This window comes from Chaetodon trifascialis, chromosome 12 (assembly GCF_039877785.1).
Source record: "Chaetodon trifascialis isolate fChaTrf1 chromosome 12, fChaTrf1.hap1, whole genome shotgun sequence".
Classification (NCBI taxonomy): Eukaryota; Metazoa; Chordata; class Actinopteri; order Chaetodontiformes; family Chaetodontidae; genus Chaetodon; species Chaetodon trifascialis.
Window position 1 is genome coordinate 4,412,089 of NC_092067.1, and position 121,896 is coordinate 4,533,984.

At 41.9% G+C, this 121,896-nt stretch overlaps 4 protein-coding genes across 4 annotated transcripts; 2 read left to right on the forward strand and 2 right to left on the reverse strand.

Moving 5' to 3' along the window:
• Window positions 1–37,594: 37,594 nt before the first annotated feature.
• LOC139340608 (olfactory receptor 4K1-like) lies at window positions 37,595–40,712 on the reverse strand. The gene is made up of 2 exons (XM_070976520.1): window positions 39,758–40,712; window positions 37,595–37,659 (listed from the first exon to the last, which is right to left on the reverse strand). Exons 1-2 carry the CDS (start codon window positions 40,710–40,712, stop codon window positions 37,595–37,597), a joined length of 1,020 nt encoding a protein of 339 aa, XP_070832621.1.
• Window positions 40,713–46,929: 6,217 nt separating this feature from the next.
• LOC139340562 (uncharacterized protein KIAA2012) lies at window positions 46,930–78,452 on the forward strand. Its single transcript, XM_070976465.1, has 24 exons — window positions 46,930–47,059; window positions 47,326–47,457; window positions 47,611–47,757; window positions 48,260–48,452; window positions 48,845–48,984; window positions 49,131–49,338; window positions 49,658–49,725; window positions 56,802–57,018; window positions 57,998–58,132; window positions 58,544–58,552; window positions 59,051–59,221; window positions 59,941–60,063; window positions 63,056–63,130; window positions 68,895–68,959; window positions 69,497–69,561; window positions 69,626–69,857; window positions 70,573–70,706; window positions 70,831–71,017; window positions 71,098–71,245; window positions 72,593–72,978; window positions 73,463–73,650; window positions 74,319–74,491; window positions 77,758–77,977; window positions 78,247–78,452. Exons 1-24 carry the CDS (start codon window positions 46,952–46,954, stop codon window positions 78,413–78,415), a joined length of 3,693 nt encoding a protein of 1,230 aa, XP_070832566.1. The 5' UTR covers window positions 46,930–46,951; the 3' UTR covers window positions 78,416–78,452.
• Window positions 78,453–81,482: 3,030 nt separating this feature from the next.
• LOC139340110 (uncharacterized) lies at window positions 81,483–89,178 on the forward strand. The gene is made up of 10 exons (XM_070975731.1): window positions 81,483–81,765; window positions 82,548–83,039; window positions 83,120–83,266; window positions 83,434–83,657; window positions 84,588–84,707; window positions 84,942–85,038; window positions 85,329–85,528; window positions 85,726–85,812; window positions 86,948–87,026; window positions 87,748–89,178. The coding sequence occupies exons 2-10, from the start codon at window positions 82,601–82,603 to the stop codon at window positions 88,008–88,010; spliced, it is 1,656 nt and encodes a 551-aa protein (XP_070831832.1). The 5' UTR covers window positions 81,483–81,765; window positions 82,548–82,600; the 3' UTR covers window positions 88,011–89,178.
• A 227-nt stretch (window positions 89,179–89,405) lies between these two features.
• On the reverse strand, window positions 89,406–121,449 carry fer1l6 (fer-1 like family member 6). The gene is made up of 47 exons (XM_070975734.1): window positions 121,255–121,449; window positions 119,226–119,311; window positions 117,854–117,965; window positions 117,548–117,602; window positions 116,329–116,460; window positions 116,107–116,169; window positions 115,880–115,958; window positions 115,437–115,590; window positions 114,565–114,751; window positions 113,276–113,377; window positions 113,047–113,137; window positions 112,681–112,798; window positions 112,353–112,587; window positions 110,675–110,783; window positions 110,241–110,493; window positions 105,695–105,815; window positions 105,267–105,367; window positions 103,913–104,015; window positions 103,128–103,247; window positions 102,862–103,014; window positions 102,608–102,779; window positions 102,150–102,274; window positions 101,106–101,240; window positions 100,824–100,973; window positions 100,615–100,722; window positions 99,887–99,949; window positions 99,345–99,443; window positions 98,428–98,653; window positions 98,091–98,221; window positions 97,859–97,981; window positions 97,729–97,774; window positions 95,989–96,033; window positions 95,458–95,552; window positions 95,036–95,164; window positions 94,807–94,947; window positions 93,834–93,961; window positions 93,555–93,725; window positions 93,127–93,281; window positions 92,877–93,019; window positions 92,404–92,492; window positions 92,130–92,228; window positions 91,847–91,967; window positions 91,619–91,739; window positions 91,361–91,518; window positions 91,149–91,249; window positions 89,703–89,923; window positions 89,406–89,480 (listed from the first exon to the last, which is right to left on the reverse strand). The coding sequence occupies exons 1-46, from the start codon at window positions 121,287–121,289 to the stop codon at window positions 89,743–89,745; spliced, it is 5,664 nt and encodes a 1,887-aa protein (XP_070831835.1). The 5' UTR covers window positions 121,290–121,449; the 3' UTR covers window positions 89,406–89,480; window positions 89,703–89,742.
• Between the last annotated feature and the right edge of the window lie 447 nt (window positions 121,450–121,896).

Genomic DNA, 121,896 nt, shown 5'->3' on the forward strand with positions numbered 1-121,896 from the left:
TACAGACCACAATCCACTAACTTTTTTACACACTTTGAGGTGCCCTAACCAGAGACTGATTAGGTGGTCGCTGTTCCTGCAGTCTCACAATCTGGACATCAGACACATTAAAGGCCGTGATAATGTGGTGGCAGATGCTCTGTCTCGGGCTCCAGTGATGGAGTAGGTAGTGCAAGTTCATCTCCTGTTCTCCCTCTGTTATTGTTTGTTTGCCTCCCTAGATTGAGATGGAGGAGGAGATGTTGGGGACTGGTGGGTTGTAAGTATGTTGTACTATTCCACATATTGTGTAGATGTTGTTGGTAACTGATGTTTTGACAGGGGTCCTGTGGCCCCGTCTTATGGGGGGGGGGGGGGGTGTGACGACCCTCCCTGTTTGCTTGCTTTCCCTCTCTCCTGACATCAGCAGGGTCGTCAGTGGCGTTGGCATCACCTGGGCTGTTGGAGGTTGTGGGCCTATAAGACTCTCCTGGAGCTCAGTTGCTGTCTCTCTCCTTGCCCTGCGACAGCTCTGGCTTTTTGTTTGACCTTTTGTTTCTTTATTCCACCCTACAACACACACATACTTCCACATGCCTGCACTCACTTACACCACTGATCTTACAGACCACACACACCATGATTAGATTAGGTTGCTTTTTTTGGTTATCTTCTTTAAATAAATACTTTGTTTAATTGTTTTTTTTGTGTGCATCTCCCTCTTTTGTCATGGCCGTGCAGGCCGGTTCGTGACAGTCTTCAGTAACAAACATGAAAGAATCCAAAAAAGTTTCAATATGGTAACAGGACTGTCTGACCACAACATGATTCTTTTCTCAAGAAAATTAACAAAACAAAGATTTACACGTCCCCCCAGTGACAAATTAGAACAGTTGAGAATACCAAAATGTGAAATTGAGAATTTAGAAACTGCCCTGAGTGAAATAAAGTGGTCAGAGCACCTCACCAGTGAACAGGTTGATGACAACTGCAACACTTTCATGACAGTAATACAAACAACCATGTCTGGCTTTATGAAAAATATAACACATAAGCCGAGAAAAAAAAATCACCTTCCCTGGTTTAACAGTACAAAATGGTCACTGATGAAACAACAGGACCATGCACTCAAGATAGCTCTCAAGACAAAATCAACACATAGACACTTGTTTACTTCACTCAGGAACAAAGTAACTAAGGAAATCAGAACTGCAAAGGCAAATTTCTTTGTTAATATTATAAGCAATGCAAGAGGCAATGCCAAGGAGATTTGGTCAAACATAAAGAAATTAACAGGAAATAATACCTCTAACAAGAACATCAGGGAGTTGCAAATAAATGGAAATTTAACATATGACCCAAAAGAGATGGCAACAGCCCTGAACTCTTATTTTATTGATTTGGTAAAAAACCTTGCCACTGACTCCTGTATACAAATCCATCCTGCAATGCCTTTGAGCACCTCTACTCCAGTTTTTAATTTAAATGAAGTCTCTCAGCCAGATGTAGATTGAGTGGTCTGTGGTTTGAGAAACTCTAAAGCCAAGGATGCATTTTATATGGACACAATGCTTCTTAAAATGCATAAACAATCGCTCATTGCCCCAATGACCAGCATAATCAATAAATCTATAACTGAGAGTATGTTCCCAAATTCATGGAAATCTGCAGTCATCACTCCAATTTTTAAATCAGGAGACCCTGCAACAATCAGCAACTATAGACTAATAAGCATTCTCCCTGCAGTTTCCAAAGTAGCGGAAAAGCTGGTGGCAGAGCAGCTTATTAAACATTTGAATGACAGTCCTTACAACCTGAATCCAATGCAGTTTGGCTTTAGAAAATACCACTCGACAGAGACCGCCATTTGTTTTTTTCTGGAAAACCTAAAGTCTAAAATTGACACTGGGGGTGTCATAGGAGCTGTTTTTCTTGACTTAAAAAAGGCATTCGACACTGTGAATCACCAGATCTTATTAAGTAAGTTGTCATATTTTAACTTTTCTGTAGAAGCACTGAAATGGATCGAATCATATATTGGGCAGAGAAAACAGTGTGTTAGAGTTTACAATACAACATCCACAACTTCTGAAAATAATCTTGGTGTACCTCAGGGCTCAGTCCTTGGACCAGTCTGTACATCAACGACCTGCCCAACTGCTGTCCATCAAATGTAGCCTTCCAGATGTATGCTGACGATGCAGTCATGTATGTGCACGCTAAAACAAAATGCCAAGCTGCACAAGACTTGTCAGCAGCTATGTCTAATGTGTCCAACTGGCTGAAACATTCCCAGTTACATCTCAATGTATCAAAAACTGTTTGCATGTTTTTTTCAAAAAAGGCAAATGTTGATTTGACCACTGATGTGCTTGTCGATGGAACAAAACTTAAAGTCGTACAAGAATTCAAATATCAATACTATCGATTCACAGCTCTGCTTCAAACAGCAAGTAAAAAACACCGTGAATAGAATAAGATTCAACCTGTCAAATTTTAGATATATTCGAAATAACTTAACTACTGATTCTGCAAAACTATACCTAAGTGCGATGATCATTCCATATATGACCTACTGTGTGACAACTTGGGCGCTGGCATGCAAATCCACACTGAGGCCTGTAGAAATCGCATATAAGCAGGCTCTAAAAGTCTTAGACAGAAAGCCCAACTCACACCACCATTGTAACATCTTGAAGAAGTATGAATTGTTGAGTTGGGAAAATATAATAACATATGCAGATTCTACCCTAGTCTACAAGGTTCTCCATGGACTAGCACCATTGCCATTAAAAGAATTCATAAAAATAAATACAAACAGGTCAACCAGAGCAGGTTCCAGAGGTGACTGTCTGGTCCCTTTCAGGAAAAGTGCATTTGGGCAGTCAGTTTTTTCATATAGAGCGTCTCACTCATGGAACATGATACCAAGTGACATACGTGACTTACCAATTAGAAAATCAAAACTGCACCCACAGTGAATCCTGAATCTTAAGTCACTGGATATTCTGTATTGTTATGTGTACTTAATATATCTGAAATATGTACTTGTATTATTCCTGTGGATTTGTCTAGCTGTTAGGAATGTTGCTGGTGACGGGCCAGTCTGGTAACCTTGTATGCCTGCATACATTTACTATGTATGCAAATTTTGCAAAGGCGTACATAAATATATCTATGTATGCTAACCTGTGCAATAACACCTGCACACACACATCTGTGTGTGCAAAATATGTGCAATTGGGCAATGTGCAATATCCATTCAGCACTTTAAAACTTTAGCACTTTAGCACCTAAGCACTTTAGCACTTATATCACTTTAGTATTCCAGCACTTTAACATTTAATGGTCTTTTTTTTGGGGGGGGGGGGTCTGTCATGAGTAACAAGGTTTTTTGTCTGTCTATGCGAAGTACTGTACCTGTCATTCCTATTGTTATTGTGCCTTACACCTTTACTGATAATGTATCTTTTTTTTATTAACTCCATGTTAACACCAACCTGCCAAGGGACAAAGGATGGAAATTAGCTGCTTGCTATAATCCTATGTATTTACATGAAAGTGTCTATTAATATGTATTGTCCCTGATGTTTTTTCATTAAATAAATAAATCAAATCAAAAAAAATATCATTTTGTACAGTCCATAAAGAACCAGCAGGTACCCGGCCATACTCTCCTATTCACCATAGATATAGACTCTCTATACACCAACATTGAAACCCCACTTGGCCTAGCTGCAGTACAGTCCATTTTCAATAAATATCCAGACCCCACTCGACCCAATAATCACATCCTACAACTCCTAGAATTAACACTCACCCACAATGACTTCATGTTCAACAACCAGCACTATCTCCAGCTGTGCGGCTGTGCAATCGGCCGTAAGTATGCACCGGCCTACGCCGACATATATCTGGCCCATTGGGAGGAAACAGCATTTGCCACCATCCCCATCAAACCCAGACTGTATTTCTGGTACCTGGATGACATCTTCGGCCTCTGGGACAGCACACCGGAACAATTCGCCACCTTCATCGACACTCTCAACTCACACCACCCCAAAATAAAACTGAAACACAATTTGCAACCTCACACAATAGAATTCCTGGACACAAGTGTCTTCTTCTTCTTCTGACTCCAGCGACCAAAACAAGGCACTGGCCACCAAAGTCCACTTCAAAGACACAGACCGCCATGCACTCCTCCATAAATCCAGCTACCACCCAAGGCACACGTACAGAGGTCTGATAAAGTCCCAGCTGATACGCTTCCACAGGATCTGCACCTTCCCGGAGCATGTGGAGGAAGCCGTCAGCACCCTCTTCAGTGCGCTGAGGCCTAGGGGTTACTCGAGGCACTTCCTCAGGAGTGTCAAGGCAGAGGTCAGCCGAACTTTTAAAGACAAATATCACCATATCGTCCCCCAGCCAGCCGGCCCCACCCTCGTTCCCCTGGTGGTCACCTATTCAGAGACCACCAGGGGCCTCCTCTCCACCATTAAAACTAATTTCGAGGGGGCTAAATCCAACTGTGATGTGCTGGGGGACTGCCGGCTGATCTCTGCCCACCGAAGAAACAAAAACCTCAGAGATACATGTATATTGGTCCATTCAAATTTAAACAAACCGACACAAACTGGGGAAGCACGTAGAGGCTCGGCGGTTGGTTTTATTTCTCTGCCCCACATTTTAACCCTCACACTAGAGTAGGCATCAATCCGTGGCAGGCCTTCAAACCCTAAACGACCAATGTCATATATGCGATCAGGTGCAAGGCCTGCCACAAAATGTATGTGGGGCAGACTGGACATTCAATTGCAACAAGAATAAAAACAGCATTTTTACATCATGAACAACGGGGGTGGCACTAGTGTCCTGTATGCACATTTTAAACTCCATGGCCAACACAATGTCCAGAGCATGGGCCTGGAGAGCAGAAAGGATGGACCACGGGCCAGAGACAGGCGGCGGAGAGGAAATGGATTCATCTACTAAAGACCATAGATCCCACCGGGCTAAATGAAAAGTATGGCTAATGAGTCCATTTCCACTTGATAACAAACCTTTTTTACAGCATTTACTCAAAGTGCTCACCTCCTTACTTTCCAGGGCCTCTTCTCCCACAGGTTTCTGACAGGGCTCCGGCTGCGGCGATCCATGAATGAAACATCCTTCTTTTAATGGTCCTCTGTTTTCCACCAACCTTTATTGTCATTTTACCTTCACTAACTTTTTAACTTCTTTTCTTAAATTATCTATTACCTATTATTGATATATTTATTCTACTTATATGTATGGTTATATATGTGTATAGACATAGATGTGAGTGTAGGCATGTTAATGGGTGTGTGTATGTATGTGTATACATATATGTGTGTGTATATGGGGTGGGGGTGTGTGTTTATGTATGTATATGTGGGTGTGTGCGTGTGTCTGTGTACATGTATATGGGTACATATCCTTATTCATAGTTTTAAGTTTCCTTTTTTATATGTGTACATGTGTGCATGTATGTATATATGTATACATATATATATGTGTGTATGTGTATATATACATATATTACTCTTATCAGTTCTTATTAAAATTTATAAAATTTTTTACTTCCTCATAAAGAGGTCTCTCGCAGCAGCCTGAGCCCTAACTTATTCTTGCTGTTAATAAAATGTATTTTACAAAACCTGGGGAAATTTGGTGTCATCATTACAATTGCTGTCATTTTTTGGCAAAGGGCAAGCTCTTTTATTTTAGAATTATTATTATTATTTTATTTTATTTTTTTACAAATGTAAGGTTTTAGACAAAGAACAATAGTATTATGCATGATCTTATTTTAACCCTGTGTATATATATGTGTGTGTTTTTCTCTTATTTAACGGTTATTTTTTAGCACTTGTATATATTTTGTGATTTTTAACAGCACTTCTTTGAAGGCACTTATTTTATGTTTTTAGCACTTACGTTTTACTAATCGCTCTTGTTTTGTGTCTGACTCCTTACATTCACAGCTTAGCACTTATTATTATTTATTCTTTTATTATATTGTACAAAGCTTGCTCTTTTTTAAGTAATGACAGCCTGAAATGTTACAGCTCTCCCTGGAGAGAGAGGGGGGACTTTGATAAACATACAAGTTCCTGTGGCCGGCCTGCACCGTGGCCCAATCCACCAAGCACATTTTATTTAACATCACACTGGGCCAGTCTTTTCAGTATTCCCAAGGATCAAAGATCTTTTGAGCCCCCGAGAGCCCGTGCCCCTCGGAGCACTCCTCCAAGAGCACTGCGCTTTTATCTAAACCTAACCCTAACCATAACCACTATTTGCCTGTTCCTAACCCTGTACCTAATCTAACCTTACCTAACCCATAACCCTATCCTCAGTCTGCACCCTAAAATTTAATGATTTACATTAAGGGGACCTGCATTTTGTCCCCATAAGGGAGGTCAGTCGACACAATGTGACTGTGTAAACAGATTTTTGTCCCCACAACGTGATAAATACCTGGTCACACACACAGGTACAGGTCAACCTTACCATTTATCCAGTATGGGGTTCACCCATATTTTACCCTTTTGTCCTGCTGTCTTCCCGTTTAAATATTTACCTGGAAATATCTGCATTTCTAAACTTTCTAAGCTAAATGTGTGTGTTTGTATATACAGTAATAAAGCAGAAAGCATCAATAGTTTCTGGTGAAATCATCATCTTTTCAAAGTAAAAGCCATCTGCATATAAACTCACATCAGAATTCCCCCATACACTTCCCTTTACCCTCTGTTTACAATGTTTAGCAATTATAAAGTGTGTAGTGACACATCCATACTACTTTTTCCTAATTACCACAGTCATGATACTAGCTGAACAAATATATCCTCCAAACACTTGCAATATGGATTTTGAACTAAATAGTACCTGATTAGTGCATCAATTGAACATGTGTGTCTAAAAATAGGTTGCATTTATAGACATGCTTACTCCCTTATTTCACAAGGATGAATAAAACTTGCAGGCACATCTGAATGAATGAAAGGATAAAACTCATTCAGTTGGTGTGAAGGCCTTGTGAAGATCTTTGAGGCCCCTTGGGTTACCTAAACATGGCAGAACAGAAACCATTCATCTCTTCATATGTAATTTACATTTTCTAATATCTTTTATTTTCTACTTCATTTCATTCATTTTTTTCTACAACACACAATCTACTTACAGCCAGTAATTACATAAAATCTGCAGTTTGTAACAGCACTGCTGTTGTTTATTGATCAGATAACAATATAGTCATCAAAAGATGACAGTGCTGACTAGTATTCTGCTTCATTAATTCATGACAAATCCAATACCAAAGACTGACCAGCAGATGTCACCATATTACTTGTATTTAAAGCTTCACGGGTTCACCCATTTTCAGCACTGCTTTGTTTCCCCTGCCATCATCTTTTGTTCTGGAGGAAGCTACAAACTCTTGTATAAGCCATAGCTTCTTCTACGACAGAAAACCACGAATAAGAAATCTGTTTACACAGAAAAGTAGTATGTTTCCTTAATAGATAATTATTATAACTCAGTGAACAAATGGCACATTTCAAAAAGAACGAATCTTCCCCTAGACTTCTCATAAACTTTCATTTTCCCGAAACATAACCCCTCAACCTATGCCATATGGCACATTTACCTCAGTCAACCTTAATAACGGGTTCAGATAGGCCTTTTTTCATGAAAAACACTTCAACGTATTTCATGGCTGAATTCCATGTGGCTGTTTCAGTGGTCCTGCTATGGTGCATGCTGTCACACTGTCATGGCTTACTAGGAAACTCGAATTGAGTGTAACTATTGTTAATGTCTTAGTGTCTCGTGTGAAGAAGACATTGGGTACACATAGGACCACTCTTAAGAACATGTAATATTTTATTTTCTTTATTGCTGGAAAAAGTAATTGCTTTTTTTTAAATCTATGAATTGCCACACAGGCTATATCAAATGGCACACAGCACAGAGACTGGAGGTTCCCCAGGGGTGGGGTTTAATGTAAAGAAGTCCAAGAGTTAGGCCAACTGTTTATGCTAAGCTTGGTTTCTGCCATTTAATGATAGCTTAGCTATATATTATTCATGAACATAATGCATGTAATGCACGCCCTGCAGTAATCACATACACACAAGACTGGTGGGAGAAACAGACAAGAGACAGAGGGACAGGGAAACACAGAAGTATGGAGGAAGACTGCAGATCCCCACAAACCCAGAACACAAGTATAAGAGAAAGGAAAGCGAAAGGTAGGCCTTAAAAGGGAGAGCAGATTCTTTTACATAAGATAAGAATTCCTAACCCTCCACAACACACACACACACACACACACACACACACACACACACACACACACACACACACACACACACACACACACACACACACACACACACACACACACACACACACACACAGGTACAGGTGAACAGCAGACCTGTCAACCTTACCATTTATCCATTTTACCCTTTTGTCCTGCTGTCTTCCCATTTAAATATTTACCTGGAAATATCTGCATTTCTAAACTTTCTAAGCTAAGTGTGTGTGTTTGTATATACAGTAATAAAGCAGAAAGCATCAATAGTTTCTGGTGAAATCATCATCTTTTCAAAAGTAAAAGCCATCTGCACATAAACTCACATCAGAATTCCCCCATACACTTCCCTTTACCCTCTGTTTACAATGTTTAGCAATTATAAAGTGTGTAGTGACACACCCATACTACTTTTTCCTAATTACCACAGTCACGATACTAGTTGTACAAATATATCCTCCAAACACTTGGAATATGGATTTTGAACTAAATAGTACCTGATTAGTGCATCAATTGAACATGTGTGTCTAAAAATAGGTTGCATTTATAGACATGCTTACTCCCTTATCTCACAAGGATGAATAAAACTTGCAGGCACATCTGAATGAATGAAAGGATAAAACTCATTCAGTTGGTGTGAAGGCCTTGTGAAGATCTCTGAGGCCCCTTGGGTTACCTAAACATGACAGAACAGAAACCATTCATCTCTTCATATGTAATTTACATTTTCTAATATCTTTTATTTTCTACTTCACTTCATTCATTATTTTCTACCACACACAATCTACTCACAGCCAGTCACTACATAAAATCTGCAGTTTGTAACAGCGCTACAGTTGTTTCTTGATCAGATAACAATATTGTCATCAAAAGATGACAGCGCTGACTAGTATTTTGCTTCACCAATTCATGACAAATGCAATACCAAAGACTGACCAGCAGATGTCACCATATTACTTGTATTTAAAGATTCCAGGGTCACCCATTTTCAGCACTGCTTTGTTTCCTCTGCTAACATAACCCCTCAGCCTATGCCATATGGCACATTTACCTAAGTCAACCTTAATAACAGGTTTAGATAGGCCTTTTTCATGGAAAAACACAACATATTTCATGGCTGAATTCCATGAAGAAGACATTCTTGCTGTTCTTGGTCTAAATAGAGGCTGGCCGAGTGAAACACATAGAGTCTCAGAACAAACTGATTAAAAGATGTTAAAATATCCAAATCCATGCAATGTTTGTTTTCTGGTTGTGGAAACAACTAAAATATTCATGGATAATGTTTGGGTTAATAATCTAAGTGACCTGATTTTGCAGAGTGACAATTGATTGACGGGTTGGCATTTGATAATGAGTGATGAGGTGAACTAATACAACTAATGTTGTTAATACAACTTTTCTCTTTCAACCATACTCAGGGAGGTTGGCTCTAAGCTAGTCATTGACCTGAAACTTCTTGGTGACATTGGATCCAGTGGACACAAAGATACTAAAGTCTGAAGAAATAAAATAATAAAATGATGGGAAGAATCTTCATGCTATAATATTTGCTTTTCTTTCCTCTCTTCATCTTGTGTGTGGACTTCACAGTGCTACCAAAAAAAAAAAGACGGTGATGGAACTTAAATGGGTTAACAAATTTTTAGATTTGCACACACTTGTCACTCAGCTCAGGCAAGTATAATTACAAATTAAAGGGAATAAACCCTGGAATCCCATTACTTTTAAAAACTTTTAAAATGTGCCATCAATATTGGTCAGTACATTTAAGGATTTCTGTATGGCATAAGATATAATTTTGTTTTGTTATCATTTTGTTTTGTTTAACTGGAAACAAAGAAATACATAGGTGCATGTCAAAATATTTTTTGATTACACCAATTTTCTGGTCTAAATGTTACATTATTTAAGGTGGTTGAGTATTAACTAGTGCCAAAATTGTGCCTTTATTTATTTATTTATTTATTTATTTATTTCATAACTGTACATCAAACCAGAAAGGGCAAGCCAAGCTGAAAAAACAAGACATGTCATAAAAAAAATCATATACATCCCTCAGAGTCATATACCTCCCCCAGAATATATGAAAACGCTATCCCACACTTGCCACTTTGAAGTGAGGAAACACCAGAGAGATAAATCATAAAAAATCAGTTAAAGACCAGACTAAAAGGTAAAAATAATCAAATAAATAATAAAAATAATCAAATAAATAAGATTCAATTAACAATCAAACAATTTCCGCTCGGGGATCAGTAAAGGAACTCTGAATCTGAATCTGAACCAGTCTAAAAAGATTAAATAAATAAATAAATAAATAAATTTCAAAGAACCAGACTAAAAGGTTAAAAATAATAAATAAAATTTAGTTAAAAGCCAGACTAAAAAGGTAGGTCTTGAGTTTGCTTTTAAAAATGTCCACATTCTCTGTTTTCCTCAGGTCCTCAGGCAAACTGTTCCACAAGTGCGGGCCATAATGGTAAAAGGAGGCCTCACCATATGTTTTGGTTAAAACTTTTGGAGTAAAGGGCACTGCCTGAAGACCTGAGAGTTCTAGAGGGCACATATGTAAAAAGCAAATAATAAGATAAATAATTAGGACCAAGACCATTAAGAGCTTTAAAAACCATTAAGAGGATCTTAAAATCGATTCTGAGGCAGACAGGTAACCAGTGCAGAGACTTTAATATTGGTGTAATGTGCGCTCTCTTTCTGGTCCTCGTCAGAACTCGTGCAGCTGAGTTTTGAAGATGCTGTAGTGGAGTAATGCTATTTTTAGAGAGACCAGAAAGAAGAGCCTTACAGTAATCTAGCCTACAGGTGATAAAAGCGTGCATTAGCGTCTCTGTGTTGGCTTGAGATAAAAATGGCCGCACCCTGGCAATGTTCTTGAGATGATAAAAACCTTGACTATACTTGAAGTGTTGCTGACGTTAGGCCAAGAAGAAAGTGGCATGGCACCGTCGAAGCGCATCTGCTACTGGTGGGGGCAAGGGCGCACCCAAGCCCACACCGCTGGGCACCAAGATAGCCTCGATCCTTGGAACGGCCAGCGTGTATGGCATAGTGTCAGAGAAGGGAGGAGACACCGATTTGGCAGAGACCACAGAGGAGACTGGTAAAGTACAGTACAGAAGAGGTAGTTGACTTCTTTGTGTCCCCAGTCATTGTGGAGTTGGAGGCGGTGGGTGACGAGGAGGTTCCGGACACGGCGTGTCCTGGCACCGTGGCTGAAGGCCTGGCTGTCCCCAGCACCAGTGCGTCCCGACCGCATGGCGCACCTAGAAGTGGTCGGATCCTGACAGACGCTGTCCTTCAAACACAAAGGGACACCATCAGTGCCATTAATGAAGTCCGTGACGAGCTCCAGCAAATACGCACAGTGATGGGCAACATGTGTGAGGTCATGTCTGACATTGCCAGCTCCATTAAAGATCTTGTTAAAAAATGAAACATACTTGCCGTCTTATTTAAAAAGCCGCATGACACCTTCACGGAGCCTTGCTCACTGCTGAAATTCCTCATGTCAGGGAGGTGGTTGTGGATCCGGGTCCTCGTGGTGTGGGCGAGGGAGGCCATGCGGGAGGGGAACAGCATTCCCCAGTGCCACATTGTGCAGAACTCCACAAGCCATTATTATTTTACACACCTTTGCAGGGTGATAAAGCAGTCTGCCCCCCGAGGCATCCAAACACTTCCACCGAGCTTTGAGGAGACCGATGGCTCTCTCCACGACGGAGCGCGCGCGAGAGTGTGCCACATTGAAGCGCACCTCCTCTGCGCTCTGCGGGTTGGTGAAGGGGGTGAGGAGCCAGCGCTTTAGGGGGTAGCCACTGTCACCTGCAAGGTATAACAGAAGAGTAATTATACATCAGGCTTTAATGGGTAGAATCTATACAATGGTGTTTATGTACTTACCCAGGAGCCAGCCATCATGCGCAGCGCCTGCCTGCAGCCTGCTCCCTACACGACTGTGCGTCAGGATGAATGAGTCATGTGTTGAACCAGGCCACCGTGCCACTACATTCGTCAAGATCATGTCCGAGGTACAAATAATTTGTACATTGAGTGAATGCACATTTTTTCGGTTCACATAAGCAAATTCATTTTCACTCGGAGCCCTTATAGCAATGTGAGTACAGTCAATTGCGGCGATTACATTTGGGAAACCGGACATTGCTGCAAATTGCCTTTTAATGTCGGCCTGTTCACCCACAGTGTAAGGAAACCTGATGTATCGACTGGTCATTTTTATAATCCCATCCAAAACGGCTGGCATTATGGCGCTGAGGAATGGCTGCGATATCCCAGACCTAAGGACATAATTTAACTGAATTATATCATACCCAAAAAGGGCTTTAGACAGACAATGTAACATTATATAATATTAATCATATCAAACACTTACCTGTCGGCTAATTCCCGCTGAAAGGAGCCAGTTGCCAGGAACCCCAGAGTGGTCAACACCTGGATATGCACCGGGATGGCGTGGTTCCGGCGGGTGGGTCTATCTAACACTTGGCCCAGTTCAGCACATAGATCCAAGAGCACCGCTCTAGGGAATCTAAATCGGCTTATTAGCCAGTCATCATCACGGGCCAGGAAATCTCTGTGGTCCCTAAAACTTCTCTCCATCCTGATCCTACCATTTGCGTGATCTTCCAGTAGTGCCAGCGCATCCATTGTGCAGCATTACACACGAGTGTCACCGCACTATATGCTTACTCAGCAAATTGAATGATTGTTACACACCTTGTCAGAGTTACTACTAATCAATCAGTGCCATCCACTGTTCTGTATCATTTGAAGATGGAAGTTGATATATGAACATTGTGCATAGAGTAGTAGGCCTAACGGCTCACTAAAGGAACACATGTATAACACTGCAGACTTGGGTGTTTATGATTACGCGGGTCTATAAGTCTTATATGTGATGACATTAAATGTATGAGATCAGTCTGGCTTCAATTCACCACCTCACCATCTGCACCGCCAGTTCCCCGTCTCCAAAATGTTCATAAGCAAGCATCAAAGTTGGCGTACCGATGCGCACATTCTCACGCTAAGTTTATTTTTCTAAATCACCTTTGCGTAGGAAGTTGCGTACGCAACTTTTATGCCCCGTTTTGTGCGTAAGCAAGTTTTATAAATGAGACCCTAGGGCTTTGAGTTTTAAATTAAGTTTTTCTCTGTGTGCTTCAGGACTGATGACAAGTACTTCTGTTTTGTCCTGGTTGAGCTGTAAGAAGTTACCTGCAATCCATAACTTGATGTCCTTGGGGCCTTGGGGGACACCACACTTCAGTTCATAGCTTTTTGAGGAATATTCGTCCATGCTTATGAAAAAATTCTCTGCCAGTAAGATATGATTTAAACCAATTAAAAACTACAGTCTGGTGGACATCAAATAAGGTGTTGAGAAGAGAGAGTACTGAAAAATACAAAAGTACTGAAATGTCAGAAGAATACTCATACTAATACACAACTTTATTTTCGTTTTTCATTGGATCTATTCAAATATTATGTGACCATCTGAAAATGACAATTGGGCAAATTTTGTTTAATTGCATCTTCTGCGTCATCCTGCCTCACTCTGAATCTGGTCTGAATGATTTGTTTATAGTTCTTTGCTGAGCTTTTTATCTTTTCTGGAAAGCCTACTACCTTAAGCTCACACTGGGCTTTCCTGATTGTTCATGATTGTCGAGTCCTGTATTTCAGTTAGGACTATAGTGTACTTCACCCACTTCACTCCACCCTTGCTGCTGTGTCTGGGGAACAAGTTTCAAACCCAGAGTCAATGGTTTGAATGAGTGCCGGTTTCTCCAACTGTGTGAATAACCACAATCCTCTGTGCCATTCACTGCACAGCAACCAGCCCCGACTCTGTCCATGCCTGAGTAGTTTGCTTACCTACCATGGCCAACTTCACCAACTGCTACCACAGATCAGATCTCTCTAAACATGATTGCCTCCACCCACATCATGCAGGACCTCAGCTTTTAGCTATGAACACTGGACTCACACTATATTCCTGCAAAGCATTCACTAAATTAGGGTAGGGTATGAGTTTGAACCACATCCTCCATTCAATCTCTGCTCCTGTGTTTGACATTTCTATTACTTATGGTTCACTAATTGCCTTTGTAAACAGCACCAGTCTATTTATTAGACAGGTTATAGCCCTGAAAATGTAATATTCATAAAATCCAAACCAACAATGTATGGTATAATGCAGCATTTGCAACAATAGACAGGCAGACTATTTAACACTCGAATGACCCGTGGGCAGGAGTCTTGGAGTCTTAAGAGACTCTGTGCGTGCCCCTTTCTTTGCTGAACAAATCAATCAATGAATCAGCATCAGTTGAACCAGCTATATGGAGGTGACAGTCCACACCAAACAATTCATCTAAACTTGTTAGTCTGATACCAAAACTGAGTCAAAATCCAAACTAACCACAATACTATCTCAGAAATGAGATTTTTACTTCCTGTGGCCAATCAGGGAAAAGTAGAACTATACAAACTTGACTGCACAATTCAGTAACTGTACAACCTTAATCTACAGCTAGTGCAAAACAACAATGACATCCATTGGTGAACATCTTAACTACCACAGATGGTAATATAACATACACTATTATTGGGGTTACAGGACTATGTTTGTACGATCACGGAGAACGTGTCGTAGACGTGAAAAAGCCGGTATAATTTCCTCCTCCTCATCATCTAAATTCACTCACCTTTCAAAACTATGTCCCATGCCAACTGTTACTTTACAGAAGACTTTACACCTACTAAGAGCTGGATGTAAGATTTAAGTTATAATTTATGCCTATGTTGAAACTATTTCAGTTGCTGCTGGCCTTAAAATGTATTTCAACTTACACATAGTTGGTCCAACCAGTGGTGGAATCATCAGTTAAAATGAGCTCAAATCATTCCTCTCGAGAAATTCTGTCCATGGCAATCTGGTTTCAGAGCTAAACACCGTACTGTCACTGCTATTAATTTTGTTACAAATGATACTGTATTTGCTGTTGACAAAGGGGAATATTGTGCTGCCCATTTTGTAAATTTAACAAAAGCGTTTTATTCTGTTGATTATGCTATGCTCCTAAAGAGGCTATATGATATAGGGTTTGACTTCAACCTCAGCAATGGACAGCAATGTGTGATTTTGGGAATTGATTGTTCTGTCATTACCTTCAGCTTAACAGCTTGGTTTGGTGCTTTCAGCAACACCTACCTCAATCCCCTCAACAAATTGATCAGAATGAGCAGCAAAATCTCTGGAAAGGACAAGAACTACTAAGCACCTTCTACAGCAGATGGTCTAAAATGAATACAAATAGCCTCAGACACTATACACGAACACAAACCCAAACAAGCAGCAGCCACCATATTGATTTTCCTGATTGATTATGATTTTCAGAGCTGGTATTACTTCCCTTCTGTAAAGGCACTGATTGTGGCGTGACCTCTCCTGTTTAATGCAGGCCTATTCAGCGTTGTTGAAAAAGACAGTCAAAAGAGACTTCTGTTGGAATTGGGGAATGTACAATTGACACAATTAAGTAATTTTCCATGTTTCCTAAGCACCCTTGCTGGTAAGTTCATGAAGTATTGCATTTGTTGATATTTTAAGGCATTAGCTGATCTCTCATGAATCTAGTCAACAGTGCTATTTTTTATGTAGCCAACTTTAGTGTTTATCATAATAGCTATTTAGATTCTACTTGCAGTTAGCTAACGTCAGCAACACTTCATTAGCTACCATAAACAGCTTTCAGCTGGCATACATTTACCTCAAATGAATTGCAGTTATTGGTGTTCAGTTGGCAAAGTTTGAAATTTAAGATTAGGGGCTCTATTGTCGACTCCGCTGCCGGCGTGGCGCAAGTCAGGTCCGCTGCGCTGATGGGGCGTGGCGGCGCAGACTTTGGTATTTTTCTGCGCTGCGCCGGCAGTGCATCTCCTCCTCTTTCTCATCTCAGTCCCACCCAGCAGCGCAACTCAGAAAGAGGGAGGGGAGAAGGCATGGAGTGGGTTGGGCACAGCCGAGTCAATTTTTCACCAATCACAGCAGCTCCTTGCCTCAGCTTTAAGAACGCTGCTGGCCAGGCGCATGGCAATTGGCAAGTCCGACGCCCAAACTTCTCCCAGGAGGAGACTGATGTCACTCATGTCTGTGTGTGTGTGTGTGTGTGTGTGTGTGTGTGTGTGTGTGTGTGTGTGTGTGTGTGTGTGTGTGTGTGTGTGTATTATTTTATATTCTGTTCTATGTTTTGTGGTATATTTTGTTTATGTGGTATATTTTGTGTATGTGCTGACTCCATACGTACATACATACACACACACACACACACACACACATATATATATATTCTCAATCAATCAATCAAACTTTATTTCTATAGCACCTTTCATACATAAAAATGCAGCACAAGGTGCTTGACAAAAGATAAAAACATAACATAGCAATATAAAAATAACTACCCCTCCCAACACACCCACAGACATACATCATGCACACACCCACCTGCACACAACACACACACACACACACACACACACACACACACACACACACACACACACACACACACACACACACACACACACACACACACACACACACACACACACACACACACACACACACACACACCCCAACGAAAATGGTAGGGCACTGAGGCATCATGAGAGGAAAAAGGAAAAGAAAACCACCTACGGGGAGTTCATCCGCACTGCGAAGGATCACCAGCTGTGGCCACAGGGAGCACCGCTGCAACAGAGACCCCCGACCCAGACAAACCGGGATGGACTCCACACGCAGGGCAGAGCCCCCCAGTCCTCTGGGCCCGAGGGGTCCCCAGGATGACGCCCCGGCGGGCAGACCAGACACCCCTCCCAGGGGTAAGGAGCACTGCAACAAAAACAATTTCCCCTCGGGGATAAATAAAGGATTTCTGATTCTGATGTCTAAATATGAGGTCCTTAGATGGTAAATCCTAGGCCTCCTCCTCATCCTCCTCAAAGCAATGATGTACTCCATCTTTGTAGATAACGTTAAGAATTACAATGATCACATTTGTATTTGAATTGAAATGACGTGGGTATTAGCGGACAACGATCATCACTTACGTTTTTTCATGTGTCTGTCTCTCTCTGTCTCTCGAGTGCTCTGAGATAAATGCAGTATATATGCTCTGTAGGATGCCACGGCTGTTTCTGGTTGGCACAGCGACGTTAACCGATTAGTTCGCATCTCTGTTTCACCTGTGTACATTCGGTCAGGTTGAGTGACCATTATGCGTGCCGAATGCGCTTTCGATGTGGTCAGATGAGATACCGATCAAAATATATAAATTTAGGTCTGACTGTATGTGCTGACTCAGATAGTTGCATTGAACTGCGGCTGTTGCTTATAATTGATTGCAGTGAAATGCCAGACACTGTGGAAACCTGACTGTGAGGTGTTGGTGACGTGAGCGCACGACTCCGCCGGTTTACGAAAATCCACTTGTGCCACTGACGCACAGAGTTGACCAGGTCTGGGGTGGCGAGCTTTCAGCGCACTTTTACGCCACCAGCGCAGACCGAAATTGTCGAAAATTCCAATGCGCCAGCTCATTATGCCGACACCTCCCCCCTACTGCGCCGCAACACCCATCCTGGCGCACCTCTGTACGCCTCGGTTTACCAAAATACCAAATGCACCGTGCGCCTGCCTGCGCCACTTGAAAATACTACTGCGCCGGTGGCGGAGCCGAAAATAGAGCCCCTTGTTGTTAATCTTCCCCTCCACCACTTCCACATACAGAACAGAACAGATAGCTATCAAGCCATGCCAGGATCCCCATACCACAATCACCAACATCTCAAACTATCAATTACAAACTATTTGTTAGTTAGTTTTTTTCACTCTTCCCTTGTTATTACCTATTGATTATTTATTATTCAATACATGTGACCCGGTAATGAGTGATGGGAACGGACACAATAATATTACTTTTTGTGGGTCTTTTATTCCCCGACTGCTCTGCATAAAGAACAGCATTGACTTTGCAATTTTGAGAGTTGAAGACAAATTTACAATGATAACAAAACACAATAATACTATCTCTCCTGTCTGGCTATAATGAACCTGCTTTCCCTAATGAAAATTCAACCAAATGGACTCATGCCATTAAATTGGTCAACCCATGACAACAGTAGTGGCTGATCTCTACATAAAAACAAATAGAAATACAGCACACAGAAACAAGTATTAAACCATACAACTTGCAGTAAAACACATCAATTTACCAGTAAATGTACAGTAGTGAACAGAGTACTTCCACAAACACCCTTTAAGGAGCTCAAAAATGCATTTTTACGCGAATAAGTTGGTGAACTCACTGTGCGCAGCCTGCCTGCTGAAACACACACACACGGAATCCAACGCGGACTTTTTATCTCCCCTCTATTAAGCAGAATCACACAAAATAGACAGTTTATTGGATTGTCAGCATACCCGACGGTGATATGATTAAACTCTTCTGTGCATTTCATGTTACCGCCACTTACGCTGCCCCGCTGTTCAGTGTGGCTCTCAGCGCGGTGGGGATATCGCATCCACCACGTGTCATCAATCTGCGTTAATCGGCACACATACGAATTCATCACTCGTCAACCATAGACAGTTAGCTTAGTTGTACTTTTAACTACTAACATTGATCACCATTCCTTGTGACTTATCACGTCTATAGGGCTATTTTTCCAACAATATTGGCCAAAGTACAAACCTCCCTGCCCGCTTTCACTCCGTCGCTGACATTTCCAGGTTCTCTCTAAAAATCTCGTGGAAGCTACGGACTCTCACGTGAGTTGCCAATTAGCCGATCTTAAAGTAACAATGCTGACACTGCTTGACAAGAACCAGCCATTAAAGTGCTAAATCTAAAAGTAAATTATATTGTGCATTGTGAGCAACTCAAAAACCCCTCTGACCCTAGTTCACCTGGCTACACATGTATTACTGTCATTGTCTTTTCTCCCATACACATAATCATAGAAAAGCATTCAACAGATTTCCACTAAAAGTAATTCAGTTTATATTCATCAGAAAAACTGCATGGTGTTCATTATTATCATTATGATTATTGTGACTATTCTTTCATCATTGTTTTTCTTTTACATATGTTTTATGCTTTTCTGTTTTACAAAACCCCTAGTCAGAGACAAAGAGAATCACAACAGTATGAACTTTCTTTGTTAAACCAGGTTTTCTTCATCAGCCTGTGTTAGCATAACAAGTGGCACTTGATGTCTCCTCTTCTACACAAAATGGACGGATCACGTGCCGCCTCTCCAGTCAAGAGAAACAAGCGGTTCTAATGGAGCCATAAAGAATATAACAAAATTATTACAGCACTGTTGCTGCAAATAGGGCAAAAGAAGAATGTTGGTAGAAAACAGCTCATCACTCTGCATAAACAGAAAACATTTGCCAAAATGTTGGACAATTTTATATCATTGTGCAAACCTCTTGTATAGTGATAGTGATTTAATTTAATCACTGTGTAATTCATGCCACTTGCACATAAATGTAAAGAACTTTTGAATCTTGAAAAAGTCACACATAATGTGATAGTAACAGTAAGGTCATCTCAGGACATTTCCATTCATAATGATGAAATACAGGCAGCATGGTGGGGCAGCAGGTACTGTAGTGCGCGTACCTCACAGCAAGAAGGTCGCCGGTTCGATCCCCGGGTCGGGCAGGGCCTTTCTGTGTGAAGTTTGCATGTTCTTCCCGTGCATGTGTGGGTTCTCCGGCTTCCTCCCACAGCCCAAAAACATGCTCATTAGGTTTATTGGTGACTCTGAAATTGCCCTTAGGTGTGAGTGTGAGCATGAATGGTTGTCTATATATGCTGCCCTGCAATCGACTGGCAACCAGTTCAGGGTGTACCCCGCCTCTCGCCCATTGACAGCTGGAATAGGCTCCAGCTCCAGCCCCACTGCAACCCCAGTCGGGTATAGACAATGGATGGATGGATGATGAAATACAAGTTATGTAACAACCCATCTTGACTTAAAGTATTTAGATGCTGTCATTGTAATAACAACAACAACAAGCCCAGAGATGATGCAAGCTTACTGTAATCAGTGTCATTAGGTCCTCTTCTGTGACCTCCCCAGTGTACAGCCTCTACATTGGTAAACAGGCCTCAGGGAATAGGGCTGGCTACAACCTGGCTTCACACAGCTAATTAGTGTATGACCAAGTGGCTACTGTGTGTTGGCCTCATGGGATGCTCCTTTAAACAAATAATTCACAACTTCATTGTGAAGTTAAGACCAATTACACAACTGCACTACTGTGGACAGCCATCCTCGGCATCAGTCTAGACAAACATATCGCAAGTTTTCAGTAACATAAAATAACAGGGTCACTAATGTATTTAATTGTCTGAGTTTCAGGCTTGTGCAATGTGGTGTCACATTGCACCTGTCACACTTCAGAGGTCAGTGAAAGTAGCCAGAAAATTTTTTTGGAAATGGATGAAGATGGGCCAGGTCTCTCTTCTAATGAAGTTTAATAACTCAGTTCAAGAACACAGACCACACCCTGAACACATCCCACTTCCGCACAAGTATTTAAGGTTACCTGATTATTCAGATCCCCTTAGACTCTGTGACATGTGACATGTGACAAACGAGCATTGCAGCAAATTGCCGACCTTACACCATGGACCACAAGCTCATATTCATATTCCTCCAGACAGCAATCTGTTCGAAGATCAGCAGACTCCCAAAGTCCTCTCAATCTCCGAACTTCGATCTCCGATAGTGCACTCAATTGAGCTCATTAAACCATATGTCCTGACGCTCTCAGCCTTGAGCTTCCGACAACTCCAGCTTCGTCGGTCCTTCACCTACCACAAACTCCAGAATAATATTTCATCGTTGGCTCTAAATGACTCTCCGACCCACTTGAGGTCCAGTCTCCTCAGAGAAAGACAAAGCCACTGAGATGTGCATTTGAACACACACAATTGCCATCCAGCTTCAACATATCTGCCTTGATAGTAACTCACTCGAAGAACTATCTCCGACAGTGCACTCCTTCCAACCCCTCATCCTTCTACCTTCACCCCTCACTCCTCAACCTTCATTATATCTCATCTCACTCTGTCTCATACACTGTTAGAAATCTTAGATTTCCATGAATCGTTTGATGCGAGCTACTTCAAGATGCAATCTCAACAGGAAGCACAATAAACACCAACAGCAGACAAACAGCCATGTTTAAAATTAAAACGCTGATAATGATGATACACAGATTGATAACACTCAGACAAACAGTCCAGCAACATCCGCCAAGGTTCAGACAATCCACTGCAACTAAGATGTGTGGTCCATCCAGCTTCAACATATCTACCAAGATGGTAATCCACAGAAAGATGTTTTTTCCTTTCCAATTAGCAAGAGATGGGCTTGTCTTCCGCTCATCTTCCGTGTTTTTCACCTTTTTTTTCCCAGTTACTCTTTGGCGTCTCAGGCTCCAAATGACACCTCATTTGACCAATCACAATCGGCACATGAAGCTTAGCAACCAGAGAAGTCAGTATAACCCAACCCAAGGTCCTCCTTCTCTTCCCAAGTGCAAAGATCGAGCCAATCACAGTCAATTTCAATCATGAATGACACTCTTCTGAATATGCTGGTATGCCCCTTCAGAGTGTCCTTTTCTGGGATAATAACAATATTTCTCACAATTGCAGGTGCTAAATGTACAGAACAGGCCAAAAGTTCGGACACACCTTCTCATTCAATGCGTTTTCTTTATTTTCATGACTATTTACATTGTAGATTCTCACTGAAGGCATCAAAACTATGAATGAACACATGTGGAGTTATGTACTTAACAATAAAAGGTGAAATAACCGAAAACATGTTTTATATTCTAGTTTCTTCAAAATAGCCACCCTTTGCTCTGATTACTGCTTTGCACACCCTTGGCATTCTCTTGATGAGCTTCAAGAGGTAGTCACCTGAAATGGTTTTCCAACAGTCTTGAAGGAGTTCCCAGAGGTGTTTAGCACTTGCTGGCCCCTTTGCCTTCACTCTGCTGTCCAGCTCACCCCAAACCATCTCAATTGGGTTCAGGTCCGGTGACTGTGGAGGCCAGGTCATTTGCCACAGCACTCCATCACTCCCCTTCTTGGTCAAATAGCCCTTACACCGCCTGGAGGTGTGTTTGGGGTCATTGTCCTGTTGAAAAATAAATGATCGTCCAACTAAATGCAAACCGGATGGGATGGCCTGTCGCTGCAGGATGCTGTGGTAGCCATGCTGGTTCAGTGTGCCTTCAATTTTGAATAAATCCCCAACAGTGTCACCAGCAAAACACCCCCACACCATCACACCTCCTCCTCCATGCTTCACAGTGGGAACCAGGCATGTGGAATCCATCCGTTCACCTTTTCTGCGTCTCACAAATACACGGCGGTTGGAACCAAAGATCTTAAATTTGGACTCATCAGACCAAAGCACAGATTTCCACTGGTCTAATATCCATTCCTTGTGTTTCTTGGCCCAAACAAATCTCTTCTGCTTGTTGCCTCTCCTTAGCAGTGGTCTCCTAGCAGCTATTTGACCATGAAGGCCTGATTCCTCTTAACAGTTGTTCTAGAGATGGGTCTGCTGCTAGAACTCTGTGTGGCATTCATCTGGTCTCTGATCTGAGCTGCTGTTAACTTGTGATTTCTGAGGCTGGTGACTGGGATGAACTTATCCTCAGAAGCAGAGGTGACTCTTGGGGCTCTATTTTTGACTCCGCCGCCGGCGCAGTGGTATTTTCGAGCGGCGCAGGCAGGCGCACGGTGCATTTGGTATTTTGGTAGACCGAGGCGTACAGAGCTGCGCCAGGATGGGCGTTGCAGCGCAGTAGGGGGAGGTGTCGGCATAGTGAGCCGGCGCATTGGAATTTTCGACCATTTCGGTCTGCGCCGGCGGCGTAAAAGTGCGCTGAAAGCTCGCCACCTCAGACCTGGTCAACTCTGTGCGCCGGCGGCGCAAGTGGATTTTCGTAAACCGGCGGAGTCGTGCGCTCACGTCACCAACACCTCACAGTCAGGTTTCCACAGTGTCTGGCATTTCACTACGATCAATTATTAGCAACAGCCGCAATTCAATGCAACTATCTGTGTCAGCACATACAGTCAGACCTAAATTTATATATTTTGATCAGTATCTCGCACGGTGGCGCAGCAGGTAGTGCGCGTGCCTCACAGCAAGAAGGTTGCCGGTTCGATCCCCGGGTCAGGCGGGGCCTTTCTGTGTGAAGTTTGCATGTTCTTCCCGTGCATGCGTGGGTTCTCTCCGGGTACTCCGGCTTCCTCCCACAGACCAAAAACATGCTCATTAGGTTGATTGATGACTCTAAATTGTCCGTAGGTGTGAGTGTGAGTGTGAATGTTTGTTTGTCCTTACATGTGGCCCTGGCGACCGGCTCAGGGTGTACCCCGCCTCTCGCCCATTGTAGCTGGGATAGGCTCCAGCCTCCCGCAACCCCGAAAGGGATAGGCGGTATAGATAATGGATGGATGGATCAGTATCTCATCTGACCACATCGAAAGCGCGTTCAGCACGCGTAATGGTCACTCAACCTGACCGAATGTACACAGGTGAAACAGGGATGTCTGGTGATCTGTGACTCAAATTGCCTGGTGACAAACGTGTATGCCACTTTCCCCGGGTCGGCACATGACTCGTTCATCTGGCGAATTCTAGCATCCCTACAGTCTTTCAGGGGGACACCCCTCTGGATGGGTGGCTACTAGGTAATAACGGCTATCCACTGAAAACGTGATGACTTGATATCACACCGTCAACAAGACGGTAGCGTGGTTTTAACAGTGTTTTCAGCAGTACTCGGTCAGTCATCGAACGCACACTGCGATCAATAATTAGCAACAGCAACAATTCAATGCAACTGTCTGAGTCAGCACATACAGTCAGACCTATATTTATATATTTTGATCAGTATCTCATCTGACCACATTGCAAGCGCGTTCGGCACACGTAATGGTCACTCACCCTGACCGAATGCACACAGGTGAAACAGGGATGAGAACTAATCGGTTAACGTCGCTGTGCCAACCAGAAACAGCCGTGGCATCCTACAGAGCATATATACTGCATCTATCTCAGAGCACTCGAGAGACTGAGAGAGACAGACACATGAAAAAATGTAAGTGATGATTGTTGTCCGCTATTACCCACGTAATTTCATTCCAAATACAAATGTTATTGTAACATATTTTTGTGTTATACCAAGGTAGTTCTGAGTTAAATGCAGTATTCTATGTTTCTTCCGGGTTAACACTTAAGCAGTGTATAGTGATTTTATTTTGAAGGAGGAAAAAGCGGGAGTGGGACTGCGCTGGAAGTGTGTGTTTTTTGACAACTGAGAGTAAAGTGGAGTTATGTATTCCGGCAACTGAGCCTCCATGTTATTATTTTATTAGTTTCATAAGTATAGACCTACATAACGCTCGGTTACATTATCATTGTAATGCTTAACGTTATCTACAAAGATGGAGTACATCATTGCTTTGAGGAGGATGAGGAGGATGAGGAGGATTTACCATCTAAGGACCTCATACTTCGACATCAGAATCAGAATCAGAAATCCTTTATTTATCCCCGAGGGAATATTGTTTTTGTTGCAGTGCTCCTTACAAGAATAGAATTAGAATAAAATTAGAAAAGAAAGAAAATAGAGAGAACTATATACATAAAAAGCAAATATAAAAACTATATATATATATATATATAGTCAAATGAACAATCAAACTTGATTCTTTATTAAAATATTATAATAGTCCACGTCTTTTTAGGTGTGACTGAGTCCTGTACTATACGGCCCTGCCATTAATACACTTAACAATCCCTCTCTGATGCCTAAACCTATATATATATATATATATATATATATATATATATATATATATATATATATATATATATATATATATATATATATATATATATATATATATATAACCTCAGGTTTAGGCATCAGAGAGGGATCAGAGAGGGAGCAGGGCAAGGTAGTGTGTTAATACACTTAACAATCCCTCTCTGATGCCTAAACCTATATATATATATATATATATATATATATATATATATATATATATATATATATATATATATATATATATATATATATATATATATATATATATATATATATATAACCTCAGGTTTAGGCATCAGAGAGGGATTGTTAAGTGTATTAATGGCAGGGCGGTATAGTACAGGACTCAGTCACACCTAAAAAGACGTGGACTATTATAATATTTTAATAAAGAATCAAGTTTGATTGTTCATTTGACTTTATTTCTTTCTCTTATCCACACACACGATAACCCGCGGACCCGCGAAACATGATCTGTTGAGCTACCTTTAACAAGTCAGCTTCATCGATAATATATCCCATCGTAACAAACGTTTCTTACACCTACACACTCATCTTTTCTCGGTCCTGTCAATCAACTTCCCTTCATCCATAGTGTCAACAGGGTCATCTTTTGTACAATAGCCTGTTCATTTGTATTTTGATTGATTTTCGACACATTTTTCTGATGTTGCAGGTGCAGTAGATGACTTCACCCCTGCCCTTTGATCATAGTAAGCGGCACTCCCTTGTTCATGACATTACACAATTAATAAACCTCAAACACTAAAATAAGCAGTTCAAAGCAGGATAATTTCAATTCAATTCAATTCAATTCAATTCAATTCAATTTTATTTGTATAGCGCCAAATCACAACAGAAGTTGTCTCAGGACACTTTCCATATAGAGCTGGTACAGACCAAGCTCTTTTATCTACAAAGAAAGAAAGAAAGGAGCTAAGTTAGTAACACGCCGTGGTAGGACATGAGAGCGTGCGGATGGAGAGGGACAGAAGGACGGAGGAGCTCGGTGTATCTTTGGATGTCCCCCGACAGTCTAATCCTATAGCAGCATAACTAGGGGCTGGTCCAGGACAAGCCTGAGCCAGCCCTAACTATAAGCTTTATCAAAAAGGAAAGTTTTAAGCCTACTCTTAAATGTAGAGACAGTGTCTGCCTCCCGGACAAAGACTGGAAGATGGTTCCACAGGAGAGGAGCTTGATAGCTAAATGCTCTGACTCCTGTTCTGCTTTTTGAGACTTTAGGAACCGTAAGTAGACCTGCATTCTGGGAACGCAGTGTTCGAGTAGGGCAATAAGGTACTATGAGCTCTTTAAGATAAGAAGGTGCCTGGCCATTTGTGGCTTTGTAAGTAAGGAGGAGAATTTTAAACTCTATTCTAAACTTTACAGGGAGCCAGTGCAAAGTGGTGAGTATTGGAGAAATATGATCTCGCTTCCTGGTTTTTGTCAGAACACGTGCTGCAGCGTTCTGGAGCAACTGGAGAATATTCAGCAACGAATTTGGGCAGCCTGATAGTAAAGAATTGCAATAATCCAGCCTGGAAGTTACGAATGCATGGACTAGTTTTTCTGCATCATTTTGAGATAAAATATGCCTGATTTTTGCGATATTACGTAGGTGAAAAAAGGCAGTCCTTGAAATTTGTTTTACATGGGAGTGAAAGGACATGTCTTGGTCAAAGATAACTCCCAGATTCTTTACAGTGGTGCTGGAGGCCAGCGCAATGCCATCCATAACTGCTATGTCATCAGAAAGTGACTTTCTAAGATGTTTAGGGCCTACTACTATAACTTCAGTTTTGTCCGAGTTTAGCATCAGAAAATTGCAGGTCATCCAGGTCTTTATGTCATGAAGACATGCTTGTAGTCTAGTTAACTGACTGGTTTCTTCCGGTTTCATTGATAAATATAGCTGGGTATCATCTGCATAGCAATGAAAATTTATTGAGTGCTTCCTGATAATCTTACCTAAAGGAAGCATATATAAGGTGAATAGAATTGGTCCAAGCACAGAACCCTGCGGAACTCCATAGCTGACTTTAGTGAGCACAGAGGAGTCGTCATTAACGTGTACAAACTGAGAGCGATCTGACAAGTAGGATTTAAACCAGCTTAGCGCAGTTCCCTTAATGCCAATGAAATGTTCCAGTGTCTGCAATAGGATGCCATGGTCAATGGTGTCAAATGCAGCACTAAGATCCAGTAAGACTAGTACAGAGACAAATCCTTTATCAGATGCAATTAGAAGGTCATTTGTAACTTTAACCAGTGCTGTCTCTGTGCTATGATGCACTCTAAATCCTGACTGGAAATCCTCGAATAAACTATTATTGTTTAGAAAGTCGCACAGCTGATTGGCAACTGCTTTCTCAAGAGTTTTTGAGAGAAAGGGAAGGTTGGATATCGGTCTATAGTTGGCTAAAACCCCTGGATCAAGAGTAGGCTTTTTCAGTAGCGGTTTTATCACAGCTACTTTAAAGGACTGTGGTACGTAGCCTGTTGATAAAGAGAGATTGATCATGTCTAAAACTGAAGAGTCAATTAGAGGTAATACTTCTTTAAACAGCTTAGTCGGGATAGGATCTAAAATACAGGTAGATGATTTTGATGATGAAATTATTGAAATTACTTGGTGAAGGTCAACAGGAGTAAAACAGTCTAAGACTGCGACAGACTGAGTAACAGTTTCTACGATTTCTGCGTTTGAAGACAAAACAGTACCTGTTAACGGCAGGAGCCGATGAATTCTGTCTCTAATAGTTAGAATTTTATCATTAAAGAAGCTCATGAAGTCATTACTGTTCAGAGCTAAAGGAATACATGGTTCAATAGAATTATGGCTCTCTGTCAGTCTGGCTACAGTGCTGAAGAGAAACCTGGGATTGTTCTTATTTTCCTCTATTAGTGCAGAGTAATAGGCTGCCCTGGCACTGCGGAGGGCTTTCCTGTATATTTTAAGACTGTCTTGCCAGGCGGACCGAAATTCTTCCAAATTGGTAGAACGCCATTTCCTTTCTATTTTCCGTGAAGTTTGCTTTAATTTGCGGGTTTGAGGAGTATACCATGGAGCTAACCTCCTATGTTTAATTTTCTTCTGTTTTTTAGGGGAGCAACAGAGTCAAGTGTCATACGCAACGATCCTGTAGCACTATCAACCAGGAAGTCAATCTGGGAGGGACTAACGTTAGCATAAGACTCCTCTGTTGTATTGAGACATGGCATTGAATTAAATACTGATGGGATCATATCCTTAAATTTAGCTACAGCACTATCAGACAGGAGTCTGGTATAAGAATTTTTGCCTACTGGCTGGTAGTCTGGTAATATGAATTGGAAAGTTATTAAATGATGGTCTGATAAAAGAGGATTCTGTGAGGAGACTATTAAGTCTTCGATTTCAATGCCATATGTCAGAACAAGGTCGAGGGTGTGGTTAAAACAGTGAGTCGGTTCATGTACATTCTGGCGGAAGCCAACTGAGTCTAATACTGAGATAAACGCAGTGCTAAGGCTGTCATTATCAACGTCGACATGTACATTAAAGTCACCTACAATAATTACTTTATCTGCTTCAAGAACTAAACTTGATAGAAACTCCGAGAACTCAGCTATAAATTCGGAGTAAGGACCAGGAGAGCGGTATACTACAACAAATAAAAGTGGCTGCACTGTTTTCCATTTCTCATGAGAAAGAGTGAGAACAAGGCTTTCAAATGAGTTCTAGTCAAGTTTAGGTTTAGGGTTGATCAAAAGGCTTGAGTCAAAAATGGCTGCAACTCCACCTCCTCTGCTGCTGCCTCGAGGAATGTGGGTATTAATATGGCTCGGAGGAGTAGCTTCATTTAGGCTCACATACTCTTCAGGACACAGCCAGGTTTCAGTCAGACAAAATAAATCAATATTATGGTCTGATATTAACTCATTTACTAGAACAGCTTTAGAGGACAGAGATCTGATGTTAAGGAGTCCACATTTAATTCTCCTATCTTGTTGTACTATTGCAGAGGTTGTTCTAATTTTAATTAGATTCTTATGTTTAACTCCTCTTCTCTGTACTTTTGGTTTACTTAGTTTACGTGGTCGGGGGGCAGACACAGTCTCTATGGAGTGTTGGGTGGGTAACTGCTCTAATGGAGGCGCAGAGAAGCGTGTAGGACTGCAGCTCTGCCTCCTGGTCTCAACTCTGAGTTGTCAGGGGTTAGGTTAATAAATAAAATCGGTCAGATTTCTAGAGATGAGAGCTGCTCCCTCCAAAGTGGGATGGATGCCGTCTCTCCTAATCAGACCAGGTCTTCCCCAGAAAGTCTGCCAATTATCAATGAAGCCCACACCGTTTGCTGGACACCACCTCGACAGCCAGCGATTGAACGATGACATGCGGCTAAACATATCATCACTGGTCAGATTTGGCAGGGGTCCAGAGAAAACTACGGAGTCTGACATCGTTTTAGCATATGTACACACCGATTCCACATTAATTTTAGTGACCTCCGATTGGCGTAACCGGGTGTCATTACCGCCGACGTGAATAACAATCTTACGGTATTTACGCTTATCCTTAGCCAGCAGTTTCAAATTTGATTCGACGTCGCCCGCTCTGGCCCCCGGCAGGCATTTGACTATGGTCGCTGGTGTCGCTAACTTCACATTTCTCAAAATGGAGCTGCCAATAATCAGAGTTGGTTTCTCAGCGGGTGTGTCGCCGAGTGGGGAGAACCTGTTAGAAACATGAAGCGGTTGGTGGTGACCCGTGGGCTTCAGCTTGGGACTATGCTTCCTTCGAACAGTCACCCAGCCTCCCTGGTTTCCCGGCTGCTCGGGAGCTGTCGAGGGACGGCTAGCCGGAGCTGCACTTGGTCGGTCCGCACCGACTACGGGGGCCCGGCTAACTATAGCTAATGGTTTTGTTTCCATGGTGCGGAGCCGAGCTTCCAATTCACTAAGCCTCGCCTCCAACTCACCAAATAAACTACATTTATTACACGTACCAGTATCACTAAAGGAGGCAGAGGAGTAGCTAAACATGTGACACACCAAGCAGGAGAGAGCTGGAGAGGGACTGGGAGAAGCCATCGCTAGCTGCTAGGCTAAGTTGGTATAGCTAGCAGAGCAGACAAGCGCGTAGACAAATAAAATTGACGGTCGCTAAATAAACAGACTTATGGGTGCTTGAGCAGAACTAATGTTACTCTAGAGCGCGGATAAAAGGCCGCTGTAACAAAACACAGAGCAAATTACACTCAGAGGAACAAGAGCGACAAACGCACACTACTCGTAAGGCAGCAACCAGACACAGGAAGTGAGACAATACGCTTACCTCAGCACGTCAGCACGTACTCCACCACCTGGGAGTACGTAAGAGGAGCTGTTATTTTCCTGCTTCACATTTTTACAACTGTAATAACCACAACTGTCAAATCTGTTCGGTTTGCAATTATGTTTTCTTGTCATATCTGTGGGCATCAGTCTAGCACAGGGGTCGGCAACTCGCGGCTCCGGAGCCGCATGCGGCTCTTTCATCCTTATGTTGCGGCTCTGCGTGGCTTGGGAAAATAAATTATAAGTGTCCGATTGAAGTGTATGTTATTTGTCTCAAAAACGTGTATCATGTTTTCTTATTAAGTCAAAGTTTTTAACTTCTTCCTTCAGACCTTGTGCAATTTCGGTGATCAGCATTCGCCTTCTTCAGAGACGTTGAGAGCACTTAACGTGTCAGCAGGCAGATTTGACAGCCGGCATGCGCGGAAAGCCCAGCGACACCAAAACTGCACAATATCAGAACAAAGTATTTTATTTGTATTTGTTCGTTTGTTTAATTGTAGTTGTAAATTGTTAGATTATTGTGATCTCGAAATATTAAAATATAGCTGGCTGACATAGCCGACAGAGCCGACAGAGATATATATGGGTGTCTAAGTTTAAACGCCTGAGAGATGATCTTGAAGATGTTTCCCGTCAGAAGGCCACTCTTGCTCAGAATCACAAATGGAGTGATATTGAGAATCTTCCAAGGCCGGACAAACTTGTATTTGAAACATGGAATGCCATCCCCGACACCTACAAAAAAATGAAGAAATATGCATTCGGAGTCCTGTCGATCTTTGGATCCACATATTCACGTGAGCAGCTATTCTCATGAACTATGTTAAAAACAAACACCGCTCACACCTCACAGACGGCAGCTTACAGTCCTGCGTAAAGATGAAAGTGACTTCCTACAGCCCTGATTTGCAGACGCTGTGCGCAGAGGTTCAGGAGCAGAAGTCCCATTAACCAGGTAAAATAAATATTCAGGCAGTTATTTTGCAAATATTTATTTTCATTGTTCAGTGAAATAGTGCTCTTTTTTCCATTGTATTTTCAAATTCAGGTCAAGGCTCCGCTACACGCTCCAAAAGCCCAAAGGATGACGGCTCACGGCATTTTTGTTTGCTAGATGGATAATTTAAGTTCAGCTTTTTAATTCATTTGAAAGAGACCTTCAACTCTGCGATTTTTTTTTTTTTTGTAAGAGTTCAAAATGTGTTCATTTAATAAATAAAATTTAATTTTCTGAAACATGGATGGACTGCATGGATTTCATAAGCAACAAAATTTTACAAGTGTAAAGATATATATATATATAGGCGAACATCTTCATTTCAGATGTCAAAAAGTGTTTGCGGCTCCCCCGGGTTGAAATGGCTCTGAGTGTTAAAGGTTGCCGACCCCTGGTCTAGCACCTCAGTGGCCTATTTGAGACATGTGAAAATTCACAACAATATACCAAATTTAGTACTGCAGTGTTGTATGCCTAATTGCAAAATGATATTTAGAAAATGGGCAGCTCTAAAAGCACATGTTTACAGAAAACACAAAAAATGTGTAATTGAGCCTAGGTTGAGTATTTCAATGGACCTGACATGCCACATTGACTTTTGCACTGCCAAATGTGATTCCTTGAACAAATTCTATTCACATCTAAAAGAGCACATCAAAGAAGGACGGACAGTTGCATGTCCTTTTCAGCATTGTGATAAGTCATTTACTGTGATATCTACATTGACTTCTCATTTGAGCAGAAAACACAGAGACAGCAGAGAGGAAAATTTGATAGAGTCTATCACTGTCTCAGCAGGTGTAAGTGGAACTAGTGGCACTCACGATGATCATGATTTGCTCTGTGACATGCAGCTGGATGAAGCTGATGATGATGACCAAGTTGAGGTTTACCCAGAAAACACTGATGATTCACTGTTTTTAAGGAATCTTGCTCTCTTCTATCTTAAACTACAAGCAAAGTTGCTGCTTCCGGCCTCCACTATTCAGACAATCATCGAAGACTTGCAGTCAATACATGACAGCAGCCAGTCGCAATTACTCTTTAAACTGAATGAAAAGTTGCGTGTGCTTGGGATTTCAGATGAGGCTATAAGGACTCTCATTGATGATCTGAAAACAGAAGATCTTTTCAGGACTCACAATACCCACACACTGAAAAAAGATCAACGTAGAAAGACAGTTTTCAAGAAACAGTTTAATCATGTTGAACCACTACCTATATGTTTGGGACAAAATGAGGCAGGCAAAGAAAGCTTTGTTCAGTATGTCCCCATAAAACAAACACTTGAAGCTCTTCTCCAGTGCAAATCTGTAAGAGACCAATACAATGAAGTACACACCCGTGCCCAAACTAAAGATGTCTTTACAGATGTGTGGGATGGGGAAAATATAACAGAGAACCCAGTGCAAAAAGACTCTTTACACTTAATCCTATATCAGGATGCGTTCGAAGTTGCAAACCCACTCGGGTCAGGAAAAAAGAAGCACAAAGTACTTGCAATGTATTTAACACTGGCAGACTTATTACCACACCACAGGTCAAGTATTGACCAGATGCAACTTGTTCTGCTCTGCAAAGAACAAGATTTCAAGTATTTTGGTCAGCATTTGGTCATGGATCAGCTGGTAAAAGATTTGAAAGAACTCGAGAGCAATGGTGTGGTGTTACCTGATGGAAAGGTCCTCAAAGGAATACTGCATTCTATTGCTGGTGACAATTTAGGGTCACATGGGATTGGAGGATTTCTTGAGAATTTCAGCTTGAGTGCTCACTTCTGCAAGTACTGTGAGATAGACCGAAACATGTTTCAGACAGATCCTCTCTGCAGGGTCACTAAACGCACAGTGCAATCATACAGAGAGCATGTTCAGAGACTTGAAGATGGTTCGGTCCAAAGTGGAGGTATCAAATTTGACTCCCTGTTCAATGATTTGTCCTTCTTTTATGTGTGTAAGCCTGGACTGCCTCCATGTATTGGCCATGATTTATTTGAAGGCATTGTAGCCTCTGATCTTGCCCTGTACATCCAGCATCTGGTGAAGGTCAACAAAGAATTCACCTATCTTGAGTTGAGCCGAAGGATTAAGCAGTTTAAGTATCAAGGGAATGATGCCGATGATAAACCTTGTGAAGTCAGTCCAGGAAGTGAAAAACTGAGTGGTCATGCTGTGCAGAACTGGTGCTTGTTCAGGATGCTGCCAGTGCTCATTGGAGAGAAAATTAAATCTCCAGGTGGCAATCAAACTTGGCAACTTGTTTTACAGTTAAGAGAAATTGTTTCTCTTATTTGTGCACCAGCCATTTCTGCAGGACAAATTGCATATTTGAGAGTGCTTATTGATGAGTATTTGATAAAATAATAATTATTATCCTTGATAAAACCAAGGAGTTGGTGGTGGACTTCTGCCTCCGCTGCCCACACTCTCCCCCATCACCAGTGAACATCCAGGGAAGGGACATTGAGATGGTCACATCTTATAAGTACCTGGGTGTTCATCTGAACAACAAACTGGACTGGACTCATAACACCACTGCACTTTATAAAAAAGGACAGAGCAGACTCTACCTGCTCAGGAGGCTGAGGTCTTTTGGGGTGTGGGGGGCACTCCTGAAGACCTTCTATGACTCTGTTGTGGCCTCTGCCTTGTTCTATGGTGTAGTCTGCTGGGGGAGCAGCATCACAGCAGCTGACAGGAAGAGGCTGGACAAACTCATCAGAAAGGCCAGCTCTGTCCTGGGATGCCCTCTGGAACAGGTGCATAGGTGACTACAATGACAGCATCAGGGAATCAGTATCAAGTTTTGATTTTGGACCTGACAATACTTTGATAACTCATGAAGCAACTGTGAAAGGCACAAAGTACAAAAAAAACGACAGTTCTGAAGGCCTTGTGATGGGAAAGAGCATTTTGGTACTAATCCACAATGGTTCAGCAGTGTATTTTGTCACAAAAAAATGTCAGGCTCTGCTTCTCCATGATGTAGGGGTTTATGGCTTGACAACAGTTCAGGAACGCTACTGTTGTGTTAAACAAGATGACCTAGTTGATTATTACCCTTTACCAGAGTATGCATTGTGTGACATGTCAGTTGTTCCTCATCATTCTTTCCTCTCAACAGACAGCAATTGCGACCTTGGTGGACGAGCTGAAGGAGGTCCTCCTTAGGGCTTTGCCGAACCTTTCTCTAGCTGTTCGGGAGACTTTGATCGAGAGGTTGATCAGCTCTGGTTTAGAGTCAAGAGAAGATCTCACATATGTTAAACAAGATGACATTGCAGATTTATTACCTGTTATTCAACAGAGAAAACTTCTGGATGCATTCAAACTGGGTACGTTTGCTTACTTGCTATTTCATTATATACCATGATAATTTATTTAAAAAAGCTAAAAGCTGTGTGACTTACTTTATATTTCTTGTCAATTTTAGAGACAGGGACGATCACCTTGGACTTCCTACCTTCTTCCACCACTGATGACAACAGTGATTCCGCATCACTTTCTAGTCATTCTGCCTTATCTGTGTTCTCCTGCTCAGCAACTTCACAAGTGTCCAGTCCATCCACCTCATCTGTGCACTCCTGCTCAGCATCTAACGTAACAGAAGACACACAGTCCTCCTCTCACATATTGAAATCATGGCCAGAATCTTTTCAGGTGCCATGGAACATCATGCCCACAGAGGTCTGTACAGCAATATCAGATGGTAAGAGGCCTTCACCAGCTGCATGGCGGCAGATGATGAGTATTAGTAGACGAAATGATGAAAAACGAGCCCAACCCAACATGCACACAGTGCCTTACTGTTTGCAGGAATATTATATGCCAATATCCCAAAAGCTTTGCGGATCAACTTGATTTGATCAATTTGATCAATTTTGAACAATTTTTTGGGAAGTGGTTACGAATCACTGCTTGTTCAAGTCAAAAACCGTATTGAAAACCTCAACCGTTCCAGCGGTTTTCTGCTGCACCGCTCATCTGGCCGTGGCGTAAAGACAGGTCCCACAGACACATATGGCTGCACTAGATTCCAGCCCAGCCTCCCACCTGAGGAGACTGAAGAGACAATGGAGATCAAACGTAAAAAACTCATTGACATATACAGTCGGGAAGGTGCAAAAGGGACTGAAAGAGTAGAAGCACACGAGTTAATGGAAACCACTCTCTATCTCCAACGGTGCCACATAAATGCTCTTCCCGCACCAACGATTGAGGATTTAAAAACCAAGTGGCCATACCTGTTTTCTCAAAAAGGGCTCTATTCTCACTTTGAGCTTCTCACCGACATTCCTGTGCTGCGCACATTTGAGCTTGCCTTGGAGGAGTGTGGCAAAGCAATTGTGGAATTCTTCATAACAAAACCCACAAATGGCAAAGTGAAGCAAGTTCTCTCTGTGGTTGAAGACGTTGAGCTGTCCTACAGAGTCGTCCAGCTTCTGATGTCTCATTTTTTTGAGAACACATCAGATCTGATCCTACTTGCAGATGTAAGTTTTCTTTTCATATATATTTATATGCATATCATGTCATACAATGACTCACCTTAAAACAGCACAATCTGTATTTCACTTTCTATGTCCTAGGGATCTGCTACGATTGCAGACATTGAGAGGACAATTGACATTCCTGCTACTCCTCGTCTGATACTACTTGGTATGTTTACACCACTGGATATGCAAGCAACATTTTCTAAAGGTGCCATCACAAGACAATATTGCTTACTAAACTGGCGAATGACACTGGAAATATGGTAATATGGAAAAATAATATGTATGGTGTTACACTTGTTGCAGACTCTGTGATCAGGGCGCGATTCACATCAAAAACATCTCCAACTGTACTGTACCATGGTTGTATGTACATCAAAAACCTGTTCCTTTTGCTACAAATCCATCAAGATGCACACTGGCTGCTCTGTAACAAGAAAAAAGAGAATGTAACATCTCCACATGTTACTGTGCCATTACTGCTTTAAGATTAAGATACAGATGGGAAAATATTCTCAGTTTCAGGTGACAAGGCAAGAAATCAGTGCTGGATGGTCAGCCTTGAGGGACACATCCTGTGTGAGGGGATTCAGCCCACGTTCTTGACGGGCCTGGCTGCCTTGTTTTCCATGTTCTACAACTTTAATCTTCAGTACCAACAGGAGGCAGAATGCACTCTCGAGTTCATTCAGAGGTAAGATATTTTAAGTAGAATCTGAACTTGTGTTTTCAATCCTAAATTATTATTTGTCTTCCAGTTTTTGTCTTATTTATCAGACTGAGTTCAACAACTTGATTTTACATACTAAAGAAACATTATCATTTCTCAGACATTTCATTGGAATAAACCCTGAGAGAGGCAGCAAGACTGGGAAAGGCAAAGTCGTGTCCAAGAAAACGGGCAAACTCACCACCAAAAAGAGAAGAACAGTCAACCCCGATGTCTCCACTCTGCTAAAGAGACTAATGGATTTTGAGTGGGACTTCATTTGAGATGGTGAGATTAACTACTTAATCTTGTTAATTTATTTGTCTCTCAGTCATTCTTTTACTCATGTAATCTCTATCCGACACCTTGTATTTGTTCTGTCATTCTTTGTGTAGTTTTGTGTTACACCGGTCACAAAGACTAGACCCTGAATGCAGACACAGAGACGAAAAAAAGATGTTACAAAAAAAATAACAAAGTTTATTAAATCAACAGAAACAAAAAACAAAAGACTTAAGGGCAGGCCGGCTCTCTAGCAGCTCGATGAGGCAACCAAGGAACTGTGAAAAACGAGAAAGGAAAAAACAAAGTTAACAAAGTAACAAAGGAAATCTTATGTGCAGGGAACAAAGAAAGCCTCGAGGAATTATCTCACTAAGAGTACCAAAACAGCTAGGAAGCTCTACCGAACGCGTCGGAATAATCTGGCACTGGAGTAGTGAAACAGCCGGGTATATATGGAGGAGGTGATGAATGAATTGGAGTCAGGTGTGCCTCATCAACTGCCAGAGAGCCAGGACCAGCCACGCCCCCTTGCCACAGACCTGAACTGCAGAGGGGAGAAACAGAAAAAGGGAGGGAGAACAACAAAAAACAACAAACCAGAACCTAAAACACAACAGAACCTAACAGTTTTGTCCTCTTTCTGAAACTATGTGACTATTTTGGATGTTTTAGGTTGTAATGTTGTGGCTGGCTGAGGTGTTAGTTCATGGTTCTGGGGGATGGGGGTGCTGTTAGTCTTATATGCAAGAAGTTGCAAATTATTTTGGATATGACCTCTCTCTCTCTCTCTCTCTCTCTCTCTCTCTCTCTCTCTCTCTCTCTCTCTCTCTCTCTCTCTCTCTCTCTCTCAGACACACACACAGCAGCCCAACCCTAGAAGAAGCAGGATGGAGAAGTCTTTGAGGGAGCCATAACTCTCCTGCCGATGTTCCTGCTCGACACTGACAGTAATTACAGTTATGGAACATGTACTATAGTGATGTTTGTTACACAGTTTTTAACATGCAATTTGTTCAGCATGTGAAGTTTTTACACGTCAAATTTAGATTCAGATGGAAAGTAAGGTGTAATTTGATATTCACTCTTTTAACATGCATTTTGTTCTGCATGTGAAGTTTTTACACATGAACTTAAGATTCAGATAAAAAGTAAGGTGCAATTTGATATTCACTCATTTAACTTGCAATTTGTTCAGCATGTGAGGTTTTTGAGTGTCATCTTTACATTCTTTACTCACAATAAAAGGTAAAGTGCAATAAGAAGCTGCTTTTTCTCTTTGATTCTATTACTAAACCCAAAATCTGTGACATGTAACATCTTTTTCCTAACAAAAGGACCATTAACTGTGTGCAATCGTATTTAAATATTTGAATAATACAAACTAAATAGTTAAATAGTTAAAGTCCATGCCATATTTTTTATTTACAGAATAAAACTGTCAATTTCAGTGACAGTAAAAAGATTTTACAGTCCAAGGATGGCAACCCAGCTGCCAGCTCTTTACCGTTTTTTTACATTCCACGCTGTATTTTTTATTTACAGAACAAAACTGTAAATTTCAAAAACAGTAAAAAGATGTTAATTTTACAGTCCAAGGATGGCAACCCAGCTGCCAGCACTTTACCGTTTTTTTACAGGAAAATTTCTAACAGTGTAGGTTCTTATCCTTGACTGACCAGTGTGGCTCAGTGGTAAGAGATTTTATACATACCACATTATCTTTGCATTCAAAGCTGCAGGAATTTACTGTGGAACACTAGATCGTGAGCTCTACTGTCATGTTTTGCGGCTGACTTTTTGCTGAATCAGGACCTGTGCTGAACACCATCTCATCCAGCTACAGCATGCAGTCTCACCACTTCTCTCAGTGGCTCTCTGCCTCTCAGCCACAAGTAAACAAATCTCTGCCATTTTCTGTTGCCTGCCCCCCCAGAGGCTACCTCGCCATCCATCCTCTGCTGGATCTCGACAACTGTAAACTGCCCTTCATCATCCATCTCCAAAATGACTTCTCATTGTTATGCCTCTCCTCAGACAAATGGAAAGTCTCAGCACATCCGTAGAATTCTCAGCATCACCCCAACTCTGTATTAATCCTAGTATAGTGCCTACCAGAAAAAATCCATCAAGCAAGCAAAAATAATGCTAATAACAAAATCATTGATAATAATAAATTATCCATAATAATTAACAAATATACTCCCATTCATTTCACATTTCTTTCTGGCTAACAAATATACCAAACAATAACTCCTTCACTGCTAGGCCATCAACTATGTCATCTGCATAATCCCTGAAGGTCAACACATTTGCAACGCCTTCTTTCCATTGCCTCCTTTGTTCCATCTTTCCAAGACCAATCTTTAATCTTGTTTGCTAAAAACTGATGTAGCCTACTTTAACCCATTTTCTCTGTGTGTACACAGAGTTGTCTGCTAACTTTTTGGGACACTGCAAACACAAAATATTCTTACTCCTAGTGAAGATAACAAACCTCTTACAACAACCCAAGAAGATCCACGTTTTGTAATACAGTGCCTTTTTTTATTGTCAATATAAAAAAATAAACTGTACTGTTTATGTAAACACAAGCTCTATTTTCCTTTCATTTTCATTTGTAACCAAGAGTAGAATTTAAATACATTCCATGAAAATATAGGGTTGCAATGGTTTTAATGTCAACAAAGTTTTACAAGCATGTCTAATTTTTGACAGTTTAAGACCATACATTATTGGATTTTGAAGCGGCTGAATGATCACTACATATATAGACAAGAAAACACACAGCGGGTATGGAACTGAGAACATGTCAAATCTTTGAGCAATCAAACTATAAAAACAGGCAAAGACAAAGCTAATGAGTGAAATAAAATGTGGTGTGCAGGTTTCAAAAGCCTTCATTCTGGTCTCTCTGGAAGCTTTTAAACACACAGCCAAAATCTTTACATAAGTGAATGAAATGTAACTGACAGGGGCAGCAACAGTAAAAATAAGGCCAAAAACCAGATCATGAATGAGTGACACTGTTCTGTCTGATGAACAAGAAAGTTCAACTACAAGGTGGTGTGCACAAAAAACTTTGTTGATGACAGTCCCACAACGCTTTAAATGAATAGTGAATGACAGTAAAACTCCAACCTCGACAAAAGAAACCGTCCAAATAACAAGAATGACCTGTTGCACTATTCTTTTGGTTATTAGGACATTGTAATGTAAAGGCTTACAAATACATATATATCTGTCATATGCCATTATTGTTAATGTTCCAAATTCAACTGCTACATATGTATGAATGTTAAATATTTGAAGGAAGCAGTAAAAAGCAGAAATTTCATGAGTCTCTGACAAGATTTGCACCATCAAACAAGGCAACATAGATGTGCTGCCATATATTTCATTAACAAATAAATTGCACAGGAATAGATACATGGGCTCATGCAGATTTCTGTCCACATAAATAATGACAACAAGAATGGTGTTGGAAAAAATAACTGATACGTAAAACAATATTGTCAGAATGAAATACAGGTACTTTAAGAGACCCATGTTACCATACATAGCCAATACAAATGACACAATTTCTGTTGTATTTTCCATGATCCTAGTAATGAGATACAAGAATACATTTGATAATTTGTGTTTTTAGGATGTGTGATTGCAAATGATAAAATGTAAGCAAAGTTCAAATCCAAATGTTTAAAGAGTCAATGGAGAAAATTGCAACAATTATACCAATTCTTAGTTCTAGAATACCCGCAACCATCAACAGGATAAACAGCTTTGACAATTGATGAATTAATGAGTATAGACAGAAATTTATGGTTCTTTTACTATTAAACATAATATTTTTAGTAGACATTATCTTACACCAAAACATATCTGGAGAAAGTATAAATAGAAAAATCTATTGAAAAGGAGCTAAAATAAATGAATGTTTGTGATTATCAGTTCCGAGAACTATGTGATTTTGTGATATGGAATTGTGATTTTGGATAGACGATGTTGCCATATCAGTTATATTCCAGTCACATTGCAGATTAAATTCACCAAACCGTCTGAGAGATGCAAAATCAAAACTGAACCGCTATAACCTCCCCTCCCTGCTGAGACAAACAGAAGCAGTTGATGAACCTTTATACTGATGTTCTGGCAGGCAAACACACGTGACAAGCAGAAATGACTAATGACCAGTCGAAACTAAAGTTGCATACAGCGACTAGTGCTGATTTAGGATGGGGGGGGCACGTGCCCCCTGCTGATCAACGGCATTGTTGGAGTGTAGGAGAGGGGAAGAGATACAAAATCCATGTACATCTTGGAGTCTCTGAGTTGGGTCTAGGACAAGCCATTGACCGATGTCTTTGTACATAAAAAAACAGCCAATCCACTCCAACATGAGCCTTGAGCATCCTGGGGTCTTTTCCGTGAGTTAGTGTTAGATTGATGGGGAAATGGAGACAGATTATTGCAGGGTTAGGTTTGGGTAAGGGCACAGTGCTCTTGGGGGAGCACTCCGAGGGGTACGGGCTCTCGGTGGCTTGGAGGATCTTTGATCCTTAAAAATACTTAAAAGCCTGGCTGAGTGTGATGTTAAAATGTGCTTGGTGGATTGGGCCACGGTGCAGGCCGGCCGCGGGAACTTGTATGTTTATCAAAGTCCCCCCTCTTTCCAGGGTCTCTGCTGTAACATTTAAGGCTGTCATTAGTTAAAAAAGAGCAAGCTTTATACAATATAATAAAAGAATAAATAATAATAAGTGCTAGGATGTGAATGTAAGGAGTCAGACACAAAACAAGAGGAATTAGTAAAACATAAGTGCTAAAAACATAAAATAAGTGGCTTCAAACAAGTGCTGTTAAAAATCACAAAATATATACAAGTGCTAAAAATAACCGTTAAATAAGAGGAAAAACACACACACACACATATATATATATACAGGGTTAAAATAAAATCATGCATAATATTGTTGTTCTTTGTCTAAAACCTTAAATTTGTAAAAAAAAAAAAGACCAATTCTAAAATAAAAGAGCTTGTTCTTTGCTAAAAATATAATAACAATGATTGAAGCATGACCGTGTGTGTGTGTGTGTGTGTGTGTGTGTGTGTGTGTGTGTGTGTGTGTGTGTGTGACAGAGAGAGAGACCTGGTATTTATCATGTTGTGGGGACAAAAATCTGTTTACACAGTCACATTGTGGGGAGTGACCTGCCTTATGGGGACAAAATGCAGGTCCCCTTAATGTAAACATTAAATTTTAGGTTGAAGACTGAGGAAAGGGTTACGGGTAAGGCCCCAGGAAATGAAGGTAAGCCTATGTAATGTCCCCACAAGTGATAAAAACACAATGTGTGTGTGTGTGTGTGTGTGTGTGTGTGTGTGTGTGTGTGTGTGTGTGTGTGTGTGTGTGTGTGTGTGTGTGTGTGTGTGTGTGTGTGTAGGACGGTTTGTTGGAGACAGTCGCTGTGTGGACATATCAACTAAAACCTTGTGTTAGGAGTTGTTGTTCTTCTAGACTGGACAGTATTTAATAATAATAGTGCTCATCATACTGTATAATGGTTCTACTAATAATAATACCACTAGTCCTCCTACTAATAATAACAATAATAAAATTATTATTAATAATAATAATAATAATAGTGCTGTTGACAACCATAGTTATGATAAGTGCTTGATATACCATGCTAAATTAAGTGCTGAAGTTAGGTTAAGTGCTAAATCACATCAAACCATGCAATAAAACAATCAGTAAATTCATAATAGTATTAAGAAGTGCTGAGAAGAAATGTGCACACACATAACACAACATGCAATCTATTAGTAAATTTATTAAATAAATAATGCACACCATAGTTAGTGGACAAGGACAGAAAACCAAGGAATCATACTGTTTTATTGATCTGTCTTTAATGTTTGTCCTGTGTTAACCTATATAAATACCAGCATTTGATCGATGGAGCAGGATCTTTTTATTTATTATTATTATAGATTGCTGTCTGCGCCTATCTCCCAGAGGGGAGGGTGTTTCTAATAGACTGAACAGTAAATGCATGGTGTACTGTATGTAAACTTATACGTAATGTACCCATCTAAAAATTACCATAGATAGGGTTCGAAGCCTATCTTGTTACTTGAAGATCGTCTCCCTGTAAGCGCCCTGTCTTAGAGTTCTTTTCCAACTCCCAAGCGGGTCCTTTCCACCCTTTGCCGGAGGAGGCTGCAAGGCCCAGGGTCGCCAGTGATTATTTTCAGTTGTCATTGAGTCCTCTTGGTGTTGCGGTTCCCAGTTTGTTAATCCAGATTCGGGTAGGGGTTGGGGTAAGGGTTAGGGGTGGGACACAGACCTTGGTTTGGGTATGGGTCAGGGTGGGTGGGGGTGGGATACACACCCATACAGACCCTGATTCGGGTAGGGGTTGGGGTGAGTGGGGGTGGGATACAAACCCTGGTTAGGGTAGGGGTTGGGGTGAGTGGGGGTGGGATACAGACCCTGGTTAGGGTAGGGGTTGGGGTGAGCGGGGGTGGGATGCAGGCCCTGATTCGGGTAGGGGTTGGGGTGAGTAGGGGTGGGATACAAACCCTGATTAGGGTAGGGGTTCAGGTTCAGATGTGTGCTGGTGGGGCTGGGATGTTGCCAAATGCCAAATATGTCATCTAGGAACTGGAGATACACCAAGGGTTTGTGTGTACACTTGGCCAGGGCTTCTCGCTCCCACTCGCTCATGTAGAGATTGGCATAGGATGGTGCAAACCTCTGGCCCATGGCTGTCCCTGGATCTGTTTGTTGTTGAAACAGAAGTCGTTATTGTTAAGGCAAATTTCTAATAATTGTAGTAGTTCTTGATCTGGTCTGGTTTTATCTGGATATTATTAAATATAGATGCTGTGACTTTTAGGCCCAAGTAAAAATGTCAGGTGCGTGGGTTGTCCGATCCGAATAAGTAGTTTTTTTGCTTTGCCGTGATGAATTTCTTGTCATATAGAGTCTTTATAATCTTTATAAGTTTGGTCTGGGTCTGTAGTTGCATTGTGTCTTCTATAGGTCGGTAGTATCTAGTATTGTCTAATTGTCTGTTTGCCTCGAGCATGTATTGTTGTCTGTCCATAATAACTATTTTGGATCCTTTGTCAGCCGATTTGATGATGATGTTTGGATTTTGTGTGAGTTGTTTCAAGGCCCTGCGTTCGGCCCCCGACAGATTATCTGGGACATCTGGCGGAGGTCAATATTTGTGCAGGGTCTGTCTGTCCATTAGTATAAGTCGTTGGGTTCTGGTGTCAAGTTGGGTCCAGTCCGGTTCCCAATTGGAAGGGTGTGTGAACGGTATGTGTTGAAAGTCCATGCGGGGGTGGAAATACTCTTGGATCTTAATCCGCCTATGATATTTGTGTAGGTCCCTTTGAAGCTCCTCCCAGTCCCATGTTGTGGGGCATGGGACAAAGGACAGGCCCCTCTCCAGTAATTTCTGTTCTATTAAGGATGTGGTGAAGAGTGTGGATAAATTGCAGATGTTGGATTTTGGGTCCCCCCCGGGGGTGTGTTTGTGTTGTCGGGGTGTGTTTGTGACTGGGTTGGTTTCTGGAAGGTTTATAAATTTAGTTGTGTGCACCAGTTGTTAAAGATGAGTTTAGCTGTGGAGGGGGTCCAGTGGATGTTGTCTCGCTCTGTGGTGGTGTCGTGGGGTATTTCTAACAGTACCGGGTAGTGTGTTGCCATGGTGTTGTTTATTAGTCTCAGGTTATTCTGCTGTGTCAGGGTGAGGTTCTGAGAAAAGTTCATTATGGGGAAGTAGATGTTGGCGTTGGGGAAGGTGATGGAGGCTTGCTTGAAGAGTGCTTTAAGCTGCTTGCAAGACGTCTGCTTCGGGTCCTGGTCCTTATTGTTAACTCCAATGGAAAGGATGACTATTTTTGTGTTGGGGTTTGGCGGGGTCACATATTTTCAGGAAGTGGTAAATGTTGGCTCCTGGCTAACTGTCCAGCTGGATTTGTGGGTTGTTGTGGGGTGGGATTCTGTTAATGTTTGAGTCACCGAGTATCAAGATGGGTTTTCTTCCCCTGAAGGCCCAGTTTTGGACTTTTCTGTTGGGCCTGGCAATGTGATATTGGGCTTTGTATATGGCTGGGGAAGAGGGGGGTCGGGGATGTGTTGGGCTGGAGCTGGTGTCCGTGGGTGACTGTGTGTCCAGTCTCTGGCCAGCCCGAGGAGACGGCAGGATCCCACCCTGTTGGTGAGGAGGGGAGGGTTCGGGCTGAATTATCTTATGGGGGGAGATAATTGAGGGGACAAAGTGCAGGTTCCCATAATGTAAATTCATTAAAGTTTAGAATGAAGACTTGGGTTAAGGTTAGAGTAAGGGTTAGGGTTAGGCAAATAGTGGTTATGGTTACGTTGGGGTAAGTCTAAGGAAATGAATGTAAGTCTATGGAATGTCCCCAAAAGTGATGAAAACCTAATGTGTGTGTGTGTGTGTCCATGTTATTATTCACATTGTGTGTGTGTGTGTGTGTGTGTGTGTGTGTGTGTGTGTGTGTGTGTGTGTGTGTGTGTGTGTGTGTGTGTGTGTGTGTGTGTGTGTGTGTTCCAATGTATGTCATTGCAGCCATGGCAACAGAAACACAAAGTAAGGTACCAACTGTGGACATCTTAGCAACAGGGATTGAACAACATACATACACACACACACACACACACACACACACACACACACACACACACACACACACACACACACACACACAGAAGTCAGTCTTTGTGAGAGAGACAGCAGGTACGTCCACTGTTTTTTCTTTTAATGCTTATTGCTGCTAGAAGGCATGATACAAATCAAGAAGATGTGACACACAGCTGATTAATTTAATATACTCCTCTTAATGTCCCATTCTTACTTATCGTTTTCATGCAATTCATTCAAAGGTATTTTTTCAGCCCTTGACACCCTCACTATTGGTTACATTTAATGTTGATGATGAAGGAAATGTAGTTTATTCTGTTGTTTATCAACTCAGTCTGGATGAGGACAAGAAAGCTTGATGATCCATGGCTTTCACTGGAAGTTACCTTCTTCTTTTTTATGTGCAATCTGCTTATACTGTATCCATTTATTACATTAAAGGCAATATTGTCCCTGTTGTAGTATAGTAAGGTGAAAGTACAGGACAAAGTAACATGAGTTGTGCTCCACAATGAATTTACACATTGACACTTCTGCAAATAGCTTTACTATTTTCTATCTTGAACTTTATTTCACCCAGTGCTTCATTAAAGGTCCATTGTGTAAGACTCACCACATTTAGTGGTGAGGTTGCAGATTGCAAGGAACTGAATGCCACTCGTCTGAGTCTCATTTTCATAGCCATGGTGGCTGTGAAAAATGCAAAAGCTCTCTAAAGCCAGTGTTTGGTTTGTCTGTTCTGGACTACAGTAGAAACATGCTGGTGCAACATGACAACTCCACTCCCCTTGAAGCTACAGCTCATTCTAAGGCCTGCATTTGGCACCTCTGGCCTCTGGGGTGCAGTCTGAGAGACCACTTGATCTGACCTGCGGGGCAATTCATAAAAAAGTTCTTTTCAAAACTGACTGTTGCAAAGATTCAGTTCCATGGTCACACTTACACTCACACATACAGACAAATTACAAATGTCAAAACACCTGCATATCAAAACCAAGCAGCAACCTCCAGGGCTGAAAAATGAAGCCAATGGGGAAGTGTGAAAAACTGCATTTCCTCTACTTCTATCATTATTATCTTGCTTAGCTTCGAATCAGTGGAGTTAACTAATGAGGTCTTGTCTTTGATCCAGCCATCCTCTAGGACAAAATTACATCATGAAGGATGTGTCTTTGTCCCTGCTCAGCCGGGGGTGTGGTCGATTCTCGTCCAACAAAATCACAGGGAGGCACAGTGGACGGCTGGACGTCTGCCTCACACCACAGGTTCTTACACAGTTACCAGAGGCAGTAACAGTACAATTTCTAATGTTAGAATACATGTTAGGATTGTACATCAGCTTTGAAATACACTTAAATTGTATATTGGTCAAATTGTTTGTTGCTTAACTGCAGTCTTTGTTAAGGAATGTATCTGCATTAAACCTTCTTACATTTATGTCAACAAACCAATTAATCAATCAATCAGTAAATCAGTTCATCCATCAATATTCCGTTCATTATATAATCAATATAATCCATCTATTGACTAGGATTACTACATCTGGAAGTCCCAGAACTCTCTCTTGCAACTGTCCAGCAGAGGCTGTGTGCTCATGGAGGCAGAGTCAACCCTTCCAAAGACTTTCAGCACTCGAAGGGGACCACTTCTACTGTACTCCCAAGTAACTCTCTGTTTGTATGTGTGTACATTATTACAGCTACAGCCATAAAGTAACAAGGGAAATTTGGCCAGGCAGTTTTGTGGCAAAAGATTAGGTATGGTTACTGAAATCTGTTCTCAGGTTGTTTTTTTTTCCAATTTCCTCTGTCTCCAGGACTTGGTTAGTCTGGAAACCAGCTGCCACTCGAAGACCAGAGACAGAAAGCAGCAGGTTGCTCAACAGTGCACTCAGCAAGTAGAACAGCAGCTGAGTACTCTCAAGGAACTAACAGCATCCATTTCAGGCAACAGCAACAATCAGGTAAGTGGGATAGGAATAACTTCTCATGTATTTAGAATCATGTAGGTTTGCTGTGTACGTATGTACAATGTTCATGCAGGCCTCCTCTATATCAAAAGATTTTGTTTGTACATACTCAGACAGTGTTGCTGATAATGAGGGCCCAGATTGACATTGTTAGTTGACTTCATTCATTTTGATCATTTAAGTAAACTGTGCATTTAGGGAAGGAGAAGCCCCCATCAATCAATATTTCTTCCAAATTACTTCATACTGTATAATATGGAAAGGTGTTACCCAGACATTTCAGCACTACTACACTTGTTTCGGTTTTGAGGCACATTTATTGTGTGATTCAGTCTTAGTGGTCTCATCAATCCTGTTCCCAGCAGCTGCAGGCAGTTTGTTTTCAGTCACAATTATATCACCTTTGTTGAACTTTTTTTTTTTTTTTTTTTTTCCCAAAACTTTTCCGTCCTGTGCTAGCAGTGTATTACAAGTCAAATGTTTGTCTCCTCTCCAGTTCACCTCTTCGAGGCCCGGTCGGCCATTCTTTCCTCCTCTTAGTCTTCCTCTTGCTCCAGATGTTCGCCATCTCAGTCCACCACTTACTTGCACCATGCGACAACAGTCCAGTCCAGAACATCTTGTACAGATGAACCCCCAAAGGTTTCCTGCAGAGAAAAACACTGAACGAGTGGAGAACCAACCTGAAGGTAAAAAATTGAGCAGACAGATATATGTACTGATACAAACTGATATAGGTAGAGACTCAAAGCCTGAAAAGGAAAATTCTGGTCAAAATCACAAAGTCAAAAGTGATGGGGCAAAATATGCATTGAGATATGTTATGTATGTTGAGAGACTGGAAACCCTGTTGTGAGCAAACAAAATTTGACAAATCTGATGTAAAAACAACCCAATATGGAACCTGAATAACATTAAGGAATAAATTTCATCATTATCTAATGTAAATTTTATGAAACTTGGAAGTCATGTCACGCTTGTTTACAAGTCCTGCTATGGAAGAATGCAATCATGTTAACTCTCTTGAATCTATGTAAGCTAACTGGGTATGGTTAGATCGTAATATTAAGCTTCTCTGCAGATAAAGAGGTGGAGCAGGGCAACAAGAAGAGAGTAAGGCTGGGTCTATTCCTTCAGATACCCTGTACCTCCACGGCTCCACAGATGGAGTCTCAGCCCTGGACACACTATGTAGCAATAACCCCTGAAGAAGAAACTCAGGTGACATGCTAATGTCTGAGGTTACTGTATGTCTGAACAAATTTGTTAATGTCCCTTTATCCTAAATATACAGTATGTGAAATGTTGTATGAATGCTGTTTTTGATGTTTAATTTACTGGCCAAATGTCTTTCCTACCAACTACAGACACACTTAGACAAGAGACTGCAGCATACAGAAAGTTCACGGCATGCTGAAATAAATCACCATAGTATGAGAGGGGAGCTTCATCATCCAGACAGGAACTGTGTTCATGACATGGCAATTGATCACTGTTCCATTCAAGACAGTGAAGCAACCAGTGATAAAGGCAACTGTGGAAGAGTGATGAGTGCAAATGGACATGGGAATATAGGTGTGTGTGTGTGTGTGTGTGTGTGTGTGTGTGTGTGTGTGTGTGTGTGTGTGTGTGTGTGTGTGTGTGTGTGTGTGTGTGTGTGTGTGTGTGTGGTCTGCCATAATAGACAAAATTGGTGTCCTACGTTAAAGTTGTTCATGTGCAATGAATTAAAGTCAGAGATGAGCAGAACAAAAGTTAAACACGAAGTCCATTTTAGAAATACTACTAGCTGTAGCAGAAGAAGTAATAGCTGCAACAGCAAAATTTAACTTGTACAAATCTTCTACAGTGTATGTTGATAACTCTGACACTCTGATTGCTTCTCCATACACAGGCCTCCTTCCTCCTTTGACAGAGGGACAGTCAGTCAGTCATGGGCCTTGTTGGGAGAAGACAGGCAAGGTAAAGCAGCATTTTAAAAACAGTCTGATGAGTGTCAGTAATGGTGGTTAGACATGTTACTATTTACCACAAGAGAAGATTATTTTTTACAGTGCTCACCCAGGTCGCAAATACTTCACTTATTTGACTCAGTAGGTTTTCAAACCAATAGTGGTGGTAATAATAATAATAATAATAATATCGATAGATGTATATATGTTCACATCTATCGAAAGATGTGTATATGTTCACATCTATCGATGCTGCTGCTGGAAGACTGACGGACATGTAATTGAGCATTGTTTTTGGAAATATGACTCATGATATACTGTCTCAAGAACAGTATGACTCAAGTTTATCCCATGGTTAGTGTTAAAAAAAAGCAAACAATATTTCAGTAATTTGTAATATAGGATCACAATACATTTAAAAGTATCATGATGGGATGGAATTGGGAGAAAGAAATCACTCCAGCCTGAACATCACAGAGAGGCAAGAAAGTGTTATTTATTATGTTACATTTAGTGACACAGACTGGCATTTAATTGTCTACATCATTGACTGAGGCACACTTTTTTCTTTTTTTTTTGTTTAATTGGAACTGCTCCACACTTGCACATCTTTTTGAATTTTTATTTAAAGCTGCAGTGCAGGACTTTTACATTGAATTGAATATCTGTTACATTCAAGCCCTTCTGAATCCTCCTCCACCTCCTCTGGCAGCTGGTTTCTGTCTTGGCTCGTGATTTCCCATCTTGTTTTTTCGTATTTATTTTAATTTTCCTTAAACTTGAAAGTTTTCATTTTTGGCTGAATTGGACATCTAAAGACATATTTTATGGACAAATATTTAAAAGTTGTGGATGACCCTTGCGACCTCTGATATTTCACAAATACACTTTGCTCTGGCCTACTGACAGAAAAAGCCTGCTGGCAGCTAAAGCTAACTAGCACCAAGATGCCTCCTTTCTCCACAGATGACCTCTACAAACTTCTGCAGCAGGTTAGGTTAGGTTATCATGCCTGCGTTATCATCCTCAACACCTATGCAGAGTAAAACACAGCCGTGGATAAAAGTTAAAGGGAAGATGAGCAACAAAGCTCCCAAACCAACCACTGTGCAGTTCCAAAATCAGTTTGCTCCACTACTACAGGACCCCGGATCTCCAAATGAAAATCTGGATAACTTCTCAGACTCACAGAGAAGGGTAAGGCCTGACAGGAAGTCAGAAGCTAGAAAGCTACAAGGAAAGCTACTGACTGGTCCTGAGACTCTGGTTGTTGGTGATTCTGCTATTAAAGGTGTGGGAAGAATGTACAGCAGAAACACAAAAGTGTTGTGCTTCCTGATGATACAGTCTCCAACATGACCGACAAAATCCTCAGTATTGTTGCAGAAATTCCAACTTTGAAATACCTTGTACTGCACACAGGGGCAAATGATATTGCGAAACGACAATCTGAAGTGCTCAAACGAGATTTAGGTAAACTGCTAAATACAGTGAGCTCTCTGAATGCAGAAGTCTTCTTCAGTGGGCCCTTACCACCAGTCAGAGGAGGGGGAGAGAGATTCAGCAGATTGTTGGCAGTAAACAGATGGCTTTCAACTGCATGTGATGTCCACTCAGTGTTAGGCTGGAGGGCCAATAATAAACTGGACCCAGTAATGCAGACCCGGAGACAGGACTTAAAAGAATCAAGAATAAATTTATTAACAAAACAAAAACACAAAACACGCTCACCGCGCGGATAGGGACACAAACAAAAGGCGCACTCAAAAGGAGTGGAAAAACGAGAAACGAAGACGCACTCAAACTGAGCGGAGGAAAACAAAAGGAGCTCCGATGAAGCGGGTATGAGGCACGCGTGGAAGCGGCAGGAGACACTGAAAGAAAAAACTCAGCACACAATAAGTGGCCGGAATGTAGACGACTGAAAACAAAACACTTTCTCTGAAAAACGAGAAGGAAAAAGAGACGTAGTACTCACAACCAGATGACCAAACACACTCATGGGAGGACGAGAGAGAATAATCCGGCAACTGGGAGAAGACTGCAACTTCTTTAAGTACTGCAAACAATCAGGAAGTGTGCTCCAGGTGAGCACCTGGAGGTGGAGCCAGCTGCAGGTACAGGGATGCCCAGCCGCGGGAACAGGGGTGACAGACAGACACACACATAGGGAAAAGGAGAGGAGACACAAAAGGAGAGACAGGAAGGTAGGATCCTAACACTCAATGCATTTTATTGACAATTTTAACTTTTTCTGGGGAACTTTTTGCCTCCAACCTATCTTTCTTCCTGCGTCACACTGTTCCCACTCCCAAGGACAAGAGACAAGAGGAATCCAAACAAAAGCAGCAAACACCAAAACATGAAGGAGAACCAACTCTCCCCCCACCTGTGTGCTCTAACCATGAGGGATGCCAGAGCAAAAAAGCGGATGCCTCATGTCCTCCACCAGGGGCCGCTGCTGGTGAGGATTCATGGACTCCAACCACTAAAACTCCACCTAGGTAACCATCTCCAACTGCCCAAACTCCATCTAGCTCATCATCTTCACTGGATATCCCATCACCCTCATCCCCCCTGCTGGAATTTACTGACCAAATGAACAAACTTGTCAGTGGTGGTATCAGGCTTACTCCTCACCCATGTGGGATCCTCTCCCCCCAAATTCCACCCCGCCCCCTACAACCACCCTGTCCCCCTCCACCACCACAGCGCTGACGGGCACCACCACCACCCCCTCCATGGCTCGATCTGAATCTACTCCAGTCCCCTTGTAAAAGCCCAGCACAGCCACCTATTTGTGTTGGTAACTGATGTGTTCTGGGTCCAGCTTTTAAGGCAAATGATATGCCTGACTTTTCCAAGGAAAAGGCAGGGCCCATTGTGCTGGAAGCTTCATTGATTCATGTCACAATAGGTTGGAGGAGAAGATCGGTCCATCTCTCTAGAAACATCACATCATCGAATTTAACATGTATTCCATGTCAGCCACAGTATGTTCTAAAACATGGGGATGTTGGACTTTTTAGCACATTTAAGTTAGCTCTTTTAAATGTTAGGTCTTTGGCAGGCAAATCATTCTTAATCAATGACTTTATCATCAAGCACACGCTTGATTTTATGTTTTTAACTGAAACTTGGTTAGGACAAGATAACGGGGCAGCAGTTCTCAATGAGTCAGCTCCTCAGAATTTCAGTTTCATAAGTGAAGTAAGAATGCATAAGAGAGGAGGCGGAGTAGCCATTTTGTTTAATGATAACATTCAATGCAAGAGAGTCTCTTATGGTCAGTTTGAATCTTTTGAATATGTTGCCATTCAATCAAAGTCTCCTTGTCGATCAGTCTTCGTAACCATCTACATAATCTATTTGCATTGATTTTGGCTGTGTTGTGTTAGTGGGTGACTTCAATATTCATGTTGATAATCTCAAAGATGGATGTGCTAAAGAACTTTTAAACATTCTGGATCATTTTGGCCTCTCAACACGTAACACATTCAACACATAACAAAGGGCATATATTAGATTTGGTTATCTCCAAAGAGCTCAATATCTCTGAGGTTGTGATGACAGATGTTGCTCTTTCTGATCATTACTGTGTTTCATTTCAAATGACAGCACCTGCTATTCTTAACAAAAGTGGAACAGACGTAATCAAAAAGCGTTATATTAATGATAACACCTGTGCAGTCTTCACTCAGTCTTCATCACCAACACTGCCCTCAGCTTCAACTGATGACCTTGTAAATAGTTTCAGTTCCAAAGTTATGACTATTATTGACTCCATCTCCCCGATTAAGACCAAAGTTTTGTCAGGAAGGAAAAAGGCACCTTGGAGAAACACCACACTGGTCAAACTCCAGAAAAGAGTATAAAAAAACAAAAACCAAACTCCAGGTTCATTATGAGATTTACAAAAACAGTCTCCACACCTATAACCATGAACTGAAGAAGGCAAGGCAAGCATTCTTCTCAGAGATTATCAACAGAAACTGTAATAATGCCTGCCTTGTTGGATTGCAAGTCATGCAATGATTTTGCAGCCTTTTTTACAGATAAAATTTCAAGGATGAGACAAACTATGCGCAGCTTCAGCTCAGGCAAAATGATAAGTCCATCTGTGCCTTCTTGTTCTCCAGTTAATCTAGCACATTTTAACCTTCTAGATCATACAAGACTGACAGAAACTGCATCACAGTTAAAATCCACAGCATGCTGCCTTGATACTCTGCCAGCAAACTTTTAAAAAAATGTTTTTAATTGCATAGCTCCAGATGTGTTGCAGATAAAAAATAATTCTCTTCAGTCTGGTCAGTTTCCCCAGGTCTTGAAAACTGTAGTAATAAAACCTCTCCTAAAAAAAACTAATCTGGATACTTCAGTATCAAATCTTCGCTTTCTAGGAAAAAATATTGAAGGGGTTGTTTTTCAACAAATGCATGCTTTCATGATGCAGAACAATCTTTTTAATGCATTTCAGTCTGGATTTCATCCACACCACAGCACTGAGACTGTACTTATCAAAGTTTTAATTGACATACATCTGAATAATGATGCTTCCAAAACCTCAGTTTTAGGATTATTAGATCTCAGTGCTGCCTTTGATACGGTTGATCATGACATACTTCTGACTGGAGAAGTGGGTGGGACTTACTGGCACTGTACTACACTGGTTCAAATCCTATTTACAGGATAGAGACTACTTTGTGTCAATTGGTGAGTGTGTGTCTGAACGAAAAAAGATGATGTGTGGGGTGCCACAAGAGTCCATTCTCGGACCACTTCTTTTCAATATCTACATGTTGCCCCTATCTCAGATTATGGAGCATCATAATATTTTTTATCATACTTATGCAGATGATACACAACTTTATTTTTAACTTTATTTCTGTGTCATCACATGACTGTGTCAAATGTGTCAAATCAATGAGTGGATGTGCCAGAATTTTCTTCAGCATAATGCAGATAAAACAGAAGTGATTGTATTTGGCCCCAAAAATGAAAGGTCAAAGATCAGTGCTCACCTTAACTCCATGTCACTCACAACAACAGATGAAGCCAGAAATCTTAGTGTAATTATTGATTCTGGTCTGAATTTTAACAACCATTTATACCTCATTACCAAATCAGCCTATTACCACTTGAAAAATATACCCAGAATTAAGGGATGTCTGTCCAAAGAAGACATGGAAAAACTAGTTCATGCATTCATTTTCAGTAGGTTGGACTATTGCAATGGAGTCTTTACTGGCCTAAACAAAAAACAATTAGGCAACTACAGCTGATTCAAAATGCTGCTGCATGAGTCCTTACAAACACCAGAAAAATTGACCATATCACACCAGTCCTCAGATCACTACATTGGCTTCCTGTGAGTCAAAGAATAGACTTTAAAATCTTACTGTTGGTCTATAAAGCATTAAATGGTCTAGGACCAAAATATATTCTAGATTTATTAACCCCATATGAAGTATCCAGACCTCTCAGGTCATCAGGGACAGGTCTGTTGTGTGTTCCCAGAATCAGAACCAAACAAAGTGAAGCAGCTTTCAGTTATTATGCTCCTCACCTGTGGAACATTCTTCCTGCACACCTGAGGTCAGCACCAACTGTCAGCTCATTTAAATCAGGGTTGAAAACATTATTATTTGCTGAATCTTTTACTTAGGGTAAAGATATCTGCTCAATGATTGTAATAATTCTAAATGCTAAATTATTGTCTTTCACTGGCTTCTGTTTTTAATTTTCCTTTTAATGTATTTTATTTTTGTTTTTCTATTCTTTTCTACTTTATTTCTTTCTCTCTTTCTTTGAAATGTATGATTGTAATGTATTTTTATTAGGGCTGTCAGTTTAATGCTTTAATTAGATTAATTAATTACGCTGCAAATTAACGCGCTATAAAAATTAACACAATTAATCATGAGTGGCAAGTCAATGCGCAAGCATTTTAAATTTGGCCCTTTGAGTGACCCATAGGCTGCAGTGGCAGGTCGCATCCTACCTGTGCCACTAGTCAAAAGCAGGGTGACAACAGACATGGATGCGACACCAGAGAGCGAGGCAAGCCTACTTGGACCTTTGAACGGCAAGTTTATTTATAAAAAGAACAAAGACGGGACTATTAACAAGAACGCAGTGATTTGTACCTTGTGTAAAAAAGAATTTTCCTATCACCGTAGCAGATCCAGCCTGAATTATCATTTAAACGCTAAACATGTAGTTGCTGCTAGTGCCGCTAGTGCTACCGTGAGCTCACTCCGCCAACCCACACTTGCTGATGTTAGGAAAACGAATGAGCAAAGCCACGATAGAAAAACTGACAAACTCAATCGCAAAGTGGGTTGCTGCTGATTGCAGGCCGATTTCAATCGTGGAAGACGAGGGCCTAAAAGAGGCGTTTCAGATAGCATCATCTGACTCTAATTTCCAGCTACAGTCGAGAACTACAGTGATGAAAAGAATTCACCAGCTGTAATGTCAATGTCAGTGAATTGTAATGTCCTAGAATTCAAATTCTTTATTTGGGGACCTTTAGCAGATATGAGATTAAAATGCGATTAATTACATTAATTAATTACAAATCCTGTAATTAATTAGATTAATTTTTTTTAATCGCCTGACAGCACTAATTTTTATGCTTCTGTAAAGCACTTTGAATTGCCTGGTGTATGAATTGTGCTATGCAAATAAATTTTCCTCGCCTTGCCTTGCCCTTTGCCAAACAAGTTCAATACAATGCTGATTGAGCCTATGACTGCCAGGTAAATTTCTCTGTTTTGCACATTCTTTTTTTGACATTCGTTTTGACATTCTTCCGCTGGCACAACAGAAGTGATGTGTTTTACGTCAGCCAGCAATGGTTGGTATGGCAGAGCTGAAGAGGGGAGAAACGAGCACAACTAAGTAGGCTAAAGATACTAGGAGTAATAGTGGCTGTGGCATCATAACCATGTCAGTGTTCTCCAGGACATCAATGTTGTTTGTATTCAAAATACTGACTGAATTCCTAATTTGTAATTTGTCAGTACATTTTCTGAGAACAACATATCCAAATGGCAGACATGCATCTGTTGAATATTTCAGGCAAGATGGGAGGGCCCCAGCAGTGATGAACACCATGCACAGCGCCTGCCACCCATAGTAAAGAGTCGTACTGTTGTCCCTGGCCAGGCTATCCCAGCTCAGACACAGAGGGATGCCCAACCAAAGGCAGAAAGAGTTGGGTTTCAATCCCCAGAAAATCTGAATCAAGTCCATCAGCAGCCTCTGTTTCTTCCTCTGCTGTTTCCTGGGAAGGATGGTAACAGAAGTACACACAAAGGACGACTACAAACAATCTAACTTGGTTGAGGGATAGATTTGTATGCATTGCCCCTGATTCCAGAAGCTAATTACCTCCCATTCAATCTAAAACACAGTAAACTGCAGTCTCTATTCCTTTAGTTGCTGTGAGGAAGAAACTAGGAGATTCAGTCAGTCCCCGTCTGAACAGACCATTCGTATTTACCAGGCTGTGTCTGAAATTTCTCCTTATTTACTAGGCCTATATAGTACACTACATTTACTGTCCACCCTTTAATTTATGTCCAAATTCTCAATGTTTAAATTCATCAACTATGTAGAGCCCTCAGAAACATGGCATGTAACCTACACTGTTTTCTGCTTTTTTATATAAACGTGAAAATTACAGCTGTGCAACTCAACAATGGTTAGTAACGGAAACTTATGATGATAAGTGTCTCAAATCTCAATGTACTCAACCATCTGTGTCTGTTGAATTGTGAGTAGTGAATGAATGAGCAAGGCAGTGATTTTAGACACAGCCCTGGGTTAGTTTGCAATTTGTCAATCGACTAAATTTGCCAGTTAAGTCATTCCTACCACTTGCAAGTTTCACACTCATGATTTACTAAATCAGGTTGCACAATCAAAGCTTAGAAATATCCTTACTAGTTAAGACTTTAGTCATGTGTAAATTGGTTGTTACCTGGGTAGTTTTGGGGGGAAAACAATATTCAGTTGAATTATTTATATGTACTGTTTTATTGTTGTGAAATATCATTTAAACTATTCCCAGTTTACATTATTATCAAACAGCATAAAGATCAGATCAGCCATGTCTTCCATATTTTACTCTTTATCCTATGGTTCATATATGAAAAAATATCTATTAGTTTTGTCAGTTATGCTAGTTAAAGTTATAGTTACACCTGGCATCATCAGGTGAAATATTTAGTAATGCTGTGTTATATTCTGACTCTTCTTTTTGTGTCTTTCAGAAGAGATACATGAGAAGCAAAGACAGGGAAAAGAACAAAAAGAGAGACAACACTTAAAAAAAAAGACAGGGAGAGGCAGAGGATTAGGAGGAGCAAGGGAACTCTCTGAGAAAGGCTCTCTAGTCCTGCTGGAAGGTACAGCACACACATATACTTTACAAGCTGATGTTTATAATGTTATGTGAAATGTTACTATATGTCAGATAATTCAAATCAATGAGAATTCACTGAACTGATGTGTGTGCAAAGGCACTGTATTTCTGTCCATCAAACTCGTCAGCTCAGCATGAGTTCAACAGCGACACAACACTGTTAAATGTTTTTCTTTTTTTTTCTCGACTCAAATAAAATAAAATAAAAAACATCATATTTTCTTCACAGTATAGATACTCCAAATACTCATTGATGCAATTCCAATGACACACCTTTCTATTACAGTACAACAAAATACACAATATATAAGAGACGTGCTCTTGCCATGTGCAGAATATCACAAGGCATATAGATTTGTTTTGTTTAGTTCAGATGTTGTTGGTCAGGTTAAAGAAGGCAAAGGTAAATCTGTTTACCTCAAGAGAGCATGCACACTGGGTTCTCCATGAATGCACAAGACAGCCCTCCACTCAGAGTGGTTGCTTTCTCTCACTGGGCAAGACCCAGAAGTCCCCTTAATGTGATTCTACCTGTTCCCCTGACACCTCCAAGTAAGCATTGGGGAGGAGAATCTAGCTCATTCTGGGGGCACCAGAATGCAAAAGCGCATCTTGGTTTCCAACCATGGTGCAGCTGGTGGTGGAGAACCTCATACATGCAATGCACACACTTTAGTGACATCCCTGTCTTTTGACTGATACTCAAAACACTGTGCTTAAATCTTTCTTTTGGGATGACCTCTGTCACTTTTAAGGAAGTGGATATGCTGCAAAGTAAACACAAGTCTTAAACTGGGTTACATCCCAAGCAATACACTCCAGTTTGTGATTTTTTTTTGCAAAGGTTTCGTTCTTGGTTTTCATCACACCAACTTCTCTTATGCTATGTCATCTCCTTCAGAGCTTCCTCGTCCAGTAGGAGTGCTGGGTTGTGTTGCAGGATGGAAAGGCCCAGGCAAGCAAAGCTCTTTGGCCTTCTTACAGAACCAACTGCTAGACCTCCAGGATTCCTGTCAATCCAGCAATGATAACAGAAGTGTGGTTAGGGGTATTCTTCCTCTGGAGCTGAGAGGTATGTGAAGCCAAAACACTGAGACCATGAAACTATATCAACTATTTCCTCATCAAAGTGATCAATCAATGTGTTTGATATACCATCTGTTACGATCCCCCTCCCCTAACTTAGCTCGTAGCTAATAAGACCGAACACAAACAAACAGGTCAAGAGCTGCAAAAACACGTTTGATTTATTGAAAAAAAAAAAAAAAAAAAAACCATGTGACCAACTTAGGAGCTGAAACATACAAAAAAAAAAAAAGAACCCTAGCTAAATAAAAGCCCCCTCCCAAACTAACTAAATACTGGTGGCCCAGCCAAAAAGAACAAAAGAAAGGGAGCCACCACTGTCCAGCCCACATTGGGCCGGCAGAACACTTCATTGAGTTTTTACTTAGCCTGGCAGTCTAGATATTGGCTTTCCAGTTCTTGCTGTTTTACAGTCTTTAATATACCCAGAGAATCAAAAAAAAAAAAAAAAAACATTGGGAAGAAAGCCATAGATTTCAACCTAAACTAAAACAGGAAATTGACCTACAATAGGTATGATAATTTGTGTGAACCTTAAGTTAATATTTAGAACATTATGATGTTACTTAACTTCACAGACCAGTTCCCCTGCTTTTCAACATTAATAATGACATTAACCCAACGGGTGAGCGATGATGTAACACTTTTAATTCAGTTCTCAAAGGGTTCACGTCTCCATTCCTCACAGTTGCTCTGTTTTGTTAGATTTGCAGAATGGCAAATCTGTTGGCAGCCTGATCCTGGGTCCTGATGGGGAGATCATTCAACTCTCGGTGTACCACAACAGCCAGGAACCATCTCAGGGTGATGGTGGCAGACAGGAGCAAGGTATGCTGAGTGACTCTTGGGGCTCTATTTTCGTTTCCGCTGCGGTGGAGGTGCGGCGCAAAGTCAGGTCCACTTCGCCGATGGGTCATGGTGACGCAGACTTTGGTATTTTCGTGCACTGCGCTGCAGGCACAACTCCTCCCCCTTCTCATCTCAGTTCCACCCAGTGGCGCAACTGGGAAGGAGGGAGGGGAGAAGGCGTGGAGCGGGTTTGACACAGCCGAGTCCAATCTTCACCAATCACACCAGCTCCTCACCTCACCTTTAAAACACCGCTGGCGTGGCACATGGCAAGTTTCGAGGATGACTGAGCCCGCACAGGAAACTGTCTGACACCCAAACTTCTCCTAGGAGGAGACTGACGTCCTGGTCCGAGAGGTCCGGGCTCGCAGTGGCCGTATCTACGGCCTCATGAAATTTATTTCAATACTGTCTATCTGTTTAGTGTGGAAAGTGTTAGGCTGTCAGCCACCAAATAGTTGGACCCAATGATGCAGACCCAGAGACAGGACTTATGTAAATCAAAACGCAGTTTATTAACAAACGGGAAACAAAAAACGCACTCAACGAGTGGATAGAAAACAAACAAAAGACGCACTCAAAAGGAGTGGATGACTAACAAACAAAAGACGCACTCAAACAGAGAGGATGAACAAAGGGAGCTGCGCCAAAGCGGGTATGACAAATGAGGCACGCGTGGAAGCGGCAGGAAGGCACTGAAACAAAAGAACACAGCACACCGTAAGTGGCTGGACAAAACAACAAAAACACTTTCTCTGAGAAGAGGGAAGAACAAGAGACGTAGTACTTACTGACCAGAAGACCAGACATTGACATGGAGTATGAGGAATAATCCAGCAACATGAAGAAGAAAGCTCACTCCTTAAATACTCCACCTCATCAGGGAGAGTGTTCACAGGTGAGTACAGGGGGTGGAGCTGGCAGCAGGTAAGGGGCTGCCCAGCCACGCCAACAGGGGCGAACAGACAGACACACACACAGGGAAAAGGGGGAGGAGACACAAAAGGAGAGACGGGAAGGCAGGATCCTAACAGAAAGTTATTGATCGTCAGATGTTTTTTTTTTTTAACTGATGTAACCGCAAATACTCAATGACAAAGCTGAGCAGCGAGGCGCTCCCTCCTCTCCTGTGCGCTCTGCTGCTCTCCCAGTTGACGCGGCACATGCAGTTCGGCCTCTCTCCGTCTTAAGTCCCTTAAGATGTGTCCTCCGTGAGTTCATAGTGACATCCACGTCGTACAGCCATGTTGTGTAAAACGCAACATGCCATGAAGAATGAACCAACACTCTGAGGGCTGTATGTTAATGAACCACCTGTCCGGTCCAGACATCTAAAACGCATTTTGAGAACCCCAAATGTGCGTTCGATAACTGACCGAGCACTACTGAAAACACCATTAAAACCACGCTGCCATCTCGTTGAAGGTGTGATATACGGCGTCATCAACCATGTTTTCAGTGGATAGCCGTTATTACCTAGCAGCCACCCATCTAGAGGGGTGTCCCCCTGAAAGACTGTAGGGATGATAGATGCCAGGATGAACAAGTCATGTGCCAACACGGGGCATACACATGGCATACACATTCGTCACCAGGCAATTTGAGTCACAGATCACCAGACATCCCTGTTTCACCTGTGTACATTCGGTCAGGTTGAGTGACCATTACGCGTGCCGAACGCACTTGCAATGTGGTCAGATGAGATACTAATCAAAATATATAAATTTAGGACTGTATGTGCTGACTCAGATAGTTGCTGTTACGGCCGCCACCATTCTTGTGTGTGTTTGTGTGTGTGTTCTTGTGCTCTCTGTGTGTTTGTGAATGGAAACAGGACTCCTCCTCCGGAAGAGGACGGTGATTGGGGAGGGGCCAGCCGGTGTCCAATCCCCTGTAAGCAGTTATCTCCTGCCGGCTACAAGAGACGTCTTAGTCTGGCAGTGTGTGGCTGGCATCTTTAGTGACCAGTCCTCGGCACAGGAGAGGTCATTTGTTGTGTGACAGATTTGTTAGAGTTTGGCTCTTTGTATCGTTTTGGCAACCAGACTCGAACCGAGCTAGGTTTAGACAGTGACTGATTTTCACATACACTTAGTTATATTGTTTGTTAGCCTCAATAGGCTTAGGGGTGCTTTTTCCCTTTGTATTTTGGTTCTTGTTTTTCATCCGAACGGTAGGCCTCACTTTTGAGGGTTTTATTTCCATTTGTTTTGTGTGGGATTTAGGTAAGCTCTCCCTTTTGGACAGTTCTCTTTTAGTTATCATTGCTTAAGCTCTCATTTTTGGAGAGTTCTCTTTTAGTTATCATTGCTTAAGCTCTCATTTTTGGAGAGTTCTCTTTTGGTTTTGATTATTTCATTTGTTTGACAAGCACCCACTTGCTCTTTTCGTTGTCTTGGCATTTTGCCTTTTTGTACAAAAACAATTTAAAAGACTTTGATTTAAATAAATAACTCATTTCAACCATTTCAATCCGGTTGTTTTTTTTGTCACTCCCCTGCCCCTAGCGAGCTGGGTTGTAACAGTAGCATTGAATCGTGGCTGTTGCTAATTATTGATCGCAGTGAAATGCCTCCTTGTGAGGTATTGGTGACGTGGGCGCACAACTCCGCCGGTTTACGAAAATCCACTTGCCCAGCAGAAATGGACCGAAAATCCAAATCCGCTGGCTGATCCTGCTGACACCTCCCCCTACTGCACCACAGCGCCCATCCTGGCATACCTCTGTACGGCTCGGTTTACCAAAATACCAAGTGCGCTGCACGCCCACCGGTGCTGCACAAAAATACCACTGTGTGGGGTGTGCACCCTGCGCCCCGCCAGCAGCAGGGACGAAAATAGAGCTCTTGATGTGAAAATTTCCATCAAGAGATCCAAAATCAGCACTCTTCATCTGGAGGAACTACTTATAGATTAGAACAAGTGTTTGAATACAGCTTTAGAACAACAACTAACTTCTTAAGTTTTTCAGTTCTCCAAGTTTTGTCTGCAGATGGAGAGAAGTCACCCTGGGTCATTGTCCTGCAGCCTGAACATACACATACAGGTCAACACACACACGAACACACACTTTATTAAATTTATTTCAATCTTTAACTTGAGAATTAACCTTGAGAATGAGTCTGTCTGTCCTTGTTTTCTCTTATTGTTGCATACTGCACCCATTTGTTCAACTCTACCATGAGTGTGTGTGTGTGTGTGTGTGTGTGTGTGTGTGTGTGTGTGTGTGTGTGTGTGTGTGTGTGTGTGTGTGTGTGTGTGTGTGTGCGTGTGTGTCTGTATGAGTCCATTTCTCAGTCTGAATCGAAAAAACACAGATAAACTCAGTTTAAAAAGTAAGTCAATTTAAGAACTAAATCCAGTGAAATAAAACAAGTGGTTCTTGCATTTGGCCCTTTGTCTGATCCATCCATCCACCCATCCATTCATTTTCCTCCATTTATCCAGGCCTGGGTTGTGGAGCAGCAACATTTTCCAGGTCCTCCTGGGGAATCTGGGCCCCTCCTGGGTGTTTTGCCAAGCAATATGATATATATGTATAATCCATCCAACATGTTCTGGGTGTAACCCAGGGTCGCCTTCCAGTTGGACGGCCTCCACATGAGGTGCCCCGCATGTATTCTGATCAGATGCCTGAACCACCTCAACTGAGTCCTTTCATGAAGGAGCAGTGGCTCTAATTGGACCACCCTCCAGATGTCTGAGCCCCTCACACTCTCCAAGAGTCTTGCCACTGAGGAGCTTCTTCACCACTATATTTGGATGAGGTTTCTCCCAAGTCTTCAAACTTTCCTTCCACCACAGACAATGTGTTGGTTGGGTTCAGGAGTTCCTCAAAGTGCACTTTGCACCTCTTGACAATATCCCCAGTCAGGGTCTGCAGTTCTCCACCCATGCTGAACACAGCCTGAGCCAAGCCCTGCTTTCCCTTTCTGAGTCATGTAATGAACTTCCAGAAAGTTCCACAGCCATTCTAGTACTCGACTGCTTCCAGAATGCCCCGTGCCAACCCTGCCAGAAAGGCCTCCTTCTTCAGCTTGATGGCCAGCTTCACCACTGTTGTCCACTTGCTGGTTCTTAGGCTGTCACTATAACAGGCTTTGAACATGGCCCACTCAGATTCCATCTGTCAAACCATTCCATGGAACCACCATGGAATACATGACAAATTCTTCCAGAGGTGGGAGTTGAAGGCATTGTGGACAGTAGTCTCTGCCAGATGTTCCCAGTTCTCCCTGACGACACATTTGGGTTGACCAAATCGGTCCAGCAGCCCTTGAATCAATTCACCACTAGGTGGTGATCGGTTGATGGCTCCGCTCCTGTCTTTGCCTGAATGTCCAAGACATTAAACCTCAGATTTGATAAGACCACAAAGTCAATCATTGAATTACGGCCTAAGGTTTTCTGGACCAAAGTACAATTATGAATGACCCTATGTTCGAACATGGTGTTTGTTATTGCCAATCCATGACTCACACAGAAATCTGACAACAGTGTCACTCAGGTTCATATCCGGCTGGCCATTCTTCCCAGTCAACCCCCTCCAGGTTTGTCCATGTGAGCGTTAAAATCCCCCAGCAAAACAACAGTGGATGGAACAATTAATGGATTTTTCTGTTGGCTTATATTCCAACTTTGCCATGGTTTATGTAATTTAGGAACTTGGATGGACCTCCATTGTCCGTCACAAAATAGATATGGGACAGGTTGAGCAAATTCAGACATAGCTTGCAACCTTGTGACAAGTTTAGATGTCATGTCCTTGGGCTTAAATTTGCTCTTTTGTAATTCTATACATTATATATAATTCAAGAATTTCAGTATGTTAGTTTAATTAGTTTCCCTTTGCAGTTTTCTTCGCATTATGTTCAAACCATCCTGTTTTTAGAGCACAATGATGAGGCCATTTTGTAGAAGAGGCAGTAAAGATTTTGTTGTTGCGTCTAGAAAAGTCTTCTTTCTGAGAGACCAAGAGAACATGAAGACAAGATGGCGCTAGGGTGCTCGGCTGGCCGTCTGTCGCTCTGCTCTGTGTTCACTGTATGTTTTGTGATTTACCTGATATGTCAAGAGGTTTCATCTCTCGTTGTTTATGACCGTCTAACCCTGCTTGAGATCGGAGGTTACTTTGATTGATTAGCTCTCCTCCATGCCTCGAGGGAATCTTAGGCGCTCTCCCCTCCATCTTGTCCCCCTAAGACGCCGGAGAAGACGTGGGAAACACGGAGGCCTCCGGGTCCGGCTCAAGGCTCACCTGAGGTCGATCCGTCTGTCTGATCGCTTCAGAGACCTGCACTCTTTGGACGTTCGGAGGAGGACGAGAGACCGATGGATCCATTTGGTGTTCCCTGATGTTCAGCGGCTGTGACAGCGTCAGCTGTTTGTTGGACCCCGATCAGCTGTTGCTGCCTCCATCCAGCTGCTATGTTCCTACCGGGAGACGCGGTGTGAACCTTTGGAATCTCCGTTCACTGAAGCATGCTCCGTCTTCATCGGATACTAGTAATCTTCACTTGGCTTTGTGGAATGTGAGATTCCACGGAGCTCCTTCCCCCTGGATGTAGCTTCTTCAGCTCCCCCCGCATCACCGGCAAAGGTAGAGGACTCAAATATTCAAATCCACCCTTGACTGCCGGCAGCCTCCAGCTGTTAATCGCTGCACCTTTGAGCTTCAACTCCTTGAGGTAAACTTCTCTGTGACTGTTCTCTGTGCGGTGGTCTATCGTCCACCGAAATTTAACAAAGACTTTATTCGGGATTTTGCTGACTTCATGTCGGGTGTCAGTCTAAATTATGATCACTTTTTAATTGTCGGCGATTTTAACATGCATGTCTGTTGTGAGACCAGGCCTCTGGTTAGAGACTTCCTCAATCTCATTGACTCTTTTAATCTCACGCAGTCTGTTTCGGAGCAGACACATGACAAGGGCCACATTTTGGATCTTGTATTGTCATATGGATTAGATGTACAGATATCCGAAATCTGTCACACTCCCCTGTCCGACCATCATCCTGTTTTGTTCTCCCTCGCAATACCTGTTGTCTCAACCACAAATTCCGCCCCCGTTCGCCGTCTTCGTACTTTTCACTCTTCTACTCCCTCGCAGTTCTCCGCTGCTTTTAAAGACTCTTTCTTATATTCTCTGGATGATCTTGGTGATCGTAGTGTCTGTATGTCTATGTTTGATTCACTCTGCAATGAGATTTTGGACTCTATCGCTCCCATGACTTTTAGGCGTGCTAAGCCACAGACTGAGCCATGGCTGAATGAGTCCACCCGTGCGCTCAGACGCGCATGTAGACAGGCGGAAAGAAAGTGGAAGAAGAACAGGTTACAAATTGATTGGGATCTCCTCCGTGACTGTCTCTTAACCTATCAGCATGCAGTGAAAGCTGCAAAAGCTGAATATTTTCCCACACTTGTTTCTGCTAATGCACACAAACCACAGGTTCTTTTTAATGTATTTGATGCTCTTGTCAATCCGTGTGATGCTGTCTGTGTTGAGCCTTCTTCATTGCTGTGTGAGGATTTCTTGCAGTTTTTTATTAATAAGATTGCTGTTCTTAGGTCCCCGCTATCTCTGTCTGTTCAGGATCCCTCAGTTCCTACAGCAAGCTCTGCGGTCTTTCAGCAGTTTGAGCCTGTTACTCTCTCCACAATCACTGAGATAGTGGAACACTTACGTCCTGCTAACTGCCCCTCTGACAGTATTCCATCCCGTTTGTTTAAGGAGGTTTTCACCTCAGTTCAGTCTTTTATTTTGCTTCTGTTAAATCAGTGTCTCAGCTCTGGGTGTGTTCCATCTTCTTTTAAACATACTATGGTGCAGCCCCTCCTGAAAAAGAAAAATCTGGATCCCTTGGTCTTGTCTAATTTTACGCCTATTTCTAAGCTTCCTTTTATTTCCAAGGTTTTAGAGAAAGTCGTTTTTAACCAACTCCAAGAATTTTTACAGAGGACCAATGTGTCTGAATTGTTTCAGTCTGGTTTTAAGTCTCTTCACTGCACCGAAACTGCTCTTTTAAAGGTTTTTAACGATCTTTTGTTAAATCTTGACTCTGGTAGCTGTGTCGTTTTAATTCTCCTCGACCCAACAGCGGCATTTGATACGGTGGATCACTCAATCCTCCTATCACACCTTGAAAACTGTGTAGGCATAAAAGGCACTGCCCTGAGTTGGTTCAGATCGTATCTCTCTGGGAGATCCTTCTCTGTACACATGGGGCAGTTTTCCTCCTCCGTGGCCCCTCTGACATGCGGTGTCCCCCAGGGGTCAGTACTGGGCCCTCTACTGTTCTCCCTCTATATGCTACCCCTGGGGTCCATTTTTAGGAAGCACGGTATACCCTTTCATTGTTTTGCGGATGACGTACAGGTGTATTTGCCAGTGAAAGCACCTACTAAAGACTCTCTGCAGGCTGTGTTGAACTGCTTAAATGATGTGAAAACATGGATGGACCTAAACTTGTTGAAATTAAATGAAAACAAAACAGAGGTTGTCCTGTTTGGCCGTCCTGACCTGGTACAGGTCCTTGCCAGCTCCCTCAACCCATTAGCACCGTACATACAACCCCATGCCAGGAATCTTGGTATTATTATTGATGGTGCTTTCAAACTGGACAAGCAGGTCAGTGCTGTGGTCAAGGCAAGCTTCTTTCAACTGAGGCTTTTGGTTAAGATTAAACCATATCTCAACAAGAGAGACCTTGAAATAGTAATCCATTCCTTTATTACTTCTCGCTTAGATTACTGTAATTCACTATCTTTGGCATTGACCAGTCTGAGCTTAACCGCCTGCAGCTCGTTCAGAACATGGCAGCTCGCCTCCTTACTGGCACTAAGAAACGCGAGCACATAACTCCAGTGCTCTCTTCTCTACACTGGCTTCCACTTAAGTACAGGATCGATTTTAAGATTCTTTTATTTGTTTTTAAATCTCTGAATGGGCTGGCCCCGGAGTACATGGCTGACCTTGTTAAACTACACCAACCCTCCAGAGCCCTTAGGTCTGCTAACCTAGTTGTTTTAGATGTTCCTCGTACTTTTTTAAAATCCAGAGGTGACCGAGCATTTGCGGTTGCAGCTCCCACTTTGTGGAATGCACTACCCCTCAGTGTGCGCACTGCAAACAGTCTCTCCACTTTTAAAGCCCGACTGAAGACGCACTTGTTCACTTTAGCTTTTGGCGGAGTATGATTACTTTTATTGGGTCTATATTTACTTTGTTTATATTTATATGCTACATGTCTCTTTTGTTGTTGTTTGTTATTGTATTGCTAGGTATTGCTTTTATTTCTCCTGCTTTGTTACTGTAAAGCACTTTGGTAGGCCACTGGCCGTTTAAATGTGCTATACAAATAAAGTTGACATTGACATTGACATTGACCAAAGACATTTAGTGAAACTCAGTGAAGAGACTCCAAAACACTTTCTTGTTCATCATAATGCACAGTTCTAATGGGAGGAGACTGTTTAGAACTGAGCCTGGAAACCTGCCTCCAGGGTGAGTGTTTCAACTCACCATTAGACAGACTGGGGAAACATGTTGGAATATGGTTAGTGTATTAAAATGCAGCAACTGAAGATAATAAAAATGACACTTACAACATAAAATAATGATTCTGTAATTTGAGGTGGTGGGGGAGGGGTTGAAGAACCTCTGATGTCATTGTGCCCTGAGAGAATGTCAGACGCTATATTTACTTTCATGTAATTGTAAGAAGCTATAAACATTTTTAGGCACTCAGTTCTTAAACTGTTCTTTATAAAATAAATAAATAAATAACTCTATTTGCAGTGTGTGCAGAGGAAGGGATGGGGCTAAACACAGATCCTGAGGGTGACATCCAGCAACATCAGTCTAGACACAAGGTGAACTGATGTTTTTTGCTTGTAATACACCTGCCAGTCAAACATGTCTGTGTCATACCTTGCATCACCTAGGCGTGAAAAAAAACATCAATCAATCATCATCATTCAATTTCACTGACTGTGCTTTCAAAATAAAACTCGCTGAGAATAAGTTCTGGTAGCGGTTGAAGTTTAGACAGTTTTCAGCACCAAAACTACTTGGTTAGATTTTGGAAGAGATCATTTCTTGCTACCATCATCAATTACTACCATCATTACCACCCCATGCTGGTACTGCAAGTCAGAATGAAATGTTGTATCTCCTATATGTGAAAATCCATGACTGTGAGTTTCAATGCTGTATCCTCGCGACGATATGCAGATATTAATAAAGTACTATGTAGTTTCAATATACAAGAAGCTGATATCTGTGTTGTGATTTTGTTTAGTACAAATTCACCATGCCATGTTGACACTATTAGACACTTGGCATCCTTTGTGTTGATAGAATATCTCTCACTTTTTGTTGAATTTTTCAAATTCTGATCCCCCAACCAGCTCTTAGATCTTCGGAGATCAAGAGAGAGCCACACACCCAGCAGCCAAACAGACCCAGGTAAAGATCTGCTGCTTATTTGATCAGAATTTCAACTTGAATGAAATTCTTCAAAATCTTTTGTTTTCTCTTCCAGTGGCTGTGGCCAAGAAAAAAACTAAGAATGCAGAGGCAGTGACAGAAACATGGAAGGCATCAAAGGAGGGTGCTAAAAAAAATGTTTGGATGCTTCCACTGAGGGAGCAGGTAGGGCAGGAGGGCCCAAGAGGAGGCAACGATGAGGCAGAAGAGGAAGACAAAGAGGGAGCCCTTGGCAGTACAGAACAGACTAGTCATTTGTCTGGATTACATCAGCCAGGGTTGGTGTAATTCACTTTTAACTTAATTATTTGGTTTCAAAGACAGAGTCGAGATGAGTGATGAGATGTGCACCAGAGACAATCATTTCATTTTGTTTGTTTTCATCAGGACTGAGTTGCCCAACATTGCTGTAATTCTTGAGCGTAGATGATTCAATCCTGTTCTTTGTAAATGCAATTGCTGTGAATTGTTACTGAATACTTTCATGGGTGAGGCAAAAGACCAGCAGTTTCACTGAGAGCTTTTTCTGTGAGTGAATGTTTCCCCATATCCCTGTCATGGGTTATTAAAGTTTCATTTAACATACTGTATGCAAACCCAATTTGACCACTCTGAGGGTCCAATCCAGTTGACAAACAATAGGCCGGCCTCTCAACCAACATTGCATCTTTCCTCATGTTGTCTTTACAGGATATAGGTTGTTTTACTGATGGCATTGCACATTGTATGATGATGTTCTTAAATTTCAATCCTACTGGACAATGAAGATACCTCTACATGGATCAGTCTCCAGTTAAATAAATGGTTGCTGTGCACCATTACACTAAAATAATTTTACTTCTTTGAAAAAAAAAAAAAAAACATGTTGAGAGTACTCCTTCACATTTGAGATGTAGCAAAACAACAGGATCTTACAGATCTGCTGACAGTGAAAAATGCTTGGTGATAAAATGGACACATGATAAATTTGGAGTTTGTCTGATTGTCCAGAGAGAAGCTGCAGTTTAAAGATGATGTATTATGCAGCAAACAGAACATCAACTCCAATGACGCAACAGTAGAGGACGCTGTGGACAAGAAATGGAAGAATACTAAGAGGAAGGATACTGAGGAAGCTACAGTAACCACAGGGTAAATTAGGAACACTCACAATCTCTTACGATATCAAAACATTATAGGAACTTTAATTAGATTTTTTAACACACTGAGTACCAAACTGCACACATACACACACCCATGTCCTCCATTTATTTAGGACAACGAATATGAAAACAGTGACAAGTGCAGAATCAGATGGACAGAAAACTCTAAGGAGAAGAAAGGAAGGAAGATGGCTGAAACAAAAGACTGGAAATGGTGCTCAATCAATGAGGAGCCAGAAACAAGAGGAGAGGACCACCAGAGATTCCACGGAGGCTCAGCACCAGTCTGCTCTCCCTTCTGTAGGAACATCTAAATCTATCTAAAGCAATGCATTACATGTGATGCTATTCAGGTTTACAATTAGTTTTCTGTCTTACAGAAAAACAAAATGACTGACAGAGAAGGAGAGAGAGAAGTGAAGATGATGAATGAGGAGAAAGAGGAGCGAGGAGAAATGATGAGGCAGAAGGAAGAGTCTGCTGGGAGGAGGAGGAGAGGAAGGCTGAAATATGAAGAGGCAGTTGTTGGTAAGGCATAACATTGCAAACATTCAGGCAAAAAACTACATGACACTGACATATTATGTGGTGGGGGGGATTCTCTTATTTCTTGTGAGAAACCTTTCTATGAAAGATGATGGGACAAACTTGTATACTCTTTGTATTATTTAATAATGAATTAGACTTAGACTTTGCTTTATTGATCCTAATTTGGGGAATTTGTTAATTTAATTAGAAGAGGTTTACAGAGCAATCAGGAATATAATACTAACCAAGTTTCTGCTCAATGGATGGAGCTCATATAGAGTTTGATAAAAGAGGTCTGAGTCTGTAACAGTCAATACTGTTATTTTATCCTGTCTCGTATGAATACTGCTTTCAGTTTGATGCAACACCAAGCAGTGGGAAGAAACTTTGCCCAAGGTTATATAGGTTGATATGAAGGCACACAAGGTGGTTGCCTACTCTGATGTGAAACACTTGGTCAGACTATACAGAATGAATGCACTATAGATAGCAGACGAGGTTCATTGAGAAGGTCATTTCAGGTCACCAAGTAAAATACAGTTCCATTATAAATTGACTTTAAAAGGGACATAATCTTTTGTTGATCCTACATTATATGCATGTACCAATAATACATTTATGACACAGATTTGATACATAGGCGAAAGGTAAGAAGAATCAAGGTAAATGTTGAAAGGGAAGAGTAATGACAGAAAGCAAAATTTTATCTATAATTTATTCATTATCAAACCACCTGCTACATCGATTGCAAAATAACCTGTATCACATGTGCAACATGTATTAATGTAATAATTGGTAAGTAAGTAAATTATTCATTTTTCAGTTGCAAATTGTTGCTCCTGTGAACAGATAAATCCATTTATTCTCATTACTGTTTTTGTTTTTTTCAGTGATTGTCATATTGTGCAAATTTACATCACAAAATCACAAAACGTCTTCTATAGAGGACTTTCAGATAACAAGAGCAAGAAAGAGGATCCACAAAAATGTTGTCATCATCGGACTCTCAGGATGCAATATGCAAAAAAAAAAGGAATTTCAATACTGTCAGTGGAGTCTAATTAACACTCTTTATCCAGAATGCATTAGAATGTTGCCATTTGTCCCTCTGGTGTGGATGTGTTTTGTGGTAGACATAAAGGCTAATGACATTATATTACCAGTGAGCCCTTTGGAGATTTGTAGGTGAACAGTTGAAAGAATAAAATTAATTTGTGAGAAAGTATTGGAGGCATCTAGTAGTAAAGTAGCCAGCTATATTTTCATGTGTGGCATGTCCTTTCTTTTGTACCCCTTTCCTGTCTTTTAAATTTCCTTTTATTTTCCTTTGCATGTATTTTCACATAGGAAACCTCAAGGACAACCTCAAGGAGAAATTGCAGGTGGAGAATAACCAGGAAGTGGAAAAAGAGCCTCACCTAAAATCCACCACAAGTCCCTCTGCAACACAAAGACACAATAACAAAACAAAAACAAATTCAGAGAAAGGCACAGACTATCTTTTCAACAATGGGGACAAATACAGCAGTGTTGGATCAGTGTGGTCACTTGGGTCCACAGCCTCTGCATCTCAGTTCAATCACAGGAGGCTGAGGAGGTCTGCTGCCTCTTCCTGCGAGGGGGCCGTGCCAGCCAGCCCAGTGGGACTTGTTTCATCGCATAGCTGCCTGTCATCATGTTCAACTGTCATGGTAATGGAGGAAAAGCTGATGCTGAACCCAGTTAAGTCAGAGGTTGGTAGGAAGCACACACACAAAATATACATTTCTTTTTCATGTGTTTGAGTTTTTGTGTGTAACCTTTTCTGATGCTGTCTGAATGGTAGTTTTTATATAAATGATTATCTAATTAGGGCAGCACAGTGGCGCAGCAGATAGTGCGTGTGCCTCACAGCAAGAAGGTTGCCGGTTCGATCCCTGGGCAGGGCCTTTCTGTGTGAAGTTCGCATGTTCTTCCCATGCTTGCGTGGGTTCTCTCCAGGTACTCCAGCTTCCTCCCACAGACCAAAAACATGCTCATTAGGTTAATTGGTGACTCTAAAATTGCCCCTAGGTGTGACTGGTTGTTTGTTTTGTGTGTTGCCCTGCGATTGACTGGCAACCGGTCCAGGGTGTACCCCGCCTCTCGCCTGTTGACAGCTGGGATAGGCTGGGATATGTATTGCCCTTCTTTTAATCAAAATAATATTGTGTGTATGTGGCTGTGTGTGTGTTTTAGTCCTCCAGGCCCAGAAAAAGTCAGGAAGAGGAGGCGACAGCTCTGCATCTGGCCCAGCAAGAAGAAAGAAAGTTGCAGGAGGTGAAGAAGAAGAGGAGGGAGCAGGAGGAAAAGGAGAGGGCGCATACAGAGGAAAAAATGAAGAATGAGCTCGAGGAGGAGAGAAGCAAAAGAGCTGAGGAACTCAGGTCCTACTTTTTCTTTATGAATACAGCATTATAAAGATCAACCCTTTAGTAGTAGTAGTGGATGAAAACAAACATTCATTTACTTTTGCAGATTGTCTTCACAGTCAGTTAAGATTAGTAATAAATTTAGATGTATATTTAGTACCATGCCCTGTACCATACCTCACTAACTCCCTCAGAGTTAGTAGAGGGCACTGCTCTAAGACCACTGCTGCTGTTTGACCAAGAGAGTACATCACAGCACACAAAATTCAAAACCGTTTTAAAGGTCCAGTGTGTAGGATTTTGTCGTGAGGTTGCAGATTGCAACTAACTGAATTGCCCTTGCTTCACCCCACCTTCTACAGTGGCTGCTAAAAATGCGTAAAAACTTTCTTTGGAGTCAGTGTTGGTTTGTCCATCGTGGGCTGCTATATAGACATGGTGTTGCAACTTAGCGGACTCCCTGGAAGAGGACTCACTCCCTGTGTAGATGTAAAGGGCTCATTCTAAGCTAATGAAAAACAAGAACTCTAATTTCCAGCTGATTAGAAATGAATGAAAACATAATTGAATATTATATCCATTTCTGCCAACAGATATCCTTAAATTCTACACACTGGACCTTAAAATGCACTCAAACTGTGAGCAGAACAGTCCCTTTATTAACATTCAATCTCTATGTCCAGACTAAAGAAACTAGCGGAAGAGGAGGAGAGGAGGGAACGTGAGGAAGAGGAGCAGGACCAAGCAAGACAGGAACAGGCACAAAGAGAAAGAGAGAGGAGGAGGAAGGAGGAGAGGAAGCGGCAGATGGAACGACTCCAGAGAATGAGAGAAGAGGAGGAACAGAGGAGGAAAGGTGAGTGAGAGCAGGGAAAAAAGGGAGAGGAATTAAAAAGAAAGAGCAAGAGGAAGGAAGTGTGTGAGGAGAGAGGAGAAAGAAAAATTACGTGTATGTATGGAGACTCAGTAGAGTCAAATAATAAATAAATAAGACATTGTGAAATACATAATGATATAACTTTTTAATTTTTAGATATTTAATTGCATTAACTTAAGCAGCTACTTTAATATATTATAACTTATATTTTATAACTTCATTTCACAATGCCATTTTCCCAGGTACCATACCACACCATTTTATTCCATAAAGCCACTTCATGCAAAGTCTTTATGTCTCAATCAAGGTAAAAAGGGCAGAGCCAGTTATTAGATGTGACTCCACGTAATCATTCAGACCAAACAAACAGCCAACCACATATTTTCATTATTTTGGGGGGTTGGATGGCAGTAAGGCAGGGCAACCCTATAAATGCAAAAGTCTGTCCCTGACTCATTGAGTGATTAAGTTACAGCATTGGTTGGTGAAGTGTTGGAGTTTTCTCATTGCTGTTTTAAAGTGAATAATGATAATGCGTCCTGAATTACGTCCTCCTGAGGCTTTTAATCTTTGTATATTCTCCCATGAGACACTGTGGCACTATCCACAGATGACGCATGAGTATTTTCTGAAATGCCTGGGGGCTTACATATAAACTGTCAGGCTATGGCTCAAAGCAGGACTCAGATGCAGAGACTCGTTCACAAGTTCTGACTTTATTAGCAAAGTCTTGAACAAAGCTCTGGGCAGAGTGAGAAAACAACGAGGCTATGAAACTACCTGACGCGTGATCTTTCCTAGGGGAAATCACACGGCTATGAAACATTAACAAAGAAACAAAAGAAACCAAAACAGTCTATGAAAGATTAACAAACAGAAATCGCTCCAAAAGGGAGGATAATCTAATGAACTAGCATCTACAACAAAGAGCAAAAAAAACACTCCAATGGGAGGAATAAACAGGATAAACAAAACAAAACAATACAAACTACAACAAAAAATCACTCGAATACGAGGAAAGGCCTATGTCAGAATAACTAAGAATACTAAGGGCAAGTGACCTGAAACAAGAGGAGAGTTACTTTTCAAAATAAAACAGGAAATGACAAGACAAAAACCCAAGACAAGACAATACCTCACTGCGGTGTGACATAAACATCCTGCGAAGAAGCAAGAAGTCAATGAGTATTACCAGAAGAATGCCAAAGACCAAACATGGCTACACGCTATGCAGGTTGGTCTATTGATTAATTTGGACACACACACACACACACACACACACACACACACAATCCCAATTTGCATTTGTATAGCTTGCAGCAGTGTTGTGCCTGAACGCGTTCATTGAACGATAGTTCAGTAACTCGTTCATATTTTAGGCGAACGTGAACTGAACGTACTGTATTACTGCCTGATGAACGTTACTGTGAACTCGTTCGTTCTGGTGTCTGTGAACGGCACGCTCTCTCAGTTTAACTTCGTTCAATAGGGTGCCAGATTTCTATACAGCCTTCCAGGTGAAAACCCGGCTAAAACACACCGTAAACAGGCCTTAATATGTAGGGGGAAAAAACACCCAATCTGACAACACCAGCCACCACTGTTGCATCGCCGCATGCGTCATCAAAACAAAAACCAGCATGTAGACAACAACGCAGGGTGGAGGCGTCGTATGATCATTTAAACGAGTTTTATGACAAGTTCGGTGAGGATGGGAAAAATCTTAAATTTCTGTGCAAACATTGCCCACCGGCTTTCAAAAAGAAAATCCGCACTTCAGTCACATGGGGTGAAAGCTTCAGCTGCTACTAGTGTAGACTGAATGGACAGCAACAAAGCCTTAAAGCAGCAATGGGCAAATGCTGTTCCCTCAATGCTAATGTAAACCCTGGTTAGATAAGGATTCAAAATTGGATATGAAGATGAAATCTGATACACAGTTATGGTGTTAAAACTGATAAAATAATTGCTGTCTGTGGTTCTAAGCAACAAATGGGAAAAAAGAACTATGAACTAGTTCATCTTTGGAACGGTGAACTTAGTTCAAAATTTTGAATTCTGAACTATGAACTAGTTCATTTTAAAATTTGTGAACTGAACTTTGCATTAGTTCATGTAGAAACAGAACTTTCCCAACACTGGCTCGCACCATTTACATTTGCATTTTAACACCTCACGGTCACAGGGGCTGAGAGAGAATTTCCACGGCAATATACAGTGACGATGATTGACGGAAATGCTACTTTTCATGCAGTGATGATTAAAGTCCCACTTTGGTCTGAGGCTATCACCCAGTTGGTATGATTGAGATCCACACCTGCTGTCTCTCAGCTACATGGTGGTACAGTGACATGAAGGATGCATTATCCTGGCTAACTGACACCGTAACTACAGTATACTGGCCCGACATAAAGGCTTCTGTTCATCCTCCAATTAATCATGCGAGTCCAAGCCAATGTCCAGTATCGTCATCATGGCAGGCAGCCAGCCCAAGCTGGATACTGCTCTCAGAGGGCTCCATCTCAAACTCAACTAACATAAAACTCAGGGACAAATCAAAATTAGTGCTCCCGGGGAGCCAAACTCACCAACTGAAGAAGCAATGACTAACACCAACAGGGACAATTAAAGGGATGGTTCAGGTTTTTTGGTGGGGTGGGGTTGTATGAGGAACTTATGCAGTCAGTGTATTACCCCAGGGGCTCCTCCCAGTATGGTATGTGTGGAAAACCTCTGAAGGAATTCTACCAAGAGGCTCGAACCCCTCAGTTGGCTCCTTTTGACAGTCTTTATGACAGCAACTAAAGAACCCATTGGTGGACACCAGTGGTTAAGGAAGTTGTCATGCTGAAGAAGGAGGCCTTTGAGGCTCAGTTGGCCCAGGGGTCCCCTGAAGCAGTAGGCAGGTACTACCAACTCATACTACTAATCATAGTAGACTGTTAATGAACTTGTTATCTATGGCTACTAAAATTTTCCGGCAATAGTTGGCATTTCAGTGGGCAAAATTGATGGTCACCAAATAAATAGTAGAAACCTGCTTTTGTCCATTCTCTGAATTCTTCTATCCTTTGTAAACTCCAAAGGCAAGCAGGGTTCAATGTAGGCTTAATTTCGCTTTTAATTGCTCTAGGGTCCCCACTACAGCATTAAAAAAAAGAAGAGGAAGAAGAAAACTGCAGCAACTGCATTGTCCCGTTAGGTAGTCATTTAATTTCCTGGAAGTTATGTTTTGTCCCCTCCAGCTGAATTAGAGTGTCTGCACCTGGAAGAGGAGAGGAGGCAGGAGGAGGAGAGCAAGAAACTACAGGGGATGGATGAGAATGAGAGGATAGAGTACCTCAGTAGGAAGAAGCAAGAGAAGGATGACAGGAGGAACAAAGAAGAGGAGCGTAAGAGGGCAGAAGAGGAGGCCGCCTTGTGGGCCGCTGAGGAGGCCAGGCTGCAGGCTCAAATTCTTGCTAGGTATATATGTGCGCCCGCCTCCTCAAACTGGGGCTATTATAAATTCATTCACATTCAGATACAGTTTTTTTACATTTCCTCTGCTTTACATTTCTGGAAGAGGGCAGATGGTAGATCCCACATCTTAAAACAGATAGAGAAATAAATTGTCTATTGTAATTACAGCTCTCTCTCTCTCTCTCTCTCTCTCTCTCTCTCTCTCTCTCTCTCTCTCTCTCTCTCTCTCTCTCTCTCTCTCTCTGCCTCTGTCTCCCTGTCTCCTCCTGCAGACAGATGGCATTGCTGCAGCAGCAGTTGGCCTTTAAAAGGGGTCTCGTGTTGGAGGCTGGAGGTCTTGAGAAAACCCAGGGTATCTCCAGACCTTGGATCACCTCTTATTTCACTTTGTTACAGTTGCTGGGTTTAAATCCAAAAAAAGCTGAAACTATAACCCCTTGACTGTTATCATCTTATATAAGTAATGATGGAAAGGTCAAGAAAAAAAAATTGTGTGTGGAATAAATAAAATGTAGTTAATAATATTAAAATATAGTCATTAGTAAAGAACTATGGAAATCAAATGCCTTCACTGTATGATACATTTGCAACATTTTTAATGTCACAAACCTTTTAAAAGCATGTCTAACTTTTGACAATTTCAGGCCATATCATTGGATTTAGAAGAGGTTGAATGATCAGTCCATACATTTACAAAAAAACACGTAGCTCAAGTGGAACAAATGCCATGTCAAATCTTTTTTGACCGATCGGGTTATGAAAACAGGCAAAGACAAAGCTAAGAAGTGACACAATGGGCCGGCGCGGCGCAGTAGTATTTTCGAGCAGCGCAGGCAGGCGCACGGCACACTTGGTATTTTGGTAAACCGAGGCGTACAGAAGTGCGCCAGGATGGGCGTTGCGGCACAGTAGGGGGGAGTTGTCGGCATAATGAGCCAGCGCATTGGGATTTTCGACCATTTTGGTCTGCCTGCCTGTGAGGTATACGGTTTACGAAAATCCACTTGCCCGGCGGTGCGCCGCTGGCCCACAGAGTTGATCAGGTCTGGGATGGCAAGCTTTCAGCACACTTTTGCGCCGCTGGCGCAGACCCAAATGCACGAAAATCCAAATGCGCCGGCTCATTATGCCGACACCTCCCCCTACTGCGCCGCAACGCCCATCCTGGCGCACCTCTGTACGCCTCGGTTTACCAAAATTCCAAATGCGCCGTGCGCCTGCCTGCGCCGCTCGAAAATACTACTGCACCGGCGGCGGAGTTGAAAATAAGGCCCATGCCCTCAGGGCGCAGTAAACACCTAGCTAAAGTATATAAAAATAGAGCACTGACCATTGTACTTCGGAGTTCATCAGGATTGCACTTTGTGTGTTTCTGGACGGGTTCCCCTTTGTTGTCAACAATAAAGTACTTTGCTCCTCGGACTTCTGACTCCCGCAGAGTTTTATTCTTATCGGACACCTTTTTAGTCTATTTGACACTTTTTCATTTTTATTGGACATCCTCTATTTTTATTGAACTCCCTTTATCCTTGACATTTCTTAAAAAAAAGAAGATTTCTCTGAAAACAATTGGACGGCTGTTTTTGAGTGTTTGGGCCTGATTGTTGTGTCTGTGTGTGTGTGTGTGTGTGTGTGTGTGTGTGTGTGTGTGTGTGTGTGTGTTCGTGTGTTTGTGTCAACTTGATAAAATACAAGTGATGTAATCAACCATCAGACTTATTTGGACACAGTAATTTCAATAGCACTGACTAACACGCACAAACCCAGAGATGATGTAAGTTCACTGTAATGAGTGTCATTAGGTCCTCTGCTGTGACCTCCCCAGTGTGCAGCTTCTACAGGGGTGAACAGACCTCAGGGAACAGGCCTGGCTGTAGCCTGGCTTCAAACAGCTAATTAGTGTATGACCCAACAGCTACTGCCTCATGGGACACTCCTCCAAGTAAATACTAATATATACTAATATATATACTAATATAATATTTAATTTTATTATACAGTCTTTTCTTTCATTTTAATCGCATATGGAATGACTATACCTTTCAGGGCACAGCTGTTATTGAGGTTACTTGGATGTACAGTTGTTACAGTACAAGTGGTCAATATGTGTTTATTTTCATTATCCTTAAAGAGCAAGTAATCAAACTGCATCACATTGGAGACCCAACTAACAAAGTAAACAACTTGAAAGCTTATTTGTTTGTATGTATGTTTGTGATGCTGATAGTTTTGTATATATAGAAGAATAATACACTTGACTTTATAGGTTTTATTGGTAATGGCGATTTTGCTGATTTGTACATCTTAGTGAATAGTTGCTGTTAGGGTTTTGATAAATAGTGTGCCCCCTCTGAGTTTTTAATAGTTTGCATTATAGTATTTTGCTGTTGTCATCTGAGTTTATTTGCCAGATATTTTCCTGAAGTGTCACTGTGTTCAAAGTAATGATTTAGCTTTTGTATAAGAAACTCATTTATGATGTTATTAAGTTTGTAATGCTTTTCAATTACTTTTTTTTACATATATCATCAGATTGCTTGGGAGCAAGTATACCATTCAGTTCTCCTCCTCTCTGCTCACGCTCTTTCTTCAGTTTTTCTTCTTGTCTTGTTTATTGAGGGAGTATGAGATTATATTTCCTCTCACCATTATCTTTGCTTATTCCCAAAGCTGTATAGGTGAGGTTATGGACAGTCATGTAGTTCAGGTAAAGATGCTGTCACAATCTTCAAGTAATGATGTGTGAAACACAGTCTTGTGCATGGTTTAAGGGTGCTTTCATTAATAAACTGGAGCATGGTCAGAAATTATGATGATGGGGATTTTTACTTTTACTTCCTGTGTTTTTGATATGATTGAGTAAGGAAGTAATCTATTCAGGAGGACGAGTTGTGATGGGGCCAGTCAAGTTTTGGATAAACTGTTGCATTGAAGTCACCTCCAATAACATTAACAATAACTTTCTCCCTTGCCTCATCCAGAAATGGAAAGACCAGTTGTAGGATACATGCCAGGAGAGGGCCTCTCAGTTTGCTATATACTCTGACATTTATTCAATACACTCTGGACTCTCCAGTAAAAACTATTCTAAAACATCTGTTCGACTTTTGTTCTTACAAGAAGGCCTGGTTGGTTAGCCTACCGGTGGTGCGCCTCACAACAGAAACAATGAAAGTTCAGTTTCTCTGATTTATGTAACAATCTTGGACGTGAACAGAATCCAAAATGGAAATATGGAAATACTGGAAATGACAGATATTCTATGTTCTTTCTGAATGTCAAAGGCCAAAGCACACTGCAGACATGAGTTTTCCCAAACAACTTTTGAACCCTTTAGTAGGACTCTGTCACGTGTCGGTGTCTGTTGTCGGAAGGGAACTGATTTTAAGCGGCAGCGGCGGAAGAAGAAGGGAAAGAAGAAGGCACCAATTTCTATTCAGAGTGATCATCTTTTCAATAGACGAACTTTGCTCACCTGTTTACTTCCTGGATGTTTGACCTCGGAAACACTTCTCCTTCTCGCGTTAACGTTACTGTTATTATGGCAAAACTATACGGTCCTGTTGTAATTATTTCCACATTTATTTAAAAAATCAGGAAAGTAAAATATGCCTTCTATTTGTTTAGTAATGAGAGCATATGGAATGGAAACATAACCGTCTTTAAGAACAGCAAGGCAGTGTTACGAATTTTGTGCTTAATAAGTTAACATAATGTTTTAGAAGCTTGTTGTTAGCTAAGTTAGCAATCCGCTAACTGGCTGAACTGTTGAACATAAATAAGCAGAAACGGTAAGTAAAATGTTTGCGACCCAATTTGACTTTAATAGGGGCCAGCCAGCGCAGTGTCCCCAGTAGAGAAAGCGGACGGACATAAAGAGACAGGTGCTGCAGTAATGTCAGTTCATAAACTGCGTCGCCACTAATGTCGACATGAACAGAGCTGGTCTGTATCTGCTCCAGAGTCTGAAGTGTGTCAGCTAGAGTCTTTATACCGAAGCATTGCTTCAAAGATCGCAGATTTAATTCAATGAGCCTGTTACACTAGTTACATGTCGGAGGTCCCAAGATTTTTTCTGCACAAACCACCTTATGTAACAAGATCTTCAGTTATTAAAGCTAATTGTACCACTACTGTTGCGCTTTTACAGTGTGGCTCATTATCCTGTCCCTGGCATGTCAAGCTGTGTAGATAGGTACATTATGTCCCTATTATTTACATATTTAGCTGATCTAAATTGTATTAACTATTGCAGAGTACTGATCTGATTCTTGCTGTCGTTCAGTAGTATATTGTGATATGAAGACAATATGTGTGTGCCAGTAATATTTGATTTAGTTTTAACCATCATCAGTTTCTAATTAGGACGGATGCCCTTCTCCTGTCCCTGCTTAGTTGTTCTTTTGGATTTGATTTTCTAACAGCATGGCGGCAGCTGAGAGAGCTTTTTGCCCCTTCTTATAACTGCATTATAGCACGGCCATAATGTAACTTATACATAAGTAATAAGTAATAAGTCTAAATGTTCAGTGTGATTTATTTCTATCCATATTTAATACCTTAATGCATACAGGTGAAACTGTGACCCAAAACCGCTGGAGAACGTTCTTCAGAGATCTTTTCAAAATGGACGTCAGCATTGCTGTATCTCTGATCCGAGGCCAGATGGGTGCCGTGGTTGAGCGAGCAGTGAACGGAGCAGTGGAGACGGTGCTGGCTGAGATGCTCAAAGTGGTCGGAGTTAAATTTGAGGAGCTGAAAGTCCAAGTGGCACTGATGAAGAGGGATATCACAGCGTTGCAGAGGGAAAAGGCCCTAAAAGAGAAGGAGAATGACAACATTCAAGCCAAGCTGCGCTATACTGAGCTCAAGCTGAAGTACTACAGGCAGGGAGTGGAGGAGGAGCTGCAGCAGAGAGCGTCCACCTCCACTCTGGTCCACATCCACCCATCCACCTTCAATCAAGCACAGAGAGGTGGTGCAGGTGTTTCTTCCAATGAGAACTCTCCATTGTGCTCGACTCAGACCAGGACTTCTGAAGGACCAATGACAAGGAGCAATCAAGGTAATGATCACGAAATTGACTGACTCCTACCCCTACTACACTCCGATGACTCTCACTCCTTCCTGTGTTTGTACACCCAGAATGCACCTCTCTACAGAGCATGAGACGCGCAATCAGAGTGCGCTGTAATTCAGATGTGGGAGTTGCCAGCTCTGACCCGTCTGACTTGCTGCTGCCTGTCTCAGTGTCTATGAACTCACCAACAGAATCTGTCGACAGCAGTACAGGTATAGAGCTGTATGTGTGGATGTGTTGTCTGGTAGTTGCCTAAAGTAAGACTAAAGGTAGAAATAGATCAGAATCTAAATCTCTAAATCTGATGTTGTTATGAAATACCATTGTCACATTGTATCTCTGCATGGATGAAGTGGACTGAATATGTCTGTTTGTGCAGTTTTATTCTGTCCATCAGAGCAAGACAAGCATGACAACCAGGAGGACGACTGTGAGTGGACCGTCACTCTGCAGCCCCATGCAGAAGGTGTGGAAGCTGTCACGGCCCCTCACCCGGTCCAGACCCTGACTCTGGATCTGGGGGAGCACCCAGTTGCTGGCTCGTTGTCTGCAGATGGTTCCCCTGAGGCTGTTAGCTCCACTCTGCCATCCTCTGCCCCACAGGTGACAACACATACAATTCACACACACCCTCCTGAAGTGGCCTCACTTTGTGCTCTGTATATACCACTACTTTGGTCATATTTGATTAGTTTTGATTTTGCTGGTGATGTCTGAGCATGTAGAATCAGACAATAGAAGTAAAAATGTTGCTGTTATTGATACTTAATGAATACAGTAGTTCTGAAAATATGCTAATGATACATTTTGTGTTGAACTCATCATAAAGTGTGTGCTTGGTAGAATAACACAAAATGCAACCAAATAGAAAAAAATGAGATTGCAATTTAAGAGCAAGAAACGAGAAAAGTGTTTGTAAAGATCAAATTTTCAGTTATATGGTTTGTATGCACTGGCACAAAAAGTGGAGGTACAGTGGGACAGTGGTAACACTGTTGCTTCACAGCTAGAAGGTCCCGGGTGGGGGGCGCGTCTTCCACCATGCCTTCTGTGCCTGCTGCCCTTTAAGGGGGCCTTTCTGTGTGGATGTTCTCCCCGTGTTCACTTGGGGTATCCTCCATTAAAAAAAAAAAAAAACACTAAAAACATGCAAGACGATCACCACCTGACCAATGGTGACAAAAAAGAACTGGGTCCCCAGTCGCTGCTGTCAGCTGGCAGCCCACCGCTCCTGGTCTGCTGCAGAGGGTGGGTTAAATGCAGAGAAAATAATTTCACTTTAAGCATGTCGTGCGTGCAGTCTCCCCCTGTAGCATGTGTGTGTTGTGATTAATGAAAGTATGTCTTCTTCTTCTTCTTAACAAACACTCCCAAGGCAGATACGCAGACCTAGACAGAAAAGTATTAATCTGAATAAAGATGCACATATGTCACCTTACAGTCTTCACCCCTTAGAAGTAAAGCAGTGGAGGTTTTGCACTTCGATTTCTCATCACAGTCCTACATCCCTGGTTTTCTCCTGTTGTCATGTAGGTGAAGCAGGAGGCGGAGGAGGTGATCTGTATCAAGGAGGAGCCAGAGGACGAGCAGGAGGTGATGGCTACACTACTGCTGGACTGCCAGGTGCAGCAGGGTCATCTCCCAGAGTCAGAGGTAAGAGCTGAATATCAAATCTGAGAATAGTCAGTGCTTGAGTTGTTTAACAAGTCTGTCAGTGCACGGTCTCAGAAAGACTGCGTGCTGATTGTTTTAACTTTCAGTGCAGCCAAAGAGACATAATGAGTTCTAATTTAGCAAAAATCAAGGATTCTGGAAAACTAAAGTGACTGAATTAAAGTCAATTCTCCAGAACCATCTGTGACAGTGAATTGATGTATGTCCCTCCAGGCTCAAAGTTCAGAAAGTTCAGGGACAGAGTGGTCAGGACTTCCAGGAAACCAGAGAAATCACACTACAGCCTTCAGCTCAGCCGGACCAAGCACCTGTGAGTAGATCAGCGTATATGAGCTGATGTCATGCACATGCCTCTGAGTTTATACTGTCTGTCTAGTTTTAAGAGCTGAGCTCAATAACTTGCATTTGCAGTGTTCATTGTAAGGATATGGTCACCCTACTTATCCCCCATGGACAAAAAAAGCAAAACTGATCAGCGCTACAATCAAGGCTAATATTCTGTTATATAAATCAGCAGCCTGATATATATTTAACCTTAACTCATTATAATAGATTTAAAAAGCCCTGCCCCTGCTGACCTTTTCATGTGTGTCCTCTCAGATGTGATGCCTCAGTCTGCAGCCTCCCTGCTGTCATCCTTGCCACCCAGCATCCCGTCTCGCCAGGCGGTGCGGCCCTGGACTAAAGACCTCAGCCTTTATGAAGAATATAAACTGCGCAGGAACGAGCTCCGCCGGCGAAGCCTCAACAGACGCAGAGAGCTGGAGAAAACGCTGCCTCAGCCTCTGCTAGCAGATCTGGTTAGTCAGCTTTAGTGTTCAGGCCGGACTCCGTCCTTACGGAAATATTCTACATTCATATACCTATTATGTGACAAATTCACATCACATCAATACAAATCTTTGTTAGCTTGTATAGTTTAAAGGGGCATTTTCTATCAAAGCGTCTTTTTGCAGTTTTCTATATTGTAAACTATGATGGTGATGTTGTGTTGAAGGTGAGAGAGCGCCGAGAGAAGACCAGACTGAGGGTGGCCAGATGGAGGGCAAAAAGGAAACTCCAGGCCTGTCTTAACCAGGCTCAGGTCAGTCATGACTGTGGTGGAAATTCTTGTGAGCTGTAGGAGTTCACCAGGAGACTTCAGATGCCTCATGCAGAAGTATTTATTGCAGGCTTGATGCATCAAGGAGAAGCTGATGAGCAACACAATGTCCACAAGTGAACCAAGGTAGTGCCACAACAAATCCTGAAGATGTCACTTCTGATTGGGCGTATTAATACCTTCAATGTCACATGTTTTCCTTTCTACTCCTTGAACTCTTCCCTTTTACGGATATTCCATGCCTACCTTTTACATTTGTGGTACTCTATTGGATAGTCAAAACCAAACAGTAACTCCTACTGTACTTACGTATGCCCTGACCTCCAACCCTCTAACTGAGGACACTTTGACCTAATTCCTTATTAAAATGTGAACTCGAGCAATCCTCCTTGAATTGGTCTGATCTTTGTCTGTACAGTTTATCTATAAGACCGTGGCTACCTTCATAGTAAGATCAGGGGAGATGTTTTCTATCTGCCGTTGTTAGATTGGTCTCTAAATATTATGTTAATGTGTCTCTGTCTGAGGTCTCTGTGTTGTCCAACAGGGAGACCTTTGGGCTCCTAACTGTACAGAAGGCCTGTGATAGAAAATTCCCTCACAATGACTTTAGCTTTATTGATCGCAGAAAAGGGCAAATGATGAATAAAACAAGGGTGATATCCCTGATGCAAGGAAGTGTCCTATTTAGACAGTATTGCATGGGAGTAAAATTTAATTTTTAGCTATCAAAGCTGTCACTCAGGTTGACTTACATGAGACGTCCTTTGTTAGAGCCTGTGGCTGATTTTGAATGAAGTATTCAGTGATTGAGAGAGAGAGTTAATATGGTCTCACACAACTTTATGTGAGTGCTGTCAGTGAACTGCACTCAAGCTAGTCAGTGATACCTTCACTAACATTACAGCAGCAGATCCTACTTAAGCTTTCATGGTCAGTACATTACCAAATTGCACAGTATCCGCTACATGGTTTTAAATAATTCAAGTAAGCCACAACCTACAGATCTCACTATTACTGACCACCAGGAGTCACTGGGACTCAAATGTTAGTTACATAGAATGACGTTCCTTCTCAATAATGCAAAGCTTGTCATTTTTGTCTTCCTCACTTTTAGGCACTAGGTGGCACTGCAGGTGTTTCTCAAACCGGATTTCCCATCAGCAGCCAGCATCAGCAGCCCAGAGTGCCCTGTGGTAAGATGAGTCACTTTTGGAAGCAGTTGCCTGTGTCATTCCTCACTCGCACAGTTTTCTTCACTGATGCAACTTACAGATCCTGCTATTTCTGAGGGCCCATTCAACACAATAGGATGACGTGTGTGCAGTGAGAACATAATGAGAATATTAAATTGGTTTGTAAAAATGTGAAAGCACCTGTAGCTGTGGAGCAAAAAGTTTCATCTCCATAACTGAGCTGCATTCTTTCCTCCTCCTAATCTGGCCTTTCGTCCACACACAAACACAGTTTTAGGTCAGTGAAAATGGAACTTTAGAAGGCTCCTTCCAAGGTGAAGATATTCAGAAACTCCTTTTGCAGTGTTGTCATGGTGACAGGGAAAAAATAGCTTTTGGTTTGTGACACCTCTAGTTACAGGTAGCCTACTGGTAACTTTTCAGGTTGCTGATTGGACAACATGGCTTTAGGGTTAGGGTTATATCACAGCCTGCTGGTTTGGGATGCTCTTGACAGCATCATTTGTGTTCCTGTGTTTTCATATGAATGGAGATTTTTTTAAAAGTGCTTGTGTGGACAGGATTTTTATTTTTGCGAGCAAAGGAGGAAAACGTCACAGTTGTGCCTCTGCTTGTTCTTCCATAACTTCCTGTGGCTGAACCCACAAATGGAAAAACTGAGATTGGGTGTAATCTTGTCACTTGCTACTTTTTACAGTAGAGTTGTCATGTTGTGTTTCAGCTGCCACCTCCAGTACTCCTCAAAGACAGAGCTCAGTGCTGCCTCAGTCCTGCAGCTTCCTCAACATGTCAGCAGCCAACGGCATCTCTGCCACTCTCCCCATCATACCCTCCACCTCCTCTTCTCTGCTACTGAGAGGCCCCAGCATGGCTAAACATCAGCATGCTGTGACATCATCGTCCTCCTCCTCCTGCCCCCAGGTCAATCTATCGCAGCAGAATATCTCTCTGACAGATGCAGATATCTTGCAGTTAGATGTCTGAAATCAAACAATACGTTTGTGAAATATGTCATTGTTGGCGTTCAGGAGGCGTCAGAACTGGTGTGCAGAAGGTTGTCTGGCTAGTAGTCCATGAGTTTGCTTTCCTAACATTTCCTAACAACTTCCATTCACAACACTTAAAAGCAGAGACTGCAGAATTCACTTCTTTATTTAGCATAGATGACAGTGTTTCAATCCATGGTGGATCTTCATCAGGCCAAACTTACAAGCACCTTATCCTGACGCATATGTATAAACAACATAATTAGAGCACCTGATATGGGTCACCTTGCCTTTGCTGGTATGCTGTAGCTTGAAAGAAATCTTTTACCCTCATTTTACATCAGTTACACATAACATCCAGTATCAGTAGACCAAGACAGACACTGTAAACTCAGAAAATGGAATGCAATCAAGTATTTAAATAAAAATACTTCAAGAACATTCAAAATCGTATATAAACTATTTTTTCTATACACAGCAAACAAATATTTGGAATTAGTTCTTGATAGTTAAATGTCTGTAAGTGCATAAACTGTGTTTATACAAGTAGGTTCTCTCTCTCTCTCTCTCTCTCTCTCCTGTACCTGTTTGTATTTTGAAGTGAATTGTTGTTTAATTTGACTGAAACATTGTGCCACAGGGACAGTTCATCACGATGTTTTTTAGTTTGCACGTCACTGTCTTTTAAATATGCACAGAATGGGTTTTCCAATGCAGGGGTGATATTTATTAGTGCACTTTGTTGTAGAGTTGGCTTCTTGGCCTGATGAGGACACAAAGAAATAACCTGAGAAGTATTACTTTTTCTCTGAGAAGCCGTCTTCGACAGACACGACTGACATATTTGCTTACTTGAAACATGTCAAGGCTGCTGCCATGAAAAATACTTTCATTTTGTACTTTTGTCAACTGACAGAATAAAGAGAAGATTGGCAGTCTCCAGATAAAGTGAGAAGCCTGGTACCTTGCACAGTTCTAATAAATGCAGCTAAAGCAGCACTGTGTTGAACTTTTATTTTAGCAAAGCTTCACTCTTCTTAACAGATAAGATGTATACTGAGATGAGCTGAAAGCATCAGTTTAGATTTTTAAAAATCTATCTTTAGACAAATCTCAGATAACACTGCAAATTGTGATTTGTGATTCTGTGTTATATCATTAAAACTGAGTTAACTGCTTTGAAAGAGGTACTGGCTGCTGTAATCTTATGTAATCATAGGTATGGAGAGGACAATGAATTTCTTTCACCATACATATGGCATGTGATTATTATATTTAGATAAAACTAACCTGGTCTGATGCTATTCAACATTTTTGTTATTGTCTACAGTTTCCTTGAAAAGATCATAAACTAATGTGTTAGTTGGTGCCTCAATATTTTACTCAGTGCCTATGTCTCTATGCCATAAGCCCATTTTAGCCTATTCGTGTAAAGACATTAATCTTTAAAATGGGTCAAGAACTTTCACTTCAATTGAAAAGAAAAACAAAAAAACATGGGCCCTGTAGTTCTTAGGAAATGTAAAGGACACACATCCTTTGAACTTGCTGGCTGCCTTTTCGTGGTCACATTTGGAGGAGCTGCTGAAATGGGAACGTTGTTGTTGCCCTGTTATTACATATGCTGTCGTATCCACTGTCATTGCCAGTCACAGAGGGTCATTCACAATTTTGAACAGATGTTCAGAACTACAGTGTGAATAGAGTCTAGGTGTGTTTGTGTGCGTGTGTTATCCATTGACTATCTTCTGAGAGATGGCTCCTGGCAGTGTGTAGAACAGCAGGGCGAGGAACAGCACTGTGATGAGCAGGACTATGATGATGATGATGTACTTCTTGTAGCTTCGCCACACCAAGTGGAAGAAACACTTGAATGGATTGACAAACCACGAGAAGGAGGTGTCTGGACGACTGGGGGAGGGGGAGAAAGAGAGGAGAAATGAATGTTTCATTCAGGAGCACATTTAGCAGCATGAAAAATGTTCACTGCTGAAAATTATAAACTTAGATATTTTTGGAAGTTATAATGATGCCTTATTGGATCCTAAAGTATTTGCTGCCACCTATTGGTCAGGTCTGTTTAATGGACTGTGAAAAGCCTGAGGTCCACAGCTGTTTTGTACATGTATTATTTCATGATTGTCATTGAAATGTCTGACTGATTGTCAGGCTGCAAATGAAACTGTAAAGTATTTTAGTGTGCAGCAAGTATTAAACTTCAAGCTTAATTTCCATTTTTCCATTTTGGATGGAGGCAGAGTGATGAAGGCTGAAAAAGTCCAGGTAGTGCTTTATATTCAAAGGAATGGTTACATCCAAAGCCACAATTATAATTGTTGTTGTTGTTGTTGTTGTTGTTGTTGTTGTTGTGGCTAGCATTATTGGCATTATTTGCTGTCTGTCCAAGAGTTTGATGATAAGATTGATACCACTGTCATGTCTGTGCTGCATATGGATGGCTACATTAAGGCCAGCAGCTGGTTATCTTAGCATAGCACTTAGATTAGCATAAACACCAGAAACGGAAATAGAAATTGCCCACCCTATGTCCAGAGAAAAGAAAAAAATTCTACCACCACCTGTTCATTTATTAAACACAATAATCAACACAACAATAATTCATGTGTTCAATCCATACAAAAACTCAAGTGGAAAAATAACCGTGGGGCATTAACGTCTTGATGTCTTAAACGTCACTGTTGTTAGGCAGTTCTGGTGAAGTCAAGAAAACAGTGACACACAACACCCCAGAAAACCACATTTTTGCCTCTTGTACGGATTAAAGAAACAAGATAAATCAAGTTAATTAGAAAGGTGAAAATGTTGAACTATTCCCTAAACCCACAGACATGATGCTCTTCTCATGTCACTGCTGGTAAAAATACAAATAAACAAATTGACCAAAATGTCAATATTCATTTACAAGCTACATAAAGTCAAAATTGCACCGCTACAAACTGAACACTGGTCCAGGACTGAGATCAGCATGGTGCTCCAAACTCAATCATACTTGTATGTTTAAAGACCAAACAACTGAAAAAAAGGAACACTGCAGTGTATGCATCTTACTGACCCCAGCACACAAGTGCCTCATGCAACAGGTTTTGTGGCTCATTTTGAACAGATTTTGTCTTACTTTGGTTTTGGCAGCGGCTCTGGCTCCTTGCGGGCTCGGCCAACAGGATTTTTCTCTGCCTCCTCAGCTGTCACAAGATGAAACTCCGCCTCCACTTTCCCCTGATGGATTCAGAGCACACCACCCACCTGCCAGTCAGAGTCTCAGCAAGCGTTGGTCAATCTGTATGATTTACATTGGCTTGTACAGCATGTGAGTGTCAGTGAACGTACCGTCAGCTCTCCAGACTTGGTGAAGGGCCACCAGCCTCTTGATCTCTTCTGCTGGAAGATGGAGATTCTCTCCGTCCAGTCTGTCAACATGTCTGCCTTACATGACTTTGCTGTCTTTGCTCCCCGAGGGAAACCATGGAGGTCTAACTCCACCGTGCCTACACACACACACACACACACACACACACATATGCACACTTAATCATTCAAATGTACAACTAGAGAAAGAGATACGCATGGAGAAGCAGTCACACACACCTAAGAAGTCATCAGAGGAGAGCCTCTCAAAGTCCCAGACCTGCAGACTGAGGATGGCAGGAAGCTTCTGCTCTGTTTTATCCAGAGAGAAAATGCTCTCTCTCTTCTTCACCACTACTACCTGTGAGAGAGAGGAAATGGGAGATATGTTATTTTTCTTCACTAGCCTAACAGCTGGAACCGCTGAGGATTCAAGGTCGATCGGTCTCTCTGTCTGTCTGTACGTACCTTCTCAGCAGGCAGGTAGCTGAAGGGGAACACAAAGCGCCAGTTGAAGTTTCCCTCTCCAGTCAGAGAGTTGTAGTGGACGTCTGTCTCCTGTCGATCATCCTCTAAACCTTTCAGCCAGCTACAGAGAAAGATGGACAGCAGCAGTGTGAACATAGACATTTTTCTAGACACAGTCTGGATATAAAAGGGAGGGAAAAGTCATCACAGATTTCTATACAAGAACTAAAAGCTAATTCTGAGTCTGACAAGTATCTGCATGTGGAACAGAGCTTGTAGTTACCCCTTTATGTAAATGTCACTGGACTGCTGACCCGTCAGGAAGTTGCTGTCCTCCAGAATCACATCTTCTGTGTTCCAGATGACAATACGCAGCTCATACCTGAACACACACACACACACACACACACACACACACACACACACACACACACACACACACACACACACACACACACACACACACTGGAGTGTTAGTTGCTCCTTTTCAAAAACAAATGCTATCAAGACTTTTTAGGCAAATGCTGCTTTTAGGTGCTGAAAGATACAGCTCTTACCCTTTTGGTTTTCGAGGTGAAATGTCCACTGAAGGTCCCGGATGAGGCAAGTCCATGGGAAACATGTCTACCCACATCTGGACCTGACCCTACACAAACACACACACACACACACACACACACACACACACACACACACACACACACACACACACACAGCAAAGGAATCAAGAACTGTTTCTCGTCTTGTATTAGTGCTGAAAAGATGTTTCCTCTATCGGCAGCCATGAGAAACTGTAGCAGCATCAAAAAACTCGTCTTTCTCATAAAAGATAAGGATAAGGATAACGAACTACCTAAAAGAAGTCTTTAGAAATATAATTTTTTAATTTTTTTAAATCGGATTAAAAATTATGCTTTTATTCTGAAAGATTGAGGCTGGCAGACGACATATATATGTCTCACCCTTTTTTAGAGCAGGTTTTATCACATATCACATTCAGAGAGTGCACTTTCTTATTGTTAAAACGCACCTGGTCCATGCCGGGCCGAGCCTTGTTGAACAGAGTTCTGGTCTCGATGTGTTCTGGCACCAGCTGGCATCCCACAGCTGGGATCTCTGCCCAGCGGTGCAGGATCTTCAGAGACAGGTGCTCATAAGATTCCACTGGTTCATCTGAGACATGTTAACATGCCTTTAATGTTACAAACAGACACACACACAGACACACCACAAGATCAGAGCAAAAGCAATATGTAGTGTGTTCAGTCTTTAATCTTTACCTTCATGCATGAAGAGCGTCTTTCCAGTGAAAACTTTTTCAGCCACAGTGATCCGTCCTGGACTGAAATCAGGGTCATCCAGACCGTTCTCTCTGCACAGCCTAGACAGCAGCTCTGTTGGCTTCAGACAGTCTCTCCAGGCGTTATAACCCTCACTAACAGACAGACAGAGAGGGCCACAGGAGGCACAGTAACTTGTTTTCATGTGATTATTATACATAATCATATAAGCACAGCAGTCTTTGTTCCTGCTTTAATGGTTCAGGTGAAAATGATCTTCATCAAAAGAGAGCACGGACATGAAGTAGGTATGAAGTAAGAGTTACTCCAACCAGCAGGATGAATAATTAACTTAAATGAATCAAGTATAAAAATAACTCAAACTCAATTTCCTCCCTCTACTTCACAAACACATGGAGCTGACTTACAGGCTGTACTCAGTGGGGAGTCCACAGGTGGCTCTGTGTCGGCTGTAGAATCGGTTCTCCAGGTCGATGCGTGTCTCTCCTATGAAGTCATCCCCTCCCACCAAGTCATGGTCATAGAGCACCACAGACAGCAGAGACTCCTGAGGAAATGTCGCCTGCATCTCAAAAGATCTGGAAGACAAAAGGATGGAAAACAGCATGAGAAGTTAAAACATGAAACTATTGGGAGTATTAACTACTTTAAACATGGAGGTAAACTGTAGTCAGCCAATTATGTACCTTCCAAACACAGGATTCAGCTGTTTAGGAACGTAGTTGTCTCTGTCTTTGATTTCATTCTTGCCGAGTCGGAGAACAATGTAAGGGTCAGCCTTCCCATCCGGGTCAGCTGGGTGCAGGTTTGACGCCTGGAGAGAGAGGAGAGAACATTACATGATATAACACCTTGGCATAGTGACCTCATACAAGTGGGGGGGCATGTGTGGAATTTGCTTAGTGTCTCTATGTTTGCATGAATTTTTCCTGGCTTTAACAGTAACCGATTTGCATGTGATATTACACTGTCACTGGCCTTTACTAATACTACTATGGGGCTCAGTGAAGCCACTCGACTCAACAAAATGACAATATCAAAAAGCAACAATCCTGGTGGAAGTCATTTTAATCATTGTAATATACTGCTTTGTGCCTGTAGAGGGGACTTTTTGGATGGTAGAAACTATACAGCACGAGCTAAATGCACCATGGTATGTCTGATTGAATGCTGGTAATATTTGGGAGTTCCTAAAAAGGTTCCTGTTAAAGCTCCTGCGATAGAATCACTTTGTTCTTTTAAATTCAGTGCTGACATTTATCTCGAGGTTTTATTTTATTTCTAGAGTGCTATGCACATAACATTTACTTGATTTTACATAAAGGGATGGCATGGTGATAACATGCACTCTGCTCCTATTCTGGAAACAAACTATTTTTGATTGGACTGCAGTTCCTGATTCATGCATAAAGAGCAACTTCTGCCAGTCAGTCTGGTCAGAGTACATTAAGTGTGTTTCCGTATACATTAACCAATGAAATGCAAACGCAGCAAACTGGAAGCTCTGATTGCTACTACACTCTACATTTTCATGATTTATTCAATCATAATTTTAGGCATCCAAAATTCTTCCTCATTTGTTTGCTTCTTGCTAGCATTTAAGAATATTAGTGTGATCATTTAAAACCTCTAAAATGATGATTAGAAATGAGAACGTACAGAGACAATGTACACCCGTATGAGGACTTGGACTGGGCAGTTGGGAGGGATTCCTCTGTTGACTGTGAAGTGCCCAGTTTCAGTGGCTTCATCCCACTCCTCGTCCTCATCCTCAGTCAGTTTATACAGGCAGAATCGACCCTGCATGTGCACATAGTGGATTAGATCAATCGTGAAGATATGATCCCAAGGTAGCACCCACAGAGGACATTCAACCTATTTATCTCACCTTAAATTTGCCAACAAATCTCTCCTCAGTAGCCCCCTCTTCCTCATTGGCTTTCCCTCTAAAGAGCTCATATGTGTTCACCCAGTCGTCAAAAGGCCCGAACTCTGCCTCCAGCTCTTTGTTGTACAGCTGTGGAGAGAAACTGTCAGCAGTGAGCATTTCTCTTTCTGACATACATATCAATGCCAAGATATATTGTGTGATTTGTAAAAAGTAAATTAATTATAGCAAAGATTTGTAAGATTTCTTTTCCCTATGATGGTGGAAATAGTCAGTTCATGCTGGATGGAAAATCACACTGTCCACTCAGATCATAGCTGTCCAACCATTTTTAAATTCATCACATGCAGTGTGAGTTTGCAAAAACATACCAGGTTTGATCATAAAAAAAAGTTTGTGCACAGTGTTTGTGAAGTGATTACCTTAAGTGTGGCTAATCTAGGATTCAGACCAAGGTTTGGCTCCAAGGTTCCTTTTGCTTTTTGTTTTTTCTTCTTGTCTCCCTCTGAGGGGCTGACTGATGAAACAAAGACATATTTTCAGTCATTAACACTGACACAGAGCACTTTGGCATGGATGTAAGGAGGAAGCAAAAACATTTAAATGCATTGTTATGACAGTGGTTTACAGCAGCCAACATAAAAAACTCCAAGTCATGAGTGATGTTTGTAATTTAACATTCCCCTCATCTCCACCAGAGAAACACTTCAGACACTGCCAGAAATCTTTCAGTTCTGTTCCTCTGAATCATAAAGAATACCATATTAATCCATCTAAGATCAAATCAAAGGCCACTGCTGCTTATAGCATGCCAAAAAGCAGAAGCTGGAGGGTTACAGTGGTAGCTTGAAGTGACAGAACCACACATCCAGTACATACACAGTGTAACACTAAACTATCTCAACAACGGTGCTGTCTATGTATAGGGTTGAACCTCAGAAACCAGTCCTTACCCAAGGAGTCTATTCCATCGCTGAGCAAACTCTGGTAAGGCAAAGCTGCAATGCACAACAACATGTGTGTGGGTCAGGGGAAAAATGATAGACTAATCCTTTCTAAGAGCAGTTTATTCACAATATTCATAACAGACTTAAACTGATAGCATCAGCAGTGAAACTAAAATGCACAATTTTGCTAATCACAATTACTAATAATTGATAATGTTCTCTAACGTGCAGTTGAATTCTTTACTCGTATCAGCTTGACATACACTTAATTTCGAATCAGTGAAAGTGACGTGTGGCCCTGCAATCGGCTGGCGACCGGTTCAGGTTGTACCCCGCCTCTTGCCCATTGTAGCTGGGATAGGCTCCAGCCCCCCGCAACCCCGAAAGGGATAGGCGGTATAGATAATGGATGGATGGATGGAAAGTGACGTGTGTGCAGAGTTTCCAGTTGGTACTGGTCCACGTGTCCTGGAAGACATGCTGGAAGGCCTAACCAACAGGAACAGAACAGGACCAAACGTCGTCTTCTTCATGAAGCTGCACACCACAACCAGCATCTAGTCAGGAGGGGAACCTGTACTACTCTTCATGGGGGTTTATAGGTAATGGTTCACTGGTATTGGTTGCATACACTTTGAACCAGCAGAAACAAGCTGCTTTCAGGTTGATATGGCAAACTCGCTAGCAAACAGTTGCTTTTTCACCCATCAAGCGATTACAAAGCTGACCACCTGCAGAATATACTGCAAGTCCAGCATTCTCTGTCTTTTAGCATTGTTTTGGTCTCAGCAACTTCTGAGGGTAATGTTTGGCTCCTTAATTGCTAAAAGCTCCACTATGCTCACCAGCTTGCCTCTGAGTCTGCCTGCTGTAGTGTAGTAGTGTAGTGCAGGTAGTGTAAAGTGGATTTTTAGTACTTGTTCAATGAAAACAGCTGCCTGCAATAAGCACACTGAAACAAAACAGTTATGTTGTGGGACAGAGAGCTTTACACAATGATCTTAAACTCACTTTCTCAGGCTTTTTCGGTGTTGTACCTTAACAAAGCAGCATGCCTTGACTTTTGTTGTGACTCTTTGTCTCTTCATTGTCCTTTATAAATTCTAATGTTAATGTTTTCATACAACTAGTACAGCTTAAAATAGTACTTAGCAAACAGCATTTTGTGTTATGAGACATCTATCAGATCACTATGTTTGCAAAGTCATCATAATGCATGAGTGATCCTAGAGAGATTTTCAAGCAACACATGCCAATGTTTTCAAATTCATCCACTATGAAGACAGCTTTTGAGAAAAATCTCATGGTCTCTTTGTGTGGACAGGGGGTCAAATTAGAGAGAAAATAAGTCTTGAGATTTTGCCAAGTTAGGGTGCACATTTTTGTTTTTGTTCTTACCATAAATGGGGCACTTGGGCTGCTTATGTTTCCTCATGTTCCCAGAAGTAGTGTACACAAAACTATTGGGACACTTAAACTATTGGCCCGAATGTTTTGGAATTCAGGACCACTGCATAGAGTCAGTGGAAATGAAGTTAAAGAGGAAGACCTTAATGTTGGTCATATTAATGGCAACAAGTGTTAGATAAAGTGATAAATATTATCGTAGATTTTTGTCTTTCAGGCTTGAGTCGCATAACAGTAGACAGGGAACCAGTCCATATGGATATGGACCTTTGACACTGAGTTCAGAGTAAGTTCAACATGGCTGACGGAGGTCTAATGTCACGTGACAGGCATTCTTACCTTTTCCAAAGACCTGGGGGCATGAAGAGCCGTCCTGCTGTCTGGCCTGGAACAAAAATACATGTTCGTGTTTCTATTTTCAAAAAGTATTTTTGAATCTTTGGTAAGAAAACTCAACAATCACAGCTACCTGTTTCTCGACAGAAGCATAGTATTTGGACCACCAGTCAATGACACACTCTGCTGATTCATCAGCGATCGTCCGCCTCCTTCGCTTGGTGGAATGCCTGTGAGTGCTCTTTGTCTTGCTGTCCTGGATTTAAAATATGCACACGTGCAAAGAATATTCAGAATGTGGATCATGTGATCCACGAGAACATGAAGTATCCACGAGTTATTTATGTAGTTATATACGCAGTAACTTTCACCTTTTTCTTCCTAGATTCTTGCTTAGGTGTGGGTGGGGGTGGAGCTTCATCCTCCACAGTGATCAGGAAATCCTGATTTGTTACTGCTGCAGTTGCACTGGTCTCTTCAGTGTGCTGGGACAGTTCTATTGGTCAAGAGACAAAGATAAATCTTCCCATGGGACAAGAACAAGCTCAAACAAGCCCAAGTCTACTGATCTGAAGGACTGATGAATCATCCTTGTATCCTGTGTCACCATCATTTTCCAATTATTCTGATAAGAATGTTATCAATAATACCAGTAATGTACATAGAAAATGTGTTTGCTACAGACATACACACATTTATTACCCTTGGTGCTTTGTGGCTCTGGTGTCAGGGCAGGTCCAGGGGTGTGTGTGTCCTTGGGAGGTTTGTGTGTCTGTATGGAACCAGGCAGGGCTGGAGGTGGAACGTATTTGAAGGTCTTGAGGTTGTTGATAATGCGGTTTCCAACCAGCGTGCTACGACCAAAGGCCCGCCAATCGACAACAGTGATACTCAAAGGAGGATGGAGGTGTTCATTCTCTGGTAACTCCTAAAGGACAATAGAATAGAGTCGGACTTGTTATCAAAATATATTCCATGAATTATCCAATAAATGTACTGATTCCTTGGGCAGACTTGATCCAGGCATGCTCTGGTTATGCAGTACATTACACAGCCAAAAGTATGTGGACACCTGACCATTGCACCCTTGATTGTATGACTGTTGAATATCACATTCCAAACCATGGGAATTAACATGCTCTATATTAGTTTACCAACAGAGTTTGGAACCTGGCTGCAGGGATTTGTTCCCATTCAGACACAAGAGCATGAGTGAGGTCCAACGCCGATGTTAGGTGATAATGTTTGCCTCACAGTCAGCATTCCAGTTCATCCCAAAGGTGTTGGATGGGGTTGAGGTCAGAGCTCTGTGCAGGCCGGCTAAGGTTTTCCACACCAAACTGGAAAGCATCCCTTTATGGACCTGGCTTTGTCCACAGGGACATTGTCATGATGAAACAAAAAAGGGCCTTCCCCAAACTGCTGCCACAAAGTTGGAAGCACAGTATTATTGAAATATCATTACATGTGGACAGGTGTGACTGGACTCATTTGGCTATGTAGTGTCTGCAGACCAATCGGCTACCTGGACTCCCCAGTAATAAGATTTACTGTATTGAGAATGTTTCGCCACGCTATACTTAAGTTATGATTCACTATAACTTCTGTATTGGTCTTACCAACTCTATGGCATCAACCAGCATGCTGAAGTTTGGGTAGGACTTGTACTTCTGAATAACGGATGAACGCAATGTTTTACCAGCACACTCTATAAACACCTAGAGAAAGAGAGAAGGGCTATATTATTTAATTTTCCATCAGTTTTTCATTATTTCACATTCAGTGTTTCACATTCTCCAGGTCCTCTCTTTCCTCTAATGTGTAAAAATCCTGAAATCAGGATCCTGTTTCCCAGGTGTAATGGATCCCTCTTGTTTCACGCTGTGCAGATTGTAAAGCCCCTTGAGCCAAATTTGTGGTTTGTGATATTAGGCTTCATCAATGATATTGTCTTGCAGTGAGAAAGAAGCACATACAACATGCTTTAGAGGAAGATACAAAGAAGTTTTACCACTGTGTAACCCAAATTCTCTAAATGTATGAAGTTTTGTGTGTGATGATACCAGGAGTCAGTAGCTACAGTGTGTGTGTGTGTGTGTGTGTGTGTGTGTGTGTGTGTGTGTGTGTGTGTGTGTGTGTGTGTGTGTGTGTGTGTGTGTACCTGTGGGCGATCAACCGACAGGAGCTGAACTTTCTTCAGCTCCCTCAGACCCCAGAATAACACCTGGTGGAGAGACATACAGACACACAAAGGCTAGTTGAAGCTAAGTGCTTGGGTTGGATTATTTGGTCAAAAGTTTGTTTGTTATATTGAAAGAAAAAAGAAATGACCATTTCCATTTCATCACAGTGCAAACTTTGTACCTCTGACCTGTCAGCTATTTCTCTCCTAAAATGGCAGTGGAAGTGGAGTGTGCGAGTCATGCTGTTGTTCATTTTCAGCATTCATTATAGATACTGTCATAAAATCAGAATCATCCATCCATCCATACACCCTGAACTGGTCACCAGTCGATCGCAGGACAACATATACAGATGAACAACCATTCATGCTCACACTCACACCTAAGGACAATTTAGAGTCACCAATCAACCTAATGAGCATGTTTTTGGTCTGTGGGAGGAAGCCGGAGTGCCCGGAGAGAACCCACGCATGCACGGGAAGAACATGCAAACTTCACACAGAAAGGCCCGACCCGGGAATCGAACCTGCGACCTTCTTGCTGTGAGGCACGTGCACTACCTGCTGCCCCACCGTGCAGTCCTAGTTAGTTACCAAATGGAACAAAAAAAACTTCTACAAGAAAAAGTCTTTGAAAAACAGGGTCACAGATATATAGTTTCAATTTTTAAAAAGACTAAATAATGCCCTAAAACACACAGCCAAACCTCCAGCCTGTAGGTGCTGAGAACAGGTCTGATGTTGGCAGGAACCGTGTAGATGCCTCCTTCCTCTTCCTCTAACACTGGCACACTCTGCTCTCCAGACTCTGGGACCTACACACACATTCATCACATTGATAGTTCATAGTGCTTCATGCTGCATCCCGCATCATCATGATTGAAACTGAATGCTTATTGAAATGTCAGTGACTGACTTGCAGCAGTTCAAATGCAGCCAGCAGGTCTCCTCCTGACTGGCTGCCACAGTGCAGCGGGCTGTATTGCAGAGTTGGAGGTGTGTAAGGGTCAGAGGACAAGCGAACCTCAGGTACTGCTACTGTGGTTCCGAGATACTCCGCCTTACCCTGTGCACAGCAGGGGACCACGTAACATCAGGGAGAGGAGGTCAGAGTCAGCAGCTAGCAGCTGAGTATCTATAACAGTGATTAAACCATTGCTTGATTAATCTATCTATCGTTCTATCTATATTGTGTTACCAGTGCGTCGTCATCGTACACCTCAATGAGAATGCGTGGTGGCTCCTGCTGGATGTGCTGCAGATCTCCGCCCAGCAGCAGGTGGCTCATCAGCAAACACTGATTCCATGTCGGACTGAGAGTCTGACTGATCACCTGATAGCAGCGCGCGCGCGTGCACACACACACACACACACACACACACACACACACACACACACACACACACACACACACACACACACACACACACAACAAATTAGACCTGGAGACCAGCTCAGGAGACACTAACTATTCACAGTAAGAACAATTACAGTGCACAGTATAACTCACTGAAGGTCCTCGCCCGGTTCACCATAACTTTACACCCTCTGCCTTACAGGTCATTACTTGCTTCCATTCCAGCAAGGTAGGCTGCTTATAATCACTTATTATAATATATTATTGTTATTATACTTATATTATTTACAAAGCCAATGACACTATCCAGGAAAATAAACCACTAAGTCAGTTTCACTTTTAATTATGAAATTATTATTAAATGTATGTATGTGTGTGTGTGTGTGTGTGTGTGTGTGTGTGTGTGTGTGTGTGTGTGTGTGTGTGTGTGTGAATTTTCAGTCATTAAGACGTGTACTTTAAATCTAAATAAGGTGCCAGAGCACATAAAAGCAACATAATGGAGCTTGTCTATATCCAAAAAAAAAAAAAAAAAAGAACAAAAACTACAAGTCTGAACTAAGCCCCCAATGTCTTCAAACCCTACAAACAAAGCCTGACTCTACTCATCAAACATACAAACTCATGCTTGTTTTCTGTGACGTTAGCTCCTGGTAGCAGTACATATGTAAACACGTATGAAATCCTGGCTGTTTTTTCATTGGTTCACTGTAATTCCAAAGCAAAAATGCTAGCACACTGCTAACAAGACCATTATTTCACTACTAATCATGTGCAGCTGACTAACAACACATTCAGACAGAACACACACACACACACACACACACACACACACACACACACACACACACACACACACACACACACACACACACACACACATACATTGGTGGTTTGGCTGTGTGACAGATAGGTGACTCGAGCAAAAGGGTCAGACAGGCCTGAGTTGTCTGCAGCGATGAGACCACGAGCCTGATACATGTGACACCTCAGCTGGAACTGATGCTGCTCTGGAGACACAAACACACACACACACACACACACACACACACACACACACACACACACACACACACACACACACACACACGATAGAACATGTAGTTTACTTTAAAGCATCAGTTTACCCTCATCACCAAAACATGTTTTTTTAATTACCACTAGTGGTACAACAAAACGGTTAGAAATGCTTTAGTTGACATTGACCTCCAGTCTTCTCTGTGTCTAGTTGTTGGTCAAAAAGAAGACAAAAACAGTGAGCATTTGCAATGTGTGAATTTCAAAGACAAATGCCAAAGGTCACCACAGAAAGACAAGGATGAAATAATGTGTGTGTCTGTCACCTGTGCTGAGCAGGTATTCAGGAGGGCTGCTGGCATCAGCGCCCCCTGTGGCTGGACTGAACCCAGCAGGTAGGTTATCCAGCATGTGGCTGGAGTCTGAACAGGTTCCATACCACAGATACACATCCAGCTTCGCTTGGACTGACAAACCTACAACACGCTTCCCTGGAGGCTACACACATACAAACACACATGTATGCATCATTGAAAAGTACTTTTTTTACATTTTATGTTCTGTGTCCGTGTGCATTTACCTTTAGAAACAGTGTTATTATCTTGCCACAGTGGACTCCTCTGGCCTCTCGGCTGCTGGAGAACAGCAGGTCTCTGGCTCGGACCCGAGCATATGCAACACGCTTGTTGTTGCTTAGCAACCACACAAAGATGTCAGGCACTGTGTGCTGGGGCTGAAGTGTGTGGAGCCATGCAGGTGTGTATCGGAAAAGGTAGCATGTACAAGGTAAATAAAGAAAACATGTTTTACACAAAAATTGACTTAATCTAAAAAAAAAATCTGTACCTCCTCCACGAGAAAGTGTAGTTTGTGTGTGAGTTTCGTTGCATCCTGCAGCATTTCTTTCACACCACCAGCTTTTCTCTTCCTCTCTCCCAAGGACTGGGCCTCTCCTATCATACTCTCCTGCAACACACACACACACACACACACACACACACACACACACACACACACACACACACACACAGCGCGCGCGCACACACACACACACACACGTTTTGATGATGCATCATTCCTACAAATCATTGCACAAATACTCTGTTTGTTAGGCTTAATGTAACACATTCTATATGAACTGCTGACTTAAAAAAACACCCACACCTCCCACCTAAAGGCCATTATTCGTCCTACATATGGAGCATTTTTGTAAACATCACAAAAAAGCCTGTTTCTACCAATGAAACAGGATTCTGATTTCTATTTTGGTCGAGGGTTGTAGCTTAATAAAAAAAGCACCTGACCTTTTGAAAGATTAAAAAGCCTGGGGCTTGTGTCACTGATTTTTAACAAAATGGACAGACAATTTCTCATAATTTATCTATTTTTCATGGTTCTTAGGGTATGTTGGCACAACAAACAAACAAACCTTAACCCACTCAAAAATCTCTTGTCGCAGCAAAATGTTTGACATTCAGTATTTTTAGGACCTAAAGGAACTGTTTGTGGAAAGTGGCTAAGGCAGACAGTGAGATTCACCCAAGGCTTCAGGGCAAAGACTGAGAATTCTGAGCACTGCTTATATCTAAGGAGGTATTTTCAGTGTGTGCGTGTTTTTCACATTTTCCCACCAGTTCCTGTTTACACATGGTGAGGCGTTTCTTGTCCAGCTGTGTCAGGTAGCTTGACTTTAGCTCCGTCTTCAGCCTGACTTCTGCTGCGGCTATGAAACTCCTGCAGAAAAACAGAGCACATATCCGTGCTGTTGTTATTTTGGTGAGGGCATTTTCTGTGACCTAACATCAAGTGACGCTCATCAGATGAGAAGAAGCAGCTGGTGATACGATGTATCATGTCTGTCTGCACTCTCCCATGGACAGCAGTTGAGTTATGGTGGAATTACAGTTGTGCGTCACAGTGTATAGCATCATTGTTAACTTTCAGTTCAGCATCAGATTTCACCCATTGACACCACTATAACATTAAAAAGAAGTGTCGCACATTATCAGGCTGTTTCATGATTTAATTATATACTCTGCAGGGACTGTGTTTACATTCTTTCATTCACCCTGTCACATACAGTGAGCATGGGATGGTTTGGCGCTTCATAGAATAGGCTCATGCTGTCTGGTTATTAATAGCTGGAGTGACTGTGTTTACATTGTTCCCTTCACTTTATGATAGAGAGCAATGATAGCTCTGTAGTTTACAGAGCAGAGTTGAGATGACTAAAACTTTTTTCACATTAAGGTTGTTTCATGTTGAATTGGACACTTGCAGGAGCTGACAAAGTGCTTGTTAGCTACAACATAGCTACATACACAATATATGTAGCCAATAATAATAATCATAATAGTGATAATGACAATAATAATAATAATTATTATTATGCTTAGATCATCTTGCTTTCATGCAGTGTCGCATGATCAGTGAATCAGGTGTTAAATTCATCAGTTTTGCTCCATTATTCAAACTGACACAGGGTGTTATTTACATTGGGAATGGTGACATAAAAAAATTATATTGATATGAATTGATGCTTTTTGTCTGGAAGAATATCACACATCAACTGCCATCTACAGGTATATGTTTTAAATGGTAAGTCACAGCACCAGCGCTGATGTTGGTCTGAAATGTACTTAGCAGGAATACTCTTAATTTTAACCACTCAAGGTGTTTCAGCAGGATTTCACCACATTATGTCCTTTAAAAATCAAAACACTACCCTGAGATCCTGGACAGTCGAGTGCTGTTGTATACAGCAGATTTGTCAACAGAATTTCTGGCATGGACCAGCTCCTGGCCTAATTTAATGCAGGTTAGATGATTACGTTACAAAGTTTGAGAACGATTGGATTCTTATGTTTCTCAGTTATGGGTTGATTATTATTATTATCATTATTTACAAAGAAATAGCATATTAAGCAATACCAAGCAAGACTTTCCCACCACTGTTGCAATGGGACACAAACATGCTCTGAATACCTGGCATCCATACAGAATTCTTTGAGGACGGTTATAAGCATGTGCTCTGCCCCTAGATCTGACTTCCTGTGTAGCTCGGCGGCACTGGCTACTCCTTCCTCCTAAAAGACAATAAATAAATGTATTTTTTTTGTTTTGTTTCGTTTTTTGTTTTACATGGATGTCCATGGAAACTGCTTATAGTGTTAACGGCAGGTTTTTAAAACCCAGAACCTATAATGACTCTTCACATCAGGTTTTCACATCAGGAATTTAAAACTGTAATGTTTTAAATTCCTGAATACACTATGAAGATGCACAGTTTCATAGTTCTGTCAAATCAGACATAATGGAGCAAGAGAACACATCAGTTTTTGGAATTCTGATAAAATGCAAGTAGTGAAAATAACATGATCTAAGTGTGTATCTGTATGTGTGTGTGTACATACAAAGAGAATAGCTATATGCTCCAGCATATTAGAGTTGTACAGTCGGTAAGTTCTGTCCTCCCAGTGACTCAGCACATTAATACATGGCTTCTGCTTCTCCAGGGGCAGATACATGAAGTGCCTAAATGTACACACGTATGCAAATGCACAGTTATCCACACAATGGACTGGGAGATGATAGTCGATGATGAAGAGCAACATACTACAGCCAGGAAAATGGTCCCGTTCACAAGAACTAAAGACACAATGATTATATCACTGACCATCTTACAACAAGCTGAGGAAAGGGAGCAAAACCTTTCTTTCTCCTACTGGTAATGACTACATGTAAAAAGGTAGAAATAGCTAGTACATCCAATAATATCTCCTCCTTGAACTGCCACCTTATCGTGGTGGAGGAGTTTGAGTACCCGAATGATCCTAGAGGCTATGTTGTCCGGGGCTTAATGCCCCTGGTAGGGTCTCCCAAGGCAAACAGGTTCTAGGTGACGGGTCAGACTAAGAGCAGTTCAAGAAGCCCCTTATGAAAGAAATTAAAGCAAGGAAGCGTACGTCGCCCGGATTGGCGTCACCGGGGCCCCGCCCTGGAGCCAGGCCTGGGGTTGGGGCTCGCAGGCGAGCGCCTGGTGGCCGGGTCTTTGCCCACGGGACCCGGCCGGGCACAGCCCGAAGGAGCGACGTGGGCCCGCCTTCCCGTAGGCCCACCACCCGCAGGAAGGATCAGAAGGGGCCGGTGCTATGTGGAATGGGTAGCAGTCGTGGGCGGGGGCCCCGACGACCCAAATCCTGGACAACGACTCTGGCTATGGGGACATGGAATGTCACCTCACTGTGGGGGAAAGAGCCTGAGCTAGTGCGGGAGGTTGAGCGGTACCGGCTAGAGATAGTCGGGCTCACCTCCACGCACAGTCTGGGCTCGGGAACCCAACTCCTTGAGAGAGGCTGGACTCTCTTCTACTCTGGAGTTGCCCGCGGTGAGAGGCGGCGAGCTGGTGTGGGCTTGCTTATAGCCCCCCAGCTCAGCCGCCATGTGTTGGAGTTCTCCCCGCTGAGCGAGAGGGTCGCTTCCCTGCGCCTTCGGGTTGGGGATAGGTCTCTCACTATTGTTTCGGCCTACGGGCCGAACAGTAGCGTAGAGTACCCGGCCTTCTTGGAGTCCCTGGGAGGGGTACTGGAAAGTGCTCCAACCGGGGACTCCATTGTTCTGCTGGGAGACTTCAATGCTCACGTGGGCGGCGACAGTGACACCTGGAGGGGAGTGATTGGGAGGAACGGCCTCCCCGATCTGAACCCGAGTGGTGTTCTGTTATTGGATTTCTGTGCTAGTCACAGTTTGTCCATAACGAACACCATGTTCGAGCATAAGGGTGTCCATCAGTGCACGTGGCACCAGGACACCCTAGGCCGGAGGTCAATGATCGACTTTGTAGTCGTATCATCTGACCTTCGGCGGTATGTCTTGGACACTCGGGTAAAGAGAGGGGCTGAGCTGTCAACTGATCACCACCTGGTGGTGAGTTGGATTCGCTGGCAGGGGAAGAAGCGGGACAGACTTGGCAGACCCAAACGTACCGTGAGGGTCTGTTGGGAACGTCTGGCGGAACCCGCTGTCAGGGAAGTTTTCAACTCCCACCTCCGGGAGAGCTTCAACCAGATCCCGAGGGAGGTTGGAGACATTGAGTCCGAATGGACCATGTTCTCCACTTCCATTGTTGATGCAGCCGTCCATAGCTGTGGCCGTAAAGTCGGCGGTGCCTGTCGTGGCGGCAACCCCCGAACCCGGTGGTGGACACCGGAAGTAAGGGATGCCGTCAAGCTGAAGAAGGAGTCCTATCGGGCCTGGTTGGCTCATAGGACTCCTGAGGCAGCTGATGGGTACCGGCAGACCAAGCGTGCGGCAGCTCGGGCGGTTGTAGAAGCAAAAACTCGGGTCTGGGAGGAGTTCGGGGAGGCCATGGAGGAGGACTACCGGTTGGCCTCGAGGAAATTCTGGCAAACCGTTCGGCGCCTCAGGAGGGGGAAGCAGCTTTCTGTCAACACTGTTTACAGTGGAGGTGGGGAGCTGTTGACCTCGACTGGGGATATTGTCGGGCGGTGGAAGGAATACTTCGAGGATCTCCTCAATCCCTCTGTCATGTCTTCCGTAGAGGAAGCAGAGACTGGGGACTTGGAGGTCGATTCATTCATCACCGGGGCTGAAGTCACTGAGGCAGTTCGCAAGCTCCTCGATGGCAGAGCGCCGGGGGTGGATGAGATCCGCCCTGAGTACCTCAAGTCTCTGGATGTTGTAGGACTGTCTTGGTTGACACGCCTCTGCAGCATCGCGTGGCAGACGGGGACAGTGCCTCTGGACTGGCAGACTGGGGTGGTGGTCCCTCTTTTTAAAAAGGGGGACCGGAGGGTGTGTTCCAACTATCGGGGGATCACACTCCTCAGCCTCCCTGGTAAAGTCTATTCCAGGGTACTGGAGAGGAGAATCCGGCCGATAGTCGAACCCCGGATTCAAGAGGAACAATGCGGTTTTCGTCCTGGCCGTGGAACACTGGACCAGCTCTATACCCTCCGCAGGGTGCTTGAGGGTTCATGGGAGTTTGCCCAAACAGTCCACATGTGCTTCGTGGACTTGGAGAAGGCATTCGACCGTGTCCCTCGCGTCATTCTGTGGGAGGTGCTCCAGGAGTATGGGGTTGGAGGCCCTCTATTGAGGGCTGTACAGTCCCTGTACAACCGGAGCAGGAGCTTGGTCCGCATTGCCGGCAGTAAGTCGGACCTGTTCCCAGTGCATGTTGGACTCCGGCAGGGCTGCCCTATGTCACCGGTTCTGTTCATCATTTTTATGGACAGGATTTCTAGGCGCAGCCAGGGGCCGGAGGGGGTTCGGTTCGGGGGCCGGCAGATTTCGTCTCTGCTTTTCGCGGATGATGTTGTCTTGTTGGCTTCCTCGGGCCAGGACCTTCAGCATGCGCTGGGGCGGTTCGCAGCCGAGTGTGAAGCAGCTGGGATGAGAGTTAGCACCTCCAAGTCCGAGGCCATGGTTCTCGACCGGAAAAAGGTGGCTTGCTCCCTTCAGGTTGGAGGAGAGTTCCTGCCTCAAGTGGAGGAGTTTAAGTATCTTGGGATCCTGTTCACGAGTGAGGGAAGGATGGAACGTGAGATTGACAGGCGGATCGGTGCAGCGGCTGCAGTAATGCGGTCGCTGTATCGGTCTGTCGTGGTAAAGAAGGAGCTGAGCCGAAAGGCGAAGCTCTCGATTTACCGGTCAATCTACGTTCCTACCCTCACCTATGGTCATGAACTTTGGGTCATGACCGAAAGAACGAGGTCCCGGATACAAGCGGCTGAAATGAGTTTCCTCCGCAGGGTGGCGGAGCGCTCCCTTAGAGATAGGGTGAGGAGCTCTGTCACCCGGGAGGAGCTCAGAGTAGAGTCGCTGCTCCTCCGCATCGAGAGGAGTCAGCTGAGGTGGCTCGGGCATCTCTATCGGATGCCCCCTGGACGCCTCCCTAGGGAGGTGTTCCAGGCATGTCCCACCGGGAGGAGGCCCCGGGGAAGACCCAGGACACGCTGGGGTGACTACGTCACTCGGCTGGCCTGGGAACGCCTCGGGATCCCCCCGGAAGAGTTGGAGGAAGTGTCCGGGGAGAGGGAAGTCTGGACGTCCCTGCTCAGACTGCTCCCCCCGCAACCCGGCCCCGGATAAGCGGAAGATAATGGATGGATGGATGGATCCAATAATATTAAACATTTAGATTTAATTTCAAGCAGCAGTCATGTAATCTCATTTATTACATTCTGGAGTAATTTGAATTGAAACTCAAAGCAAGACAATGCAACATTTGGAAGACTATAATAATACAATCTTCCTCTTACAAATGAAAGTTGAATTCATAAGCTAGGCACTCTTTCTCAGTTTAATACATTAAGGAGTTTTGCTGCTGTAGCCTTATTTGTTCTGTATGACCAGGGGCTTATGGTGGCTCATGTTAGCAAGCTTTAAAAATTACTAGTGTAACTAACACTACTGATTGGTTTTGCTGACTTTCTCTGCTTGTACTACAGTTGAGTGATCCACACTGTTCATGTTGCATAGCAGCATCATTTGACATCTATATTTTATATTTTTTAGGTATACATTTTAATGTTTTTTTCAATATTTGACAAAACTCATCTTAGCTTCACTAGCTTTCAACCATGTATCTCTCTCTCTGTAGAGAGATTAAAAAGTCAGGAAAACGCTGGTTTGAGTATACTCCATCTGCTGGGGAAGATGCCTGGAAAAAGTTAGCAAGTAGACCTTGAGTTAAGATATTTTTTGTTAAAATACTGTTTCCAAAGTCAAGAATGTACTGTCACACACAGTAATTTAGTAATTAAAGTAAAAACTGACTTCAAAGATTGTTAGAAAATCAGGTGAAATTCAGTGTGTCATTATGGGTAATTGCCACACAGTGGTGACTTTTCTGGAAATGTTACAAAGTGTTGCCCTAATGAAACATCTGTTAAGGCTCAGCAGAGCATCAAGAATCAAGCAACAGTGTGATTCAACCTGTTTCCTTCAACAATGAGTGGTTTTTCTGGAGGCGTGGTGGACTTAGAGGTCAAGGTGGTGTCCTGAGGGTCTCTGGTTAGGAGGGGGTAAGATGGGGAGATAGGTGAGGAGCTGAGAGGAGAGGAGCCAAATATGTCACTGCTGTCTGGGACGTCCAGCCCTTTTCTGGGACTTCTCCTCCGACTGAAGGCAGGACTAGGGGCACTGCTGCTGGCCTGGCCTGTGGGCTCCAAGACATTACCATAGTTGCCTGAGGAAGGAAACAAAAGAAGAGGGATTTTTTATGTATCAACAGCCACATTAATACAAAACAAAAAAACAGAACAGGAAAATAATACAACTAAATAAGGAGTAATGTGTGAGGTGCTTCTACCAAAAGCAACACTTGTAAGGCTGATGAGAGAAAAAACATGAGCGGGTTGGTGACTCACCCAGGGAAAACTCAAAGCTGATGGGCCTGTCTCCAATTTTCCTGTCAATCATGGTGGCTTCAAACAACGCCCCAAACAGCAGAAATCTCTCCTTGTCGTCTTCATCCAGCTGGGCACAGAAACAGACACTTACTCATTTATCCGTTTGTCAAATAGACTTTCCATGTCATAATGTCAGGCACTTCTATGACCTGATGATTATCTTTGTCAGTGGATAAAGACCCCACCTGGTGTGTGCAATCTTCCATTTGGGAAAGCTGAAACCATTAACTTTGCCTTAGTGTATTACAGCACAGTGCTACACAGCATGAGGAAGGCTTGCCAATGTTATTTTCAGTATATCAACATATCTATCATAGTCACAGCACTTTATTTTATTGTTGCAAGCAGGAACAAAATTTCAAACTAATTTGAAACTTTATTTGTCCACATGGGTAATAGTGGGCTGCAACTAGGGATTATGCTTTGTAGAACCTTGATAAAACCTCTAGCAGTTTAAATCAGTTTACTTTTGAACAATTAATCTCTCTGTTTGGAAAATATTGTGCTCATTTGAGATTCAACCTCAACTTTGAAACATTCTGAAAACAAAAGAACTCAGATATCATATTGTTCATGTCTGGTATGAGGAGCTTCTAAGCTAAGCTAAGCTACTTCTACTAAACAGCTTTTCAAAACAGCTTTCTATGATTTTGTGTTCTTTTATTTCCATTTAGGTTGAAACAAACAAAACACTACTAATATTGTTATTCATATTTAATTATCAAGGAAAACTGGCACTAAGCAAAAACTGACAACAAAGAACTTTTTTTCCAGATTTCAAAAGCACAATAAAACTGTGGTCAAAATGTATTCATGGAGAAATATGTGACAAAAAATTTGTGATCTTACACGTTATTGCTGTCTTTTGAAATTTTTGCTATCTCTGTTGGTTATGGGACCCTCAACCTGTATATTGCTGTGGTCCCATGAGATGTCTCCAAATGTTATCTATAGCAAAGGCTATCGTGTGATGTGTTTGCTGCAAAGAAACATCAAACTGAACGCCAGCTGAATAAAGACTTTACTCTGAAAATTGGCTCCAAAATGTGCCAAGGCTTGAAGCCAATGATGAGCGCCTTGAAATGTGGTGCAAGATATGTTGTTCACATCCACAGCTAACAGACAAAACAGGTGCATTTTACACAAGCTTAAAGAATTTCAATCATCTATTATTTAATAAATATGAAAAGAGTACGGAGCGCAGAAATGTGGCACAAGCTACTACAAATAAGAAAGGTCCATTCGTCAACTTTGCTAAATGGTCAAAGAAGTTGAATGAAGGACAATGGAAAGCTCTGTGTGATGATCATGTCATGAGGCTAAACACACATGCCTTTGTCTTCTGCCTTATTGAAGCAGTTGGGAGTGAATGCCGGAGAAGTGAAAGGGGAACATAGATATCAGAGAGTGTTCAGAGTGTACAAACATTCATTCGGGAGTTAAGAGTAAAGTCTACCTTGCCTTTACACCTCAGTGATTTCACCTTGTGTTTTTTTTTTTTTTTTTGTCAGAATATTAGGAAAGTGTCAAGAATTCATATTTTTTCCTTAAAAAATTCTCATAGTAGAGAGCGTACCACTGAATGGCTTCACCTGTGCACAACTATGTTACCACAAAGAAAACTCCTTGTTCTTACCACAGGAGAAGATTCCACAGGCAGGACTTCTGGTGCGACAGCTTTTCCTTTGTCATCATCAGCAGCTCCTCCTGCTGCTACTCCTGCTCCTCCTCCTACAGGAGCCTTGCCATCCTTCCCTCCCGCTTTTCCTGCTTTAGTGTCCTTCACAGGTTTGACTATTCTGATAAGTTTGGACTCTGAACCCGACCCTCCTGATAGGATCTCCACTGCCAGCTCCATGTAGACCCGACCCCTGACATCAGCAACAATTTGACAGCTTAATCATGGTAAATTGTAGTTAATTAATCTATCAGTATTTGAAGAACCATCATCTTTTCATAATGACCTGTAGGACACGCCCTCTCCAATGCCCTCATTAAGCTCCACTGTGTCATCACCCAATGAAAAGTTTCGGGCAGAGCCATACAGGTTAATCCAAGCAGGACCAAAAGTTGGTAAAAACCCTGGAGAAAGAAAAAGAAAACAAGATGGAGAGGGAATGTGCAGGACAAGCGACAGTCACCATGAGCCAGCCAGCAATTCCTGCAATGATTCTTCTCACCTGGATTATGGCTGCCATCTTTCCTCACTTCCTTCCTCAGATCCCTACACATATTTTTTCCTTTGCCTAAACTCTTTCCCCTTCTGTCTCACCTTCCCCTCCTTCATGACCTTATCTCTGCTCCCATTCCCTCTCTTCAACTCTCCTTACCTCTGTCACCATCCTGTTCATTGGAGATGCGTCTCAAGTCGAAGTAATGGGTTCCAATGGCAACATCACTCATGCTTCCCTCATCCCAGACCTATGAGGCAAGAGAGGCCAGACTCCTGTGATATTTATGTATGTATGTTATGTAGAATAGAATTGTATATTTAAGTTGTGTAAATCATGGTAAAAGCAGCATAAAATCAGTCATTCCCCTCACACATAATATTCAGACCTGGAGCTTCAGTCTCTGACACAGGGGAGGAAACATCTCTGTGAAGACAATCTGCTCATTCCACACCGGGTCTGCTGTGGACTTTTGGGTGGATGTGCGACCCTGAGAGGCAAAGTAACATAACATAAAACAACTTGCGCTGAATTCAGTGAGTCAGTAGCAAGTACACGTAGCTATTTTATGTTTTGTCATTTGGTGTCTCTGGCTTGGACATTCAGGGCTGTACCACTGATTTTTTTTTCTTTAGCTTAACTTTTTTTTAGCTTTAGCTTTTATGTAAGTGAAGGAAATGGAGGCAAGACCAATCAGAGAGGGTCTCCAGGAAAATACATGGAAATACTGGCTGACAGGTCTCTTGACTGATGGGATTACCAGACGCTCGCTGAGAAAGTCTGTCAGTGTAAGGAAAAAAATGGTGTATATGAAGATTTTAAAATAATGGGGTTGAAGCTGAAGCAGTGGTACAAACATCATCTGATGCTGAGCCATGAAAACAAGCTCTGTAAATGTTTGTATGAGTTCCAAGTTATGTGATGATATGAGCAGAGCATAAGTCCCAGAACATACAGCTAATGTGGTTTGCATTGGACTATTAGCCAGTTAAACTGTTCTAGCTCTACGTCAGTGTCAGCAATAATGAACATATTGAGGGCCTTCAAGCGGTGGCCGAATAATTGCCAGAAACTGCCTCACCCGTTTTACAATAGAAAAAAGAGGTGCCATTGTCATTGTTCTGTCCTCCTCACACTGTTGATTGATTGAATTATGAAAGTTTACTTACTTTGAGTGTTTAGCAGCTTTCAACTCTAATTTGAAGAAGATTTAAGGATTTTCTATCATGTAAGCCCATTAATAATGTTAGTATGTATCATGATACAATGCTCATTTTGGTTTGAGACATTAAATTGGCTGGAATATTCATGCACAGATTATATCAAATCCAAACCCTTCCTTTTCCCATTTTTTAAGCAATGTGCAACCCTCACAAAAAATGCCTGGACAGGTTTAAAGGTTTTTTGATGGAATAGAATCTGGGCTCAGCCCCTGCTGGTTAACGGTCAAATCAACAAGTTCATCTTTCCTCAGGACAAAGCAGTAGTGATGACATTTGGCCTATAATATTTATAAAGAGCACACCTACCAATTTTAAAAACTGACATGTTTGCAACCAAAAATCTTGTTTTTTCTACAAATGCATCTGCAATTAATCTAAACATTAAGTTAAAACATTATTTTAACTTATTTAAGTTAAAATAATGTTTTCTGATAATAGTTGACATTCATCCTACCACTTGTTTGAAAAAGCTGACCACTACATATGGGTCTATGAGTGCTGTGTTGTCTCCAATGAAGGCCTTGGTGACATTGGCCATGATGCTGGAGTTGTTCCGTGGGAGGCCCTCAGCTCGATACACCTTCACACAGAAACGAGCCCAGGGTCGCTCAGAAGGAAAACCTTCTGGAATTAGCAGGTTCCTGAAGAGGAGGACATCACAGCAACACATACATTTCAACTGAGCCAGAACTGATCCATTCAGCCTTTTAAACAACCAGGTTTATCAGCAACAGAACTACAACTCCAAGACTGCAATATTCATCTAATGTTGGAGCATGGCAAAAGGTCACAGGGTCACCAAAATAACTAGGAACCATCCTCTGGGAGAGTTCCCAAAAAATGTTTTCTGTGCTTCCAAGGTTGATTTATCAAATGTTATCTAAAAATACCAAAATGTCATCTGCATATAATGAGGTGCAATGATCTTGGCTATAAACTGAAATTAGGGAGGAGAAGTAAACATGCTGGTGGAACAAGAGAAAAAGTATGATTGAAAATGTACAACATTCTCCTTGGAGAATATTTAATATTGGATAATATTCAATTTTCTACATGTCTGTTGCACCAATATTCATCTCTTCAAATTATAGCCAGATGTAAAATATTTTGTATCTTTGGAGATTTTTAGTTTTCAGGTTGTAATTCTCTTGCAGGGTTTAAGAGGTGACACCACACAGTTTGATGCTGAATGCCATTATGCTACCTGCACAGCTACTATCACATCATACCTCTCACATATGATTCCTGTGTCTGTAACCTTTCTAACTGGTCAAATAACACAAAAGTACTGCAAGACAACAATTAGAAAAAAGATGGGTATCATACTTGTCTATCTGCTCCTCAGTACTTGCTTTTGGTCCTGGCTGCATGGCGTCTCCCTTTGCTGAGACACTGATGTCACACTTCACATACCCTTTGACACCAGTGCTAATGTCACCAGGATTGGTCAGCATTGCCCACTTATTGACGAACTGGTGACCTGAGGGAGCAAGAAAGAGACAGAAGGGTGACCACATGGTGGAAAATGAATTTAGAAGTGAAGTTATAATTGCTGTGCCTTTGTGCAAAGCATTTCCCAAACTACTCAAGTAGAAGTGATAGGTGGCAACTGATAGAGGACTGTCCTGGTGGTTTTTACACCACACTTATAGGTAATGTAGGTTGTACTTATGATGATGATATATATATACAAAGAGGTGAAGCTTGATTGAAACTTGTGAGGACTTCTCTTGGTAAATTAAGGGCCTTGTCAGAAAGAGGTGAACTACCTGGCTGTTTGTAGACTGTCCACACATCCAGCTTAAAGGACCCAATACAGAAACTCCTCAGCATTTTAGAGTGCATCACCTAGAGTAAGGAATATACACAAAGAGACAGAACTCAAGCTTGATACTCGCAGCCTAAAGCTACAAGACCACCAGAGTGAAAAATTGACAATTATTGCATTTCTTTGAAATTTTTCTATGAAATGTTCTTTTGCAGTTTTTTTACTCACCGTGAGCTTGATGACTTTGTCGAAGAACACTTCTTTGTGAGCAAAGAAGTCAAACACAAAATACTGATGGAAAGAAAAGAGGGAGAGAATAAAAGACAATGAAGCACAAAGGTTTAAAAAAATTAACCACTGACTGTGAGACTGAGAACTTGATTATTTGAATGGGGTCTCTCAGATAACTCGAATCACTTTTTTTTGCAGGTCTTACTAATTTATTTTCACCTCATTGTAAAAGGGAGCATTGGTTCCTTCTTTGACTGAAGTCTGTTTCTTCTCATCTCCGATCTCAATCACCACACTGGGGTCGATGTTCTCTCCTACCAGCTGCCTGGCCTCTGTGATGTTAATGGAAATCTATGAGAAGGACAAAAAGTTACATGCCTTTTTACCATTATATCCTGTCTTTTGTATTGATCTCATTATAGTGTGCAGGTGTGCTGTTTTGTCATTTTCTATTTTTGTCTTTATGCTTTAAAATATTTTTTTTTCTTTTTTCTTTCTTTCCCCCTAAAAATAAGATACATTTCAGTTCATTAGATTAAACATTTCTATTATATATCAAAACCTAAAACTGCCTTTATACTGACCTGCTACCCTAACTTGCTGGAACAATTCCTATAGTAGATGAATTCCAACACACATTTTCTTTACCTGCCACACTGATGTGCAGAGAGAATATCAAGGAAACTATTAGAACTGTCTCACTTTCAGTGGAGTTAAGTCCTGGTTGGATTTGTAGCTGTTTGCTGTCTAACGCAAAGGAAACAAATGGTTCTTGGAATAATGTATTTAATAACCAACCATATTCAAACCTGAAACTGACCTCAGCACTGGACATAATATCTGGCACTGACCTTTATACCTAACCTGCAATGCTTTTTTGAATAAGAAAAGATTATTAGTCCTAAAACAATAAAGAAATGTCTTAGAAATGTCACAGAAATCATTAAATTGAGCTTTCCTCACATTTGTACACATTCTGTTACAACGTTAATTTTATGTTTTACAACAAATTATGATTAAACTGTTTGTTTTCCTCAAAAAAAAAAGCATTGCTTCTTCTGTTTCTTCTTTTTGCAAGATAAACACTGCAAGTTCTTAAGATTAGAAGGTTCTATTTGTATTTGACCTGTTCCATAGAGTTCCATTACAAATTTGATAAGGTTTTGATGTTGTATATTTAGTATAGTTCAAGTCATGTATAAAATAGATTTGTCCCACATATAATTTTTGCTATTTGGAATACTAAAAATGCTGAATCTTAGTACCTCAAAACCGCTCAGAATGCAGATGGAATCTTATTATTCCAAGATGGCAATTTTTCTCTCATGTTACTACTGTTACTGGTCCATGTTCCCTTGAGAATTCCTTAAATTTAATCCTACATTAGCAGTATGTAATGTATTAAATAACAGTCCATAATTGCTCTATATGTTGTTACCTGAAAGCTCTGTGGTTTCCCTTCACTGTCCTGGATGCGAGTTTTCAGTTTGGCCCTGTGAAAGTTTTGCTGTACAGGTAAGTGTCTCAATCTGATTATTCATAGAGTAATACAGAAATAGTGCTGAACAAACAGTTCACAAACAGAACACTCACTCAGTGCTTTAGCACCAAGTTGAAAGTAAACTAGACACACAGGTGACAGGACACATAAATGCTTTGGGAGAGAATTCTAACTGTTTTCAGTCAGTCAGTTTCTGCTCCCAAATACTGTATGCAACAGTTATGGAGTGTGAATACTTCATACCTTTTATTATTTGGTATTATTCTGGTTATGACTGCAGAGCTTCCAGGCTGATTGTCTGGGTTTTCTCCCTCCAGCATGGGAGACACTTCAGAAGGCACCTTCACCTCAGTGTCTGCACACACACACACACACACACACACACACACACACACACACACACACACACACACACACACACACACACACACACACACACACACATGTTTGCATCACTTCAGAGGACATTACATTGACTTTAATTCATTTCCTGGAGATGTACCTGAAACTTACAACAAGTCTTCAGTTAATGATTTATTTTATGGGGAATTGCATTTTGTCCCCATAAGGAAGGTGAGTCTGCACAATGTGACTGTGTGAACATATATGTCCCCACAACATGAGCAATGCTCGTCTACACATCACACAATTACAATTACACGCTCACACTCACACCTAAGGACAATTTTAGAGTCACCAATCAACCTAATGAGCATGTTTTTGGTCTGTGGGAGGAAGCCGGAGTGCCCGGAGAGAACCCACACATGCACGGGAAGAACATGCAAACTTCACACAGAAAGGCCCTGCCCGACCTGGGGATCGAACCCTTGCTGTGAGGCACGTGCACTACCTGCTGCCCCACCGTGCTGCACTGTACAACCACATAGCATCAAATTAAATCATGAATCAGAACAATTTTTTTCATACAGAAGAGGTCAGGACCTTACTTTTAATCTGCTTAGACCCAACAGCTCACCCATGAGCAAGCACTTTGATGAAAAAGTAGCCAAGACAAACAAAATCAGACACCAGATACAAATTCTATCAAACACGAATCTACTACTACTAGAGGAAGAGGTCAGTGAGGTTTCTCAATGCATGATTACTAGTCTTCGCAAACTGTGCGAGGTTTTGGTTGTCAGCCATATTTTACCCTATACGTAGTAGCAGCACTAGCATGAGTGGATTTTGGTGTCTGAAAATAAAGTTCTACTTTAAAAATTTATTTTGGAGTATTCAGTAATATGTAGATGTGAGCCCATACTGATTCATCCCACTCTTACATCCTATTGGATGCAGAAACATTTCAAACCACAGAAGAAATCCATCTTTAAATCATCTCATGGGACCTGTTAGCACACAAGACACTGTGATGAGTGATGTTCTGTGTTGTCCTTGAAAACCTAAATTAAACATAGTTAGCCTTCTATTAGTATGTGTACCAGTATTCAACAGATGACTGTTTGACAAGGGTTAGTCTCACCAAGAGTGATTTGGCAGGAGAAATTACTCTATAGTACACTGTAGATACAAGAAAGATGGTGTGTGTGTGTGTGTGTGTGTGTGTGTGTGTGTGTGTGTGTGTGTGTGTGTGTGTTTATTTTCCAGGCCTTACCCACAGCTCCCTTGTTTGCCAGGACCAAGTCTGTGTTGACTTTCTTCTTCTTCTTTACTTTCAGGCCAAACATCATCTTGGCCTTTCTGCTCAGAGGAGGAAGACTTTCAATCAGTCAGATCTTATTTTCAGTCTGATTTGCTACAAATGACCTTCATATATAACTACAGTGCACTGAAATGAAACAATGAGTATGAGGTTAAAGTCTTGATTCAGCTGTAAATGTGTTCAAGGGCTTATATATTCATACTGGGTGGATAATGTAGTTTAATGCATCATCCCCTAATTCGAGGACAATGAGTTTTTATTGGCCAAACAGTGAAATGAAAGTGGAGTGTCACCTGGCATCAATCAAACATAGTATGATTATTACTGGCTGAACATCAGACTTCTAGGAAGAAAGCCCATACAACGAGGTAAAGATGGCTGCAGTACAGGCCTCGTGGTTCCAAGTGTCTGTTCTCGCTGTCAGTCACACAGTCATTGACGTATCCCAAATATTTAGTATGTTAGCTATCAAAGCTAATACAGCATAGCGCTAGTACTGACGTGTTCTGGATTCATTTGATAACTTCCATTGTCATGTGACTGAGTTGTCCCATTTACTTTTCTTTTTTATTTTCAGGAGCTATTTCTGCTGCATAGAATCTGCCCTGTAGTCTGTCTGTTTCCTCATGCCTGAAATGTGTGTTGTGATCTGCACATCATCATCATCATCAAAAGAAAAAGAGAGAGAAAAAAAGAAACTAGCAAAGAAAGAGAAAGACCGCAGTTAAAAGCTGAACAGAAAAAAAAAAAAACCCAAAAAACAGTCGATAAAATCTTCCTGGAAGAGGTAATAAATACCGCCAACTAACAGCAGAACAGAAAACAGCTGAACTGGTCTTTCTCTTCTTCACTGTTACATGTACAAAGATGAATGAAGCATCGGTGAATCAGTGGTGCTTTACTGAAGTATGAATATCAAACTGTGAAAATACAAAAAAAAGAGTAAATCTTAGGTTTAATATTTGTTAGTATACATTACATAATAGCATGGATGTTAATGTACATTACATCTGTGCAAATATCTTGTGCAATATTCCATCCATTGTCTATACCCGACTATCCCTTTCCGGGGTTGCAGGGGGAGGGATCGAACCGGCGACCTTCTTGCTGTGAGGTACACGCACTACCTGCTGTCCCACCTTACCGCCTTGTATATATATATATATATATATATATATATATATATATATATATATATGTGTGTGTGTGTGTGTGTGTGTGTGTGTGTGTGTGTGTGTGTGTGTGTGTGTGTATATACACACACACACACGCACACACACATTTCTACTGTGTTATCTGTCATTGTTGTTTTATTGTTGTAGTTGGTCTGCAATGGATGATTATTATCATTGTGGATTCATCTGAAGACCTGAAAAGTCAGTAATAATTACAACAAAAGTAATCATTTCATTTTCCCCTCATAGGTAGGTTTTTATCCAAATGTATCATTTCTCATTTTGATTTCATTTTTATCTTTTTTTTCTTCTTCTGGGATTTGTTCATGTATATAATGAAGCAACTCTGCAGCTAAAATTAATGTGTCCAGTATGTAACTCACTTTGCCAGATTCAGACTCTCTGGAATGATTTGATCTATGAATGGCTCCAGTAAGCATCTTAAGTTTGATTTTTCCCCAAAATAGCCTTCAACATGTTGTAAAAGGAAATTCATAATTCATTGTATAAAAATCACTTGAAGTGTTCTTTCTAAAATAGCTGCCTTAAATATGCACACTGTAACTCATGGAAGTCCTTGTAAAATGTGAGAGGTGCTATAAACCATAATCTAATTAATGTGAGAGTATTTTTTACACATTCTTCATCTTCCTCCACCATCAGTTTCCAAAAAAAGAAATATCCTAACTGAAATGCTACGTGTAAAAACTGACATAAAATAACAATATTTTATGCATTTATGTGACAACAGAGCCTACAGTCAAAATGTTCAAAAAACAAAAATACTTTACAATGAAAGTGCTCACCGCTGCTGGGTTGCAGGACTGTCTGAATGATCCATTCTGCTTCAGTCCAGAAAGTTTTCTTTTTCTAATAACAGGCACCAGGAGGGTTCAGATCCTTCAGTTTATGTCTGAAACTAACTTCCACAACAACTCACATCTGGCTGCTGTTCTGCCCTTTGAGTGCTTAAGGATTTCAGAGGATTTGTAACCTCCTCTCTCTCTGCTTATTCCTCTCTCGACAAAGCTGAATAATACACATGCTATCAAACACCTGTTTTCAGGATTAGTGGCCTTGGCCAATTTCCACTGGAGAGTTATCCAGTCAGATCTCTGCTCAGCATAATTTGCTCACTGTTTACAGCCCTTCCTTCACTAGAAGTGCCTTTATCATTTGACATGACTGCACTGCACTCCACACCTGCCTCCTCATGCCCACCTAAATAAACTTGATCTGGCCTTCGCCTTACATGTCTCTGAATGTGTGGCACAAACCTGACAGTCCAGCTCAGCTCCCATGTCCTTGTTCTAAAGAAAATATTTTGATCTTATTTCTCTCACTGTTTAACTTGCTGTGGTTCCAGTGTTGGTTTGTGGTTTTGGTTGGCCTTGTTCTATTTAAAAGCTATTCACATGTTCTCTTAAGAGGATTTGAACTTAGCAGTG

Coding starts and splice junctions, on each gene's coding strand:
- LOC139340608 (XM_070976520.1), bottom strand. CDS start 40,712: ATGGAAAATACAACAGAAATTGTGTCATTTGTATTGGCTATGTATGGT. Junction 37,660..39,757: donor ACCCTATATTTTCATGGAAT/GTATTTAAATTC, acceptor TCCCCTCTGCAG/TTCAGGTCTGTGGCAAGGGG.
- LOC139340562 (XM_070976465.1), top strand. CDS start 46,952: ATGAAGGATGTGTCTTTGTCCCTGCTCAGCCGGGGGTGTGGTCGATTC. Junction 47,060..47,325: donor ACGTCTGCCTCACACCACAG/GTTCTTACACAG, acceptor TCTATTGACTAG/GATTACTACATCTGGAAGTC. Junction 71,246..72,592: donor ATATGAAGAGGCAGTTGTTG/GTAAGGCATAAC, acceptor ATTTTCACATAG/GAAACCTCAAGGACAACCTC.
- LOC139340110 (XM_070975731.1), top strand. CDS start 82,601: ATGGACGTCAGCATTGCTGTATCTCTGATCCGAGGCCAGATGGGTGCC. Junction 83,267..83,433: donor ATCTGTCGACAGCAGTACAG/GTATAGAGCTGT, acceptor CTGTTTGTGCAG/TTTTATTCTGTCCATCAGAG. Junction 85,529..85,725: donor AGCCTCTGCTAGCAGATCTG/GTTAGTCAGCTT, acceptor GTTGTGTTGAAG/GTGAGAGAGCGCCGAGAGAA.
- fer1l6 (XM_070975734.1), bottom strand. CDS start 121,289: ATGGATCATTCAGACAGTCCTGCAACCCAGCAGCG. Junction 112,799..113,046: donor TGAACAGGATGGTGACAGAG/GTAAGGAGAGTT, acceptor TTCTTTCTCCAG/GGTTTTTACCAACTTTTGGT. Junction 110,784..112,352: donor CTGTGGAATCTTCTCCTGTG/GTAAGAACAAGG, acceptor TTCTGTGCCCAG/CTGGATGAAGACGACAAGGA.